At 48.9% G+C, this 130,381-nt stretch overlaps 39 protein-coding genes and 3 non-coding genes across 42 annotated transcripts; 22 read left to right on the top strand and 20 right to left on the bottom strand.

The window, feature by feature from the left end:
- Positions 1-5,038, bottom strand: EI90DRAFT_3282075 (endoplasmic reticulum Ca-transporting P-type ATPase; the record flags this gene model as incomplete). Its single annotated transcript, XM_039066877.1, is given in 23 exon segments — positions 1-371; positions 426-569; positions 629-737; positions 789-925; positions 978-1,174; positions 1,227-1,353; positions 1,405-1,928; positions 1,988-2,036; positions 2,056-2,097; positions 2,154-2,188; positions 2,223-2,280; positions 2,332-2,609; positions 2,660-2,823; positions 2,876-2,996; positions 3,050-3,184; positions 3,254-3,379; positions 3,460-3,536; positions 3,563-3,677; positions 3,734-3,860; positions 3,916-4,281; positions 4,338-4,427; positions 4,485-4,746; positions 5,019-5,038. 23 exon segments carry the CDS (start codon positions 5,036-5,038, stop codon positions 162-164), a joined length of 3,513 nt encoding a protein of 1,170 aa, XP_038911304.1. The 3' UTR covers positions 1-161.
- Positions 5,039-5,819: 781 nt separating this feature from the next.
- Positions 5,820-7,420, top strand: EI90DRAFT_2361735 (uncharacterized protein). Its single transcript, XM_039052921.1, has 5 exons — positions 5,820-5,908; positions 5,961-6,139; positions 6,200-6,565; positions 6,697-6,772; positions 6,915-7,420. Exons 2-5 carry the CDS (start codon positions 6,121-6,123, stop codon positions 7,162-7,164), a joined length of 711 nt encoding a protein of 236 aa, XP_038911305.1. The 5' UTR covers positions 5,820-5,908; positions 5,961-6,120; the 3' UTR covers positions 7,165-7,420.
- A 1,202-nt stretch (positions 7,421-8,622) lies between these two features.
- On the bottom strand, positions 8,623-8,772 carry EI90DRAFT_2872209 (uncharacterized protein; the record flags this gene model as incomplete). Its single annotated transcript, XM_039053860.1, has 1 exon — positions 8,623-8,772. A coding segment is annotated over one exon (150 nt), but the record flags the coding sequence as incomplete, so codon positions are not given.
- Positions 8,773-9,315: 543 nt separating this feature from the next.
- EI90DRAFT_3076027 (uncharacterized protein) lies at positions 9,316-10,861 on the bottom strand. Its single transcript, XM_039061618.1, has 4 exons — positions 10,738-10,861; positions 10,294-10,571; positions 9,898-10,242; positions 9,316-9,839 (listed from the first exon to the last, which is right to left on the bottom strand). Exons 1-4 carry the CDS (start codon positions 10,811-10,813, stop codon positions 9,756-9,758), a joined length of 783 nt encoding a protein of 260 aa, XP_038911307.1. The 5' UTR covers positions 10,814-10,861; the 3' UTR covers positions 9,316-9,755.
- Positions 10,862-11,191: 330 nt separating this feature from the next.
- Positions 11,192-12,329, bottom strand: EI90DRAFT_3076033 (uncharacterized protein). Its single transcript, XM_039061619.1, is given in 3 exon segments — positions 11,192-11,778; positions 11,835-12,217; positions 12,230-12,329. 2 exon segments carry the CDS (start codon positions 12,156-12,158, stop codon positions 11,233-11,235), a joined length of 870 nt encoding a protein of 289 aa, XP_038911308.1. The 5' UTR covers positions 12,159-12,217; positions 12,230-12,329; the 3' UTR covers positions 11,192-11,232.
- A 3,320-nt stretch (positions 12,330-15,649) lies between these two features.
- EI90DRAFT_2362128 (uncharacterized protein) lies at positions 15,650-16,766 on the top strand. Its single transcript, XM_039052922.1, has 4 exons — positions 15,650-15,793; positions 15,849-16,377; positions 16,459-16,508; positions 16,562-16,766. The coding sequence occupies exons 1-3, from the start codon at positions 15,771-15,773 to the stop codon at positions 16,465-16,467; spliced, it is 561 nt and encodes a 186-aa protein (XP_038911309.1). The 5' UTR covers positions 15,650-15,770; the 3' UTR covers positions 16,468-16,508; positions 16,562-16,766.
- A 2,040-nt stretch (positions 16,767-18,806) lies between these two features.
- Positions 18,807-19,729, top strand: EI90DRAFT_3076047 (uncharacterized protein). Its single transcript, XM_039061620.1, has 2 exons — positions 18,807-19,023; positions 19,093-19,729. The coding sequence occupies exon 2, from the start codon at positions 19,249-19,251 to the stop codon at positions 19,702-19,704; it is 456 nt and encodes a 151-aa protein (XP_038911310.1). The 5' UTR covers positions 18,807-19,023; positions 19,093-19,248; the 3' UTR covers positions 19,705-19,729.
- Positions 19,730-19,926: 197 nt separating this feature from the next.
- EI90DRAFT_3130089 (uncharacterized protein) lies at positions 19,927-24,660 on the bottom strand (the record flags this gene model as incomplete). The annotated part of the gene is made up of 5 exons (XM_039064273.1): positions 19,927-22,389; positions 22,436-24,025; positions 24,080-24,230; positions 24,286-24,431; positions 24,490-24,660. 5 exons carry the CDS (start codon positions 24,658-24,660, stop codon positions 19,927-19,929), a joined length of 4,521 nt encoding a protein of 1,506 aa, XP_038911311.1.
- A 1,857-nt stretch (positions 24,661-26,517) lies between these two features.
- On the bottom strand, positions 26,518-27,643 carry EI90DRAFT_3076063 (uncharacterized protein). The gene is made up of 2 exons (XM_039061621.1): positions 27,161-27,643; positions 26,518-27,104 (listed from the first exon to the last, which is right to left on the bottom strand). The coding sequence occupies exons 1-2, from the start codon at positions 27,482-27,484 to the stop codon at positions 26,559-26,561; spliced, it is 870 nt and encodes a 289-aa protein (XP_038911312.1). The 5' UTR covers positions 27,485-27,643; the 3' UTR covers positions 26,518-26,558.
- Positions 27,644-28,638: 995 nt separating this feature from the next.
- On the top strand, positions 28,639-30,618 carry EI90DRAFT_3076068 (uncharacterized protein). Its single transcript, XM_039061622.1, has 4 exons — positions 28,639-29,010; positions 29,035-29,218; positions 29,270-29,780; positions 29,844-30,618. Exons 1-4 carry the CDS (start codon positions 28,833-28,835, stop codon positions 30,306-30,308), a joined length of 1,338 nt encoding a protein of 445 aa, XP_038911313.1. The 5' UTR covers positions 28,639-28,832; the 3' UTR covers positions 30,309-30,618.
- Positions 30,619-32,025: 1,407 nt separating this feature from the next.
- EI90DRAFT_3076073 (uncharacterized protein) lies at positions 32,026-32,784 on the top strand (the record flags this gene model as incomplete). Its single annotated transcript, XM_039061623.1, has 1 exon — positions 32,026-32,784. A coding segment is annotated over exon 1 (464 nt), but the record flags the coding sequence as incomplete, so codon positions are not given.
- A 144-nt stretch (positions 32,785-32,928) lies between these two features.
- Positions 32,929-33,921, top strand: EI90DRAFT_3146931 (DCP2-domain-containing protein; the record flags this gene model as incomplete). The annotated part of the gene is made up of 5 exons (XM_039065477.1): positions 32,929-33,047; positions 33,118-33,189; positions 33,250-33,457; positions 33,515-33,766; positions 33,820-33,921. 5 exons carry the CDS (start codon positions 32,929-32,931, stop codon positions 33,919-33,921), a joined length of 753 nt encoding a protein of 250 aa, XP_038911315.1.
- A 1,717-nt stretch (positions 33,922-35,638) lies between these two features.
- On the bottom strand, positions 35,639-36,886 carry EI90DRAFT_2935107 (phosphoribosyltransferase-like protein; the record flags this gene model as incomplete). Its single annotated transcript, XM_039055132.1, has 5 exons — positions 35,639-36,068; positions 36,128-36,222; positions 36,339-36,386; positions 36,443-36,764; positions 36,828-36,886. Coding segments are annotated over 5 exons (954 nt in total), but the record flags the coding sequence as incomplete, so codon positions are not given.
- Positions 36,887-40,306: 3,420 nt separating this feature from the next.
- EI90DRAFT_3076081 (uncharacterized protein) lies at positions 40,307-41,955 on the top strand. Its single transcript, XM_039061624.1, has 10 exons — positions 40,307-40,584; positions 40,673-40,705; positions 40,773-40,789; positions 40,842-40,891; positions 40,959-41,003; positions 41,054-41,092; positions 41,143-41,212; positions 41,262-41,390; positions 41,458-41,489; positions 41,552-41,955. The coding sequence occupies exons 1-10, from the start codon at positions 40,456-40,458 to the stop codon at positions 41,869-41,871; spliced, it is 864 nt and encodes a 287-aa protein (XP_038911317.1). The 5' UTR covers positions 40,307-40,455; the 3' UTR covers positions 41,872-41,955.
- A 1,450-nt stretch (positions 41,956-43,405) lies between these two features.
- On the top strand, positions 43,406-46,134 carry EI90DRAFT_3146933 (P-loop containing nucleoside triphosphate hydrolase protein; the record flags this gene model as incomplete). Its single annotated transcript, XM_039065478.1, has 14 exons — positions 43,406-43,457; positions 43,514-43,596; positions 43,656-43,777; positions 43,850-44,091; positions 44,171-44,302; positions 44,362-44,862; positions 44,929-45,005; positions 45,060-45,097; positions 45,170-45,220; positions 45,275-45,376; positions 45,439-45,607; positions 45,657-45,734; positions 45,801-45,950; positions 46,024-46,134. The coding sequence occupies 14 exons, from the start codon at positions 43,406-43,408 to the stop codon at positions 46,132-46,134; spliced, it is 1,908 nt and encodes a 635-aa protein (XP_038911318.1).
- Positions 46,135-46,299: 165 nt separating this feature from the next.
- EI90DRAFT_2364536 (uncharacterized protein) lies at positions 46,300-47,197 on the top strand. The gene is made up of 3 exons (XM_039052926.1): positions 46,300-46,617; positions 46,679-46,782; positions 46,837-47,197. Exons 1-3 carry the CDS (start codon positions 46,584-46,586, stop codon positions 47,110-47,112), a joined length of 414 nt encoding a protein of 137 aa, XP_038911319.1. The 5' UTR covers positions 46,300-46,583; the 3' UTR covers positions 47,113-47,197.
- Positions 47,198-49,266: 2,069 nt separating this feature from the next.
- Positions 49,267-50,873, top strand: EI90DRAFT_3019724 (Alpha/Beta hydrolase protein; the record flags this gene model as incomplete). The annotated part of the gene is made up of 7 exons (XM_039057399.1): positions 49,267-49,466; positions 49,523-49,671; positions 49,722-49,982; positions 50,116-50,299; positions 50,370-50,490; positions 50,549-50,689; positions 50,766-50,873. The coding sequence occupies 7 exons, from the start codon at positions 49,267-49,269 to the stop codon at positions 50,871-50,873; spliced, it is 1,164 nt and encodes a 387-aa protein (XP_038911320.1).
- Positions 50,874-51,479: 606 nt separating this feature from the next.
- On the top strand, positions 51,480-53,290 carry EI90DRAFT_3076095 (Alpha/Beta hydrolase protein). The gene is made up of 8 exons (XM_039061625.1): positions 51,480-51,733; positions 51,801-51,949; positions 52,015-52,275; positions 52,347-52,355; positions 52,413-52,596; positions 52,657-52,777; positions 52,842-52,982; positions 53,060-53,290. The coding sequence occupies exons 1-8, from the start codon at positions 51,534-51,536 to the stop codon at positions 53,165-53,167; spliced, it is 1,173 nt and encodes a 390-aa protein (XP_038911321.1). The 5' UTR covers positions 51,480-51,533; the 3' UTR covers positions 53,168-53,290.
- Positions 53,291-53,923: 633 nt separating this feature from the next.
- EI90DRAFT_3019726 (peptidase S8/S53 domain-containing protein) lies at positions 53,924-55,282 on the top strand (the record flags this gene model as incomplete). Its single annotated transcript, XM_039057400.1, has 4 exons — positions 53,924-54,048; positions 54,105-54,211; positions 54,269-54,552; positions 54,617-55,282. The coding sequence occupies 4 exons, from the start codon at positions 53,924-53,926 to the stop codon at positions 55,280-55,282; spliced, it is 1,182 nt and encodes a 393-aa protein (XP_038911322.1).
- Positions 55,283-56,555: 1,273 nt separating this feature from the next.
- Positions 56,556-58,342, top strand: EI90DRAFT_3244945 (epoxide hydrolase-like protein; the record flags this gene model as incomplete). Its single annotated transcript, XM_039066553.1, has 8 exons — positions 56,556-56,830; positions 56,899-57,047; positions 57,108-57,368; positions 57,427-57,435; positions 57,490-57,673; positions 57,739-57,865; positions 57,918-58,058; positions 58,123-58,342. 8 exons carry the CDS (start codon positions 56,556-56,558, stop codon positions 58,231-58,233), a joined length of 1,257 nt encoding a protein of 418 aa, XP_038911323.1. The 3' UTR covers positions 58,234-58,342.
- A 66-nt stretch (positions 58,343-58,408) lies between these two features.
- Positions 58,409-58,482, bottom strand: EI90DRAFT_t211. Its single transcript has one exon. It is a non-coding gene; the product is annotated as a tRNA-Ala (tRNA).
- Positions 58,483-59,075: 593 nt separating this feature from the next.
- On the top strand, positions 59,076-60,982 carry EI90DRAFT_2363039 (uncharacterized protein). Its single transcript, XM_039052923.1, has 8 exons — positions 59,076-59,455; positions 59,517-59,665; positions 59,721-59,981; positions 60,044-60,052; positions 60,110-60,293; positions 60,360-60,480; positions 60,541-60,675; positions 60,747-60,982. Exons 1-8 carry the CDS (start codon positions 59,256-59,258, stop codon positions 60,855-60,857), a joined length of 1,170 nt encoding a protein of 389 aa, XP_038911324.1. The 5' UTR covers positions 59,076-59,255; the 3' UTR covers positions 60,858-60,982.
- A 199-nt stretch (positions 60,983-61,181) lies between these two features.
- Positions 61,182-62,771, top strand: EI90DRAFT_3130102 (Alpha/Beta hydrolase protein; the record flags this gene model as incomplete). The annotated part of the gene is made up of 8 exons (XM_039064274.1): positions 61,182-61,381; positions 61,447-61,578; positions 61,634-61,905; positions 61,977-61,985; positions 62,040-62,223; positions 62,300-62,420; positions 62,487-62,615; positions 62,664-62,771. 8 exons carry the CDS (start codon positions 61,182-61,184, stop codon positions 62,769-62,771), a joined length of 1,155 nt encoding a protein of 384 aa, XP_038911325.1.
- A 402-nt stretch (positions 62,772-63,173) lies between these two features.
- EI90DRAFT_2363169 (uncharacterized protein) lies at positions 63,174-64,688 on the bottom strand. Its single transcript, XM_039052924.1, has 6 exons — positions 64,423-64,688; positions 64,263-64,365; positions 64,079-64,205; positions 63,520-64,013; positions 63,349-63,454; positions 63,174-63,287 (listed from the first exon to the last, which is right to left on the bottom strand). Exons 1-6 carry the CDS (start codon positions 64,496-64,498, stop codon positions 63,234-63,236), a joined length of 960 nt encoding a protein of 319 aa, XP_038911326.1. The 5' UTR covers positions 64,499-64,688; the 3' UTR covers positions 63,174-63,233.
- A 1,179-nt stretch (positions 64,689-65,867) lies between these two features.
- EI90DRAFT_3076112 (epoxide hydrolase-like protein) lies at positions 65,868-67,494 on the top strand. Its single transcript, XM_039061626.1, has 8 exons — positions 65,868-66,033; positions 66,093-66,241; positions 66,296-66,556; positions 66,611-66,619; positions 66,674-66,857; positions 66,924-67,044; positions 67,097-67,234; positions 67,304-67,494. The coding sequence occupies exons 1-8, from the start codon at positions 65,903-65,905 to the stop codon at positions 67,397-67,399; spliced, it is 1,089 nt and encodes a 362-aa protein (XP_038911327.1). The 5' UTR covers positions 65,868-65,902; the 3' UTR covers positions 67,400-67,494.
- Positions 67,495-67,652: 158 nt separating this feature from the next.
- EI90DRAFT_3019731 (uncharacterized protein) lies at positions 67,653-68,773 on the top strand (the record flags this gene model as incomplete). The annotated part of the gene is made up of 5 exons (XM_039057401.1): positions 67,653-67,880; positions 67,908-67,936; positions 68,075-68,090; positions 68,327-68,490; positions 68,614-68,773. The coding sequence occupies 5 exons, from the start codon at positions 67,653-67,655 to the stop codon at positions 68,771-68,773; spliced, it is 597 nt and encodes a 198-aa protein (XP_038911328.1).
- A 303-nt stretch (positions 68,774-69,076) lies between these two features.
- Positions 69,077-72,505, top strand: EI90DRAFT_3000848 (uncharacterized protein). Its single transcript, XM_039056320.1, has 2 exons — positions 69,077-69,164; positions 69,216-72,505. Exons 1-2 carry the CDS (start codon positions 69,156-69,158, stop codon positions 72,348-72,350), a joined length of 3,144 nt encoding a protein of 1,047 aa, XP_038911329.1. The 5' UTR covers positions 69,077-69,155; the 3' UTR covers positions 72,351-72,505.
- Positions 72,506-73,987: 1,482 nt separating this feature from the next.
- EI90DRAFT_3019733 (uncharacterized protein) lies at positions 73,988-75,838 on the top strand (the record flags this gene model as incomplete). Its single annotated transcript, XM_039057402.1, has 3 exons — positions 73,988-74,327; positions 74,389-74,465; positions 74,537-75,838. The coding sequence occupies 3 exons, from the start codon at positions 73,988-73,990 to the stop codon at positions 75,836-75,838; spliced, it is 1,719 nt and encodes a 572-aa protein (XP_038911330.1).
- A 725-nt stretch (positions 75,839-76,563) lies between these two features.
- Positions 76,564-78,590, bottom strand: EI90DRAFT_3076125 (uncharacterized protein; the record flags this gene model as incomplete). Its single annotated transcript, XM_039061627.1, has 2 exons — positions 78,467-78,590; positions 76,564-78,393 (listed from the first exon to the last, which is right to left on the bottom strand). A coding segment is annotated over exon 2 (1,193 nt), but the record flags the coding sequence as incomplete, so codon positions are not given.
- A 1,158-nt stretch (positions 78,591-79,748) lies between these two features.
- Positions 79,749-81,706, bottom strand: EI90DRAFT_2363816 (uncharacterized protein). The gene is made up of 5 exons (XM_039052925.1): positions 80,602-81,706; positions 80,392-80,486; positions 80,200-80,338; positions 80,099-80,143; positions 79,749-80,040 (listed from the first exon to the last, which is right to left on the bottom strand). The coding sequence occupies exons 1-5, from the start codon at positions 81,274-81,276 to the stop codon at positions 80,029-80,031; spliced, it is 966 nt and encodes a 321-aa protein (XP_038911332.1). The 5' UTR covers positions 81,277-81,706; the 3' UTR covers positions 79,749-80,028.
- A 17,662-nt stretch (positions 81,707-99,368) lies between these two features.
- EI90DRAFT_3076132 (uncharacterized protein) lies at positions 99,369-99,762 on the bottom strand. The gene has a single exon (XM_039061628.1). The coding sequence runs from the start codon at positions 99,733-99,735 to the stop codon at positions 99,439-99,441; it is 297 nt and encodes a 98-aa protein (XP_038911333.1). The 5' UTR covers positions 99,736-99,762; the 3' UTR covers positions 99,369-99,438.
- A 4,019-nt stretch (positions 99,763-103,781) lies between these two features.
- On the bottom strand, positions 103,782-104,144 carry EI90DRAFT_2875242 (uncharacterized protein; the record flags this gene model as incomplete). Its single annotated transcript, XM_039053875.1, has 1 exon — positions 103,782-104,144. A coding segment is annotated over one exon (363 nt), but the record flags the coding sequence as incomplete, so codon positions are not given.
- On the bottom strand, positions 104,118-105,583 carry EI90DRAFT_2364760 (uncharacterized protein). Its single transcript, XM_039052927.1, has 4 exons — positions 104,841-105,583; positions 104,628-104,767; positions 104,439-104,577; positions 104,118-104,381 (listed from the first exon to the last, which is right to left on the bottom strand). Exons 1-4 carry the CDS (start codon positions 105,474-105,476, stop codon positions 104,292-104,294), a joined length of 1,005 nt encoding a protein of 334 aa, XP_038911335.1. The 5' UTR covers positions 105,477-105,583; the 3' UTR covers positions 104,118-104,291.
- Positions 105,584-105,811: 228 nt separating this feature from the next.
- Positions 105,812-106,836, top strand: EI90DRAFT_3076135 (uncharacterized protein; the record flags this gene model as incomplete). The annotated part of the gene is given in 7 exon segments (XM_039061629.1): positions 105,812-105,863; positions 105,874-106,036; positions 106,190-106,432; positions 106,539-106,690; positions 106,720-106,722; positions 106,737-106,739; positions 106,751-106,836. A coding segment is annotated over 1 exon segment (243 nt), but the record flags the coding sequence as incomplete, so codon positions are not given.
- EI90DRAFT_2364887 (uncharacterized protein) lies at positions 106,264-107,315 on the top strand. The gene is made up of 3 exons (XM_039052928.1): positions 106,264-106,390; positions 106,445-107,204; positions 107,284-107,315. Exon 2 carries the CDS (start codon positions 106,517-106,519, stop codon positions 107,084-107,086), a length of 570 nt encoding a protein of 189 aa, XP_038911337.1. The 5' UTR covers positions 106,264-106,390; positions 106,445-106,516; the 3' UTR covers positions 107,087-107,204; positions 107,284-107,315.
- On the top strand, positions 107,262-107,601 carry EI90DRAFT_3076139 (uncharacterized protein; the record flags this gene model as incomplete). The annotated part of the gene is made up of 2 exons (XM_039061630.1): positions 107,262-107,351; positions 107,431-107,601. Coding segments are annotated over exons 1-2 (226 nt in total), but the record flags the coding sequence as incomplete, so codon positions are not given.
- A 2,793-nt stretch (positions 107,602-110,394) lies between these two features.
- On the bottom strand, positions 110,395-111,412 carry EI90DRAFT_3076142 (uncharacterized protein). The gene is made up of 2 exons (XM_039061631.1): positions 110,627-111,412; positions 110,395-110,565 (listed from the first exon to the last, which is right to left on the bottom strand). The coding sequence occupies exon 1, from the start codon at positions 111,313-111,315 to the stop codon at positions 110,827-110,829; it is 489 nt and encodes a 162-aa protein (XP_038911339.1). The 5' UTR covers positions 111,316-111,412; the 3' UTR covers positions 110,395-110,565; positions 110,627-110,826.
- A 2,111-nt stretch (positions 111,413-113,523) lies between these two features.
- Positions 113,524-116,875, bottom strand: EI90DRAFT_2365051 (uncharacterized protein). Its single transcript, XM_039052930.1, has 4 exons — positions 116,860-116,875; positions 116,751-116,802; positions 115,117-116,699; positions 113,524-115,056 (listed from the first exon to the last, which is right to left on the bottom strand). Exons 3-4 carry the CDS (start codon positions 116,539-116,541, stop codon positions 113,662-113,664), a joined length of 2,820 nt encoding a protein of 939 aa, XP_038911340.1. The 5' UTR covers positions 116,542-116,699; positions 116,751-116,802; positions 116,860-116,875; the 3' UTR covers positions 113,524-113,661.
- On the bottom strand, positions 116,876-118,124 carry EI90DRAFT_2365050 (uncharacterized protein). The gene is made up of 3 exons (XM_039052929.1): positions 117,252-118,124; positions 117,049-117,184; positions 116,876-116,998 (listed from the first exon to the last, which is right to left on the bottom strand). The coding sequence occupies exons 1-2, from the start codon at positions 117,888-117,890 to the stop codon at positions 117,152-117,154; spliced, it is 672 nt and encodes a 223-aa protein (XP_038911341.1). The 5' UTR covers positions 117,891-118,124; the 3' UTR covers positions 116,876-116,998; positions 117,049-117,151.
- Positions 118,125-119,240: 1,116 nt separating this feature from the next.
- Positions 119,241-120,832, bottom strand: EI90DRAFT_3130115 (uncharacterized protein; the record flags this gene model as incomplete). Its single annotated transcript, XM_039064275.1, has 2 exons — positions 119,241-119,342; positions 120,275-120,832. The coding sequence occupies 2 exons, from the start codon at positions 120,830-120,832 to the stop codon at positions 119,241-119,243; spliced, it is 660 nt and encodes a 219-aa protein (XP_038911342.1).
- A 3,233-nt stretch (positions 120,833-124,065) lies between these two features.
- EI90DRAFT_t210 lies at positions 124,066-124,139 on the bottom strand. The gene has a single exon. It is a non-coding gene; the product is annotated as a tRNA-Ala (tRNA).
- A 2,305-nt stretch (positions 124,140-126,444) lies between these two features.
- Positions 126,445-126,518, bottom strand: EI90DRAFT_t209. The gene has a single exon. It is a non-coding gene; the product is annotated as a tRNA-Ala (tRNA).
- Positions 126,519-130,381: the final 3,863 nt, after the last annotated feature.

A 130,381-nucleotide genomic window follows, 5' to 3' on the forward strand; every position in this document is an offset into this window, starting at 1 on the left:
GTGCCATGCTAAGTCTGTGCACAGCTAAGAAATGGGCGTATATATCATGTTCCTGACAATTACCATGCAAATCTATGTATCCTAAATACTACCGAGCCGTAATGTGCTACCGACAGAGTCCGATTTCGATTACAATGAGGGTGGACTCAGGTGTATTATTTCTAATCTTCTTTTTGCTCCGCGAGTTCTGCTTTGGCCTTCTCTAATTGCTCCAGTCGCAGCTGTTCCGTCCGCCTTTTTTCTCGCCGCTTCCAACCCTTCAGAACGATTGGTTTCGGTGCGAGATCAGCAAAGAAGGCTTTACAAGCAACTTCGACCACCCAACATCCTGCAAAATCAAGGATCATCGCGGTGGTGAGGCTGAACTTGAACTATACCACATAAGCATTAGTCTCACTCATCGTCAATCAAAAGGACGGGCTCACGGAGTTTTGCATTTCCACGATCTGCAGCCATCTATTCAGCTCAGGAATGAAATCTGTCGCACCTGAGAAAGCGACGGCTGAGGCACCGACAAGGCCCCACCACAGGGCACTGTTCTCCCTGATGCCTTCACGGAAAGGACGACCCTATAGCACCAAACATCAACAGTTAAGAGGTTCGGCGACAACGCTATGCCAGCGCTTACCTGGAAATTAATGGCAAACGTTGAAACTTGTTGCGAGAGGCTGAGGAGGTATATGGCAGTGTTCAGGAGGTTAGGCTCAAACTTGGCATCAAGATCGATGGGTCCTCGACTTTATCAAGAATCAGAGAGACCATGTTTTAGGAGATGCCTGTTCGCTTACACTTCGAATAAATTGGACAGATTGGTGATATAAACCAACGATGCAATATGGATCGCAAATTGAATGAGAACGGAGAGGAGAACATAGAAGTTGAAAATGTTTCCGAGAGGGCGCTCGCGGGAAAGCTGCTCCACAGGCTGAAAATGAGACGTAAATTTCCGTTCCGGCACCAGGGAAATACCAACAGACCTTGGCTCGCGATATGCAAAGGAAACACACAGACATCAAAATCCCCGTTATCGTCACTTGATAATCACCGAACTTGATTCCATCTAGGTACTGAACGCTCAAGCTATACGCGGTGATGAGACAGTTCAAAGCCAAGATCTTATACATCTGGATAGTAGCAACTAATGTGCAGCGGCCTTGGCGAATTATATTTGTAACTGATCCAGTGATGAGCAATGTTGGGTCGAGCGATGGACGATCCATACTCACTAGCCGAAACATTGGACAATTTGGAAGTGAATGGAGCAGCGCAAGAAGCATCCCCCAGTTTAATTTTGGGAGGCTCGTTATCGTCATCTAAATCAGCCATTGTGTTTGTAATGGAAGCCAAATCGAACTTGCAGCACGAGTTGAGCATACAGCCTTGAAAATGCTAATGAAAACTTACTTTCTCCATTGGATTCTTCTTCCTTGCGTCAGCTTGGGCCTCCTTTGCTTTTTGCTGTGCCGCAACAAGCTCGGGATAGAGCGAAGCGATGGCTGGTGGAACAGGGGGAGGTGGCTGGTTGAATCGTTGTGAGATCTTGAGTTGACTCTCGTAAACGGACTTGACGCGCTCATTTCTCTGGTGCTCAGCAATCTTTTGCAAGTCTGCTGGAGTGCCATCAAGCAGTGCTACACCAACATCGGCCTGTTTGAGGGCACCAACGTCATTCGTTCCGTCTCCCGCCATGAGTGTAGTGTAACCAAGATTCTTCAGCGTGGTAAGGATATACTCTTTCTGAGTAGGCGAAACGCGCGCGTAGACCCAGGTATTGTTGACGAGATCGTTAATTCCCGCCCTCCCTTCATACTGCCTGAGAGCTGCACCAGTGACACAGATGTCGTATTCGTTGAACAACGACACGTCTATTGGTTCCGATGGGTCCACAGAAATGATCTTGCCTCCATCAACAGTCCGCCATTGCAAGTCTATAAGAACTAGCTGTATGGCATACCAACTTCAGTCTACAAGTCACTAACCTGTGGACAGTTGCACCCTCCCCGAACATCGAGTATCAAAGCATCCCGATCGACGATCTCGACTTCTTTGGCCAACGTGCACGGCGGTGAGAGGGTTATCACCTGTAATCATGATACACTATTATTAAAGTATGTTAGACCCAGGCCTAAAGTATAGAATAAATCCCGGCATACCCTATGAGACGAATCCGCCAGCATTTTCAGAGACACTACGGCATCCTCCTTGAGCGGGCAGTGGAAGACCAAAAAATCCCGCGAACCTGAGCTGGGATTCAACTCGCTCCCTCTGAAGTCGGTGGATCTAAGCAGAGATCATCAGGAAAGACCAGCTAGACGAAGTGGCGCAAATCACTTTATCAGCTCCCATATTTGGTAGTTCCTTCGTTCCGAGAGCGAGCACGCGACTCCCTCTACGAGTGTACCACTTGAAGGTCTCGTCGTAATCCTTGGGAATGCTGGAAAGCATACTCTTTATTGTCTCGGGGGCACCTTTTACAGCAACGAGGACTGCGCCGGTGGGCAAATGCGAAACAGTGGACATGCGCTTCAAAGCAGAGGAAAATTGGAAGCGTCGACGGATTGAAATAGACGTCCGGTGTGGCGCTGTCTTCTCCCTGGCAGTTACCACGTCTAAACGCAACGCATATTCAGTTAATGTAGAGAAGAAACCCAAATGCATACCCTAGACACGGCCCAGTCGAGTGACTCTAAGGTCGTCTTCTCCATAGGGTCTCCAACGATGGTTCCATCATCCAATTGCACAAGGGCGTGGGCAGCGGCTAAACATAGTGTTGTGTCACGGCTTGCCTCTTTCACATTAACCAGCTTCCTGGGATTAGATGGGCTACATGGCGCAGTTAGTCATTGCACATCAAGGTGAGGCAGATGCAACTTACTCGACCCCTGCCACTCCTTCTAACACGAGATTTTCCGCAGTTATCGTACCAGTTTTGTCAAAACAACAGACATCCACTCTGCCTGCGAATGGAATACGGAACGGCTCGGTACAAAAGATGGCTGTGGAGATGGGACAGTAAAAAACAGTCCCAGATAAAGTGAGTTCAACTTACCAAACTTAGACAATGCCACTAGAGACGCATTGACAGCAAGTGAGAGCTCCATAGGTAGCTCAGGAGGGACAACACTGGTGACAATGAGAATGCAATCAAGGAGCAACTTTGACTTCTTCAAGCCTCGTTCAATTCCTGAGCCAAGCCCAGAATCAGAACTCTTATGCGCGGAGACAGAGACAGTGGCAATGATCAGTAACTGACCTCGGACCCAGACATACCAGCTTGCAGCAATAGCGAAGATGAGCAAGAAGCCAATGAATAAGAAAGACTCTAAATTATTTGCCGACACTCTCTCTGTGGAAAAGATCATCGTTCGAACGAGTTGTCCTTGTGACGTCCCAAAGCCAGTCTTAACACAACAGCAAAACAGCCTCCGTCTGGTGTCGTGATCTTCCGATCTCCAAGACTCGTGCCACCACTAGCTTGAAGAATTTTAGTTCCAGAGAAAAGAATATTGCCCTTGTGCTGAGAATCAACATCGAGCCTTTCATCTCCTTCTAGGAGCTCAACGGACTCTTGAGCAGAGGAGTGGATTCTCCGGAAAGCATTGCTTCGTTTACAATCACTGTGCCTTGGATGAGAAGTAGATCGGCTGGGACTGTGGTCTCTTCCTTCACCCCTCGGACTAAGTTAGGTCACATAAACAAATTAAATAACGCCTTTTGACAAGTGAGGACGCACCAATAGAAACGAGATCACCTGGAACAAGCTTGTCTGTTTGGATCTGTTCCCATTTGTCATCCCGCAGAACTTGAATAGAGAATGGCGTGATGGACATTGTACGGAATTCAGTTAATGTTCTTACTCGCTATAGAATTTGATTGAGCAGTTCCCTTATAGCAGGAACACGAAGAAACACGCACTTGCCAAACAACGGTGCATTCAAACACGACGAGCATGAAGGCAGTGAAGAGACTGTAGTACCAGTACTCATCCAAACACCAAAGTGCAACACAGAATAGCTGGAAGACGAAAAAAGGGGCGGTGGCATGTTCACCGAATAACTCCGTGAAGGAAGGAATAGGGATATCGAATTCATTCATCCCATAAAGTTCCCTCAACGAGTCTACGCTTGTGCCCGCCACACCAGAAGGTGAAGCGAAAGATGAAAGAGGAGGCCGAGAGTCGGATGGATAGGGGCGTGCTTCGAAAGAATTTGTGGTTGGGTTGTACACATACGTGTCTCTTTGATAGTTGAACGAGTAAGCCGGTATGAGCGAACCTGAAGACTGGGCATAAAGGAGCATGAGTATGCCATATAAAAGGCCTAGCTTAACACCCTCACCCGCTTCTTCGTTATGTGTACAATCTCTCCTTTACCTCTGTGTTTGAAAGGTACCAGACGGATGAGATCCGCTTCTTCAACGTTCTGTGCCTGCAGTGCATGTCAATGTCAGCGAGAAGTTGCCGTTAAAAGAAATATTGTCCATACACTGCCTGAGGTTATAAGTGCCTTCGCACCAGCACTCCATCTAGTCGCCAGGAAACTGAGCGCATGACCGGCACCGAGGGCCACGCATCCGAGGAACGTCCATTCCTCGCTCTTCACCCAGTCATCATATTTAAAGTAATACGCATATGCCCAAATTGGATATAGTAAAAGGAAAGGAACGGCGTAAGCATGCGCCCACAGTGGCCGGGAAGTGTGAAGCGAGGCTCGCTCGATGTCTTGCGAGGAGACGTGTATCGCCACCCTACGGAGCAGGCATTGAGTTTAATGAAAAATGCGACAAAGAGATGGTGGGCGCACATGGTTGTAAGCCAGAGGAAACTGCAGCAGTCTCTTTTAACGGTGCGTGAGTGCAACTATGTGCAACTGTCAGAGCAGACACGCAACCACAATTGGGATAGAATACAATCTCGGATGCAAACTTGCTAAACTAGCGCCTGGGTGGAAACATCCAAGTCTATGGGAGGAACGAATGACCTGCTATGGTCGCTGGCGCTCTTTTGGGGGGTAACGCACCTTCTCAACCGCCTTGTCATCTCAAAACGATCGAATGCATATTACAATGTGCTTCCTCTCACTTCTCGTGACAGGACATCGGCCCGTCTCCATTTCGTTTCTCCCTCGTTTTCTGGGCACAAATCTATTCTCGCTTGGGCTTTTCACCCTTCTCGCACGACAGCTATCGTGCATGACCTGAGGATAACTATACACACGACTTCCCTGAACTCTTTATCCCTATCACTTTCTGAAAAGCTATCCAATAGCCCAACTGTTCGTGCATTTTATGACGCCGGTTCCTTACTTTGCACCACTGCGTCGTTCTTATGCTTGGTGTGGCTATCGTGGTGCGCTTTTGGTACAATATGCAGTCTTGTTCGCGGAGCAGAAGTTCCCAATATTATACCACCAATGGGTGGGCTTCCCGATTCGCTGTGTATTGATCTCGATGGTCCCTTCAGCTACTTGAGGCTTGTCGTAAGATCTGGGACATATTTCCGGATGTCCCTCCACTCACATCGATTCTGCTTGTAGATACCAGGATTAACTGTTCCCCTATACCATTTTCCAGTTCTAATATCTGCTGGCATCTCTTGTCTCCTAACCCACGAAGCCGGACATGTGATAGCCGCGTCGCTTGATTCCATCCAAATAATCTCAACCGGAATCGGAATCGTAGTTGCCGTTCCGTGGGCTTACGTCTCCTTGCCCCCGTCATCCGTCTCTGCCTTGCCTCCGCGAGCGCGTCTACGGATAGCTACTTCGGGGAGCTGGCATAATTTAGTTGCATTATTGCTACTGTGGCTCGGGCCTGGAGCGGAATCAGTGAAGCGTTGGGGAAAGTCATAGGGTGGCCATTATGGGAGTACACTGGCGACTCGGCTGCAATTGTGGCGGGAATTGATTCGGTAAGCGTTTGGTGCAAAGCTCTGGAAGTGGAATGCGACAGTTATTGAACAGCGTACTGGATTCAAATCAGGATTCGTCTCTTGTACAACATTTGCCCATTAGTTCGTCGATTGTAGCCCTCGACGATACCTCAATATTTTCCCCAGAATCTTGGCGAAGCTTCTTTTCTGATAAGGCTGGAAGCGCGAGAAATGACAGTGGCTGGTGTGTGATGGACCAGTGGTCAAACGGTCAGTTCGCTCCCGCAACCAACTTTGAATCCCCGCACCAACTCACTATTCCTGACACAGCTCACGCTTCCTCTTGCTGCTGGGATCCAGACTTCAATTCGAAATTATATTCGTCTATCGATATACCTTCCAACAAAAAGCGCCCGCAATTTGCCTGCTTCTTCCAGGGACCGGATATCCCCGGTATTCCAGGAGTCTGCCTTGACCCACTGCTTATTCTCGATCCAGCAACCCCACCTCCACTGCATCGAACTCTGGAGCGATGCAACCCACAACGTGCTGACTCATGTGAGGAAGGATGGTCTTGTGTTCGCCCTAGTCCGAAAGAACAACTCGTGAGGATATCTGTGAGGCCCCCGTCGTGGATCGACCCTCAGACCTTCACGATCGTGTGGAGGGGGCCCAAAGAGGAAGTGCTTGATCAAAGTAAGCGATTTATCATAACCCCATGACCTACCATTATCCCTATTTTTCCTTTCTATCGGGTATGGGAACCGTTCAACGCTTTGTTTCAGAAGCAGTATTCAGAGATTTCAACTGATTGCATCGGTCTCTAGTAGTGATTGGTAAATTTCAACCGCGGCACTGGATTGTCCCACCAAGTATTCCGTTAATTGTAGGCCTCTTCCAAGCGTGAGTTGTCTCCATTCAATGCCTTATGGAATGGAGCCTTCTCCATTTGTCCACGAAGATGATGTTACCATTTTGTTAAAAACTGCCCTACTATGCATCACTCGCAACTACCTTGCTCACCAGATTATGCTTTCTTCCGTAGGTATGCATTCGCGATATCACTTTCGCTCTTCGTTCTCAACCTCTTGCCCGTTCCAATACTGGATGGTGCACAAATCTGGGAAGCCATTTGGGAATTGGCAGGAAATAAATCCCCCACACATCGTAATCCGATCAACAGAGACCTCCAGGAGGAAGCGCGCGAGACGGACAGGAGCCTCTCCCGTGTTGCAAGTCTACCCCACGGTGGCAGGATAAGACCAACAAGTCGTGGAGGGACCCGGACGGCTTGAACAACACGGCCAGGCAAGGGCTTCTACCTCCTCCGCACGTTAGAAGATGTTTATGGCCACTGGAGTGCGCTGTCTGCACTCCATCACATGATCTTGCAGCCCCTCCATCCCCATGAACAAAATCCGCTGCACAAACGTTGCCAGTTGCTATGAAACCGGAGCTTGTGTCGTGGCCCATTGAACGAAGTCGACTACAGATAAACTGGTGCCGCACCCGAGACCCCAACCTCGCGCCCTGGATTCGGGCAGCCGGAATCAGAAGGCTCGATTCTTTGAAGGATACCTGATACGAAACAGCTGGCCCAACTTTGCCCGAATATTTGTGATTGACACAGGCAGCCCTGGGAAGATTTTTGCCTATCATCTGTATATGCAGCCAAATTATCAACCTTTTGAGCTCGACCAGGAATGTTGAGAGAATGAAATATGGGATGCAGCTGTTTTGCACTGATTATCGACCGAGAATTCGGGCACTCGCTAAAAATCAATTCGTCTAGAGACCAATTATCGTATGCTCGTATCTCTCTGGTTGCTTCCTACTGTCACAGCTGAGCTTATACCTGGATGCACCCGCTTCATTTCCCCACACCCTTTTCGGAAGGATCTTGAACCAGTCGCTCGCACATCCCGTAATGACTTGCTTCAATGCAGCTGCTGCCGTCGAGGGTTGTTACCTGTTACCTCAAATCGAAGGACGGAATACGAGGGAGCTGATGGCATCATTCAAGCATAGCAACACCCAGGTCACACGCACCAGACAGTGTTAGCATGAAACTAGGCAGAAGAGGCTCCCCAGAAGGAAGCAAACTCTAGTGATGCCAACACGAAGCATGATCAGAGTATCACGAGGGTGTTGGCTTCTCTCTTGCCCTCCCTGCCCTGTAGTGCCTTGATCGGTTCAAGCGGTTCACCATTTGCTATCAGTGACACCTTGTAATAGTTCATGCTCGTAACGGATCAGCATCATGATCATGATAAGTGCAGACACCGACGCTAATATATTATCCCCCTGTGCCAACACACGAAAGTCATGCAGATCACACACAAGATGCTTGAAGATTGCCATAAGTTAAGGCAAGCAGCAGAATCATAGCGGGATTGTGGGCGTAGCCATAGAGATCTTTGATGTCAGAAAAGGAGAGTTCTTAACCACGATACCAGAAGTCAAAATGACTATATACGTATTCACAATACGGAACCACAACATGGTTTCCAACAAGGACAAAGGCATCAGTATGGCCAATCGCACACCGGTGAAAATTGCATCTCGATCTGTGGCTCAGCAACGGATACTTCACCTTTTACGATCGAGGGTGAGGAATCATAGGTCCCAGGGAAGAGTATGGTCCCAACCCCAATAGAGGGACCCGCAAACTTGTGAACGCTGAACCAAGGGTGGCGCCAACAATCCTAGTCCACGAATCAAAAATCGCCATGGATGGGTAGGAATAGACCAGTTATAGCGTAATTAGACGCTGTGACCCAGCTGTCGATCTGGGTAGGCGTGATACCCTTCACCAACCTCAAGCCATGAGCTAAAAAAGCACTAGTTGCGGTGCCTAGGAGAATTAGACTAGCATCACTTTTCCACAGCAACGTTGGTGTGATAGTATATCAGGACAATTATCAGTATAGAAGCAAAAGCGGTGATGGACCATGGCTGATGTTGTGGATGAGCGTGACATCGCGGGAACTATGCACCATTACAGGCAAACTGAATCACTGATTGCACACTGCCAAGTTACTCACGCCCTCGGGCCGCCGAACGATTCTGCAGCCTTGTTCACGAGCCTCTTCCGTTATTGGCACTTGCTTGGAGAGCTTCCTATTTAGCTTGGTAGAAGTGTTGGACGCGCTCACCAGGTAACGCTCATGCTATAAGTGCTGGGATAAACTCTCTTCACCCAAGCTTGCAAGATTCGGACCTCGAACACTCTAACCAATACTGTATGATGAACACGGTAAGCCGTATAGAACGTCCTGGACTCGGTATCCATCCACAGTGGGCAGACCTGGACAGCATATTTCAAAACGGCTAGGTCCGTGAACCAGCACGTAAAAAGAAACGCTAAACAACCTGCATCGACACTGCCAAGTGGTTGCTCACTATCATCGAGTCCCAGTGCAAGTTTAAGTAGATTTGCTGAAAGGCAGAAAACGCGGACGTGGATTGCAAGGATGAGTAGAGATATTGTAATCATAGCTAGGCTAGAACCTGGATTGTTGATTCTTGTGTCAGAACAAGTGGGAAGTATGCCGCCAGCATTCTTCACAAGACAAAGCAGTACCGAGAGTGTTCCAAACGATTCGACTACAGGGAACGGCAGCCAGACGGATAACTGGAGGCACTCTGTGTTGTCATTCAGGGCTGGAGGCAGCAGAAATAACTGGTCCAATGAGTTAGCAAGGTATAAACGACAACAAGGGGTGACCGGGAGGCGGAAGTGGCATGCTCAGAAGCATCTAGTGTGATTGAGGGTGAAGTCCAAACAATATCATTAACGCTCTTGTAATCGTGAGCCTCATTGTTCTCAAAACGATCACTAATCTCTAGGCAGGACCCAGCTCACTATTGGAAGATAGAAATGATCTTAGCCTTCCGCTGTAGAATTGAGAAACTGGAGGAGGTTCGCGCGCGCTTCCTCCATGTTATCTTTAGGTGGCCTGAGTTTGATCTGGGTAATGAACATCGGGGTTAACGAGAGCTATTATGATGTGAATGAACGGGCGCACTCTTTTCCCTGTCAGAACACTCCGCCTTTCCTGTGCCTTCGGGGACCTCCGTTCTTTGTCACGCTTCCTGTCTTTTTCCCTGTCCCTGTGATGGTCACTTTTTCTCCTCTTGGCATCTGAGTGTCGGTGATGGCGCTCGTGACTGCGACTGCGACTGCTGCTGCGACTGCTGGTGCCAGTTCTTCCTCTTTTGCGATGGTCAGAACCATGCCGACGGGCGCGTGAACGTTCATCATCCCGACTACTAGAGGCAGGATGGCGATGGCGATGGCCAGAAGACTCAGTTGATTCTGACTCAGACGATGAACCGGAAAGGGAAGGCGGACGGTTGGAGCGTGAACGGCGCTGCAGAAGCTTCAGGGAAGCAGTTCGTGAAGCAAGATAAGCCGCACTCGCATGATGACGATCAGCGGCCTTTCCACGGCTTTCCCTTTCATGATAAGAGTGGCGACGTGAAGGGGATTGGCCTCGGTCTTTATACCTCAAGCTGCTCTCTTGTTCGTTCTCTTTGGTGGTAGTACGCGAGCGGCTGTGTGAGCGGTCCCGCGCGGAAGGACTGTGATGGCGATGGTGGTAACGCGATCTTTTACTTTCGGGACTTCGGCCGCGTTCGCGTTCGTGAGTGTCACCATGATGAGGACGCTCACGCCTTCGATGATATTCATCACCATAGTCTAATCCACTCATTCGCGCCGTGTTTGCCATGAATGAGAGGTTTTATTTTTGTCGCAGATGTTCGGATGGTTCAGGAATTTAAGCATGATGATCACCACCGATAATCAGGAGAAAGAATAGTGTGAGTCTAAGGTCGAGCGATGGAGAAACAAACAAGCAGCTCACCGTGTCCCATAGAAGTGCGGCTACGACTGTCGCGAACCCTATTTCCACCGCCACGCCCGTCGCGGTCGCGATCCATGCGGCACTAGTCAGGTTTCAATTTGGCAAGCAAAGTCCAAGTTGCTTGTTAGCAACACGTGATCCTCTCGTTTCATCCGTCACTGCTTAGGTTAAACTGCAGCACGCTCATCGTCCACCGTCCTCACTGGGCCACCCCCGAGGATCTCTGCTGCCTTTTCTATGACTTCAGGACGACGCTAGATGTTCTCAGTGAACCCTCTAACGCTCAAAGCGGCTGTCTCCCGTGGCTAAATACTCGCCTTTATGCTATTCTCAGGCTCGAAGGATGTAAAGATGTTACAAGGCGCTGGCGAGCGTCGATGACTCTTCAGAAAAGGGTTCTGTTATGTACAAAAAGAGAGAGAGCGCCACGACACAAAGACGAGAGAAACAATTTCCGGAAAACCGAGTGATACGAGGATGAGCTTAAAACATCGATCAAACAGTCACTGCGGCTGTACCATATTTGATCACTAGGATTCCAGTGCGATCAAGGTCAAAATCGCTATTAAGTTTCTTTGCTGCTTTCCTCCCCGCAATTGCATTTCCGATCATGCACTCCAGCGCCGCGCCCAACGTAGAGGGGTCGATCTGGTATGCTGGGTCCAAGAGCGTCGAAACGTACTCCAAGACTTCAGCAAGGTCTTTCATCTCTAGTTCGCCAAGGTCCTTCCCATGCCAAGCTAAGAGTGGAGATGAGTCGACCACTGGAATTGCTATTCCAGGCACTCCATTCATGACGTGGAACCACATCTTGCACTGGTCGGGCCTTCGACCTTGGGACCAAAGGCCTCTGAAAGATGATATTCCGGCGATGCACGCAAGCGCACGAGACGTTGAAGGGGTCTTGGGAGGTTGAAATGTGGGCGACGAATTTCCAAAAGAGATGAGGCGTCCGAATATGGATTTGAAAAAGCCGACCAGTTGAAAGGCTAGGATCTGATCAGCAGCAATGATTGGCCCGCGGAGTTGAACGAAGGAAATCTGGGGAGAAGAAACGTGAGATGTGTTCTCTCCGAAGAAGATGCAATGAATTATACCTCATTGATTCGTGACACCAAAGGTTGACGATGAGTGGAATACACGTAAGGGCAAAACCAACCCGGGCCCGTGGAAACAATGCCCTTAGCCAGGGTCAATTTGCGGAAAGATGGCATACGAACAGGCTCCAGCTTCACATGTTCTTCAAACAACTTGTGACACACGCTGAGTTGGAACTTATGAACTGCCGTCGTCTCGAGTCCCCGGAAACCATCGGTGCTAGGGTTGGCAACATGCCATTCAACAGGTGCATTCTGACGGGCTTTTCCATGTGCCTCGCTGGCGCGAGCCACGAGTGTACCCAGACCAATATTCACAATCATGTGTGCTCCGTGAGTTGCCAGAAAGCCATCTGGATCCACATGTGCAACGCCCCCGATTATCCCATTGATTACCCCATCGACTGGGAGCACATCTGAGATACCATCGACAAGACCAAGCGTTAGGATGTCCCGCCCTCTAACGTTCACCGGTTCAATGGGATTATTGTCCCCTTTCCAACCCAAAAAAAATATCGTCAGGCGGCGAAAGACGGCGAAGCACAGGACTTAACACACCCCAATGGGAGAAATTCATCGGAAGTTGTACGGTAGCCACCGTTCCTCGGACTGTGGCAATTACGGCTTTGACGGGAAGCTTGTTGCCTGCGAGGCGTTTGAGGGCGTTCGATTTCTGCTCTGACATCCTGGGGGAGGGATGATTGATGCCTATGGTTGCCCACCCGATTAAGTACCAGGAAATCACAGCCTGACAAGATATACACATGGGCACGTTCATGTGTAACCCCGTTCGAATGATTACATGTTTGGGATGAAAGTTTCTTGCAACGTTCTTCCGACACAACCAGACCTGAAATGTTAAAATCCTATTATAAAACATAGGTATTAAACTCTACTGTACAAAGATAGTTTCTCGATACTCTTTGATCGTATCGCTGGTCCTGTCACGTGCGCCAAGTAATTGCATTGACAAATTAATTCCGACGAAGCAAACGCCAAAACTGTTTACTTAGTCTTGGTACGTATCCACGATGAGATTTTGATACCACCCTCATTTTTTTTGAACTTATCATGTAGGGATTCCGTGCAAGTCCAATCCGCTACCTTAGTGGCTACACTCTAGGCCGCGAGATCAGATGTAAGCTTAGGGCAAAAACTGATGATTCCTGTGAGCGTCCGTCTGTGCGTATTTATGTACAAAGTGAAATGCATTGTGGAGTGGTCCCATGTGTGGTGACTCCTGTGCGACTACGCGATCAGTGATTCCCTCCACATAAATCTTCCACATAAACACCAGCGCAGCTATGTATGCCCGGCTTCGGTGATTCGTGATTACAACATATCTATCTGAGTTATTTTGGTACAATGCTTTAGTTTACAAGCGCTGAAAGGAAAGTTTACCATTGAGGCATCAAAAATTGGCGTCTCAAACTGTAGTAACTCTTGATTTGTACGTACGCTGTGGATTGCTCATTGAGTCCTATGGATTATACGGACATTTCCCTACAGGATTTCCCGATGCTTCCGTTTTTGAAGTCCATGTTGATGGACGCAGTCGAGGATGGCTTAAAAGCTACTTCAATTTTCTTTCCTCTCTCCTCAGTTCACATATTACTTGGGACTGAGGTGAGATCCGCTTTATCTCTTGGAACGTAGTCTTAACATTTTATGTACTTTCCTAGCACGTATAAGCCGCTGGAATCGAGCACTAGTTATACACCACCGCTAGCTAGTTCATAATTCTAATAGTAACCATCAACTGACGATCGCAACCCTGTGGTGGCTTGGGGACTGGGACTTCCCCTGATGTGATTACACGTATTGTCCTAGGCAGGTGACGTCACCAGCCTAGTATTGTCCACGGGAGAGTTCCCAACGGACAAGCGCCCAACACTGAATGGAAAGGATCTTCATAAGATCATGATCGAATGATGGGTGTTCGTGCATTGCTATGAATACTTGCTCTCATATCACCCCAGTTTACAGCCGCCGTAACAAAAAAAAAAAAAAAAAAAAAAACAGCGCATCCGGTTTGAATGGATATATCGCGCGGGCAACAACTGATCCGATTGATGATTTAGGTAAAAATTGAGCGCCCACTGTATCCCAGTGGCACCGACAAAAATATTGGAGATCAGGCCCTTAACCACATGCCCATCACAATGGGCAAACACCGCAAACCTGCGGCCAGGGACCTTATCGTTACAATGTCTAACTCGATGAGCACACAGGATATCTAGACAGCAACACAAGTGCCTGTACACACCATCCAGAGTGTTCTCCATAACCCACAAAGGCAGCACCGTGAGAGACGCGTGACCGACCACACTCTCTCAGTAATGCACTGCTGAAGTTCCTAGATAGTCTGGTCGGTATGAAACCAGACCTCCTAATCTCTGAGCTGCAAGAAGCTGTCGATGAAGAGTTTCATATTCAGACCAGTGAAAGCACAATTCTCTGTGAAATGAAGCACCGTGGCCCGTATGATACCTGTGCTGTTGAGTGGTACACGTGAAGTAAGATAGATCGAGACTTCTGCAATGGCTACGAGCCTGAAGACCCCGGCACACGGAGCGCTAAAACGTCTGAAATAATATACTGTGACTTATCTTAGATTTGACCCACCTGGCTGTTTATTTTTGACGGAGGCCGCGAGTTTGAAGACGGGCAAAGATATGACAGGAAAGACTGAGCCCTCCATTCGAGATCACTAGCGCTCCCTATAAAGGGAAGCCCTTGGGAGGCGGCGAATAAGATATGCGTGCAAGCCCCTCACTCAGCATGCTTCTAGACCGAGAAATAACGTAGTCATAAGGCAAGGCCCTCGGGGCGCAACCAATAGTGAAGCAAAATCAACCCGCAGACCCGGGCCATCAGGAAAACAACGCTTTCAACCCAGCAAAGAGTAGCCGCACAAGCCTGATTCGTAGTAATGGGCAATGGGGAGGAACCGAGTGAGGAAAATACAGAAAAGGCCAACCCTTCCTGGTTAGGTTGAAAGCTAGGTTCGAAGCAATCCTTTATAGCCGTGAACGGAGTCCCTTAAAGGGAATCGAAGGGTTAACACCAAGAAAGCCGGAACTCTGGTGAGAACAGTGTCTGAGATAACGTCAAGTAGCAAAGTTTGTTGTTTTCTCCTGTTTGGTTTTTCGGCTCTTTCCTGTCTTTTCATCACTTCCTCCTTGTGTGTTGCTATTTTTTGCGCTTAGCCGCCACGATCCCCTGTCTCCACCTCAGTATATTTCGCCCGGATCGCTTGCAAATCCAGAGGCTTCGGTTGTCGGGACCGTCGCTGGTCGCACACAGTCCATCTGCACCAAACTCCGTCATAGACCTCCAATCTTTATCACCGTTTCCTTTTTTTTTAAAAAATCGTTCACTCATGACCGCCCTGTAAAATAGAAAAGGGAGCAAGGAAAGCATATGAGCCTGAGGATGGTGATAAAAGCGGGGGCACGGTACCAGAGCCTTCGGGAACTGCCGTTTCGCAGATAATCAGCACGATAGCGTTGTACTTTGAGCCCTCCCAAGACCAAGGCTATCTCTAAGTTTCCCTTGCGTATCTCTACCTCTGCTGCGATGGTTAATCTCAATGGCCCCAGTGCGGTTGCGCTAAACGGTGACATCTACTATCATATTATAGAGCAGCTCGCCGCATCGCCATTCAATTCTCTTCTGTCTGTTAGTCTTGTCAGTCGTGCCTTTTATAAGTTCACTACCGTTATCCGGTTTCGGGTCATTCAAATAGGTGGCTCCCAATGGGGCCCAGGGGGTGCGCCGGAGTTTGAACTCCACCTCCTCAAGCGATTAGAAGACAATCCATCACTCCTCTCATACGTCCGCAAAGTAATCATCGATCCTGCATACGTGATTGATGAGGACGGTGAGGAGGTGGAGAGGCGAATTCTAGAAAAGACCCTGCATCTGCTTCCCCGCATGATATATCTGACGGACCTCTGGTTCGTTGTGTTATCTTCTTGTCACTCCTTTTCTAATGCCAAAACAATTATGTAGCTTTCATATTGTACCTGACATTGAGCGGAACAACACACTTGAAGAAGGACAAATCCTCTCATCCCTTCGGAGACTTTCTATCGACAGTGTTCAAACCGATGAATCGTGGCGTCATGGTATCCCATGGGATAGCCTTAAAGAATTACAGTTCACATACTTTTCTGATATCCTCCTTGACGTGGTTGATCAAATGCACTCCCTTCGTTCCATCAAGCTAACGGGTCAAGTTCCCCCTTGGCAAATCATGAGTGAAGACCATTTGGGAGCCAAACGCCGCATTGCTGAGTTCCTTCGCGAGGTCCCTTCTGCCCTGGAAGAGCTCGACCTTGAGGAACTTACTGGAGATATCCCTGTCTCTATCTTTGCCCGGTTTGGCCGCTCGCTCAAAAGGCTCAGGCTCTACAACCGCGGAAATGATGGGAAGGTGGGCTCGCGATCAGTTCTTTCCCCAGAGCAGCTCGATGAGATTTGTACGGGCTGTCCACACCTGGAAGAGCTCCTGATTGACATCAATCGCGATGGTGATTGGGTATGTACGAGGAACATTCATTCTTCGGTTGTTGAACGATTGAAATGGTCAAATTTAAAATTCAGCCACACGAGATCTTAGACAAGGTAGCTCAATTTCCTCGAATAAAAACGGTTGCTCTATGCCTCGAGGTTGGGCCCAGTGCATACAAATGTGTCAAGCCTTACCTTAGCCATTACACCAGCATCCAGCTCTACAAATACATAGCCTCGCAACGGACATTCGGTCCTCTGGCTGAACTCCTCGTCACGGTGGATCCCCATGGCTACCGCGCTTATCCAGGTTTCTTCCCCTTCAAGCCAGGACAATACATGAGGACGTACAAAGTCGTGCCATGTCGGCGACTCAAGGATGCTCATGCAAGGGGTCTACTTGATGTGCGCTCGTCAGGGATTGAGGGCTGTCACGATGATAAAGGCACCGAGGCCTTCTATGGACCTGTAGGTGGGAATACGGAAGATGACAACGTGATTGCGGCACTTCATGAAGATCGTTGCGAACGGCTTAGTGCAATGTGGCGTTCGAATCGTGTCATCTAGTGGTGAGGCTCCAATATGATGTAAAAATTCGAAATATTGGCTTTAACATACGTACGCCGTGACGACTCATGTTGTTGAGCTTGCTGGTATTCTTGTTACCAAGCTTGTGCTTCGCTTGCTAACAAGCAGAATTGTTTGGTTTTACATATTTCCTGAGTTTGCGTGCAACAGAACTGAGGTGAGAAAGTCACTCCCCCTTCTCTTGTCAAAGTGTTGTTCGTTAGCTCCTGTAACCTAGCGTAACATGCTAGGTAAATATAGTTCATGGTGTCCAACTTGTCCAACTTGTAGGACCCAGGATGCCTCAGGTTGTGATGTATAGGCCCTGAATTAACGGGGTTGAATTCGGCTGACCTGAGCTGTATAGCTACACATCGTATAGTCAATTCAACAACCATCCCCCTCTGTATTGTTTCTTGTCTGGACGGAATGACCTCGCGGTCTACTCTGGAATCCTGCCTACTGGCGTGGCGGCAGCCTTAAATATCTTCGTATCTGAAGAGGCGCATGATGAATGATTAAACCTGCAACAAACACGTTCTAGATCGATTACTACGTCATGATTTTTGAAGCGTAGCAGCCGCATTGTTGATAAGCCCCCAAAGAGCAAACCTTACAACTCGACCTGTGAGGATCCGTAGAGCTGATTTCGGGCCTTGCAATAGCCAGAGTGAATCCAAACACGAAAATATACGCACCGCTCGAAAGAAACCCGAATTGATAAATGGCCGATAGCCCAGGAGGACGGCGCCCGTCACGACGACGCACGGCACAAAGCCACCGGTTGTACCACACGAGCTGCTCGGATCAGGGAGCAGCAAGGAAGATAATGAAATAGGAGCTATCGCGCGTAACTCAGTCGCGTAATGGAGAACTAGTATTAAGATATTTTTACCTATCGCGCGTAACTATAACATGAAAATACAATGAGTTATGCGCAAACACAGATAGGAAAGAAATGGTATCACCTCAGTCTCGTAATGGAGAACTGAGGGAGGGAGAAAAATTACGGCGTCCAGCGTAACTTATACGACTGGAGCCAATATCGCTTAAAGCGATTGCCAGTGACAACTGGCGATATAAGACAAAGAAAATTGGGAGCGCGTGGTATCGCGACTCTGAAACAAAAGGTATAGTCGTTGTTAGTCACGACGATATTAAGTTAAAATAAAGACTCCCCAATCCACGCTGCAGCTCGGCTGTTGTCGATGAGCGTTGATATTCCAACAGAAGAAACCAGCCCATCCTTCCGCTCTCACAACAACTGGGTGCCTCCTCAGTTTCGATTCAAGTCACTAACGGACAGATAATGAGGGTGTACTACAGAGGCAAAGGAAAACAATCGGGGAAAGTGTATAAGACATGGAGATCGATTTCCAAGGGTAGAGTCACCATAAGCTTGCGCTTGCGGCGCGATTTCAAACCACGCCAAGAGAATTTTTGATCCGGTGCCAAGAAAAACCAAAAAGGAATACAATTGTGGCCACACACACTCCCTGAGCTCCGCTCCTGGCCTGATCCGTAATGAGTGCCTTTCTCAAGATTACATCCTCGATCCCATAATTCGGCATTGTATTGTTGACTCGCTGCAGCCAGCTGCACGTCCCGCCCTTATATATATGTGAGTAGCGCAAGCATCAATCTACATGGTTGTTAAAGTCGCTGTCGTTTGTGACTGAGAAGGAATGGACGAATGAAAAATGCACTCGGTCTTCGCATTGTTCACCTCCGTCAGGCTAGAAAAGTCATCATCACCAGTGAGTCTCCCAGAAAAGGATAACCTGCAGAACGGAGAATTAGTAACCCAACCTAACCCTATTCACCCACAAAAAATTGAACATTACCATCCCACGTATACGCCCTTACCTATTTACTCCAGAAAGGAGGCCTCCCACGGCTCCCCTGATCCATTACTACCCACTTCGCCCCATCATTCACTCCGCCCCCACCGACATCGCCCGAGCTTCAACCTCAGGAACTCACGACCTCTGCACCAATGCAAGAGACTTCCCCCCCATTCGATTCCGAAAAGTGCCATTTTCGATCCCTGCTCTGGCAAAATATAGATTCTACGTGTTCGGAGCGCCAACTGCCCACGTGGAACATACTGGTATGAAGGAGGACGATCATTACATGCAATGACGGGAGAAAGTGTAAAAGAAATAAAGAAACATACCGAATGTCCTTGAAAGTACCCGCACAAAAAGCAAACCTTGTCTTCATAATCATCTGAATGAATTGGAACTAGACTTCGGGATGATGGCGTGCGCAAAGGTAATGACAAGGGAAAACCAGACAACTACGGAGGGCGGCACAGAAATGCTTCAACGATATGACCGGGCACGAGGAAAGCGGCGCCCCCCCAAGAATGCGAGGGTTGGGGGCAACAGGTGGGTGGAATGAGACCGGTGTCTCCGAAGCAGAGGCTGAAGCCAAGACACAGGAATGCGCCGAGTCGAGTCTGACGCAGTCAAGCCCGCCACTCCTGATGGCGTCACAACCAATCAGTCTCACACACTTCGGACTTTCAGCTCCCTTCGAACGTTCGAAAGGAATATGTATTGTTTGTCAAGATAATAGCCTCGAATCGAAGCTTGTTACGTATTGGGACCGAAGAGTTGAACTAGCTAGCTTCACTAGTTCTCCACTTCCACACCCCCCTCATGATACACCGGACAATGTGGACCTGTCGATTGGGTCTTTTGGTTGCATCAACATTCATCACCCATCAAGCTTCGACGTCGTCGCTTACCATGGTATGCAGAAACATGGACCAGTATATCGGTGATGGGCGATGGGAAGGAAAATGTGCCAGATAAAGAAATGAGTATCCTTCATATTTAACCATTGAGATTATAAGTTGCAACTGCGATCTGTTGTGGGTGTAGCGGCTGTAACTACTTATTCATAGTGTCCAATAAAAAACAATTGAGATTGGATTTGTCAGCGTTCTCCATGAGTAGGTAGCAAAGAAACGCAATGACAGGATGAACCACGGGACTTGGGTGGCTCAACTGTGGACCATTTGTGCCTCGGAATGACGTCCAAGATTGGAAAGAGCGTTGCGAAGGTTTTTGAGTGAACTGGCCAATTGTGGGGTGTATGCTCCTGGGTTGATTTCAACCAGCTGGCGCCGGAGTTTCACGCTTTCTTCGATGAATGGGAGCGCCTCCGAGTGCTGTCCGAGTTGGGAAAGAGCAAAATACAGATTGTTGAGTGACCGGGCCAAATATGGGGTGTATGATCCTGGGTGAACAGCGACCAGCTGGCGGTAGAGGCTGACGCTTTCTTCGATAAATGGGAGCGCCTCCGGGTGCCGTCCGAGATTGGAAAGAGCATCATATAGATTGTTGAGTGACAGGGCCAAATCTGGGGTGTATGATCCTGGGTGAACAGCAACCAGCTGGCGGTAGAGGCTGACGCTTTCTTCGATAAATGGGAGCGCCTCCGAGTGTCGTCCGAGATTGGAACGGGCATCATATAGATTGTTGAGTGACAGGGCCAAATATGGGGTGTATGATCCTGGGTGAACAGCAACCAGCTGGCGGTAGAGGCTGACACTTTCTTCAATGAATGGGAGCGCCTCCGAGTGCTGTCCGAGTTGGGAAAGAGCAAAATATAGATTGTTGAGTGACCGGGCCAAATCTGGGGTATATGATCCTGGGTGAACAGAAACCAGCTGGCGGTAGAGGCTGACGCTTTCTTCGATAAATGGGAGCGCCTCCGAGTGCCGTCCGAGTTTGGAAAGAGCATCATATAGATTGTTGAGTGACCCAGCCAAATCTGGGGTGTATGATCCTGGGTGAACAGAAACCAGCTGGCGGCAGAGGCTGACGCTTTCCTCAATGGATGGGAGGGCCTCCGAGTGCCGTCCGAGTTTGGAAAGAGCATCATATAGATTGTTGAGTGACCGTGCCAAATCTGGGGTGTATGATCCTGGGTGAACAGCAACCAGCTGGCGGTAGAGGCTGACACTTTCTTCAATGAATGGGAGCGCCTCCGAGTGCTGTCCGAGTTGGGAAAGAGCAAAACATAGATTGTTGAGTGACCGGGCCAAATCTGGGGTATATGATCCTGGGTGAACAGCAACCAGCTGGCGGTAGAGGCTGACGCTTTCTTCGATAAATGGGAGCGCCTCCGAGTGCTGTCCGAGATTGGAACGAGCATCATATAGATTGTTGAGTGACAGGGCCAAATATGGGGTGTATGATCCTGGGTGAACAGCAACCAGCTGGCGCCAGAGGCTGACACTTTCTTCAATGAATGAGAGCGGATCCGAGTGCTGTCCGAGTTGGGAAAGAGCAAAATATAGATTGTTGAGTGACCCAGCCAAATCTGGGGTGTATGATCCTGGGTGAACAGAAACCAGCTGGCGGTAGAGGCTGACGCTTTCTTCAATGAATGGGAGCGCCTCCGAGTGCCGTCCGAGTTTGGAAAGAGCATCATATAGATTGTTGAGTGACCCAGCCAAATCTGGGGTGCATGATCCTGGGTGAACAGAAACCAGCTGGCGGTAGAGGCTGACGCTTTCTTCAATGAATGGGAGGGCCTCCGAGTGCCGTCCGAGTTTGGAAAGAGCATCACATAGATTGTTGAGTGACCGTGCCAAATCTGGGGTGTATGATCCTGGGTGAACAGAAACCAGCTGGTGGTAGAGGCTGACACTTTCTTCAATGAATGGGAGCGCCTCCGAGTGCTGTCCGAGTTGGGAAAGAGCAAAATATAGATTGTCGAGTGACCCAGCCAAATCTGGGGTGTATGATCCCGGGTGAACAGCAGCCAGCTGGTGGTAGAGGCTGACGCTTTCTTCAATGAATGAGAGCGCCTCCGAGTGCCGTCCGAGTTTGGAAAGAGCATCATATAGATTGTTGAGTGACAAGGCCAAATCCGGGGTGTATGATCCTGGGTGAACAGAAACCAGCTGGCGCTGGAGGCTGACACTTTCTTCAATGAATGGGAGGGCCTCCGAGTGCCGTCCGAGATTGGAAAGAGCAGTAAATAGATTGTTGAGTGACAGGGCCAAATCCGGGGTGTATGATTCTGGGTGAACAGAAACCAGCTGGCGCCGGAGGCTGACACTTTCTTCAATGAATGGGAGCGCCTCCGAGTGCCGTCCAAGATTGGAAAGAGCATTAAATAGATTGTTGAGTGACAGGGCCAAATCCGGGGTGTATGAGCCTGGGTGAACAGCAACTAGCTGGCGGCAGAGGTTGACACTTTCTTCAATGAATGGAAGTGCCTCTGAGTGCCGTCCAAGTTTGGAAAGGGCTGAATAAAGAGCCCCAAGTGATCTGGCTAAATCCAGGGAGGACCCCAAGTCCACCGAAAGAAGGTAACGGCAGAGTACAACGGAATCGTTCGCTGCCTCATATGCCTCCTGGAATCTTGCAAAAAAGTTCAAATTCGATGCAAGTTGGACAAGCACACTGGCCAGTGTGTGGACAGCACCTTTTGACCTGTGGCCAACAGCCAACTGAAAGATCTTAGATAGTCTCATTAGCAACATTGATAAACCACACCTTAGCCCACTCAGGGAGTAACGAGATACTAATGTAGCCCTCCATTCTCACGCAGGCCTCCACCCAGCGAGTTGCTTGCTGACTGAGAAACACGCCAACTAACTCATCGAGCTCCTGTGATGGTTCCTGGACTCCACTGAGGTGATGGACAATATAGCGACATGCATAATGAGAGTGCTCAGATGACTCCGAGGGAATGAGTGGCAGCTCATCTTTTTCAGACAAGTTTTCAATCATTCCTAAGCCCTTTACAAAGCGAAGATCCTGGTTCAGGATCTCAGTGCATCGCAGGGCAACTCTGGCATTCTCCGACCCTACATCTACTAGGATGCAACGAGGGCTGATTGATGGGGGATCAATCCGATCGACGATAAAGTCGCGGAAAGATTGGTGTAAGATGCGAACCGGAAGGTGAGAATCCTCAACTCCTGAGAGTAGAGGAGCAAGTTCAGCCAATGAATATCGAACAGAAAACTTGAGGAAAGGTGACAAAATTGCATCCCAGGCTGTGATGGACAGAGGCTGCTGTGCGACAAAAATTGCACCCATCACGATTGGATAGTCATGGGCAAAATCTTCATCTTCCCAATCGCACTTCTTCAGAATGCTTGTATATAAGCGGTCCATCATTCCCTCGGCAGGGACCTTTGATCGTTCGGCACCAGTGTTGAGCAAGCCCTCTAACGTCCTCATGGGATCCTTGTTGGCTGTCTTCATGTAGCGAAAGATCGTGCTGATCCAAACAAACAAGCCACTTGCGCGTTCCAGGATTTCCCGAACTGTTTTATCCTCATCCTGAAGATTACGCCGTAAATCAGGATGCCAATCCTTCAGCTTTTGCAGCTCGAAACGTATATATGTAGCACAGTCCTGCACATTTGTGTCATCCGAAAGGTCAATAGCGAGACGACCAATAGGGAATTGGGGTGAGAGGGAGCGTTTAACAAGATCAGTATGTCTTGATGTGATAAAGAATTTTATGGAAGATGGTAGCCTGGGCACTTCCTTCCGAAGGATATCGGCAAAGGGCACGAACACTTCTTTGTCACACTCATCTAAAGCATCGATGATAACCACCATGGGACGGTCGGGAGGTGGAGGTTTATGAAGGAGAGGCAAGGCCACAAAATTTTCGAATTGCTTTGCAAGTAGGGCCGTTGAGAGGGAAGGGTCGTTTCGAAGAGCAGAGACGATGAAAGTGCGGTAAACCGGGTCATGGTCTGCCAGAGTTCGAGCTATGCTGCTGAACAGAAAATCAGGCCGCGACCGTTCTCCCGCTTTAAAGAAGAAGTGCAGTAACAGTGCAACGTCCCCTTCACTAGCACATCGTTCTGCTATCGTGAGTGCAATCGAAGTCTTTCCGGCACCAGCCACAGCAGTCAATAGCATTAGCCGGTTCTCACACTCTCCAGTGTTGCGGCACCATGACATGATACGCTCCGTGAGATCAATCCTAGTTCCTTCTAGGCACGCCTGAGTGAAATCATCCTGGGCGATATGAGGGTACCGGAGACTATCAAGGATTTTGTCATCCTGTAGACGACGTTCTATGGCCGCTAATTTTGCACCACCTATTAGATTCGCCTTAAGCTGCATCGACCGGAAATGAGGATGGTTATGGAACGTATACATAAGGAAAGCTACCTGAAACGACGCCAATGCTTTGTCAAAGTCTTTCTTTAGGCCATCAATTTTTCCTGGGTCTCTGAGGTAGGACACTACGTTTAGGACAGCCGGTCGTTTCTCTACTTTTTTCAGTCTTCGTTCGATTTCGGACTTAATCTTCTGTAGCGCCCTGAGACTTCATGTGAGCAACGATCCCAAGACCACCAAAAACAAAAACAACTTACCTATCAAGCTCTGTGACACTCTCCACCCACGGTTTTGCCTCTTCCGCTGACGCATCATAAGATTTCATGGCTGAAACCACCTCGGCTACGGTGTCGACCACGTATTTCCCAAAATCCGTCCATTCCTTCTTGTTGTCCTTGAACTTCTACATGGTGCAAACTAGCGTGAACTTTCGTTCATGGCCAGGCAAAAAATTTGCCAACCTTAACCTCGTCGAGGATGGAGAGTGCACCACCAGTCGCCATCTTTAGAGGGGGACACCAATCAGCCGTAGCATTGACGACCTTGAGAATTGGGACCGCGATGTCAACCCCCTCCACGAGGAGATCATCGACCTTTTGCCTGAGAGCTTGAGCATTTTGCCGCACCGACATGGTCGAAGGTGATGGAGGAGAGGAAGCTTTGGGCACGCAACGCACGTGTGAGCCCCTATACACTCAGAGCCACGAGGCCTTCCGTCTGATTATGGAAGGATGAGGAAGAGCATAGCATATTTAATCCAACATCAGCGGTGAATTCTATGAGGTCCGCGCGGTGACATGACTCGGAGTGGGACGGACGATGACATTAAGTCCTGGCTTATCTATTGCGAGAGAAGAGCTGCAACAGGACGAGTATTGACCTGGACGTTTCTGGGGCATCATGACAGCTCGCAGATCGCTTCACACCGGGGCCGGCGGTAAGCGTGGCACGCCCCCACGCAGAGGCTGGAATCCTGCCGGCGTCTCATCACGGTCTTATCACGGAGGCGCAATCAGATTCTATACACGGTTTCTGGATACAAGGAAACAAGGAAGTGACCGTCGGCTGTGCGTCAAAGCCTATCGGAGAGGGAGAGCTTATGGTTTTCCAGCTATCATTATGTAAAAACCGTTCTCTGCAACCTTTTCGCGCCTCGCCGACAAACTCTACAAGGTCCATGACCCCACTGCATGTACTGCGCATCACTCTCAAGCGTCTTGCGGTTATGTAACAACCAGACTCGTACCCAGTCGTTTTCGCTCCGTGGACGCGCGCGTCTGTGTAACAATCCTAATTGCTCAATTCACTTCTTTGTGTCCTCGTCCTTCAGCATTCCCCGATCACTGTCCTCCGCAAAATTGTTAATCAATTGTTGATCCCCAAGATTCGTGCCCGTGTGTCTCCATCGCCTTGCAATCTCGAATTTCCTCCATTCTGCACGCTCAGTTCCTTATAGCCTTCCGGCTGACCTATTAGGTTTGGGGCTGCCTCTGTTTCCGATTTCAATTCTTGTTTGGCGTTAGCAAGCCTTCTCCGTGATTGAAATCATCACACTCCCATCTTCCATAAAATGTTTCTCATCTCTTTAGCAGATTACCAGTCCATTTTACCTTGTGTTTCGCCTTTTGAGCCCTGTGGGCTGTCATCTAATTTTCTTCGCTACCAGCGTTCAACTCCCCTTTTCTGTTGTTCTTGCTCATGACAGCCTCCGTTCTTTGGGCCTCCAGATTCAGAATCTCGATCAATCCGACATCTTTTCCGGCCTCGTGTCTTGTCCTACTTGCAACTCGGCCATGTGCTTCTCCCCACTCAACCATTTTTTCATTGTTATCGAGGTACAACACACGCTTTCCTGAATGCCTGGGGAGGGTGGAGCCACTTACCAGTTGAAGGTAGCCACGCCCCCTCTTTTTCACTCACCTTGCCAGATCCTTTCCACAGTTTTATAACCATTGGGTGGTGGTCTCCTGGCTTCGATCATCGTCCCCTTTGGATTTTGTCTCTCTGGACCTATTTCCTGTGCACTCCCTCGCGCTATCCGGCAACGGCTTGTCCCCGTGGATTTTCTGCATGTCAAGGCTCACTCCAGCGGTTCCGATGATTCATCCATCTAGAACTGGAGGGCAGCCTCCGCAGCCTCCCTAGGTCACTCTCGGTCCTCTTTGGTGCCTTTGGCTCCGATCCCCGCCTTCTTCATGGACACATTCTCCCTTTGGTGTCCACTGGTTAGTTTCATTGAGAACAGTGTGTTGTCTTTTCTGTCTTCGTGGCATGCCGAGAAGACAGCAAAGCACTTATTCTGGAACTCGACCCAGCGAATGCCTTGTTTGATGATTATGCCATGTCCAACATTTCCGTATGAACGCGTATTCGGCGTGTGCGCTATACGTCCGCACCTCCCTAATGTCTGCACTATGGAATAAGTATTTATTTTCTGTGCTCAACCGAAATCTCGAGGAAAATGGACATAAATGTGAGAGAAACAATTCCCGGAAAGCCGAGTGATACGAGGATGAGCTTGAAATATCTATCAAACAGTCACTGCGGCTGTACCATATTTGATCACTAGGATTCCAGTGCGATCAAGGTCGAAATCGCTATCAAGTTTCTTCGCTGCTTTCCTCCCCGCAATTGCATTCCCGATCATACACTCCAGCGCCGCGTTCAACGTAGAAAGGTCGATCTGGTATGCTGGGTCCAAGAGCGTCGAAACGTACTCCACGACCTCAGCAAGGTCTTGCATCTCTAGTTCGCCAAGATCCTTCCCGTGCCAAGCCAAGAGCGGAGATGAGTCGACCACTGGAATTGCTATTCCAGGCACTCCATTCATGATGTGGAACCACATCTTGCACTGATCGGGCCTTCGACCTTGGGACCAAAGGCCTCTGAAAGGTGATATTCCAGCGATGCACACGAGCGCGCGAGACATTGAAGGGGTCTTGGGAGGTTGAAATGTGGGCGACGGATTTACAAAGGAGATGAGGCGTCCGAATATGGATTTGAAAAAGCCGACGAGTTGAAAGGCTAGGATCTGATCAGCAGCGATGATTGGCTCGCGGAGTTGAACGAAGGAAATCTGGCGAGAAGAAACGTGAGATGTGTTCTCTCCGAAGGGGGTGCAGTGAACTATACCTCATTGATTCGTGACACCAAAGGTTGACGATGAGTGGAATACACGTAAGGGCAAAACCAGCCCGGACCCGTGGAAACAATGCCCTCAGCCAGGGTCAACTTGCGGAAAGATGGCATACGAACAGGCTCCAGCGTCGCATGTTTTTCGAACAACTTGTGACGCACGCTGAGTTGGAACTTATGGACTGCCGTCGTCTCGAGTCCCCAGAAACCATCAGTGCTGGGGCTGGTAACATGCCATTCAATGGATGCATTCTGACGGGCTTTTCCATGTGCCTCGCTGGCGTGAGCCTCGAGTGCATCCAAACCAAGATGCACAATCATGTGTTCTCCGTGAGTTGCCAGGAAGCCAGCTGGATTTACATGTGCAATGCCCCCGATTACCCCATCGACTGGGAGCACATCTGAGATACCAGCGGCAAGACCAAGCAATAGGACGTCTCGCCCTCTAACATTCAACGGTTCGATAGGATTATTGTCCCCTTTCCATCCCAAAAAAATATTGTCAGGCGGCGAAGGACGGCGAGCACAGGACTTAGCACACCCCAATGGGAGAAATTCATCGGAAGTTGTACGGTAGCCACCGTCCCTCGGATTGTGGCAGTTACGGCTTTGACGGGAAGCATGTTGCCTCCAAGGCGTTTGAGGACGTTCGATTTCTGCTCCGACATCCTGGGGGAGTGTAAAGGGAGGGATGATTGACGCCATGGTTGCCACCCGATTAAGTACCAGGAAATCAGTATATTTCACAGCCTCACACGATAGGGACCCTGACGTGGTACACATGTCGTCCAGGGGAGATCAGTTCCCGTGGGAGCCAACAAACAAGCGCCCAACACGCTAGATCTTCATAAGATCATGATCGAATGGCGCTTTTGCGTATCTGTGAATACTTGCTCTCATACCGCCCTCATGGTCAGTTTAAGCCGGGAAAAGAGGTGGACAATAAGATATGTGCGCACGTCCCTTACCCAGCATGCTTCTAAACGAAGAATCATAAGGCGGGGCTCTCGTGGCGACACCAATAGTATATTGAGACAGAAGCAAAATCGATCCGCAGGCCCAAGTCATCAAGAAAACAAAGCCTGATTCGTAATGGGAAGGGACAATACATAAATAATCAAAAAAGGCCAACCATTCCTGGTTAAGTTGAAAGCTAGGTTCGAAACAATCCTTTATAGCCGTGAACGGAGTCCCTCAATGGAAATCGAAGGCTTACATAACCCATGATAACCCGTATCTGATAACGCTAGCAGGTTTGTCTCCTGTTTGGCTCTTTTATCACTTCTTCTTGTGTGTTGCTATTGTCTGTGTTACCCGCCTGTCTCCACCTCAGTATATTTTACCCGGATTACTTAGAGGCTTCGGCGGTTATTGGGGCCGTCGCTGGTCGCACACAGCACTTCTGCACCAAACTCCGTCATACACCTCCAATCCTTATCTCCGTTTTTTTGAACCGTTCACTCGCCTTGTAAAATAGAAAAGGGGAGCAAGGAAGGCAACACGAGCCTGAGGATTGTGATAAACGCCGCGACAGACCACCAGAACCTTCGGGAACTGCCGTTTCGCAGATAAAGACTGGACGCCACGATTGATAGCGTTGTACTTTCAGCCTCCCAAGCTCAAAGTCCAGACCCAAGGCTATCGCCAAGCTTCCACTACCTCTGCTGCGATGCACAACTCGGTTAAGCGCACTGGCCCCAGTGCGGTTGCGCTAAACGGAGACATCTACTGTCACATTATAGAGCAGCTCGCCGCATCGCCATTCAATTCTCTTCTGTCTGTTAGTCTTGTCAGCCGTGACTTTTATAGGTTCACTACCGTTATCCGGTTTCGGGTCATTCAAATATGTGGCTGCTAATGGGGCAGGGGAGCGCCGGAGTTTGAACTCCACCTCCTCAAGCGATTAGAAGACAACCCATCACTCCTCTCATACGTCCGAAAAGTAATCATTGATCCTTCCTACGTGATTGGGGAGGACGCTGAGGAGGTGGAGAGGCGAATTCTAGAAAAGACCCTGGATCTGCTTCCCCGCATGATATATCTGACGGACCTTCGGTTCGTTGTGTTATCTTCTTGTCATTCCTTTTCTAATGCCAAAACAATTAGCTGTCATATTGTACCTGGCATGGTGCGCAAACGCACACTTGGGGAAGGACAAATCCTCTCCTCCCTTCGGAGACTTTCTGTCAACAGTATTCACACCGATGAATCGTGGCGCCATGGTATCCCATGGAATAGCCTCATAGAATTACAGTTCACATACTTTTCTGACATCCTCCTTGACGTGGTTGATCAAATGCACTCCCTTCGTTCCATCAAGCTGATGGGTCGAGCTCCCCCTTTGAGTAAAGACCATTTGGGAGTCAAACGCCGCATTGCTGAATTCCTTCGCGAGGTTCCTTCTGCCCTGGAGGAGCTCGACCTTGAGGAACTTACTGGAGATATCCCTGTCTCTATCTTTGCCCGGTTTGGCCGCTCGCTCAAAAGGCTCAGGCTCTACAACCGCGGAAATGTGTGGTCGCGATCAGTTCTTTCCCCAGAGCAGCTCGATGAAATTTGTGCGGGCTGTCCACACCTGGAAGAGCTCCTAATTGACATCAATCGCGATGGAGATTGGGTATGTGCGAGAAACATTCATTCTCCGGTTGTGAACGATTGAAATGGTCAAATTTAAATTCAGCCACACGAGATCTTAGACAAGGTAGCTCAATTTCCTCGAATAAAAACGGTTACTCTATGCCTCGAGGTTGGGCCCAGTGCATACAAATGTGTCAAGCCTTACCTTAGCCATTACACCAGCATCGAGCTCTACAAATACATAGCCTCGCAACGGACATTCGGTCCTCTGGCTGAACTCCTCGTCACGGTGGATCCCCATGGCTACCGCGCTTGTCCAGGTTTCAAGTCAGGACAATACATGAGGACGTACAAAGTCGTGCCATGTCGGCGACTCAAGGATGCTCATGCAAGGGGTCTACTTGATGTGCGCTCGTCAGGGATTAAGGGCTATCAGGATGATGAAGGCACCGAGGCCTTCTATGGACCTGTAGGTGGGAATACGGAAGATGACAACGTGATTGCGGCACTTCATGAAGAACATTGCAAATGGCTTAGCAGAATACAGCTTTCGAATCGCGTCATCTAGTGGTGAGGCTCCAATATGATATGAAGTTCGAAATCTTGGCTTTAACATATGCTGTGACAACTCATGTTGTTGAGCTTGCGGCATTAAACGTCTATTCTTGGTATTCTTGTGCTTCACCTGCTTATAAGCAGAATTGTTTGGTTTTAGATCTTTCCTCAGTTTGCGTACAACAGAACTGAGGAGAGAAAGCCGCTCCCCCTTCTCTTGTCGAAGTGTTCTTTGTTGGAACCTGTAGCCTGGCGTAACATGCTAGGTAAATATAATTATAGTGCATAATGGTGTCCAACTTGTCCAACTTCCAGGAGCCAGGATACCTCGGGTTGTGATGTATAGGCCCTACGCGCCGACCTTGTTAATGGTTTCACTGGCGTACCGTCTCTGTCCGTCTTTTTAGGCATTTATAACCGAATTAATGGGGTTCGACGCCGCTCTTTAGTTTGACCTGAACTATGTACACATCGTGTAGTTGGCTGAATGTTGTTGTGATTGGAACTACTGCATGTCCCCACCGTCCCTAACACTCGACTATTCACCATCAAACATTAGTCAATTCCACAACCACCCCCCCCTGTATTGTTTATTGTACCGGAATGACGGGAATGACCTCGCGGTCTACTTTAGTAGAGGCTGGGATCCTGCCTACAGGCGCAGCGGCAGCCTTAAATATCTTCGTATCTGCACTATGAATGTTTGAACCTGCAACAAACACGTTCTAAATTACTGTACACCTGATGTAGATGGGTACAATATCATCCGCCACCGCTCAACGACAACGTAACCTTGCACGACACCCACCCTGCTCCTTCAACCCCTTCTAGTTCCCCATCAGGACTGTTTAATCAAACGTCCGCTGCCGCTTACTCATACGCTGAAGTATAAACCCTAGCTAATCCATAACTTTACACATGTTATCCACCGTACTTCACGGACTGGCTCCAATTCACCCTCCCCCCCTCCAGTTTCTCATTAGGATTGTTCACTTACACGCTAAGTAACAAACCTCGCTAACCTGACTTTCCCTTCGATCAGTCTCAGTCATTCTGGTTTTTCTTGGCACCGGATCAAAAATTCTCTTGGCATGGCTTGAGGACTAGCGATTGCGCCGCAAGCTTATGGTGACTCGGCCTATCTACCCATTGAAACCGATCTCCATGTCTTATACGTTGTTTTCCTTTGCCTCCGTAGTACGCCCTCTCATTATCTGTCTGTTGGTGACTTGAATCGAAAATGAGGAGGCACCGGACCGCATCCGGTTGTTGTGAGAGCGGAAGGATGGGATGATTTCTTCCGTGCTTCGGGTGGCTTGGTACAACCGGCGGGCTTCGTGCCGTGCGTTGTCGTGACGTCTTCCTGTCAATTTGGATTTCTTTCGCGTGTGCATATATTTTCGTGTTGGATTCACTCTGGCTATATATTGCAAGGCCCGCAATCAGTTAATTCTCGCAAGATGAGTTGTAAGGTTTACTTTTTGGATTTATAAGCAATGCGGCTGCGTTGTACAATCTCGTGGCCCCACACACTCCCTGAGCTCCGCTCCTGCCCGCTGCAATGAGTCAGAATGAGTCCCTTTCTCACAGTGCTGCGGGAGGGCATAGTCAAACAGCACCAACTAGGCATAAGCGACGCGATGTCAGTAGCCCACAATGCCGCAGTACGACTATGCTTGCTGACTACAAGAACGATTATTAGTCATTTGCCACGTTCTTGCAGGGTCACTGGGCTCTACGCTACATCTCCATGAAATGTGGCCCAAATCCGTTCCCCACAGGACCGCTACCCCACTTCCAAAGTGCACGGGAAGCGTACAGAGAAGGGTTTCTAATTAACTATGATGCACAGGATACCTGGCTCCCAGACCAAGCTGAGGCATCCCTTGCGCGATTTAGAGCTCTGGAACATGCATTGGCTGAAACAGCGACAAGACGCCGTGACGCGTTTGTGAAATATCAAATCGGACGCGTCTTCAACTGGGCCAGGGAAGTTCGCCATGGCTTGGGTGCAGGATGTTCTTGGGTGGGGGAACAACTCCGTCCCCAAGATATCACTGGAGAAAATCCGATGGATGCGGATACCGGGCCTTTTCGAGGCGCTTTGGATTGTGGCGATGGGGATATTATTATCGACGTTCTATTTTCAGGAAGCTCAGCATTCCCGCCCTCAGGAGAAAGCAGTACACCATGGATCGTCACTGGGGGGGTTAAGAGGGTTCCAAGAATCGGTGGTTGGTGTATTACACCGCAAAATGAGATGGAAGGTATTGATCTCGGGGGGTTGGAATGGAATCCGATAGCGGCTCAAGACGAGCAAGTAGCTTAGAGTGCGCGCGCAGTACCATCAATCTCGAGTCATTCACGGCTCGGCAATAGAGACATCAGCGAAGGTTCCACAAGTCAGCATTCATGCAGAACACCACGACACCGTCCTGGAGAAGGAGTGGAGAAGGAGCAAAGGATTCTTTGTCCAGCACGATGCGTGGGAACTAAAAGAGACGCCGGATTACGTAAGCTTCCACCAACATCTCAAACCCACCATCGTTTCGCGTTCCTCAAGCTCTCGAACTTAAGTCTCCGTTTCTTTCTTTTCCCTTTTCTCCCATCTGTTGAAGCTGTCGTTGTGCGCTATGGCGCCTTTTGAGCCTTCATCAATCGAGGCATCAACATCCACGTTAGATGCTGATCGAGCTAAGCACTTCTCCTTCAAAAATATCTCCATCGAAGACGTTCTGGAAGACCTTTCGAGGCGCGTCTAGCTTTTTTTCTCTCTCCTAATACTTATCTTACGCTCAATCTGTCTCCCGTGCTAATTTCAGTCGGTTTATCCTCAATCTTCCAGAAGAGGAGCTCGTGTCAGTTGAGCGGATATGCTTTCAGGTCGAGCAGGCGTGAATATCTTTGCTTCACCATAGTCACAATCCCAATTTCTCACTGATCCATATCTACAGCCATTGGTACTACGAGGATTACATCCGCGATGAAGAGCCTAGCCTCCCTTCTCTCCCCCTCAAGACTTTCTCTGGGATGCTCTTTCAATCATGTCCCTTGCTAGTTCATTGGAGTCCTGCTCATGACCAAGCCTTTCAGGATTTCATGGCATATAAAACTACGGTCCCTGTGTGTGGTGCCATCATGATAGATCCGTCATGGACGAAGGTAAAATGGGTGCCGAGAGATCAACTTCCCCCATGTTTATTCAATCTCCTTTACTAGTGTGTATTGGTGAAAGGGTGGAAGTCCAGCGCGGCTTGGAGCTTTCCTCGGGGAAAGATCAATCTTGATGAACCTGAACACGAGTGTGCTGCTCGTGAAGTAATGGAAGAAACTGGTTACGATATCTCGGACAAGATCAACCTTGATGCTGTCATTCGGGTAACCGTAAAAGACCAGCGCACATCCTTGTTTGTGATTCCCAATGTCCCCGAGGACACAGTGTTTGAGACCAAAACTCGAAAGGAGATCAGTGTATGTGTCCCTGAGTTTCGGCCATGGTATCCCTTCTTAACTGGTGACCGCAGAAAATTCAATGGTTCAATCTATCTGATTTACCTGCATGGAAAAAGAATACAAAGAGTCCAACATCCTTCAAATTCTATGCAATCTCCTCTTTCGTTGGGTGAGTCACTCTGATTCGTCTGTACTCACTCGGCTGGTTACTGATACGGGATTTTATAGACCTCTTAAGTCGGTTATTAAGCGACTAAGAGCTGCCGAGGCGGCAAAACATCCACCATCCCAAGCACTTAGTGACCAGTCCTATTACGTAGACAAGAATGCCCCTACTTATCACCCGTTGCCCAATGACCCCGCAATCGTTTCTGCTACACTTCACAATCCTGAAAGTGGTCACCTGTCCCGTCTCTTTGGTTCATTGAATATGACTGCTCCTGCTAATTTTCCGTCTCCGAACCCTGTCACCGCATCATCTACACAAGGTGCCCTTCCAACACCTCAGACGACCCCATCCATGGTACATGCTGCCAGAAACTATTTAAAACCCGCTTCGTCAAGGCCGCTGTTTGAAGAGCATGTCAAAGGCTCGTTTTCCTCACCTACGCCGCCAAATTCGGAGATTGATGATAGCCCAAATGAGTGTTCACGTCCGCCAAGTGCCAAACCAAAGCTCAAATTCGATTTCATCTCCCCGTTTGATGCATTTGGCTCCACAAAGGATGCGAATGAATTGCCCGCCCAACCCGCCGCGCCTCCTACTCCGGGTACTGTAGGAACAAAGCCACTAATGTCTCCGACTTCGACCTCGACAGCCTCCACATCACAACATTCACCCTCGGCCCTTCGTTCTAATGGCTCCTCGATGCTTGAGCACTTTTCTCCGCCGGCGGTGGAGGCGAGACGAATTTCAAATGCCAGGAAAGCATTGGCATCTTCGGTGACCAACTCAGTGTCCAGCGGGGCAAAATCGATTACGAATGCGTCTCCTGACCCTCATTCAAATCGTCAGGCACAGCGTATTGCGTTATTGCAGTCTCTCAGCACACAGTTATTGCCAAAGTCGTCCTCTCCGCATCCTTCTGCTTCCAGCCAACCCCGCATGGAGGATTCGCCCTTCGTCGTCAATCCTGCTCGAGCTCCCACCATTTCACCCTCCCAGCTATTTACCCCACGAGTGCCGCAATTGCACCCATCTCCGCTGCACATGGGCGCTACCCTCCCTCGCCACATTACCAGCTTCCCAATCTATCCGATTCTGGCGCAGCCTCGAGAACCAGCCATTCCGTTGCAGCCAAGCCTTGACCCCGTACCCAACAACTATAGAATGATTAGTGGAACTAAACCTTTGATGCCTTTCCCCATCCCTGGCATCCCACCACCGAATTCACACGGCAACGTCGCACCAAGGAATGATATATTGAATTTGTTGAATGGACCACAAGTGAGGTCTACCCCGTCCAAGCTTTCCCCTTTCACAATACCACCCTTTACTTACCTCCAGCAGAGCATGTAGAGCATGTACATACGATGTTCCAAGAGTAACAGGGCCCAGAACTGGCTTCGTTTATCGAGCCTTAGCCAAGCCATGATACGCAGAATCACTCATTTGACAGGATGACTCTGAGTTGCGATAAACCCGACTAGTCCCAGGGACTTCGAGTGCCTCAGACAATGACTGAAATGACTGAAGAGCGCTGTTCAACGGGAGAGCAAGAAGCTTTTGGAGCCAGTATATTTGAAAGCCATTGGAAATTCAAAATTTAAGAATACGTTGTTCAATGGTCTTGGTATAGAACAATGTCCGATACTTGTCTCGTCATGATCACCAATCCAGGCCAGTGATTATACATGTACTATGTAATGGAAAAAAGCAAGCGAAATGATCTAGTAGGGGACTTCATGAAACAGTCTGGAGACGCTCTCGCCGTAGTGGCTACGTCGAATGACCTCACCCAAGACCGAAGCGATGTCGATGACTTCAATTTTGTTGCAAGCGCGTTGGTTATCACATTGTGGTATGGTGTTTGTCACCACCAGTTTTTCGAGACCCTTTGTTGCCTCAATCTTCTTGAGTGCGTCACCGGACAGGATTCCATGTGTTACAATAGCGATGACTCGTGAAGCTTTACCCTCGACGAGATAGTGTGCCGCGAGGCATATGGTACCACATGTATCCGCCATATCATCGACAAGGATCGCAATCTTTCCCTCGCATTGTCCGACGAGCACCATACGCGAGACTTCGTTAGCCTTCTTCCGCTCCTTATGAAAGATGGCGAAATCTACCCCGAGCCGATCGGCGATTGAAGTGGCTCTAGCAGAAGCGCGCATGGGCTTAACCAATGACGGCAACCCAGTAAGGCATATACGCACCGTTTTGCACCTCCAGCATCTGGAGAGACAATGACGACATCTTTGATATTGAAGTTTTGTCGGATATAGTGGAGAACGGAGGGTTCGGCGTATAACTATGCCAACAATGAGATCTATGATGTTCAAACACCGATTGCTTACACTATCAATCACGGTCGTCAGCTCTACGGCAGGAAGGGGAATTGGGAGGAAATGACACAGACTTGTCGACAGGGACATCAAAAAAGCCCTGAATCTGCGATGCATGCAAGTCCATAGTCTAAACCAGAACATGGTCAAAGCGCACTGAAAAGCCAAAAGCATTGCATAGCATACAATGACGTGGTCGCAACCGCTGTTCTGCAACATATTTGCAACAAGCTTTGCCGTTATTGGAGCACGACTTTTGTCCTTTTTGTCTTGACGAGCATAGGGAAAAAGCGGAATAACGGCAGTGATCCTTTTAGCACTCGAAATCTTGCAAGCATGAATCATGATGCACAGCTCCATGAGGGAAACGTTCACAGAGAGTCCAGGTGGTCCACAACCAGTGTTAACGATGTATACGTCAGCCTCGCGAACAGACTCTCCGAGACGGACTGAAGTTTCTCCGGCCCCATTGCGAGTGACCACTGCTTTCGACAGCGGTAGACCAATTCTGGCGATTGTAATGGGGTCAACCATCAGGCGGGAAAAGCCACAGAAGTGAAGCCCCGCGCACCTGTGAGCGATAAGCTCTGCAATCTCAGGATGGCTGGTGCCTTGAACAATTTTGTTTCCAAGGTGAGACCCAAGCGCTTATCAACGGTCTGGAGCTAACCAACCAGAAAACACTTTGATGCTACTGCCCCCTAGCATAGTGGCAGGCAAGAAACGAGTTGTGGTTCGTGGATGGCGATCACGAACAGAGGTCCATGCGTTTAAGTATGTATTATATGAGGGCCTGTGAGAGAGACTTTGAATCGGCGAAGGCCGATAGATGAGCTTAGGGATTGTGAACTTATGTAACTTAAGAGATCACTAGACCCAAAAGACTCGATTTACACTAAAGAGGGAGGTGTAAATTACAAGATCGCTCTCCTACTGGCTAGGGGTCTTTTATCTGTCGCTTTGTTACATAAGCCGCTCGCTTATAGGGTCGAATACTTCCCCACGAACTTACCATAAACAGAAAGCATTCAATTGCTACAGGATGATGCGAAAGGGCAACCTCATCTGTAGAGGGTGGTATCCTGCCTATGCAAATGCTGCTTTCGACCACCTGCTCTGACCCGTTAAAGAGAGGCTGGTCACTTATTGCTCTGAGCTTGGATCGAAGCCTTCCGTCTGATTATGGTGAAGAAATTCAACACTGCTAGCGCTATAGACTTATGTCATGAATTCAACTGAGGTAAACCAGGTGACTGGACAAATGACATAAAATGGACAAGCCTGGTATCGAACCCAGGACCTCTAGCGTGCATCCATACACTACTCGCCCGTTATGCCAGGGAGGTTACTCCATCCCTGATGGTTATTCCAACACTCGCCCTCAATTTGGGGTGTTAGCCTCCAAATTGATGTACCGTGGCTTGTCCACCATGAAGAAATTCAACACTGCTAGCGCTATAGACTTATGTCATGAATTCAACTGAGGTAAACCAGGTGACTGGACAAATGACATAAAATGGACAAGCCTGGTATCGAACCCAGGACCTCTAGCGTGCATCCATACACTACTCACCCGTTATGCCAGGGAGGTTACTCCATCCCTGATGGTTATTCCAACATATGGAAGGATGAGGAAGGCGCATAGCATATACATTGGTCGACAGCATACGGACACCTAATCCAATATCAGCGGCAAATTGCACGGTGGCATGACTCGGAGTGGGACGGACGATGACATTAAGTCATGCCTTATCTATTGCGAGAGAAGAGCTGCAACAGGACTCTATAAATTGACCTGGACGCTGGAACATCGATCACTTCATACCGAGGGCCGGCGGTAAGCGCCGGCGTGGCGGGCTACCATCCAATTTTCTTCGCTACCGGCGTTCAACTCCCCTTTTCTGTCGTTCTTGCCTCCGTTCTTTGGGCCTCCAGATTCAGAATCTCGATCAATCCGACATCTTTTCCGGCCTCGTATCTTGTCCTACCTCGCAACTCAGCCATGCTCCCCAATCAGCCACCGTTCGTTGTTATCGAGGCACAACACATGCTTTCCTGAATGCCCGGGGAGGGTGGAGCCACTTACAAGTCGAAGGTGGCTACGCCCCCTCGTTTTCACTCACCTTGCTGGATCCTTTCCAGTTCCCCTCTCCGCGGTTTTATAATCATTGGGTGGTGTTCTCCTGGCTTTAATCACTGTACCCTTTGGATTTGGTCTCTGGACCACTCTCGTGCACTCCCTCGCGCTATCCGGCAACGGCTTGGATTCTTGGCATGTCAAGGCTCACTCCAGCGGTTCATCCGTCTGGAACTGAAGGGCAGACTCCGCAGCCTCCCTAGCTCACTCTTGGCCCCTTTGGCTTCGATCTGTGCCTTCTTCATAGACACGTTCTCCTTTTGGTGTCCACTAGTTTCATTGAGAACAATGTGTTGTTGAAGTGGCATTCCGATGCCGTTGTGTTGCGGTTATTGTTGTTGTCCTAACGTTTTAGCCTTTGTTCATTTGCGCCACACAGAAATGTGTATAAGTATGATGTGTGAGCTGAGTGTCCGACGCGATTGTAACATGTGTTGTCTCTTGGCATGCCGGGAATACAGTGAAGCACTTATTCTGGAACTCGATGCAGCGGATGCCTGGTTTGATGATTATGTCATGTCCAACAGTTCCGTATGAGCGCGTATTGGGCGTGAGCACTATACGCCCGCACCTCCCTAATGTCTGCACTATGGAATAAGTTTATCTTCATTTGGATGTTTTCGTTTTCTGTGCTCAACCGAAATCTCGGGGAAAAGATCAACGTCGGAAGAGTGGCAGGCACTTGCCACGTCAGACGGCGTTCACTAGTTATTTCGCCAGGTATTTTTCTCTTGCTCAGCTGGCACTTTTGATCGTGCAAAAGTCTCTCCCAATTCTCTGGATTGTAACTCTATAGTCATCCAAACTCCATCGTAATTCCTCCCTGAAATAAACCACCCCTCCAGCGGTACCCTGCCTTAGACGCGAAGGATTCACTGCGAGCTAATACGTAAGCATGTCAAATAAATTTGCTTGCTGTTGCAACATAGTCTGTTGCTGTATCTGGATCCTTTGCAAACTAGGTCTATGACTGAACAGATCGCTTCGGGGCGATGAAGTCCCAAAACATAACTAACGCACAGACCCGGCCACGTCAACCTGCAATCATATGCTGACCGGCTCATCCCTGCGGACCTGTGATGTGTTGCCGGTGTATTGGGAACCCGATTTCGGCGGCAACTGTCCAATTCTACGTACTACATAGTTGAACTGGTTGCGATAAGCGCAACCGAAAATTGAAATGAGAAAAAGAGTGGGACCACAGTGGACCACAGATACGTACTAGGAACATAAAACCATGTAGACCATGTTCTCCCCTGCCTTGGGTAAATCAATTTTCCCTGCTAAATCTTCTGGGGCATTGCACTCCCCTGTGTTGTCACTTGTTAGTTGCTCGCACCGAAGTTGTCTGGCTGAGCACTGCCTTCTCGATCTTGTTCTGTCCGAGTTGTCGTTGACGTGCACGCCAGGGTTAAAGACAATATTAATGTAGAATGGACATTACTGTGCCACAGTCTCTGTTTACAGTGAGGGTGAGGCACGGACAGCGCACCATATTCCACTGCCGGAATGCCATACATCGGAACGATGGTCAAAGTCCGCAGCGCTCAAGAGTGATTCTTGGCCGTTGTGTGCATAGATGCTGCCTAAGTGAGGCGAGTGAAGACAATGTGAAAGTTGCTGGGCAATCTGAATGTCGCGAAACCAACCAATGAGAGTGTGAAGTCAAAACTCAATGAGAAATCGAGCGGCATCGAAGAGTCGGACAAAGGGACGACAGTTTCATTCTTAACAGTCCTCAGTCCTCAAGCAGCATGCGAACTAATGAGTCAGTACCGATACGTAAAGAGATGGCATTGAGGAATGAAGCATTAAAGTGGATGGTGATGAGTCACTGTTACTCGAGTCGGTGACAGGTATTACGCTTTTATATTGATTATGTGAGAATCCGTTCCTTAATGCGATTTGAAATGTTGGAAGGGGTGCCCAGCCTCATCTGTAGAGGGTGGTATCCTGCCTATGCAAACGCAGTTTTCCCTCGACCTCCTGCTCTGACCCGTTAAAAAGAGGCTGGTCGCCTACTGCTCTGAGCTTGGATCGAACTGTGCCAATCACGCAAAGAATGCCGTCTTTCCAGTCACAAAATGTAAAAGGGTTCACTGGATCTCTTGTAACTACCTTGATTATCCGCCAAGCTTGTCTCTTCGAGCTCTTCCTAGGTTTAGGGGTCGACAAGGTCTCGGCTCAAGAGGTGCGTGCCTCTGGGAGGCGGCTGTTTTTTTAAGCCTTTGAGGAAAGCTAAGCGCGTGGACCCCCTGGGATTGTTGGGTGCCCCGTAGGCCAATGTGACTTGTCCCCATGACTTTCAGTGGGTGAATAACATAGAGGCCTGCATCGTTCGCTGAGTTGCGCAACTGATCCTCTTTCCTATTTCTTTAGGCTTTCAATTCCCAAGGGTAAGCCGATGGTGGCACGTATCAGCTGCAGCGCTTACGATTCAATGACTAGAAAATCTCCTTGCAAAGTCGGCTCGGAACTTATTGCAGTAGGTGCTGGAGGTGGGGTTTCCGTTACATAATACACATCATTTTTCTGCGCTGACAAGAGCTTTGATGACTTCATCAGGGAAATGGCTCGTGGGTCCGCTCCCTCCGGGAGGGGAATACATCGGTATGCGCAAATTCCGATTTACGTAGCCTTGAGCTCACTGAGGGACAAAGGCCCGTCGCTAAGTTCATCGGGTTACTTCCCAAATGCTTGTGTGTGCTCCGGCGCCGGCAGTGGCTTGGATTCTAAAACTCACCCATAGGCCTGTGTTCTTCCGTGGTATACCAGCTGATGGCAGCTTGTGGAGCATGTCAGAACCGCTCATACACGTCGTATGTGGATCGTGTTTACTTACTCTTCCATGTCTAACAGGTAATATAGGTATCCCCTCTGGGGACATTATTGCGCTGGCATTGCGAATGCAGAGGGTGAATACCAACCATCGCTGATACCCACCGGAACCCTTATACCTCGATGGGCCTACATGAAGCCCTCCGACTTTGCTGGACTGTCAGTTCGCTATATACTTCTGATCAGAATTCACATCCTGATAGCTCGCTTTCCCCGTGATCCTTAGCTTCAACTTGGATGCAGCGAAGACAATCAGTGGTGCGTTTTCATTCTCGGAACACTCATCGCGTATTCACGGGATCGTTTGACTTGACTATTAGATAGACCCGAAAGCTCTCGAGTGTTTTTACTCAGTAGCACCGCATCAAGCACTTCCACAGCTTCCAATGGTGCACATGGGAGCAGGGGCTCGAACATCGGTGTGACTGTCGGAGGCGTGATTGGAGGTGTGATTGCCCTTGGCCTGGTTGCAGTTGTTGCGATGTGGATCTTCAAAAGGATGAGTTCAGACGGAAGCCCTGCTGTCCACTCGCAGGGACGTTCCGTGTTGCCCGTGGTAATGGAGACAAACCACGGGCATGCTCCTCTGTCGCCTGGATCCCCGGTCTCACGATATTCAGCCCAAGGACATGATGATTGACATGCGGCTCGTCACCCTCCTCGCGGTTCCTGTGGAGGCAGACCACTCTGGGTTGTAGCTTGTGTTTTGGTTGAGGATTTGGGTCTAGCAGGAAAGGAAGGTGGATTTGTTATTGAAGCAATGGCACGTAGTCGATAAACTTACACCTTCCAATGCATGAGTCAATGTCCATCTCAAAATCCACCCCCGTGCGCGGCAGGCGTCACTCATGTAATGTCCTTCATGTCGTTTTGGGGGGCACCCTCCACGACTGTTAGGAATTCTGTTCTCTGCCATTGCGAGTTTCCGCATACGCACAAAACCCATGGTAAGGTATTATATAGTGCAGCTATCCCAGCAGAGCTCCCCCACTAAACCCGACCAAAACATTCGGGTAGTTGCCCCTTGGACTTAGGTCCGTCGACTTCAACTCAGATTGTGGCGGCCCGGGATGAGGGAGTCAAAAGTGGGGGAGGATTTTTCAGTAGCCTGTAGGAGCGTTCGAAACCTGGCTTTGGGGTTGACCAAATCGGATGTTAGATTGCTGTTGCCTAACCGCAGGATTCCGGTTAAAGCCGTGCCTGATTCATGGCGGGTGCGTCAACTGATGGAGGTGTTCACTCTGAGTGTTGCACATAACCCACGGGCTCGTCAAACAACTCAAACGGTTTTGTACTTCTCGATCGCCCGTTCAGGGGAATAAGGGGCTTGTGAGCCCGAAAGAAGCTGGGAAATTGAATCTCATTCAAGGCAACATTTGGGAGAGGGAGTTTGTTGGTGGTTCTGCGCACGGATTGAGCTGCCCCTACTGAATTCATGGCGAGACACTGTAAAACGAGAACGATAACCAGAATGTGCTTCAAAAAAAAAGCTACCACTGCATGTCTGTCGCCTGTGTTGCATTCGTGCGGTTGCAAGAGTGTGTGACCGTGCGGCTGTTCCCACGATCGCCATCCAATTCAGCCGAGTCTTCTTGCAACGTCACAGTCGTCAGTCAATATGTGTAATCTCTCCCTCTGCATCACCTCTAGGAAACTTTCTCCTGCCCTAGTGGAATCGCCAGAGTTTCCTCTAGCAGCGATATAAAGCGTATCAGGGCTGCGGCCACTTTTGTCGCCAAAAAAAACTTGCCGCTCGTAGTAACTGGGTAACTTGCGGTGGTTAGCGGTGCCTTTACCAAAAAAAGCCGAAATCGCATATTTCATACCTGCCCTTGAGCCTCTTATATCCCAATACCCGTGTTGAAGGTCTCCAAACCTATCATTCCTCTTCCTCTTCCTAGCAATTCCCCAGTCATATCGAGCTTGTTGTAGCTGATATGAGCACTAATATGGATGTCGAGGTGAATCTTGCCGATCGAGCCTTTCCAGTCTGGAAAAATCCAACATGGTTGGCCTGAGGATAGTTTGCTGATCTTTTGGTCTACCTACTGTGTGTTTCGTAGTCTCAAACATTAGCAGAGAAAGCTAATACGTCGCATATACTGGAGTGGAAGAACTTATCACTATCAGTCAATGCCCCTGCCATCAACGGGACCGACAAAAAAGCCCTCAAGATGATCTTGTCTCCACAAAGCGGCTCTTTGAAGTCGGGAAAATTGTTGGCCGGTGGGTTTCCTTGTTGAACCAAGTAAGAGAGACCACTCATTCATCGGCAATCATAGTGATGGGTCCCTCTGGGGCAGGGAAGTCTACGTTTCTGGATCTCATCAGCCAACGTGTCCAGCCTTCAGATCAGAATGCCTCGGTAAGCTGAGGAATTCACACATGTGCGATTCGTTGATCAATGATGACGTTCATTTTCAGATTTTATTCGATGGGACTGCCGATTTTAAAATGAGAGATATAGGTTCATACGTGGAGCAGGAAGATGCTCTTATAGGTGTTCTCACTGTCCATGAGACGGTGGACTATGCAGCCCGGCTAAGGTGGGCCGCCGTTCATCCGTCCGATAGTGCATTGCGTTCTAATCACTCAATCCACAAACTTCTTCATACCAGTCTTCCCCCTTCAGCGCCCCGACCCGCCATATCACAATTGGTCTCAGATACATTAACTTCGCTAGGTTTAACTTCAGTACGAAATAACCGAATCGGGACCCCCATTCAGCGAGGTGTCTCGGGTGGCGAAAAGCGTAGAGTTACGATCGCATGCAGCGTTGTATCACGTCCCAAAGTATTGGTGCTGGATGAGCCTACCAGTGGGCTGGATAGTACGGGTGGTTGGGGTGTAGTTCAATCAAGTTGAGTATGCATTCCACTTTGAAATCATTTCGGTCTTTGAGTACGTATAACCTTCTAACGAACCATTCGTCCCAATAGTGAAGAAGCTGGCTCGGAAAACGAATACGATCGTTATTGCGACCATTCATCAACCGAACTGGGAGACATTTTCGCTATTTGACGAAGTCCTATTTCTCGCAAGAGGAAAGTGCGTTTACCACGGTCCGATAAGTGAGTTGTTATCCCCTACCTCCCCCCTGGCGCAATTATACACACTAATTGGAAACAAGGCGGAGTTATTCCATACTTCTCCCAAGTTGGCCATCCTTGTCCGCCACACTCAAATCCCGCAGACCACGTTATCAGTCTCATTAATGTCGACTTCTCACACTCAGTCACCACCACAAGTCCACCCTCAGAACAGGAGATTGAAGTTCGTCCTACTCCAGACGTTCCCCTTACCCAACCTGGTGCTTTGTCACAGGAAGATCATGAGAGACGGGTGCAGTATCTTGCAGATTCTTGGTCTGAGAGAGGAGCTGCATTCATTGCTTCTTTACCTACTCCGGTGGAAGGAGAACATGGAAATACCACTGGGGAAACCGCTGGTAGTGAGGAACTTGCGGAACGTGTCCTACCAATGGCGTTATCACTTCGTGTGGAGAGTAGGGGAAGGGGTCTTGGGAATGCACTGAATTTATCGGTATATCGGACGGGGATTCTCATGGAGAGGAGCGTGCTTAATTATAGGCGGAATTTGCTGGCGTATGGAATTCGTGTTGGAATGTATGGTACGCGTCATCCCTCTCTCCTTCGAAACGGGTAGTTTTGACATGAGATTACTTTGGTTCACCAAGCCGGTATAGGTTTGCTTCTGGCTACTATTTGGATCAATCTTGGCACGAAGGACACTAAGATTAATGATAGGCTTTCGGTATGTACCCCGTAGTCAACTAGGTTCTCTCAACTTTATCGTCACAAACATTAGGTCCATTTTTTCTCCGTTGCATTCCTTGGCTTCATGAGGTGAATTTAATCTACTCACTGTCCGCTTGACTTTTTAATTCTCGTTATTTTGGTGGCACCCCATCCCCACAGTGTGGCGGGCATTCCATCTTTCCTTGAAGAGCGAGCCGTGTTTGTTCGAGAGTGAGTTCCCCTCGGGAGTTGAAGGGATATGAGACTTGATCGTTCCATTTCTAGGAGGAACAATGGGCTTTACGGTCCAGGCGCATACGTCATTGCCAATTCACTCGTGACGATACCATTTCTCTTCAGTTGTTCGGTTCTTTTTGCTGTCATCTGGTTAGCACACCACGCCCAAACTCTCTGCGAGACAATGCTGATTTGATGTTTTGATGACAAAGTTACTGGGCCATCGGCTTGCGTCCGGGAGCGACCGCTTTCTTCCGTTTCTTATCGTTTCTCTTCCTGGGAGTTTACAATGCCGAGGCACAGTCCGTTTTCGTTGCTGCTGTCATCCCTATATTCGTGGCGGCGCTGGCTATCGCGTCATTCATGAATGGGTTTTGGATGGTGGGTTCTTTCAACTTTGAAGGCAACAAAGTTTCTGATCGCGATTCAGTGCGTCCAAGGGTATTTCATCCGTGCTGTCAGCTTGCCGAGGTTCTGGTATTATTGGGCACATTGGATTGATTATCAGGTTTGTTCTTGGCTAGTTTGCTTGCCTGGGGTGTAGGGATCTGAAAGGGGATCTTTTTTAAAATAGACATTCGCGTTTAACCTGCTAGTGCGGAATGATTTGACGGGACTGGTCTTCCAATGCACAAGACTTGACAACGGAGGATGTCAATGCTCATATCCTAGTTCACTCGTTGCCTCTGGGCAGTGCGCACTGACTGGCGAGGATGTTTTGGATGTAAGTTGTGGATTTCATTCTCTCCCTCCCATTGGGCGCTCGAAACGTTGATCATGACTTTTTTGTTTTTCAGAACCTTGGTATTGGAGGATTCAGTATTGGGTTGTACGCGGGGATTATGATTCTGATCGCGGTCATTTATCGCGTGTTGTTCTATGTCGCGTTGTTACTACGGAAGCGATGACATACGACACCTTTCTTAGCGATGACTATAAGTAAGGCGAACAGTGGATGTCGCGGCTGTTGCACCCCTACGTGCCTGATCAACAAAAACGGACGTTTCGTTCTGCAGATCCATATACATATGTAATTTGATATTTGATGCACGCTTTGTCTTCATGCAGAAGTGGCTCAAGGGAGATGTAGCGTGTCGACTTGCGCCGAGACTTCTGAATTGAGGACACGACCCAGTGCAACGATAAAGAACTCTGACGTCAAGGTTCCCCTCAAACTGAATGGCCAAGCTTTCGGCGCGCAAGCACCGAAATGAATAGATACTCTTGGAATCACGATCGAAACGTCTGAGCATGTGTTGGATGACATGAAGACGCTCATTAAGTTTTCTTTCTCCCACCACGTACGAGGGCACCCATCCAGAAGCTGGACTTGGTATATCCAACCACTAAATTAAGAATGCCAAGGAAACTTGGTTATTCGACTTCGATTGGTGAGACGAGCCCTCCCACTCCAAATGAACAAACGTGGAGATATCACTTACTCAGGAGAAGCGTATCAATTTATAGATAGACTATTTATCATGTCCATTTCATTGGGGCCTTCTCCCACGACGCAAATGCTATTCCCCTGGTTTTGTTGCACGGATGGCCTGCAGGTACGTAACACTGCCTATGTGTGTTGCTGGGTATTATTTAAAGCAGGTCTTTAGGATCGATCATCGAATTCGTTGACATCATTCCTATCCTTCAGCAACCGAAATACCCGTCATTCCCATATCATTGCGCCTTCCCTCCCCGGTTATGGCTGGACGTCTGGCTCACCCCCGCACGTTAACCTCAACGTTTCAGGAATGGCGAGAATGGTAGACAAATTGGTGACTGGAATAGGCTTTCGGGACTACGGTGGAGATATCGGCAGTTCGGTTTTGCATAGCCACGTTCCCACACTGCCACCCATTTCTTTTCTGCTTCCCATTACGTGCTAGCGTCGATACGGTGCTGGCTTTCCTGATTCTGATTTTCATTTCACGGACTCTACTCACGGCTACAGATCCCCAACGCGAGCCTTCAACTCTTGTCACGGGTGCCTCGTTTCTGTATTTTTCTTCCCTCGCTTACTTCCCCATTGCCCGTCATTATGAATTAGGCTTGCGCGCTATTCTTTGCTTTTGTTGGGTTGATGGCATTGTTCCCCCGACGTAGCAATAACTTGTGTCGAGTCTGCCGATCGATTTTGCTTTGATTGCACCACGAGCGCCTTATTTTTATTTCGTTTAGAAGCATACCGGGTGAAGGGCTTGCTTATTCCTCGCGCCCGTAGGTGATTTTTGTCCAATCCTTTATACGGACCGGTGGTGATATCGAATGGAGACTGGGTACTTTCAGTCATATCGCCTAGTTTACGCTGTCCGTCCAGTGTCCCGGGCGCCTTCCCGTTCGAAACTCTCCTGAATATATGTGCATCATACCGGGGGCAGACCTTTCAGCCGCCAGGCTGCGCCACGCTCGCAGCATGTGTTCATTCGTAATTAGCTCCTACACTGGGTCGTGGTGTCCGGACCATCAATTAATGATTTCGAACGGACGCGAACGTGCCATACCTTTTTGTCAGGCTGTGAAATATTCTAGTTCTTAATCAACAGCACCATCACGCAAATCAGACAGGCGCTCTGGAGAGTCTCTATACCAGGTCTTTTCTCCGATTTCGTGATGCGAGAGGTAATCATGAGCGTCAATATCCTGCTGAAATGGCGTTCAACGAACAGAACTACATCGTCGGTTCCACCGCAGTTCGGTTCTTGGTTTGGCTCACCATTCCGTGGGGGGACCTGTAAAGTTTATCTTCCGAGCAACAAGTCCTCTAAAATTGCTGATTCGCTCTTCCGCAGGCAGGACTCCAGCCTCTATGACTTCGTATAGCTCTTCCGGGGCCGGCAAAGGCTGGAAATTTGACTTGGGGATCCGAGATTCTTACGGTAAAAGCATGGTTTTTCATCAAATTTACGATTTAATGGAGGAACGTATCCGGCTGACGCGCGCAGCTCACATGCTTTTTATTCTCCTTGGTCGCTACCCTCTTAACCTACTCATTGCTAATGATTTTTCATTCAGACTTAGTATAGGCCTCTAATTGGATTCGTGTCGTGAATAGTCGGTCTTGCAGTAGGTGAAGGAGTTTTATGCCCTTCAGATGCCTTCCGCAATTGAGTGGGATCCCGTTTATTTGCATCATTGGGTGTTCCCGTGTTTTGGTTGGTTCTCTTTTACATCTCTCGCCGGTTGTACACTGTCTTTACCCCTCTGCCTTCCTCCTTTCTGTCACCTCGGTTATGTATACATGCCGGTTTGTTTCTTTTGTCTTGTTGGTTGTACCTATTGAACACCGGGTCGTGTCCTCGATTCAGAAGTCTCGGCGCAAGTTGGGGCTGTCTTCATGGACAGCACAACTCTGTATGAATACAAGCGTCATAATTTATTAATAGCAATAATTCACCCAATACCTAGAAGTCCATAAAGTCGTCTGTTGGCGTTGATGGCGAAGATGATAATTATGGGAAAATGGAAATTGAAGTGTCAAATCATATGAATTGTAATCGGTTTCACGGAAACGGCCGGAAAAGAATCGCTTGGCAAGCCGCTGCACAACATTTGTATTGGCCGAATGTCAGCCAATGTCAAACAAAGGAAACGCTCATTGTTTCGGGCGCTAGAAAAGATAGAGACAAACCTAGAGATTTCATTTCTGAGCATCTCCCACTCAATTTTAGCTTACCCATTCGGGGAATTCGCGCTGTGGAAACCTCCTTGGCTTTCCAACTGCAGCCGCTCTGGCAAAACTCATTTGCTGCACAGCTGTTACCCGCTGGTGTCTGCGCTGCATCCCAGACGCTTAGTTTGTACAGTTTGTGGTGCTGTGGATAAGAATGACGTCTGCGTTTTTCTCAAAAAATGGGTTCTTGCATTCGCCGGGACTCAGGCCCCGCCAAATCAGATAACTGAAACGAAACACCATCCCCCAAAACGACAGAGCAGTGGGTGGGCGCTTGCCGCGGCAGGCAGTGTCCATCAGCTATATAGCCCCAACTTGATCCCTATAGCTGGCAGTCACCCTCAAGGGACCCGGGAAATCATTCAACGATATGGCTTTCAAAGGACCTCTTCGACCTCAACCATTCATGATCAAAACGCCTGAGCAAGTGTTGGATAACATGAAGATGCTCATTAAGCTTGGTCATCTTTCTCCAACCACGTACGAGGGTACGCATCCAGAAGCTGGACTTGGTATATCAGACCACTGGATTAAGAATGCCAAGGAAGCTTGGTTATCTGACTTCGATTGGTAAGATGATCCTTCGCACTCCAGCATGAACAATCATGAAGATATCACTTACCCAGGAGGGCCCATGAGAATCGTATCAATTCTTTTCCCAACTGGAGGGTCAACGTTACGGACGATGATGGAACCATTTATCACGTCCATTTCATTGGGGCCTTCTCCCACGAGCCAAATGCTGTTCCCCTGGTTTTGTTGCACGGGTGGCCAGGTACGTAACACTGCTTATGTGTGTGTCTGGGTATTAAAGCAGGTCTTTAGGATCGATCATCGAATTCCTTGACATCATTCCTATCCTTCAGCAATCGAAATACCCGTCATTCCATATCATTGCGCCTTCCCTCCCCGGTTATGGCTGGACGTCTGGCCCACCCCCGCACGTCGACCTCAACGTTTCAGGAATGGCGAGAATTGTAGATAAATTGGTGACTGGAATAGGCTTTCGGGACTACGTCGTTCAAGGTGGAGATATTGGCTCTCATGTTGCGCGCATCATTGGATCGAGAGCTCAGAATTGTAGAGGTAACCCTTCCATGTGATAGATATATATTTCATTTTTCACTCATGCGATATCGCTTCATGTGTGACTGGCTGTTCACAGTGAGTTGAGAGTCATTCTCGTTAATTGGGATATGATACTGATCCTGCTTCCCAGTCAACATGTTCGTCTCTAAGGGAGAACCCGCAACAAAACCACCTCTTTCACCTGCAGACGAAGAGAGGCTTAGAAAGACCCAGGAATTCCTAAAGATAGGCTACGGGTATGGAATCGAGCAAGGTACTCGGCCCAGCACCATCGGTCAAGTATTGAGTAGCAATCCTCTCGCTTCGTTGGCTTGGTAAGTGTTCTCATCACCGCATCCGGCGTTCCCACTTGGGGGCTGCTGATCGGGGAGTATTGTGCCCTAGGATTGGCGAAAAAGTCTTAGCATGGACCGATTCAACCCCGACGATGGATACCATTCTTGCGATGGTGACGCTGTACTGGGTAACCAGTAGCGCCTCGACTAGTCTCTACCCATACAGGGCTGTGAGTTTTAAATCCGTTGGAATTGGAAGATAATCCTATCTGACACTCCCCTAAACAGTTGGCAGCTGATGATCCCCCACCCTATATCAGCATCAAGAAGCCCCTCGGATACTCGATCTTCCCTAAGGAGATTCTATCCTTCCCTGCAGGTTGGCTAGCTTACAATACAAACCTTGTATTTGTGCGGGAACATCAAAAGGTGAATCTGGCACGTAAACATCCTTTTCAGACGTCCAACTAACTGAAAACTGACTGAAATGCTTTATTCACTGGAGGGAGGACACTTTGCGGCCCTTGAGTGCCCCAACGAGCTTGCACAAGATATCATTGAATTCGTGTCCGCACTACCCAGGCTTGAAAAGTCCCCTTACCCGGCCTTGTGAAGGCGGCTCACGGCATCTCGACAAGACCAACAAATATAAATGGAATATGTAGCACCTCTCGCATTGTACATCAATCATAAACCAAGTCGCAGTCTCATGCGAGATCTACTCGAGCGATAGTTCGGGGGGGGATGCCGCATGACACGACTGGAGCTTTGTGTAAATTGTGGCAAATGTCGGTGAGATGCAACACGGTACACCTTCCCACGCTATGTCGTTCAGCGGCTGGTTCACACAGAATTCTACTGTATATTGTTCGCGCCTACACGTCATCCTGACGATCCCGCTATTGCAGCATGGGTGGCTTGGTGGCTATACTGAGGCCCAACTGGCTTTGGCTCCACGTGAGTGTGGGAGCCAGCCACAATCAAACTGAACGACTGACCCACTACAAAATGGGCGAACGCACTCCGCATTCCTGACCGCTTGTGAAAATCACGTTCAACCGAAGTTTGAGGTTCGGGTTCGGGTTCCATGGCAGTTACCGTGGTTTGGTTCTCGATTCAGTCGGGACATACCAAATGTAAGGCCGGTCCGTGAAAACTACAGAATGCACCATCCAGGACACTCCAAGCAATGCTATCGAAGCTATATAACCCCAACTGACCCCCCCCCCCAAAGCTGACATCCATCTTGGAACCCGGAAGATTATCCAACGAAATGGCTTTCAAAGGACCTCTTCAACCTCAACCATTCACGATCGAAGCGCCTGAGCAAGTGTTGGATGACATGAAGACGCTCATTAGACTTGGACGTCTGGCTCCAACTACGTACGAGGGCACGCATCCGGAAGCTGGACTTGGTATATCCGATGAGTGGACAAAGAACGCGAGGGAAATTTGGCTGACTAGCTTTGATTGGTGAGATGACCCTCCCCCCCATTCCAGGATGCCAAATTATGGACATATCACTCACGCACGGGCGCAGGCGGGCTCACGAGAAGCGCATAAATGCTTTTCCTAACTGGAAGGTCGACGTTACGGACGATGATGGAACTATTTATGACATTCATTTCATTGGTGTCTTATCCGACGATGCCAATGCTGTTCCCCTGGTTTTGTTGCACGGGTGGCCAGGTAGGTACAGTGCTACTTGATATAAACTGCGTGTTACTGGCTGTGTATTAAAAGCAGTTTTTTAGGATCGATCATTGAATTCCTTGACGTCATTGCTATCCTTCAGCAGTCAAAGTCTCCGTCATTTCACATTATTGCGCCCTCCCTTCCTGGTTATGGCTGGACGTCCGGCCCACCCCCCCACGTCAACCTCAACGTTTCAGGAGTGGCGAGAATTGTAGACAAATTCGTGACTGGGCTAGGCTTTCGGGACTACGTTGTTCAAGGTGGAGATATTGGCTCTCATGTTGCACGCGTCATTGGATCGAAAGCCCAAAATTGCAGAGGTAATTATTTGATACGATGACACACATATTTCACGCTCATTCATATGGTGTCGCTTAACGTGTCAAACTAGCGGTTCATAGTGAGTTTGGATTCGATCTCTCGCCGATTGGGATAAACTATTGATCCCGTTTCTCAGTCAACATGTTCGTTTCTAGGGGAGAACCCGCGACGAAACCACCTCTCACGCGTGCACACGAGGAGAGACTTAAAAGCACACGGGGATTTATGACGGCAGGTTACGGGTATGGAATTCAGCAGGGTACTCGGCCCAGCACCATTGGTCATGTATTGAGTAGCAATCCTCTCGCTTTGTTGGCTTGGTAAGTGTTCTCATCGGCGTTCCCACTGGGGGCTGCTGATCGGGGAGTATGGTACCCTAGGATTGGTGAAAAAGTCATCGCATGGACCGATTCGACTCCAACGTTAGATACCATCCTTGCGATGGTGACAGTCTACTGGGTAACGAATAGCGCTTCGACTAGTCTCTACCCGTACAGGGCCGTCAGTTTCGATCTATATCTACTGCAATTGAATGATAATCCTATCTGACATTTCTCCAAAATAGTTGGCAGCTGACGACCCCCCACCTTATATCAGCATCAAGAAGCCCCTCGGATACTCCATCTTCCCAAAGGAGATTCTATCCTACCCTCCAGGCTGGCTAGGTCACAATTCAAACCTTGTGTTTGTGCGGGAACATCAAAAGGTGAATCCGGCAAATGATGTAAACATCCTTTTCAGACACCCAACTAACTTAAACTTGAATGCTTTATTCGCTTGGAGGGAGGACACTTTGCGGCCCTTGAGTGCCCTAACGAGCTTGCACAAGATATTATCGAATTCGTGTCCGCACTGCCCAAATTTGAAAAGTCCCCTTACCCAGCGTTGTAGGATACCAGCCTCCGCGGCATCTCGACAAGACCAACAATAAATAGCCCGGGGAAAATGAATGTAGCATCTCCTGTATATGTACATCAGTCATAAATCAAGTTGCAGTCATGCAAGAACTATTTGGGGATGAGACGAAGCCTTTTCGGAGATTTCCGAAAGAAGGTTGCACGCTAGTGCTGTTCTCCAACACGATGCCGGCCATTGCAGGTGGGATCTTCACGCCGACAACATGACGCAATACGCCCGGTAACAATCATGAGCAGTGTTTACAAGTGTTTACATGACTTTGGCTCACACAATTGTTTCCCACGGAGCCACGGGGTTGTATTGTGGCGGAAGTTGGCAGAATTCATTTGTCTCAATTGTCCCACACCGAGCCTGCCAAGATGACGTTCCAAAATTGTCAAGTGTCACTCCCTCAGTTCGGTCAGAGGTTACACCCGTCTTACCACTCCCGCTGTGGCGGGATTATGGCATACCTTACAGATCGCCGATTATGCGCAAAGAGGAACAATTTTACGCATAATGCTTAACCACGAGACATCCGTGCTCCGACCCGCCACATGTGGCGTGAATCCATCCGCGTCGTCCAACTCACCGAGACTCTAATAAGCTTTTCCGTCGAGTTTGATAGGTTATAAATATGGCTCTTTGGGAGGTTCCTTCTTGCTCGCCAACAAGTTGTCTTTCCATCTTGATCCCCGCCTACACTTAAACAACTTTTCCTTCACAATTTCCATCCATTGGCTATAAACGATGAAGTTTTCGGCAGCAGCAACTATTTTCGCTGTGATATCCACCACCACGACGGCCCTGGCTGCTCGTCTTCCTCTTCCTATCAAGACGTCGAGTGGTCCAGTCAAGCCCAACTCGTACATAGTGTATGTCAACCCTACAGGTCTCTCCGATTTGAAAGCTTAGCTAACTCGTTGATTAGCGTGTTGAAACCTGGCACAAACATGGAAGCTCATATCAAGGAACTCACTGAACTAGCCACTCGGAGCCCTGGGTCAGAACTATCAATCACTCACCAGTATGATGAAAGTTAGTATCGGAGAATCTTTCCCCTTGAAAAAAAATCTCATTATATCGTCATTTTAGGGGTTCTGCACGCTTACTCTGTACAAGCAATTGGCCCACCTCTTAATCACATCCTCATTTCCCCCGACGTTGACTACGTCGAGCCTGATGGCATAGCTTCCATTAAATATGATGTCCACGAGGAGAATGAGGTAGAGCGCGAGGATGCTCCGTCTGAATTGACGAACGGTTTGGCTGAATTCGGGGGCCGCGCTGCGGGTGGGGCTGGTGTCGTTGTTTACGGGATAGATACCGGAATATACACTGCACACTCCTGCTTCGGTGGACGTGCTTCTTGGGGTGCCGTGCGTTTGCTCCCTTACTCGTTCCATCATATATGTTCACTCATCTCTGTTTGTCATTTTGCAGACCTTTGGCGGTTATGCCAGCAGGGATGGTAACGGCCATGGTACACACACCGCTGGGACAGCCGTCGGAACTACATATGGTGTGGCGACTTCGGCACGAATCGTCGCGATCAAGGTTCTCTCCGATCAGGGTAGTGGGTCCTACTCCGACATCATCTCAGGCGTCAACTTCGCTTATAACCAATTCCGAACGACTCGTGCTCCTTCCATCGCTACGATGTCCCTTGGCGGACCTTTGTCCACTGCGCTTAATAGTGCCGTCAACAATGCCATCGCCGGTGGATTGCACTTCACAATCGCTGCAGGTAACAGCGCGGTGGACGCAAGGAACACAAGTCCTGCATCTGTCATGGATGCTAACACCATTGGCGCTGTCGACGGCAGTACGAACAGGATAGCGTCCTTCTCCAACTACGGATCCATTATCGACGTTTTCGCCCCTGGTGTTAACATTCTGAGTGCTTGGATCGGTAGCACGACTGCCACAGCCAGGTTGAGCGGCACTAGCATGGCAACTCCATACGTTGCGGGTGTGCTTGCCCTTGCTCTAAGTGAATATGGTCAAGTGTCTCCGGCTGGCCTAAGTAATGCCTTGAAGACGCATGCCAGGCCAGTAGTCACGGGTCAGCCAGCGGGAACGACGAATTTGAGGGCATATTTTTGGTGATTTCCGATTCCATCTGAATGGACGTACATGCTGCCTGGTCTATTTTATCTTTACGTTTGCTTTGACATGTCTTTTCTAGTTACTTATGTCCAATAATTAGCACGCTTGCTTTGTTATGCATTCTCCTTCCTTGCTTCAGGTTTTGGCAACATAAACTTGAAATCCGATGATCGTCTCGAAATTTTGCAATTTGTGAAAGCGGGAATTACCTGCTTTCTTTGAGCGGCTGGAGGTAAACCTGGTTGGCTTGAAAATTTAGGCAGATGCACGAAAACGTATTCGCTCCGTGGATACTCATGAAACAAGTTGAGTGATGTTGTATCACGGGCTTTCAACTTCAGTCTGAACCTGCATTCCCATGACGCCAAGGACTCTCGTTGAAGTATCACGTTGCCGCCATCATACACTACACCTCTGATCGGGTGCTACAGGCTCTTTCGCGTCTTGCATGGAAGAACGGGTGATGCGGGGAAGGACGCCCAATGATAGGCAGGTGACTAGATGTCAAATTCGGACAGCGCTGGGCTGTCGGATTTATATACCACGAAACAGTTCACCCTCGCGTGGACCGACGGACTCGTACCCAGTCCCACCCGCCGATGCTAGGAGAATAGCCAGAGGGGGAAGGGTGCGAGCCTGGTTGACCGATGAAACTAACTCAAAACAAATGTAAATCAAAAACTGCTCTCTCGCCATCATGCTGCTTTGAATACTGATTGTCCGCATTTACCAGTCATTCCATAGGTCTGGTGTTCCGCGCAGACGTTTAGCGTTAGGTCGGATACCTTCGGTAAGTGGGTTCCCGGTCATTTGCAATTCGGTGCTGGGTTTCACGTTCATGAGCTTGTCACCGTCTTTTCTCTTTTCGTTTAGATCTTGTTTGTTACCCCTCGGTCATGTGACAACGCGACAGCGCGCTCCCTGATGTAGCCTACAGCGAGTTTATAAGTGGGTATCATGAGGATGGGGATGTCGGATAACAGTGGTAGGTCCCATGGCTTCTCTCGTGCTCTCCTCTATGCATGATACACTCGGTATTATTCGATATCCGGGACTACTTCGTTGATCTCTCTGTTTTCTGTCTGCTCTCCCTTTTCCGCGCTACCCTATCTCCTATCCGTCTTGTTGTGTATCTTGCCAATTTTGTGTATCTTTCTCGTTGCCCCTTTCATGTTTATACCCGGCTCACGTTATACCCGGCCCGACAATCGAGGTCAGTTTCATGTGGCTCGGGAAATCTCCATCGAAAGAGGTTCCACTTTAGCCCCTTAGGATGACGACATTCAGTGCCAAGTTACTTAACCCTCCCCCCTTAGACGTCTTGGGACCTAAACCATCACTCAAAGAAATGGCTTTCAAAGGACCTTTGCAGCCCCAACCATTCACGATCGAAACGCCTCAGCAGGTGTTGGATGACATGAAGACGCTCATTAAGCTTGGGCGTCTGGCTCCAGCCACGTACGAGGGTACCCATCCAGAAGGCGGATTTGGTATATCCGACAAGTGGATTAAGGAGGCTAGGGAATTTTGGTTATCTAACTTTGATTGGTGAGATGGTCCTCGTGCATGAGGGCTCTTCCACCATGGCATAAATCTCAAAAGTATTACCTACGCAGGCGGGCACATGAAAAGTCCATTAATTCTCTTCCTAACTGGAGGGCCGATGTTACGGACGACGATGGAACTATTTATAATGTTCATTTCATTGGGGTCTTGTCCAACGATGCCAATGCTGTTCCCCTCGTTTTGTTGCACGGGTGGCCGGGTAAGTAAAGTGCCATTTCGTCTGCATATTGTTGTGTATGTATCTAAAAGGCATATTCAGGGTCGGTCCTCGAATTCCTTGAGATCATTCCTATCCTTCAGAAATCGACGTCCCCGCCATTCCATATTATCGCGCCTTCCCTCCCTGGTTATGGCTGGTCGTCCGGCCCACCCCCACACGTCAATTTCAATATTTCAGGAATAGCCCGAATCATAGACAAATTGGTGACTGGGCTCGGCTTCAGAAACTATGTTGTTCAAGGCGGAGACATTGGCTCTCATGTTGCACGCGCCCTCGGAGCAGGGGCCCCAAATTGCAGAGGTAATTCTCACACACATGTTTCATGTTCACTCATTGATATCCCCGAATGCGTTACTAGCTGCTCACAGTGAGTCGAGTTCGTTCTCTCCAATGGAGATGGGATACTGATCCCGTTGTGCAGTCAACATGTTTTTCGCTAAGGAGGCTCCTGCAGAAGGACTTCCCCTTACGCCTGCAGACCAAGAGAGACTTAAAAACATACTAAAGTTCAAGACAACAGGCTTTGCGTATGCATACGAGCATGCTACTCGGCCTAGCACCATTGGCCATGTTTTGAGCAGCAATCCTATCGCTTTGTTGGCTTGGTAAGTGCTCTCGTCGGGGCACTAGCATCTACTCAACCAGCTGATCGGAAAATTTGGTACTCTAGGATCGGCGAAAAATTCCTAGCATGGACCGATCCCGAGTCGACTCCATCGTTGGACACCATTCTTGCGATGGTGACGGTATACTGGGTAACGAATAGCGCTTCGACTAGTCTCTATCCATACAGAGCTGTCAGTTCGAACCATCTGGATGATAATTTTAAACTGACACTCCCCAAAATAGACGGCAAGGGACGACCCTCACCCATATCTCACCATTAAAAAGCCTTTCGGATACTCCATCCTCCCCAAGGAGATTCTACCCTACCCTTCAAGCTGGGTGGGTTACAAATCGAATCTTGTGTTTGTGCGGGAACATAAAAAGGTGAATCTTAGGACTCAACAAAATCCTCTTTCAGCTATTCAACTAATTGACTGAACACTTTGAGGGAGGACACTTTGCGGCCCTTGAATGCCCTCGTGAGTTTGCGGGGGATATTGTTGAGTTTGTGTCCACACTGCACAAATTTGAAACTTCCCCCGAGTCAGGCTCAGCCTGATTGCAGCGCGCAGCGCGGGCATCTCGACACGACCAATAACGAATGGTTGGAGGATGAATGTAACGTTTTTTTGAAATATGTATACTAGTTATAAATCAAAGTTGTAGTGATGGGGAAACTAGTGTTGATGATCTTGTTGGAATTTGCACGTGGTCTTTTAGGGAAACCTAAAAGTTGGACATACTGGGAATCGAACTCCAGTCTTCTGGATCGCGAACTCAGCGTGCACAGCCATTACACCATACGCCCAGATAGGCTGAGGTGGTTATTTCAACAGATCTGAATATCCCGCGGGCCACGACATCACGAGGCACACCGTAGCGTAACATGAGGGGGGGACTTTCTATACATGATGTGAGGGTAATGTGGTTGGTATCGTCTGGTACTCGGGTTCTAGCTGTGTGTTGAAGTTTCCTTGTTTTTTTGGTACGCTGTGTACTGATAGATGCTCGAAATTCCTGTCACACTCGCTATTCCCCTCCTTAACCCTAATATTCGATTATTGGCTGATTTCCATTTATCTTTGTCCAATACCCTAACATCGATAGGCATGTTTATAGTTATCAGGACGTCTCGGATTTTCCCACAGTCCGGCCATGTTGGTAGCAAGCCGCTTCACCATTGAAATAGGCTGTTTAGGCCCTATCTGAAGCATAAAAAACCACCCCTTGATAGGGTGGGATAACTGCATAATGAAGAAGCAACTAATATAGAATATTTCATCACTTTCAGCATCAGAATTTGATTAATTTCAGACCTCTGCTCTGCAGGCAATACACTCGGTAGATATTATTTGATATCCGGTACTACTACCTTGATCTTTTCTGTTTGCTCCCTCCCACCCTATCTCCTATCCGTCAGGTTGTGTATCTTGTCATGCACCCGGCCCAACAATCGCTCGGTCTCTCAAGAAATCTCATTGAAAGAGGATCCACTTTACCATTCCTAGTGCCACTCGTCCAAGTTATATAACCCCCCCTTGATCCCCAACCGTCTTGGATCCTAAACAATCACTCAAAGAAATGGCTTTCAAAGGACCTTTACAGCCTCGACCATTCACGATCGAAACGCCTCAGCAGGTGTTGGATGACATGAAGACACTCATTAGGCTTGGGCGTCTGGCTCCAGCCACGCACGAGGGTACCCATCCAGAAGGCGAATTTGGTATATCCGACGAGTGGATTAAGAATGCTAGGGAATTTTGGTTGTCTGACTTTGATTGGTGAGATGGTCCTCGCCGCTTTTCCCACGATGGCATGAATCTCAAAGCATCGCCTACGCAGGCGGGCACATGAAAAGCGCATTAATTCGTTTCCTAACTGGAGGGCCGATGTTACGGACGATGATGGGTCTATTTATAATGTTCATTTCATTGGGGTTTTGTCCGACGATGCCAATGCTGTTCCCCTCATTTTGTTGCACGGGTGGCCAGGCAAGTAAAGTGCCATTTCGTCCGCATATCGCTATGTATTAAAAGGGATATTCAGGATCGGTCCTCGAATTCCTTGACATTATTCCTATCCTTCAGGAATCGACCTCCTCGCCATTCCATATTATTGTGCCTTCCCTCCCTGGTTTTGGCTGGACGTCCGGCCCGCCCCTACACGTCAACTTCAATATTGCGGGAATAGCCCGAATCATAGACAAATTGGTGACTGGGCTCGGCTTCCGAGACTATGTTGTTCAAGGCGGAGACATTGGCTCTCAGGTTGCACGCATCCTCGGAGCAGGGGCCCCAAATTGCAGAGGTAATTTCCGTCATTCATATGTTTCATGTTCGCTGGCTTAATGTCCCCTAATGCGTCACTAGCTGCTCACGGTGGGTTGAGTTCGTTCACTCCAACGAGGATGGGATACTGATCCCGTTGTGCATCAGTCAACATGTTTTTCGCGAAGGGGGCTCCTGCAGAAGGACTACCTCTTACACCTGCAGACGAAGTGAGACTTAAAAACATACTAAAGTTCCACACAACAGGCTTTGCGTATGCAGACGAGCATGCGACTCGGCCTAGCACCATTGGCCATGTTTTGAGCAGCAATCCCATCGCTTTGTTGGCTTGGTAAGTGCTCTCGCCAGGGCACCCAGCATCTACTTGGCCAGCTGATCGGGGAATTTGGTACTCTAGGATCGGCGAAAAACTCATAGCATGGACCGATTCGACTCCGTCGTTGGATACCATTCTTGCGATGGTGACGGTATACTGGGTAACGAATAGCGCTTCGACTAGTCTCTACCCATACAGAGATGTCAGTTCGAAACATCTGACGCAACTCCGATGATAATTTTAGCTGACACTCCCCAAACAGGCGACAAGGCAGGACCCATCTCTCAGCATTAAAAAGCCTTTCGGATACTCCATCCTCCCTAAGGAGGTTCTGCCCTACCCTCCAAGCTGGGTTGGTTACAAATCGAATCTTGTGTTTGTGCGGGAACATAAAAAGGTGAATCTTAGCATCAACAAAAATCCTCTTTCAGCCATTCAAACTGACTGAACTCGACTGAACACTTTGAGGGAGGACACTTTGCGGCCCTTGAATGCCCTCGCGAGCTCGCGGGGGATATTATTGAGTTTGTGTCCACACTGCACAAATTTGAAACTTCCCCCGAGTCAGGCTCGGCCTGATTGCAGGGCACGACCCGGGCATCTCTACACGAACCAATAACGAATGGTTGGAAAATGAATGTTATGTATACTAGTTGTCAAAATCAAGTCGCAGTGCGGTTCTGTACACAATGGAATAGATTCGGCCAACTCCGCGTCATCCTCTTGTTTCAACCGAGCAGAAACTCGGTCAGTTCTCGATCAAGAACCATGGCACCTCTATGCTATGGGGAAGTTTGTCTGACTAATCAAGTGCTTTACCAAGCTGCATCATCCGGCATACTCCAGCAGTACTGTTAAAATCCAACCTGATCTTTACGGCTGACAGCAACTCGGGCAATCGAAATGACTTTCAAAGGACCTCTTCAACCTCAACCATTCACGATCGAAACCCCTGAGCATGTGTTGGATGACATGAAGACACTCATTAGGCTAGGACGCCTTGCTCCAACCACGTACGAAGGCACTCATCCAGAAGCCGGACTTGGTATATCCGATGAATGGATCAAGAATGCGAAGGAAGCTTGGCTATCTGACTTTGACTGGTGAGATGATCCTCATGATTCCTCTAACCAGGATGGCATCGATCTCAAAGTATCCCTTTACGCAGGCGAGCCCATGAGAAGCGCATAAATTCTTTTCCCAACTGGAAAGTCGACGTTACGGACGATGATGGATCCATTTATAATGTTCATTTTATTGGTGTCTTGTCTAACGATGCCAATGCTGTTCCCCTGATTTTGTTGCACGGGTGGCCAGGCGCGTGCAATGCCATGTTATCTTGCTGCATACTAAAGAGCATATTTAGGATCGATCATCGAATTCCTTGACATCATTCCTCTCCTTCAGCAATCGAAATCCCCGTCATTCCATATTATTGTGCCTTCTCTCCCCGGTTTTGGCTGGACGTCAGGCCCACCCTTACACGTCAATTTCAACATGACAGGGATCGCAAGGATCGTAGACAAATTGGTGACTGGGCTCGGCTTCCGAAACTATGTTGTTCAAGGCGGAGATATTAGCTCTCATGTTGCACGTGCTATCGCATCAAAAGCCCTACATTGTAGAGGTAATTGTGTCATACGATCATACACATATTTTGAGTGTTTACTCATTCGCTGTCACTTAATGCATCACTAGCTGTTCATGGTGGGTTGAGACTGTTCTCTCGAATTGAGATAGCATATTGATCCCGCTGCGCAGTCAACGCGTTCTATGCAAAAGAAGCACCCGCAAGGGGACTACCTCTTACGCCTACAGATGAAGAGAGGCTCAAAAACACACGGAAATTCTTGGCAACAGGTTCTGCGTATGCATTCGAGCACGCCACTCGGCCTAGCACCATTGGTCATGTATTGAGCAGCAATCCTATCGCTTTGTTAGCTTGGTAAGTGTTCTCATTCGGGGTTACCCGGCGTCCCACTGCTTGGCCTTCTGATTCGGGGAGTAATGGCGCTCTTTAGGATTGGCGAAAAGGTCATAGCTGGGACCGATTCAACTCCATCGTTGGATACTATTCTTGCATTGACGACGGTTTACTGGGTAACGAATAGTGCTTCGACTAGTCTCTACCCGTACAGGACCGTCAGTTTGAAATATCTGTTGCGCGATTGGATGTCCTGACGCTTCCCATAAAATAATAACCCAAAGGACGACTCACCATATATCAGCGTTAAAAAGCCCCTCGGATATTCCATCTTTCCCAAGGAGGTTTTGTCCCCCCCTCCAAGCTGGGTTGGTTACAATACGAACCTTGTGTTTGTGCGGGAACATCAAAAGGTGATTTTCTCGCACTTGACGAAAAACCATTCAACTGACTGAATGCAGGGCGGACACTTTGCGGCCCTTGAGTGCCCTCACGAGCTTGCGAAAGATATTATCGAATTCGTGTCCACGCTACACAAATTTGAAGAGTCTTCGAGCGCGAACTTATGAATGGTGACAAGACCAACAATAAATAGTTCAGGAAATCGTAGATGTAGCATTTCTTGTATGTACATCAGTTGTAAATCAAGTCGCAGGAACTGTCGAACGACAGTGCGAGGGGCGAGATTGTGGGGACTTCAAAATCAGAAGCCAAGATAGTCGGTCACATTTCAATGTATGCTTGGTTCGCAAAAAAAAACTTGTCTCCCTTTCACAGTCATCGCGGGCGTAAGCCCTTCCTCACACAACTTGTGTTGCAACCCACTCAAGTCCGAACTTCGGTGCTTCGACTCACGAAAAGCAGCGCCCCTGGTTGGTGGCCTCATGTCTTCCCCGCCTGATTCGAAGTAGTGAATGAAACCGCTTGATTTACATTATTCCACGCTGGATGAAGTTACAGGTTACACAGGTGGTCGCCTCATCAGTCGCTTATGGCAATGACCACCCTACAAAATTGACATAGTAGAAGCCCTAGAATGGAGCAAGGAGCTCCTCGCTAAGTCGCCACAACCTTTCGGCATTCTCCTATAGACACGGAGATCAGCAGACGAAATTTCAACAGGGACAACCAAAAAAACGAACGTACATCTGTTATCACCGGAGCGACGTCCTTGCTAGCAGCGGGCTGGTTATCTAGTAGGAAGGCCCCACTATGTGGCAGGAGTGAGGGGTCTAAGGCGGCTACGACTTCACTGAACCATTCCAAACAAATGACATCACAATCCGCTCACGAGGACAAAGGACAAAGATGACTTACGTTCCAGCTCCCTCAGCCATGGTCCTCCAGTGTGGATGTTCCCTTTTGGTACCATCCTCATTCAAAAACCCCAAGGCCACTCGTTCATCCAAAGGCATAGACAAATTCATGTTCGTCTCCACTATGCCAGGGGACAAAGAGTACGCGACAATGTTGTCCGTTGCAAACTTCCTCGCAATCCCACGAGCATGAAGGATGTTTGCTGTTTTGCTTAGCATATAACCTTCAGCCTTTGTGTATTCTTCCGGTCGTTTGATGAATGCAGGATCGTCCCATCGGAAGCCGCCAGGAGCTTGTGTGAAGCTGTAGACAAAACTGGAGACCACGACAACACGGGCCGGATATTCTGGTGTCGCGGCCTCGCGTAGACGTGGCAAGAGGAGGTTGGTAAGTAGAAAATGGCCGAGGTGATCTCCTCCGAACTGAGCCTCGAACCCTTCTTTGGAGCGGTGGAGGGTCTCGAACAGTGCCGTTGCAGCGTTGTTTATCAGTATCTACAAAAGAACCTGGTTTTAGGTCGCACTGCCTTACGGACCGACGAGATTCTCTGAGCACTTACATGAATAGGTTCCGTGATTTCTAAAGCGCCACTGCGAATGGACTCCACAGATGTCAAATCAGCTACTATCGGGATGATGTTCGCTGACGGCACATCTTTCTTGATGGAAGTAACGCTCTCGTGGATACTATGTAAAATTAATTCGTATCTCGAGAACGGAATTCCACTATGGAGGGAAGCATACCGATCCTTGTTACGACCAGTCACATAGATCAACTTGGCATAAGGAGCAATTGCACGAACGACTTCAGTGCCAAGTCCTCCGGGCGATACGCCAGTTACAACGACTATAACCAACAACCAGCTCGAATTATCCGGTTTAGAGTATATGTGAGGCTACCGACCGTTTTTCCCTATGAGTCGGTCTTTGAGCTCGTTGACGGCGTCTTCGGCAGTTGTTTTGGCATTGTAAGGTGCCATGCTGGTGGTTGATACTTCAGGTATTACAAGTGAGGTTTAAGGGACTGGATGAAGTTGATGAAGTTGAGGATCCAAAACCTTGGGCTCCTTTATACGTTTTGAACGCTTTCTTAGTAAGAACGTGGGGTTCAATATTGCTACGGTGCTGGGCTCGTGAATGCCGCTCATATTATGTTGTACAGTTTCTTATCTAAGTGAGTCAAATGACCCGAACGTTACGAATGACGTAATCCATCATCTGAGTCATTCAGTTCTCAAGTTGTGGTGAGCGCAAGATAAGCCATTAGTAAGGGGTTGAAAAGCAAAGCTGAGCAAGTCAGGTAGCCAAAACGTCAGTCAGCGGTGACGATGGGTTCTACAAGCTGAGAAAGAGAAGTTTGATGCTAGACTGCAGAAAGTGGAGGCTAAGAGGGCTCGAGATACCCCAACCACGCCTCAGAAACGAGCAGATAATTCCAGGGGGTGACCGTGCAATCGAAGTGACACATTGGGTGGAACAGTCATGGGGGACACGATTGGAGAGCTCCGTTTGTGGCCGTGGAAGAGCCAAGGCCAGAGGGAGGTCTGCATGGTTCAGGCCTGTGCGGCAGCGCCGAACAGAGACACAAACCACAGAAGGGATGCTCACATCACAGAATATCTTGGCATCAAGGTGACGTGACACGTCGGAACCCTCAATGTTTTCAAAGATGACACTTACATAAATGGTGTTGATAATCGTTTTAGTTCCGAGGTCCGTCCATATTAACCATGCACGAAATAACCGACTGATTCACTGTCACCAATCACTGAAAAGAGACACAAAATTGAAAAGTCCAATTGTCAAAGCAGGTCGTCACAAATTGCAAACGCGAAAGCCGTTCGTTCAGCTTAGCCACTTTGCCCCAGGAAGCAGTGCTGCGCGCAAGTGCTAAGAAGGAGCTCATCATCTCATCGTTGCTGCAGTACTACTAGCGTAACATAAATCAGCACACGGCTGATATCCGAGCGGTCCGAGGCCAGGTCTTTGAGTGCCATCTGGCATCCGTGCAAGTTGCTGAGGTCAAGAGGACCTCGGAGCCTTGGAATGTTTATGTGCATACCGGACTAGCGGCGGGCCCCCGCCGTGATGACGATGGCCAGAGATGGCCAGATGGTCATCCCATCAAGCAGTGTCCCGACAGCTCGTCTGGAGCTTTGCTGGCCAAGTTCACGCGAAGGCAAGGGCCAGGCCGTGGGAATGATTTCCGTGAACAAATGAATCATCTTGCATATCTAGTTATCAAAGTAACCTGAACCCTAATAGCCGACAGCTATCTTGGGATTCGAGTCATCATTTTGCAATCATTCAGCAAAATGTCTTTCAAAGGACCTCTTGAGCCTCAACCATTCACGATCGAAACGCCTGAGCAAACGTTGAATGACATGAAGACACTCATTAAGCTGGGACGCCTTGCTCCAACCACGTACGAAGGCACTCATCCAGAAGCCGGACTTGGTATATCCGATGAATGGATTAAGAATGCTAGGGAAACTTGGCTATCAGACTTTGATTGGTGAGATGATCCTCATCAGTCCTCCAGGACGACACAAATCTCAAGAATCCCATACGCAGGCGGGCCCATGAGAAGCGCATCAATTCTTTTCCGAACTGGAAAGTCAACATTACGGACGATGATGGATCTATTTATAATGTTCATTTCATTGGTGTCTTGTCTGACAATGCCAATGCTGTTCCCCTGGTTTTGTTGCACGGGTGGCCAGGTACGTACAGTGCAATTTCGTTCTTTGATATTTCCGTATCAAAGCAGTTTCTAGGATCTGTTTTTGAATTCCTTGACATCATTTCCATCCTTCAGCAGTCGCAATCCCCGTCATTTCACATCATTGCGCCTTCTCTCCCCGGCTATGGTTGGACGTCCTGCCCGCCCCCGCACGTCAATTTCAACAATACGGGAATAGCGAGAATCGTAGACAAATTAATGACCGGGCTCGGCCTCCGAGACTACGTTGTTCAAGGGGGAGATATTGGCTCCCATGTCGCACGCGTCATCGGATCAAAAGTCCCGGACTGCAGAGGTAATTCTACCATGCATATTTTATATTCACTCATTTGATATTGCAACTACATAGCTGTTCACCGTAAGCTGGGATCGTTCGCTCCAATTGGGATATGATACTGATCCCATTGCGCAGTCAACATGTTTTTCGCTAGGGAGGCACCCGCAGAAGGATTACCTCTTACGCCTGCGGACGAAGAGAGATTCAAAGTCTCACAAAAATTCAGGATGACAGGTTTGGCATATGCAATGGAGCACGCCACTCGGCCTAGCACCATTGGTCATGTGTTAAGTAGCAATCCTATCGCTTTGTTGGCTTGGTAATTATTCCCATTGGGCCACTCTGCGTCTTACTCGACCGGCTGATTGGGACTATGGTGTTCTAGGATTGGCGAAAAGCTCATAGAATGGAGCGATTCGACTCCAACGTTGGATACCATTCTTGCGATGGTGACGGTTTACTGGGTAACGAATAGTGCTTCGACTAGTCTCTACCCATATAGGGGTGTCAGTTCGAAATATTTGTCACAATTGGACGACCCTATCTAACCCCAGACAGTCAGGCGACGATCCTTCAGCATATATCAGCATCAAGAAGCCCCTCGGATACTCCATCTTCCCTAAGGAGATCGGATCTTATCCTCCAAGCTGGCTCGGTTACAACACGAACCTTGTGTTTGTACGAGAACATCAAAAGGTGAGTCTGACGCCTTGGCGCTTTTTTCAGCCATTCGACTGATCAACTGAACGCTTCATTCGCCTCGAGGGAGGACACTTCGCAGCTCTTGAATGTCCTCAAGAGCTTGCGGAAGATATTGTTGAATTCGTCTCCACGTTACACAAGTTTGAAAAGGCCGGATGAATATCCCCTTGTCAAGGGCATAGCATCTTGGCCAATAACCTGAATGTACGCATACCAGTTGTAAATAAAAGTAACAATGATGCAGTTGAGCGATGGTTCGAGGGGTGAGATGTGCGACACGACTGAAGCTTTGCGTATCAGTGTTACATTAGAAAACCTCGCGCCCGAGGAGGGTGAACATCAAGTTGAACCCGTGGAGTAGAGCCGGAAAGAGGCACAGGCCCCACCCAGAAAGGGATCCTTAGATCACAGAATGTCTCCGCATCAAGAAGACCGACACTTCGGGACTGAGTTGCGCTGTCCGGGGACCATCCGAATGCCTATCATGGATCACATCCCAGTGACAGTGACCCTCTTGACCTCAACGTCCACTGCCAGTGTTCGCCTCGGGAGGCGTACTCGAAAGTTAGATTTGGCCTCGGCTGTTCGCCACCAGAACGCTCCACTAGGCACCAGGCGACAGGAAGACGCTCATTCAGAGGTGAATGGGGACCACAAATCCTATTAGGCGGGTGAAATCGTCATGACCCCGACGTGGTACGTCAGGCGCGCTCATGAAGAGTGCATTGATCCACTCCCGAGTCGGAAGGTCCACATTGGGTGGAATGGTGACTCATTTCTAACGTCCATTTACTGGAATCCTATCAAGATGCTGATACTATACTGCTGGAATAGTTGCGAGGATAACCAGGTAATCCTAGGTTGCGTTAGGAGATTTAGAGCACTACCCTAGATCCGGGCCCCCAGAAAACGAACCCAGGCATTCTTTGAAGACGCGTCTCGTCAAAAACCTGGCCCAATAATACGCGCGACACAACTGACGGGGGTTCAAGGCGCTTAATCATAGATAGCGATCAAGGCGGCTGAGGCTAGGACAACCTCTTGACGATCTTAGATGTGAAGCCCTGTTCTAAATAGGCATGATAGCCCAGCACATTCCACGGAAGAGGAACAGTGCATGTGATGAAGCTCGGAAGCTGTCCGGCGGACCCTGAGTGTGGATCCCTTGGAATTGGCACCGTGATGGTGAGGACACTTATCACGTTACGGGAGTTCCCGATTTGCGCCTCTCAGCCAGAAAATGCCCTAGGGTGCGGAGGCCGTATTTCCATCACGGCGACAAAAAACGAATCACTTTTGAGGGGCGAGATTCCTGGGCTCCCTGAAAACGGTTATCCTTTTCCAAAAGCTAGTTAGGCGCTTTTCTATTCAAGACTCGGGACTAGCTGGAGTAAGGAGAATGCGTGTTTGCTTCCATGGAAGAATAATAGCTTCCCTGAGCCGGGACGTGCCAAAGAGAACCCTGAAGACAGCACCGAGTGCGACCCGGGTTGGCGCCCGGCGCGCACATCCCTCCAAAACACCCCAGACTAGCAGGCATCGATAATAACGCTGTACTAGAAAAGAAGCGATGTGGTGAGGACCTGTGTGCCAGGCCAGCGACGTTAGCAATAAAGGTCTGTGGATTGTGGCCAGAAGGAAGCGCAAGGCGCCGCCCACCCCAGCAGTCGGGTTTCCGTCAACTAGGCGGAGCTCTGCCGTAAGAAAGCAAGCAAATCAGTGACGCGAAGAGGAGCAGAAAAGAAGTAATGTTGGTGCTTCCAGCCTCCCGTTCCCAGCATTCTATCTGAAGGGGAAATCCGGCCAAGGGAACAGCGTTGCCATAAAGCTGTCGGTTGAAAAAAAAATTGAACGATTTTTGGGTCCGATCGTGGGAAACGCACTATGTTCGACAAATTTGAGGCTGCACCATTCCATGGCAGAGGTAACATTTTTCGGTTCAGTTTTGCCCACTGTGGTCTAACGTGGAAAACAGGCCATCGAGCCTCTAAAACGGTGGGGAAGAGTTACTTCGTCGTTGCCGAAGCGGCATGCCTTGGTAGTTCTCGTCCTCGCTTGGGTATTTTTCCTCCAGCTCTCTGGCCTTTCTCTCTTCACGAGAGGGTTCCTCTTAACTCGGTTAGCCCTTGAAACGAAATCCTCCTGTGAACCGACAAAGGAGTGTTCCCTGGGGGCTACTCACAAAAGGGCCCTTTTTCTCATCATCGACGCTTTGCGATTCGACTTCATCTCCCCGAACCCACCTTTGCCGACATCGCGATATTCCCACAATGTCCTTACTTTACCACGGGAGCTGACTGAAGCTTATCCAACACACTCGTTCATATTCAATGCATTTGCGGATCCACCAACGGCGACGCCTCAGAGGATCAAAGCTCTCATGACTGGATCATTACCAACTTTTGTAGATATTGGGTCAAGTTTTTCGGCTTCAGCCATTGAAGAAGACAATCTCATTTTCCAGATGCGTGCTGCCAACAGGAACGTGGCGTTCGCTGGCGATGACACTTGGATGCATACTTTCGCGAATTCCTTCGCCCAAAACATGACTTTCCCTTATGATTCTTTCAATGTGGAGGACTTGCATTCTGTTGACGAAGGAGTGATTCGCCACCTATTTCCGCTGCTTGCCGCTGGAGAAAACTGGGGTCTCATGATTGGCCACTTCTTGGGAGTTGACCATGTTGGGCACAGGTTAGGACCAGATCATCCGGCTATGAGGTCAAAACTTGAACAAATGGATGACGTATTGCGACGGGTTGTCAATGAAATGGATGACGACACGCTCCTGGTTGTCCTTGGTGACCATGGTATGGACGCAAAAGGCGACCACGGCGGCGATGGAGATTTGGAAACCTCCGCGGCGATGTGGGTATACAGCAAAAGCGTTCCTCTTTCCGATGGATCAGCAAACGTACCATCTCTAATGCGCAGCACCCGCACCTTCCCGAGGTCTTCAGCTCCTCATCGGTCCATTCAGCAGATTGACATTCTTCCGTCCATTGCATTCTTGTTGGGTTTACCAATCCCGTTCAACAATCTTGGTTCGATCATCCCCGAGTTCTTCATGCGATCTACCACCTCTTCCTACTTCTCAACTCCTACGTACATCCTCGACGATGTCATGCGACTCAACGCCAAGCAAGTGCTTTCGTACTTGCGCGCTTACGCGACGAGTCCTTCAGGTGGAGAACTTCAGGATACGATTGCTGCGTTGGAAACCGCTTATTCTGAGGCGGAATCGTTGAGCGGTAGAGATGCTACCCTAGCATTCTTTTCTTTCACCCGTCAGGCTCTGACCCACTGCCGTTCGTTGTGGGCTCAGTTCAACAGTGTATTGATGATGACTGGGCTCGTTATCTTGGTTGGCTGTCTACCTGTCTTGGCAGTTTTATATTATTCGCTTGCGAATTGTAGGGATTCGTGGGAAGAGGTGGGTCAGGGGGTCATTATATTGGGATGGGGAAGTGCTGTCATCGGAGCACTGGTTGGAGTGTTAGCAACGAGCCTTCGCGCACGATATGCGTTATCATGGTATAAGCTTTCGGCAATGGACATCATTCTTGCTTCCTCTACCGTCACTTCCCAATTCGCAATGCTCGTTGTCAACCTGCCATCAATCCTCCCGAACGCTCGAAGACACCTGTGGACAGCTTCCAAGTCAAAAACCATCTTTCCAGTTATTGTGACCTTACTTCATTCTATCTCATTCACATCTAATTCTTTTATTTTATGGGAAGATAAAATGACGCTCTTCCTACTGGCATCATTAGTCCTCCCTTCAGTCGTCGCTGCGTTCTCAGTACCGTTAATTACCCTTCGTCGGCGCATCCTCTTCTTGTCAGCAGTATTGACTGCTCTCTTTCGCTTGTCATCCTTCAGTACTGTCTGTCGCGAGGAGCAACATCCGTATTGCCATGTCACCTTTTATTCGTCGTCGACACGCCCTTTGTCTCCAACTCTTGTGGTGCTCCTCTCACTTCCAATTGCGTATTACCTCCCTTATTTAATCCTTCAAAGATTCCTAGCGCCATCTAAATCCGATAAAGGCGCGGCACCCTTCATTGTTGGGACTTTATGGAAGTATTGTCTTCTTGGTGCGACCATTTATTGGCTTATGGAGTGGTCCGAAAGTTTCTTTGCGGATGCATTATCCTTCGGGTGGTTACAGTTGAGCCTTTCTGTTCGCACCGTCATCGCTAGAACTGTGCTTGGTGGGACATTGTTTGGGGGATATGCCTATTGGTGGTCCGCCCCGCTCAACGTCGAGTTGCGCGAAGAAGATGCGAACGGGACAGACGCTATGTCTAGCGGGAGGGAGGGAAAGCAAATCGTTATATTGGGATGGGCGAACATGTATGGGTCAATGTACTTGATGTTCATTTTGCCCCTTTTCGGTTTGTTGTGGCTTGTGACGCAATTAACTGGCCAAGTGGTCCTTTCCTTGGGTCTAGCGAGTATCATGTGTTTTGTGGAATTGGTTGATGCCGAGCGGGATGCGCGGACATTACGTACCTCCGTGGAAAGAGTCAGTGGAGACGGAAACTCATCCTTTGCATCAGATGCTACCAATGGTGGCTCTTCGCCTGTTATGTCCTCCTCGGATCCTGCGAGAAGCCCAACCCTGGCGGAACCAGTAATCCTTTCCCTCCTCGCTCATCTTATCTTCTTCGGTACAGGCCATCAGGCTACTTTCTCGTCAATACAATGGAAAACGGCTTTCGTTGGTTTCCCTACTCTTACATATCCTTTCTCTCCAGCCCTCGTCTCGCTTAACACATTTGGACCCTTTTTGTTAGCTCCTTTGGCCGCTCCGCTCCTTGCTACATGGGCGATATCACCGCCCCAAAAAGGCCGCGTGCTCGTCTTGTCCGACTCGCTCCGTATTTCCGTCGGTGTCATCATATATTTCACTTCAGTCCTCATTGGCACTGCTACTAGCGCTGCGATTCTAAGGCGGCATTTGATGGTATGGAAGGTATTTGCCCCGCGCTTTATGTTGGCTGGCGTAGTGACTGTCGTGGTTGATATTGGTGTTGCACTGGCTTTGCTCGTTGGCGGAAAGAGAGGCGTCGATAAAGTGCGAGAAATATTTACAACAGATGCATAAAGGGTGTACGCTACCGTTTGTTCAATTCCTCGGTCGCCAGAGCTCCATGGAACGGGGGACAGCTAGTGATCATTGCACTGATTGGGCATATATCAGGAGCTAGGCGGTCGCCCGGGGGACTTGAGCATATTCTTAATGAAGGACAATAGAACCAGACATGTGCGTCTGAATGAGTGATTATGCCCGCCTTCGAGAAGACAAGCTCAACCAAGCTCAACTGCCTTCCATGTGGCCGGTGCAAGAGCGGCAGTGCCCGCTTGCTTTTCTTAGATTGGTTTACATAACAAGTTACATGCAACCTTCTTCCCGCTACTACAGCTCAGGAGGGGAGCTCTTGTTCACGATAAGCGCACGATAATGGGGAACATTCCACACTTCCTTTTCGAACCATTACGAATCAAAAGTAAACCCAAATGGGGTTGGTTGAAATGTACGATAAATGTTCTGACAGGAGATGCGGATGACACGTCAAAGAGACTGTCTGTGCGCGAATCAAGTCGTCTTCCTGGTGAGAGAAAATGATAATCAATCCGATTCTCCTGACAAGAACTTGTCCACGCTCCACTAGAACCATGTGGCCAGTGATGCTAGATATAAATGGGAAAAAGCGGATGATTACAGGTGAAATGCCATCCCAGCTCAAATCCACGCATTTGACCCTTGGAGGAAGCCCAAACCCCTTCATTTATGGAGTTTTTCCGAGAGTTAAGCAACACGTTGCAAGCGCATTGGCGGACGAGTTTTCTGGCATCTGCGGAAGGTACGAACGCAAAGTGAGAATCGACTGAGAAGAAAAAAGCCAAACTCCTGTCTTGGAAAACCAGTGTGTTGATCAATATTTACGGCTCCGTGAAGATGGCCATATGGCCGGTACGCTTTGTGAAGATCGTCCCTGGCCTATCACCCATACACTTCAGACCTGTTCGCGTCTAGCCACGCTTAATGACGAGAACTAGGGGCGTGATGATTGTGTTTGCACGGATAGCAAAACCCCATTGGAATTGCGCGACAAAGAAACTCAGAGGTCCTTTTTGGGACTGCCACGGAATCAGTTGATTTGCAAAACATCCCAACGTTCTTTCTTTCTCCGACCTTTGCGACTCCTTTGCTCCTTTGCCGGAGATTTTGCTACCACCGCCAAAGACCAATATCTTTGCCTTGTTTCCATGTTTTCGTTCTTTCCCCTCCTTTCTTCCTATGTCCTATTTGGGCAATCTCGATGGACCTAGAACGGCAAGTCCTGTCGGGGCAGTGCCTTTCGGAGCAATCAGGAGTAAAAGCCAACCCTTGGTTACTGTGCTCGTTTCGATGGCTCACACTTTATGTCCTAATCCAGCGCTTTGCTTTTTCCTGTGTTTCCATCCATATAAGCCCTGGGCTCTCGGGGATGAGAGAAGGGAAGCATTGAGACCCGTTCCTCTTGCCTCGCATGCGCGCTCTTCCACTTATTCACTACGTGACTAAGAGGTATTCAGTGGTTCTGGCGTAATACTGCACTCACTAGGGTGTCGGTATTGGCAGGGGTTATAAGGATAAGGCCCTCAGCATTCCCGCACCGTCTATAACTTTTTTACTCCCCCAAGTGAAAACTTTCGCATTTCTTAACCCTCCCACCCCAGAAGTGCCCTACTTAAGCGATGTCTGCGTTGGCTGATTCCCCACCAACCATGCGTTCGCCCTCATATCAAGACACACCGCGTCGACCTGTCTCGCCCTCGAACAAACGGCATCTCACTATTCTGCCTCGGTCCTTGAGCTCTAACTCCCTCGTTTCTGTGGGAGCCGTATCCCCAACAAATGTGACAGCTATGGATCGATTGTCTTGGACGCGACCGTCACCCGAACTTGACGCGTTCGACAACGCGTCAAATCGCGACATGTGTTCGGCTAGCGCATCCTCGCTCTCTTTGCATTTGACCTCGGAGGGGCTTCAGTACTGTGTCGATCCCGATGATCTCCCATTTGCTGCCAGCGATGGTTCGTCCAGTATTTACGCGCATGACGCAGCCAGCACTAAATGACTGATACGCTGGTCTAGGCTTATCTCTCAATGACGGATTTAGTGCCATTCCTTGTACTATGGGCGTTAGATCGAGGATTGACCTCCTTTCATTGGTCCGTTCAAATTTGATTTTTGGGTTAAAGCGTTGTTTTGATGTGCTTATTATTCCTCATTCCAAATGTAGATGGCTGAAGAGGACGAACTTTTTGCACTGCCTCCTCTAGAAAGCCCAAGTCTCCAGGAATCGTATTACTCTTCATCTTCTACCTGGTACAACGAACATTTCGAGATAGACCCCAGAACGTCACCGCGCCAACCCACTGAGTCATGGACGTCACAATTTGTCGATGCCTTACCTATATATCAAGGCTCTCCTCATTCAGTCATCTCCTCCGTACCTTATGACAATCCAAACGACGATCAGCACGAGCTACCCCGCTCTCCATCAGTACTCTCCTTGCTCGACGCCGAATTCCACGTGGGCGATCGCAGCGATGGCCAAAGTCCCCAATTTTTTAGAGGTTTGGGGGAAGAGGATGACTATCTCGATGCCATCGAACCACTCAGTGCGGCAGCGGAAATGTTTTTCGAATATCCTGAGTATCCACTGCCAACAGAAGAATCGTATCCGTCATCACCTCTTCCTTCACCCCTCTCCCCACTAGCCCCAAGCGATGCCATCGCCGACGTGGATGACACGGATGTAAACATCACCGTGGCGTTCAGCGCTAACGACTTGGTAGGAACGCATCCCGTGTCCACGTCGCGCATATCCTCGGCTCGAAACATGTCGATACGAACTCAAACTCGCGTCGAGGATCGCACAGCTGAGAGCGAAAAGAGCGCAATCCGAACATTCTCACAGAAACTATCTCAATTGTTAAGAGGAAAAATGATTGCTAGTGGTTTAGGTGCACGATCATCGAAAAGGAGAGACCGAGCCACGACCCTCACATCACTGCGTTGCTGTGATTCGCCCAATTTGGCTATCCAGACTGCTACCGCACCATCAGGACAGCTGGTCGTACGGAGAAAGTACACACTATCTATCGAAGTGGAAGTTGACGTTCCAACAAAGCCCAGCTCGACTACAATCTCAATAGAGGAAGGTGACTGTCATGATACCCCCCCATTCTCTCCACTCCCCCCGATACCTGCTTCCCCACTTCTTCCACCCCAGCCTCTCACATCTGAATCGATGCCCACCCGCGAAAGCGTTGATACCACCCGAACATCAGGTACAATGGTTCATTTTATTGACGGATGTAAGGCTAAATCCGATGGACCCTTGGAAAAATTCTTTCGACGCATGAAACGCCGAACTTGGAGTGGCCAAGGGTCTAGTCTCAATGCCAGTGTCAGTGCCTCCATGGCGATGGGTCGTGATGAGAACGGACGGGGACGCGGGGCTAGTCTTGCTTTGGATGAGATGACAGAGACGGAGATGGAAGAGCTGCGAAGACAGATGAGGAGGTATTCTACATGACGAATCCCCGTGCACAATCAGACTTTCCGCCTTGACGTTTGACGCTGTATTTTGTGATGTTTTGGTTCTACCAGACGTTTGCATCGATCGGCGCATTTTGGGCTACATTCGGTCTTTGTTAGACTTTGTATTTGATGTAAGACTGATTTTCCCTCCGCGTTTTCTTTTTTCTTTTGAGCTGGCCCGTCAAAATTTTCGTCGTTTCTATTTATTTGGTCGTTTCTTTGCCATGATCAGCGCCTCCTTTTTTAGTTTGTTGCTCAGTTGTAAACCAAAAGCTTTGTGCATGTGCATGCCATTATTTTGTCTTGATTGATTCGATTCTCTGATCTGTTAATTTGCCCCGGGTATCGACGCTACACCATACGCGGATCACCTTTTGTGAATAACTGTTCCCTTTGTTGGCTTCTCTCTCGAATTTCTTTCTAGTTTCATCCCTACTTTTTGGGTGCTGGCGACATTGCTGCATGAATTTATTTGTATTCAACCATGTAGGATAGTGCCAGCGGTATATAACGCTTCGACCTTTGTACTACCATTGTCGGGATAGGGATCCTGAGGACTAAAATCCTGGGTGGGAGACGCCATTAGACTCCCATTGTGCTGATGTGTAAAAGTTTTGGGTACGGGGTCGCGTTCGGTATCAGGCTCGCAATATGCGTGTGGATGCAATCGAAGCTGTGGGCGCTTTGTGCCTGATGTACGTCGACTCCCAGGGACAATAATTCTTTCTCAGTCGACCGCAGGCCACCTCGCAACACGATATCTGCGTTGTGACGATAAAATTATCCTCTGCTTTCGGCAGGATCCCTACCTCTGGTTTCGAGGGGAAAAAAATCACCTTGCAGACCGGAGCGTCAGGAACAGGAAAGTCCCTGGATGAGGCATAACGACCATGTAAGATCTATCGAACATGATGGTTAACGGTTCCATATGATCTTGTCCAGCTGAGCGCCCAACAAGCTCTTCTTGCTGGGGTCAAATGAAGGATCATTGATATTGCAGTGCCCGTCTGTCCCTGACTTTTACATAAATACAGTAATACACATGTACAACGACACACAAACAACGAAGGAAAAAGCATCATAGTGAGCAGCGCAAAAGAACTAGACAACTTGGCTAATATCGACAACGATCGGAGCTCGCATACGACCTTGGACCAAGAACCGAGTCCCATCTTTGCTAGCGCAAGGAAGGTAGAGGCCATTATTCCTCAATATTCGATCCCCGTACCATACTTGACCGTTAATCTGGTGCTTGTCAAGAATGATCGGGCGGTATTCTGGTGGGAGAAGCAGTTCGAGTCTACCATTGAGCCAGATCGTCTGTGTTTTGGCCTCACGTCTTTGCCTAGGGATGTAGGGGCTGCGGACACTGCCGGGGTCGAAGGGGGGGTCAGGGTCGGGGTCGTAGGGGTTGGGGTCGGGGACGGTGATATAACGAGACTGACACATATCCGCAGCCTGTGTGAGCCTTGATGGGAGCTCGCAGAATAGTAGCTCTAGCCACAATCGATCTGCATCATGCCCAGCCACGAGGCTCTGTACACGAGGGATGTCATTCTCCAGGTGCAAGGGGATTTCCGTTCGGGTTTCGATTATAAGATGTGAAAGAGAGTATGTGTTGTAGGAGACGGGAAGTATGAAACCAGACTCGCCGCAATGAATCAACTCGTGCGTCTCAGTTGACCAAATAGAGATATTATTCTCGTCATGGACGACGACGTACTGTCCTGTGGGGGAGAGTCCAAGTGTGCAATGGCTAGGCATGGCTGGCCTGAGGGCCCGAGAAGCGGAACGAGGGGGAAGAGGAGGGGGAAGAGGGTGGATGGTTGGTTCATTTGAAACATCTAAGATCGCCAAGTTTTCGTACCAACTGCGGTCAATGTTCCGAGGAATTCGTATGATGAATGAGCCGTTGTCTGCAACCAGAGTAACCGGGGGGTGGTGCCCACTGGGGAGGGTACCGACCTTCACAGGCGGCGAACCATGGCTGAAGATTGTGATGTTTCCCTCATTATCTTCGGTGACAATCCGGCGGCTGCCACAGATAAATTCAATCCAAGCTGGAACATTGGGTGGGTCACATCGAAAATGAGCGACGGTGTGTTGATGGTCAATGTCAGCAACTTCAATAACGCCGTTTCCAAAGCCGAGTGCGATGTAACGGCCATCTTGTGAGAGTGCTGCAGCGGTCACAATACCATTACGAATATCAGGATCAAGAAATTCAGCTTTGTGATCAATCCTGTTCGTCTCATCCATCTCGAATCTACCAACCTCTATCGGTAACGTGCCGAGTTTCGCCTCCATAACCCTTTGAACATTAAGAGTATCCCCGCTTAATGGGATTGAATGGCTAGAGGATTCTCCAGTGATGCTGAAAATTCGAACGGGATCAGAGAGATGCCCATATGACTTGAAAAGTGGGGATGAGGATGGAGTGAAGGGAAGAATTGACCGAAAAATATGCCAGGGGGAGGAGCTGAGTTCATTCTTAGTTATTATATCCTTCACCCTCTTGACTTCTTGGAACCATTCGGTTAAATTGCAATTCTGCAAGGCATAAGTGATGTCATATTGTTAAGAGGAATCAGTAGAATTGAATGAAGTCAAACTTACGACTTACGTTAGATCGAGGTAAGTCACCAGGCAACTCAAAATCAAATTGTGATAGCACCAAGAATGAAAGTAAGTTTCGGGTAAGGAAGACATTAAACTCGCTGCTGAATCCATTGGAGGAGAGTCTTGATGGATCCGAGTGGTAGAACAGGTAGCGGAGAGCATATTGGACATGTTCAGGCTGCTTCTTCCCCTGAAATCCTTTCCGCTTCTTGCCATCTCCGAATAAACTTATTTTGGATTTATTCCGTTCGATAATGTCATTTACAAGCCGAAGAAGCGGTGGTCCCAAGAAATGCCCCTTCAAATCACTGATGAAGAATGGCTGGTCACTTTCATGACCCAATGGGCGATCCGTGAGGAATTCCTTCATTGTTGCATGGTAGAATTTGGGGTATACCGCATCAGGGGCAATTCGAAGCACCCGCATCAAACCTTGGAGGGACCGTGATTTCTCTGAGGACAACTCAATAATTGAGCTGATCGGCTCTAGGGTTGCATGAACTTCATCCTCAGCTATCCCTAGGAGCTGCGACATCGAATATAAACTGAGCGGCCCACGTGCTGCAGTGATCGTCCCAATTACTTGGTGGTAATTCTCGATTACGTGTGGACGAATGCCAGATTGATTGGACATATATGCTCGCCGCAGTATTCGCAAATACTCCGACTTCAGGTCGAGTGGCGCATCTGTAAGATTGCGAAAGTACTCAAACTCCCGCTTGAGAGTGGAACCGCGTCGAGTCTGATCATGGACATCACGTATGCGGATTGAAGCAATAACGGGCAATCCACGGCAAGCTGAGGCAAAGCTGTCAAAATCCTCATTTGATGGCTTCCAGGCAGATTTCTTCACACAGTCCCGAAGGCCATCCTCCACCATATGACGAACGGTGTGCAGAGTCTCCTCTCCAACCTTATCAACATCCTCGCAAGGGATATCAAGACCCCCATCGTTGGCATCGTCCCAAGCTGAGATAACCTCCTGTTCCGGGCGAGAACTGATAAGCACAGCAAACGTGGGAGGCAAGGTCTGAAGCATTAGTACGAGCTTCATCAAGGTTTCAAGTGCCCCCTGATCCCCGCACTCATCCAACCCATCTAGGATGATGAAGAAGCGGTCCTTACTAGACAACAGTAGATCCTTGAGATCGCCCATGGGCTCAATAACCAGCGCCTTCATTTGTTTCTCTAGAGGAAGTTTCTGCGCTAGATCAAGATTCCGCTGCTGAAGGCGTCTGACAAGTGAGAGCTTGAATTCTTCGTTGAAGGAAGCAATTTGATGAGCAAGAGTAGAGGGAAACTGTTTGACAGAGTCTAGCCCCGTCCCCGGTTGATTCTTATCCCAAAAGAAGGATGCCGCTAGGGTGTGTTGTTTCTCAAAGTAGGATGCAATGCTCAGACAAATCGCCGTCTTCCCCATTCCAGGTGAGCCTCTCAACCAGACAAATCTGTTCCCTGCTTTATTCAGATCTTCGATGATAGATGCCTGTATCTTCTCCCGAGTGCCTTCAAGGCACTCCGACTTGGCCGTAACATAGGTGTGCTCAGCAGCGACCCGTGGGAGTCTTAAGAGTTCGGCTAGCAGTGGGCTTTAGTAAAGAGTCCAAGATCATGTGAATAGAAATGTACCTCGCACCGAAGACTGAATTGTGTGAAGGAGTGTCAGAATTGCTGCCTCCGTCTATGGGTATGTTTGCATCAGCTAACATGTTCATACTAGGCACTAAGGAAACAAACCGAGAATGAGATGACAGCCTTGCTGATGCAAGTCTTCACAGCGTCTATGTGCTGGGTTACATCGGACACTGAGAGTAATCTCCTCGGAAGCTTTTGACGCGAAAGTTCCTCAATTTTCTTCATCTGCTCGTTCAAGGCCCTGGGTACGAGATCTGAATTTGAATGAGTAACTGAAGAACACAATGTGCGTACGAATGAAATTCCTTGATTAAAACCGTTACTTCGGGAGGGATATTGTCCGTCCACAGTTGGAGCGGTCGCAGGATAGTGGTGTAAGCTTTATGGACCTCGTCATTTAGCCCTTTGAGGTTTTCGCTATTACTATCAATTGACTGTGTGATAATCAAAAGCGGACGAACATAAGTCACATGTCACCGGTCCTGAAATTAAAACGCTGGTCACCTCGTAGACTTGAAGAAATTTCAGGAGTAAATTGGGAATCTCTCCCAGAAGCGGAATGGGAGAAGCCTTGAGAGCGAAGGCGCCGACTTGGAGAAGGAGCTTCGTAGTGCCAATAATGACCGGTTTCTTTCCATCACCAGCTGGTGCTGGCGACAGAGCCGTCGCTTCTAACAATGAGGGCACATCTGAATCCAATCCCATGCGTTCTAGTTGTGAGTGGAGACTCGAAGTGGTGTCGGCGGCAGTTTGGATGCTGGGCGTTGACCGACGGTTACCGTCAACATTCTGTTCAGGGTGGAGATGAGACAGCCGCGAGGTGTCAGGAGCCGGATGAGGACGTATCTTTGCCACAGACGGTTCCGGATGGGGTGGAGGTGACCTGTGACGGCGATTGGGACTTGACCATTTCCCAAACCAATTGCTTATGCGGCGGAGTGGCGACGTCTCCGAGCCGCCAAGGCTGCGGGAAGACGGCGCAGTTGGCACGATCGCAAGAGATCGCTCGGGGAGAGATCCTGTGGACAAATCATCGAGGCTCTGGGTTGCCTCAGGACCATCGATCTGAATTTCAGGTGCAGCTTGCGACGACTGCGGAGCATGAGAAAAGGGCCGGTAGGCAGGAAACTTTCCTTTCTGACGTCGAGAGGCGGGTGGTAGCTGGTCTTTTCCAGACATCGCGCTAATGATGCGGAGGACAGTGAATGCAGGGATTGAAGTATGAAGCCCGGAAAGCCCGCTTAGCCCTCACACGGAATATATGCGGAAGCAGCTGAGGTAGGACGAGAAGCTTTGCATTGACCACGATGCAAAGCACAACCGATTGGACGATCCTAGTAAAGTAGCATTGCCTTGATTGGAAACGTGATGAGTCCGGACGATCCTTTCGACGATATTAAGGCCCAGATAGGCATGAAGCTGCGTAATCAAACTGAAAACGCCCGAAAGGCCCAGTCGCTCACGTGAGTTTCGCCGAAGTATATCCGAATTTTTCGGCGCGGCGAAACTGCGTAAGCGACTGGCGGAATATGTTGTTATTGTTTGTTTAACTCGAGTTTTTTGTCCTCGATAATAACACAGATATTTGTGGATCTACTGAATTGCGTTGGATTGAATCGCCTGAACTACGAGTTGTACCTAAGTTGTGCAATGCAATTTTAGTGTGAGTGCATGCGGTCATCAACCCAACCCATTGGGAGCACATTCAAGGTTGTAAAGTTGATATCCAGTGTGCGCGCGAAATTTAATCCTTTATATATTACTTCAACCAGCATATAGAGTTTGTATGCCGTGGCATAGGTGTTGGAGCGCAGGTTGAGGCTATGCAGCTTTTTGGGTGGCACATGTTCAATTCCCACTCAATAAATCTTTTTTCTTTTCATCCTTCCCTTCTTAGTGGACACGACAAATTCAAACCCTTACAATTATTCCATGGGAGAATGTGAAAAAAGATTTATTGAGTGAGAATTGAACATGTGCCACCCAAAAAGCTGCATAGCCTCAACCTGTGCTCCAACACCTATGCCACGGCATACAAACTCTATATGCTGGTTGAAGTAATATATAAAGGATTAAATTTCGCGCACACACTAGATATCAACTTTACAACCTTGAATGTGCTCCCAATGGGTTGGGTTGATGACTGCATGCACTCACACTAAAATTGCATTGCACAACTTAGGTAAGATAGACGACTTTCAAATCCCGGTACTATCCGGAATTATCTGAATGTGGCAGTACAAGGTCATGAGCGGCAAATATTTCTGGTCATTGCAAGGTCACGTGGAAAATATTTAGCTGGTTATGTAATTAGGCGGAGTTGGCTGTCTCTTTTGGAATTGTCAGGGCACGCCCCACCCAACCCTCACTCCACTCCCCCGCTCCGCACCGCTTCTCCCTCTTCCTTTCTCCTTTCTCCTTTCCCCCTTTCTTCCTTCCTTCCTTCCTTTCTTTCTTTCTCACATGAACCACCTTTCCTGCTGCTCAATGTATCACTGGCGCGCATGCCCATTTCCTGTTGATGAGTGTGAGGTCTTAGGGTGGCTCAGCACACAAGGCCGTAAGTGATACAAGATAGTGTATTTTACGGTGGTGTGTAAGTGGTTACCCAGAGGTTCCCGCTTGCCCACGTGACTATGTGTATCTAATTTACATGTGACTCGGGGTTTGGGGCTATTGCCCTGACATTCTCCCCCCTTGCATTGCATTTGCGACACATACAAGGTTGATAGTAAATGAAACAGAGTTTTAATAGTTGATTTACATTGAGTTTGGAATTATCAATGAGTGTTTTTTGTTGTCGCCACTTTAAAGTGGGCGATTTTGTACATGTCAGTGAAAGGAAGAGAGGGGGTTTAAGGAATGAATGAGTGTGGGCCGTTACTTTGAAGTGAACGGCAATACATTGGTATCGCAGGGAGAGAAGGAGAAAGAAAGGAAAAAAAAAGTGGAGTTTATCGAAAATGAATTTCGACCCAAAGGTTGTATGTCTTTGGTGTTCCTCACTTGTTCTGTGAGGGTTCGTGTGTAAGTGGTGTTTACACACGAGCGGTGGTGGATGTGGGTCTTTTGATGGAGTGGAGATTTCCGCAATTGTTACTTGCGGTTCCTCACATACAGTATTGTGTGTGGGGCCTCGAGTTTGGGGAAGGTGTTTTCACGGGCGCCTTGATGGCGTATTACCGTGTCACTTTCCCTTCTCTCAAGGGTGGATTCATTGCCCCGGAGGAGGGTTTTCCTCTGGGTTGTTCATCTGGACATCCGATTGCTGCGTTGGATGTGATGATGTAGCCTGGGCTACATTGTCGGGCTGTGGGCTTGACGAAGTGGGTGCTCCCTGGGTGGGAGCGGGTTGTTGTGTTCCTGAGCTGCTTGGCTCAGGTGTAGAGTATGGTAGGTCTACTGTTCTTCCCGTGGGGAAGGATGGTCGTTGGGCTGGTTGTCCAGCATGGAGACTTGCGTCTCTTTCCTGGTATTTGGAAGCTTTCACTTCCCGTTCCGCAGTTCTTGCGGCACATTCCTCAGGAGTCCTGAGTGGTTTGAACTGGGACTTTAAGTAGGCAGCTTTGCCTAGACTTTCCCAGGAGATTTTCCCCTTATTCTCTGGGGAATTATATTCCTCTGCGAGTCTTGCAATACTCGGGAGTCCCAAGAAGTATTTCTCGGTTTCCTTCGCTTTTTCGCGAAGGGTTCTATGTACCTTGCCGCTTTTGAAGGTGGCTTCAGCCTGTTCGTACCAGTGTACGAATTCTTTACCACTCACACTTGTCCACCAAGCATATGCGGCGTCATGCACTGCTTCTGACCCTGCTATTCTCCTCATGGGGAAGTTGGGGTCGATTGTTATGTCGACTGGAGCTTCGACTTTGCCGAACTCGTTGAGTTCGGCGGTCTCGTATAGCATGTGGACACTTCCCTGCAGGGTAGCTTGCCCATAGGGTGCTGAGGTACTCAGCAGCCCGCCGCCTCTGGCAGTGGTCCCCATTTTAGGGTCTGCCATCGGTTGCCTACCGCTCTCCCTCTTCCCCTCGACATGGGTTTGCCCCTCTGAGGGCAGGCCCTTATGCAACCTGGACAGGGTCGCCCGCCCACGGGGTGGCAGGATAGTCGGTGCCCCACCCCTTGATGCGCTAGTCCCCATGTGGGGTCACACCTCATGAGGCCCGGAACCGTATCCCCTCCCCCTGACCTGGGAGGCCCCCATCATGATGGGTTTGGCAGCGAGGTCTGCCAGTGCACGTGCCTCTCTGAGCTCGCGTTTCAGTAATTCGATCTCCCTTTTTTGGAGATCGACTTCTCTCTCTGTGTCTTTCAGAGAGTCAAAGATGCCCTCAGCATCTCTTTGTGCTCTGTTGTATTTGCGCCTCCAGTGGGCGCAATGGTCGCAGGCATCTTCTGACGCCCTCAAGTTATCAGACCGTGCCCGTTTGGACAGTCTGGACGAGGAGCCGCTGTCACTCCCTCGTCTCCCTCCTACGAGGGACTTCATCTCTTTCAGCTCCTCACGGAGCTGACCGGTCTGAGCAGCTACCGCTGATGCAATGGCTGATTCCCAGCCTGCATTTGGCTGGGGTGTTGTTGGACCTGGGCCGAATTGGCTAATCCAGGGGTTGATCTGGCCAGGGAAGTTCCCTGGGGAGTATGCCTGGGGCTGCAGCAGCAAATGCTGCCCCTGGAATGGCGCTTGTTGCGCCATCGGTGCAGTTTGCACCGCATATGGTTGGAAGCCTCTTTGGGGAGGCTGGGGGTATGCGGTGCCTGTTAGCAATGCAGATGGTTGTTGGTTCGCAGCACTCATTTGTGCTGCGTGTGTCGTGTAATCCATGGCACTTATCTGCGCCTGGTGTTGTTGTTGTTCCGGGGAGCCTTGCTCCCCAGGTTGTCGTATTTCGATATCCGGTGGTTTGTTTGGATCGAACCGAGGGTTGCCTCCCCCAGAGAACGACATTTCGTCATTATGTTACTTGTGGTGGTGGGAGGGGTTTTCATTCTTGCGTGCGTGGGATTCGCCGCAGTTGTGTGTTCTTTTTGCACATGAGCCTGTGGTTCACGTGTTCTAGGCGAGTTACTCACCTAGCCCATGTGATCTCTGGTACATGGTGTGGCTGTCCGGGCGAGTTACTCGCCCAGAACTTTCCCATGCTCTTGGCTGTGGGCCATCGTCCCTCGGCTTTACTTCCTCCGCCTCCGTTTTTGGGGGTGTAGTGATGCCGAGAGTTCCCTGTCTTCTTTGCTAGGGAGTTTTTCTGGTTCCCTTACATTTTGTAAGGTGAGGTACTTGTCCAGGTGGACGAGGTTGTTGCAATTTCCTAGGGGTTCCCATGTGGTGTCCCCTAGTTCCCATTTAACCTTAAACCAGAGTTCATTGTGAACCCACACGTGGTTTAGGATTTCACGAACTACTGCTTCGCAATCGGGGTCTTCCCCAAAATCGTAGAATATGTTTACTTCCCTATTTGGGAAGGTTTCCTGGTCATTGGGCTCGTGAGGTGCGAGCCAGGATACATGGAATCTTGGGTGGATTCCGCGTTGTTCAAGTTGTGGTGGCAACTTGAGGACGTAGTTTGACGTTTCTGGAAATGTTTCCAGGATTTCGTAAGGCCCTATGTATAAGGGCTTTAGTTGTCCTGCCCTGCCTTTGGGTAGGTTCAGCTTATCCGTGGATCAGTATGTGAGCTCGCCTTTTCTCAAAGGTGGGTCCGGGCGTCTTTTCTTATTTGCCTGGATTGTTTGGGCAGTGTGATTATGTATTATCATGTCATGTGCTGCCATGAGGTTTTCCTTCGCTTTTTGAGCAAAGTCATTTACTCCTGGGTAGTCCGAGAGTGGTGCTGTTTGGCACATCTTTGGCATATGGCCGTAGATTAATTCAAACAGGGCAAATCCTGTCGATGTGTTCAAGCTCACATTGATCGCAAATTCCGCCATCGACAGTTTCGCTGCCCAGTCACATTGGTCTGGTCTAACCATCGCGCATAGTATTTGTACTACTTTTTGTATCATTCTTTCCGCTTGGCCATCGCCTTGCAGGTGGAATGCAGTTGTGAATTTCAACTGTACACCGATGTCAGGGCCCAGCCTCGGACTCGGAGGCTCCCTGACCTCAACCCCCATCTGGCCTGTCCTCACACTATGCAGGGCATGAGATGAGAAGAAGGGTAAAGGTCTCATCTCCCTGCATGGTTGCTATATAAAGGAATGGGTCACATGCCCACAACTATACAGCTCCTAGAGTTGTGTAGTGTGACCCGGAGGGAACATCCAGGTGGCAGTGCCCAGTAAGCGTGGGAACGTTCTGGGCGAGTTGCTCGCCCAGAACTGTGGCTGTGACCCGTGGGAACATTCTGGGCGAGCTGCTCGCTCAGAAAGTTCCCATGCTATCCCGTGCGTGTGCGTGTACACAACACACAAAGGCAACAACAAGGCAACAGTCAAAGAATAAAAGGGGGTAAAGTAGGTGGGGAGTCCGGGGCACCCTAAGGCAGGGTGCTGAACCCTGACAACTGAGTATTTGGTGTAGTTCATGCCAAAATTTTGACGTGAATTTTGAGTCTCGATCTGATATGATCGAGTGTGGTAGACCGTGGAGTCTTACAACTTCACAAAGAAATACAAATGCTAGTTCTAGTGCGTTCGTTGTTGTCTTTATTGGAATTAGGTGGACATTGGACGTCAACCTACAGATGATTACCCAGAGGTAGTCATATCCCAAGCTTGTTGGGAATGGACCTGTGAAGTCCATGTCAGGGGACAGACCCCGGGTCCCCATGACCCCTCTCTACAGTCCACAGTCTGGCCTGTAAACACAGCCCATCTCAGGGCATAGCTACTGTGGGTAAGAAAGTGGTATAAACAAAGGGGCAAGTAGATACACTTGCCTACTGTGGGTAAGAAAGTGAGAAGAAGGTTAACTTCTCACTTTCCCACAGTGGCCCCAATATGGTGAAAACTTCCGGGGATACCCGGAAGTCACATGAAGGGTGGGAACCGGGCCCGGAGCATGCGGCGCGCGGAGCGTGCAGGGCGGAGGCGCACATGCAGGTCCAGGTGCGGGTCCGGATGCGGGTCCGGGTCCGGGCTAGTCAGGGTGTGTGCCCTGACAGTCCATGGCTATTGACGACCATGGTGTCTCCAGGGTCGGGAGTGGGTGAAGCATTCCGGGATTTCTCCTGGTGCTTTTCTTTGTCGTTTGACAAGTTCTGCAGGACCTGCAGAACTTGTGGGTATCCTTTCTCATCGACTTCCACCAGAAGTGTCGACAGAGGGTTTCCACTGTTTTCTTGGATCCTAGGTGTCCAAGTGTTTCGTGGATGTTCTCAAGGATTATTCCCCAAATGGACTTCCTTTCGTAATTCCCTTTTGGGACTACTATTTGGGTCGTTCCTCCTTCTCCAAGTCGGGTTATCAGCCCATCTTTTACGGAGAAGTTTTTGAAATTCCCCGGGTTCTCTAGGATTTCCTGGTGGATCTGGCTTTTCAAGTATCCAGATTTTATTGCCTCAATGAGGTCTTTTTCTTCAAATTGTTTTCGAAGGTTCTCTTCTGGAGTTATGATTTCTTCCAGATTTTGGGTGCTCCCCCCTAGAGCTTCCTCTAGGGTATTTCTTGCACATATCGCTGCGAGTCTCTTTTTCTCTGAGTTTTTACTCAGGGTACTGCTTAGTAGCAGTTCTTCATATTCCTCGATTCTGTCGGGGATGATATCTTCTGCATTTTTGTCCAGGTGGATGTCCACCAAAACATAATCATCGAAATGCAGATCCTCATCTGTTGACGAGTCGTAGTATCGTGAGAGTGCATCTGCCACTTTATTTTTGTGGCCTTCCACGTATTTTATTTCGCAATTGAAGCTTGCGAAAAAGGCTTGCCATCTCAGGTGTCTCCCTGAGTTGTGGTTTTTCACTTTGAAATATTCCAAAGCTTTGTGGTCTGTGATTACTGTGAATTCACGGCCTCCCATGAGGTCATCTTGCCATCTCATGAGCGCTTCGAGGACACCCAGTGCCTCGAGCTCGTAGGCGAAGTACCTATGTTGTGTGTTGGTGAACTTTTTGGACATGAATGCGGCTGGGTGGCAAGTCTGCCACCTTTCACCTTGTCCAATTAATGCACCCATGCCCGCTGGGCATGCGTCTGTTATGACCCAGACGTGGAGTTTGGTCCTCTCTTCTTCTGAGAGGCTTTCCGATGGGTTCCACTGGACAGGCTTCAGGATTGGAGCCCTGCATGCTAGACGTTTGATTTCGTCGAAGCATTTCTCGTGGAGTGGTGTCCACCTGAATGTCTGCTTGTTTGAGCAGATTGTTTGCAGTGGTCCTGTGTAACTGCTGACATTTGGCATGAATATCGATAGATATTCTACCATTCCCAGGAATCTTAGGACTCCTGTGTGGTCTACTGGCTCTCGCCAATTGTGGATTTTTTCCATTTTATCCGCTTGAGCGTGGATGCCCTGTTCGTCCACTTGGCTTCCTAGAACATCTAGGATTGGGGCAAATGGCTGGAATTTTTTCCGGCTTATGTAGAATTTCGCCCCTTTTAGGCGAGTGAATAACCACAATAGTGCTTTATTGTGGTTTTCCACTGAGCTTGTGCTGGTGAATATATCGTCGAACCAGACGTGTAGGCGTCTGCCTACTTCTCCTCGTAGTTCCCAGGTCAGTGTGTGCTGGAAGGTGCAGGGAGCGTTGCAGTCTCCTTGCTGCATCGTGTTCAAGTTGTACGTCCCATGGGGCGTGGAGAATGTCGTCCTATGGACGTCATCTGGATGCATGCGTATTTGTTCGTACACGTCCGACATATCAATCTTAGATCGGTATGTTGCTCTGGCGACTGATTCCTGGATCAGTCGCATGTCTGGCATTGGTGTGATGTCGAGGATCGTGTTTGAGTTACGGTTCCTCGCATCTATTACCATGCGCAAGGATCCATCTGCTTTGCGGATGCACAGTAGCAGGCATGCTCGCTCGCTGTTCGCGGGATACCACCATCCTGCTTTTACATAGCGATCTATTTTGGTCGCTAGTGCTTCCTGCAGTGCTGTGGGACATCTCGGGGTGTTTTCCCGAAATTTCTTGTTCGGATCCTTCAACGGGATTCGATGGTTCACCTCCCTCAGGGGGGGCATTTCTAATGGCGCTGGCGCCATTACGGTTTCAAATTTTTCTCTCCACCACTCCCTGAGTATTTCGAACTAGGGGTTGTTCATGGAGAGACCTTCCAGGTGTGGTACGTCTGGAAGTTCTAGTCCTTCCGGACTAGGATTGGGCCAACCTTCAGGGTATTTTCTTGTGATTACCCTGAGGTGTGTTTCGATCCCGCCTCCCTGTCAGGGGGGCTTCTTTTTTGGTTGTTCTCGGGCTCTTGCTCGAGTTTTCCATCCATGCGATCTCGTCACACGGTCTTCGCTTATTCCAAGGGTGTCTATGTTGCCCTTGTTTGCCGTTCTCACTTTGTGGGACCGGAAGTCTAAGCTTACCTGGTTTTTGTTTAACCAGGGGGTGCCGAAGATGGCGTCGTATCTGTCGATGTTTATTACATCGAAGTAGTGTTTTTCTATGTGGCCGTTGATTTCAACGTCCATGTTGGTTCCGAACAGGATCTGTGATCTTGTTCCTTTCATCCCCATTTGAAGGACGACTGGGTTCTCCAATTGGAGAATTGGGATGTGGACCATGCAGACAAAGTCCAGCGATAAAGCATCCATTTTGGCTCCACTATCGAATAGCGCATAGGCTTTTATGCCTGCTATTTTTATGTGAGCCGTTAGCGTTCTCTTCGTTGAGAGCGGTCTGTTTGCAGGTATTTTCCCGCACCTTTTGAGATGTGGAATTTCGCATCAAACAAGGGGGACTGGGTTTTGATGGACTTTTGGTCCTTCTTCCCTTTGTCCTTGTTTTCCTTGGGTACTTTCGTGTATTTCCCCAAGGCATCTTTTCTTGGTGCTTCCACCAAGGCTTTGGCAACTTTTTCGTCTGCCATGTTTTCTAACTGGTGTGCTACCGCCAGTTTGATTTTATAATTTATGTCATTGTGGTCGACGACTGACATTGGGCCCATTCTTATGGTCCCCACATTGACTTCCTCACCCTCTGAGTCAGGTGAGTATTGAGGTCCTTCGTATGGGTCCTCTACTTCGAAGCTTGATGCTTCGGAGTTACCAGAGTTGTTCTCTGGTTTCTCATCTGATGAGCCTTTCGACTCTTCATCTTTTGAGTTCGTGATTTCCATGGCAGCTATGCGCCTTGGTTTTTCATCGCTTGTTATATTGTGTCTTGGGCAATCTTTCGTTTGCCCTATTTTGCTGCATTTGCCGCAAATTGGAACTGACTTTTGGTCAGTTTTCCTCGAGTTTTTCGAGGATGTATCCTCTTTCCATCTGGGTTTCAGCTCTTCCGCTTTCTTTCCTGATGGGAGGGCTCTGCCATGGCTCGTTGTTGCTGTGGTAGTTGTTTGGGTATAGTAACCTGATTTGTAGGCTGAAGACATCTTCACCCCATCAATTATCCCGTCTACACGAGATATTGCTTTTAACATCTCCTCGTTTGAGGAGAAGTCTGCTCTGATTCTATCATGAGCGATCATTTCCCTCTTCCATTTGAGGGGAATGTAGTTTAGGAACCTGGTGTTGAAGGACGCCTGGTCTGGAGGCATCACCATCTGGGACGCTGCTTTTGACAGTTCTAAGTAGAACTGTTTTAGGCCTTTTTCCGCTTCGTATTTGACATTGCGGTATTTCTTTGTCACGTTCAACACGGTGGAGGCTTTGATGAAGGTTCTCATCAATATGTTGAGAACTTCGAGGAACATGCCCTCGTCTCCTCTGAGGAGAGTTTCGTCTCAGAGTCTAATTCCAAGGTCAAACACGGGTCCCCCTAATCCACGAATCAAGCAGTCCAGGTGGACTTCGTCGAATTGGGGACCTTTGCATCCTCGCAAGGCGAGGAATCCCAGTAGTTCTGTGAACCACTGCCAGAACGATTCCATGTCGTTCTCCCCTGACCATTTCTTGTCAGGAAATGCCGGCCCATTCTTTAGGGCTTCTGGCTTCACTCCTTCTGGGTAGGGAGTGAGTATTCTCACTTCGGCCATTCTTATGGCCTTTTCGTACCATTTCTCCAGGTACTCTTCTTGCTCCCCTGCCTTCATGGGGTCGCTATCCAATGGAGATCTCTCCTTTGGGGGGGTTTTTGCTGGGGGAAATCTTCCTTGCAGCGTTTCTTTGGTTTCAGGCGAATCTGCCTGAAGTTGTATTTGTATTCTCTCATTGTTTTGAGAGGGTGTGAATGAGTTACCTCTCTGTTCGAGAGGTCCATCATAAGTGGATGTTTGGCCAAACCTTTGGTACGTGCCAATTCTCCTTCTAATCTCTGAACGATGCCTTCTTTCGGCATCGTCTTCTCCTATCCTTGGGAGAAGGATCTCCTTAGCATCTCTGTCAAGTCACTGATGATATTCCAGTGTGCTTTCACTGGTGGTTCTTTTCGTGAATTTTTCACAAGTTCTATTTATGTCCTGGACCATGGTCCAGGGGTGTCTATTTGTTTCCTCACTTTTTTGTGAGAAGTTTTTTTCCTTCAGCAAATCTGTTTGTTCACTGATTTTTTCAGTCAACGCGTCGATTGCGTTGGCCATTCTTTCTAGAGTTATCTCTAGACAAGCTGTGCTATTATGGTTCATTTCCTCGATCTTTTTTTGGATTGAGTTTATCGTGTTTATTATGCGCAATTCCTGGTTTTCCAGGAGGAAGTTTGGTTGGGCGAGCAGTGACTCTCCCCAGTTGACATTTCCGCTTCTGGGGGTTCCAGAATGGGTTCTTGGAGTGAACACTCCACACTCACTTTGTTTAGGCGAGGCCGTTGCGGAGGGTGCTTCCCTTTCATAGAGGGGTCTGTTCGCTGGTTTCTCCTTACTTTTATGTAAGGCTTCCTCAGCGAACTCCCTCATTTCAGTTCGCCTCCTCTTCATTATCTTGGAGACCTCCTCCGAAGTTGGCGACCTTGCCTTGTCTGGCATGGTGTGGGGGAGTGTAAACAGCGGAAGTTCTTTTGGAGCTTCCGCGCTCTGGGAGATCCTGCTCTCAGGGTGTATTTTTGCGCCTTCTCGGGCTTTCAGCCTGAGAAGAAGTTGATCTTCACTTTCCATCCTCCATTCAGACGGAACCTGGAACAAGTCCAGTAGTTTTTCGGATAGCTGTCACGGGGGCTCTTCCCTTTGTTTCCCTTTGTCTGCCTTTGGGGCTTGACTTGGGGACATGAGGGGGGACTCCAGGGGATAGTGGGGCCCTGGAGTTTCCTGCAACTCTATCCGATCAGCTTTTTGGGCTGATCGTTCGGCACTTACGTGTTTTTCGCGCAAGTCAATCACCTCATGAGGAGGTGATGGATCTTCCCCAGCTTGGGTTAGATCGGTATGTTGTGGAGTTCTGGGGGTATTTCGCCCTGCACTTACTCCACGTAAGTTTCTAAAGCCTTCAGGGACCAGCCCTGAGGTGGTTGCTATTGCCGGATCATGTTGATCCTCGTCATCATCTGATGACGGCTTTTGGTTTGAATCTCCCTTAATGGGAGATTGCGGTTTCTTTATAAACCACTCGTTTCTTTTTAGTGTCACTGCAGATGTGACCTTGCCCTTGCGGGTGTGTTTAGGTGCCATAGGCACTTCCGAGTCAGATGTTAAGATTATGTAGTTGTGGGTTGTGTTGTAAAACACACCTCATGCACTTAAAAAAGTGTGAGGTCTTAGGGTGGCTCAGCACACAAGGCCGTAAGTGATACAAGATAGTGTATTTTACAGTGGTGTGTAAGCAGTTACCTGGAGGTTCCCACTTGCCCACGTGACTATGTGTATCTAATTTACATGTGACTCGGGGTTCGGGGCTATTGCCCTGACAATGAGCGACACTTGTGATCCCGGAGCTGGACTAGAAGCGTGAAGCTCAGTCTCAGCCAATATGCGTGAAGAACTAAATTGTATTACCTAGAAGCGTGAAGCTAAAGGTAATATACATATTGTAAGTTACAATAGTAAAGGGAATAGTAATAAAGGAATGTTATAACTAACCTCAGTCTCAGCCAATATGCATGAAGAACTGAGGGAAAAGGAAATGAATTCAAATGAATGAATATATCCGTGGCCTGGCATGGGTTAGTCCAAAATAGGCAAAAGAAGGTGTTGTGACTAAGTAGTCACATGGTGGATTCTGGGCGAGTTGCTCTCCCAGAATATTCCCACACTAACGCAGGAACGTGGCTGTTCAGGTTAACTCCGCTGGAGTACCCTCATAGCACATGGTTCCTCCAACATTTCCCCTCCTGTATCTCACTGTTCCTATATCGCTGCCACCACCACCACACTCGCCCTGCACCCACAGCGGGCCCTCTCGGGATCTCCCATGGAGGCACCTGGAGAGCCGTGGCTGTGTGCAAGGGTGATGTGGCATGCCCCACATGACTGATCCCGCATGTATATAATAACAGCTGGAGTGGGAACCGAAGAAGTAGCCTTCTTCTCACATTCCCACTTCAGGCAAGTAGTGTAGCCTTCCCTTTTAATAATAACTCACATTCCCACTTCAGACTAAGTGGTCAGGGATGCTCACCCTGCAACGAGATCGCCGCTACGCACAGCCGCTACTCGTCCCAACGAGTCCCGCATGCCAGGACCTCACCGCTTTCGGAGCTGTCCCTGACAATAACCATCCATGTATTGCAATGAGCGATTTGAAAACCTGAGAATTAATGTTATCTGGAAAGTATGAAAAAATAAAAGGTTTCCTTACTTGTGCATTGATGTGATTGATACAGATTCCAGTGCTTTCTGTAAATTTAGTTCAACATCTTCAACTCTTGAAGAAGGTGGGAACTCGCGATAAACATGCTTTGAATACCCCCACACTGTCAGGGACGGCTCGAGGAAGGCCAAGGTAGCGACGGAACGCTCGGCGCTAGCGGCCCGGGCGGCGGCGGGATGGTGAGACCGTATGGTGGGCAGCCCTTGCTCAGGCCTACGTCCCTGTGCGGCTTCTTAGGCTGAAGCGGGAAATGTGTTGTTATTAGGGTGAGAAGCTAGACTAAACTAAGGTACTTGCCTAAAGCGGGAAATGAGAAGAAGGTTACTTCTTCGGTCCTGCTTCGGCTTAGTTTATATACATGTGTGAAGGGTCACGTGGGAGTGCCACGTCACCTTCGGACAAAGCCGGGTTAATGCGGGTGGCTCCACGGTCGATCCCGAGTGTTGGAGGGGAAGTACAAGTAGGAGTGTGCGGCGCATCTGGCGTGGCGATGCCCCTACAGGGTGCTCAGCGTCGGGCGTGTCCGTGCTACAAATATAGGAAAGGAAGAGAGAGGTCATCCGTATAAAGATAGAAAAAGAGAAGAAGGAAAGAAAGAGAATGAGAGGGTGAGGCAAAAGGGAAGAGGAGGTGGCGGCGGTGGCGGCGGCGGCAGCATGCCCTGACACACACTTGCTCAATAAAATTAAGCTCACAATGGAATTTTGGAAGAAATCAGGTGCCAAACCCAGCAGCTTCACAGTGTGTCTGAAGCAGGGATTTGACATTAATGAAATCAGCAGAATGAAAAAGGATATTTCGGCAGCAACATTGTGCTGCTGTGCCACTGCATTTGAACCTGTCACACTGAGCACGGAGCCCAGTGACATCATAGCCTCGTTCTTCTAAGAGTTTGGCCATCCCCTTGAAATATCCTGGATAATCAGGGTGGTCATCAGGGTAATAAAGGTGTTGTATGTGACCATCCCATATTGTATCTGCCATATGCTTAGTTGTGGTTTGAGGTTTTCCATTGGGCTTGTATATGATTGCACCCTCTCGTCGTGTGCATTCACCAATATGTCAGGGACTCGTCTGGGGTCGAGGGGGTCCGGGTGTAGCGTCCAGGACCGAGAGCCTGGCGGGGGGCAGATCGGGCGTGCATACTGACAGGCCCGATGCGGGACAGTGGTCCCTGGCCACTTAGACTGAAGTGGAAGGTTGAGAAGAAGGCTACTTCTTCGGTTCCCACTTCAGGTTCGTTTATATACATGCGGCTTGGATCACATGATGGGTGCCACGTCACCCTCGCACACAGCCGTAACCACCCAGGTGTCTCTGTGGGAGATCCTGAGGGCATCCGGTGCAGGCATGCGTGCTGGGCACAGCGGGAAGTCGCCCAAGGTGCCCGGGCTGGGTACATGGTGGGCATGCTGCAGATGGGTCAATGGTACATTGATACAGAGAAAGTCGTCCATGTAGAATAAAGGGAGAATAAAGAAGAAGTAAGATAAGGAGAAACTGAGGAGGGGAGTGTCAGGGCACAGCCCTTGACCCCACTCACCCTCAGACACCCTCACCCTTTCCCTAACCACCCTCTCTCCACATTTCCCCATTCCCCACTGTTTCACATAATGACACCTGTGCATGAACCTGTGGGAACGTTCTGGGCGAGCGACTCACCCAGAAATGTACAGCCACAACCGTGGGAACATTCTGGGCGAGCAGCTCACCCAGAACTTTCCCATGGGTCACACCCATTATGGAAAGTCGGCAGCAAGCGGGAACTGTATAGTTCCTAGGGTCCTTTTGTGTCAGCCTCACAGGGGGCTGAGAAGCTTACCCTTCTTCTCAGCTCATTCCCTGTGAAGGCAAGTGTACTTACCCGCTTTTCAATGAATAGCAGCTCATTCCCTGTGAAGGCTGAGGCCAGTCCCCTCAGCGACTTCGAGGAGTTAGCACCCAGGGAGAGTACCCCAGCATCCACACCCGGCCTCGCCCTCCGGCCACTCCCAGCTGGGGTCCGGATCCTGACAGGGAGGATGAGGGGGGAAGAAGGGAAAGGGGGAGGAGGTAAGGAAGGGTGGACTGGCAGGGTACCGGGTCAGGTTGGGCCGGGTGGAGCCGGGTCAGGCGGGTGTGCCCTGACACACTGTTGCAAACCACTCACTTCTCCACTAAGGTGCTTGACCTTGTTTATTCCTTAGCTCTCATTCTTAGTTCTGCCTTAGCCTTTCACACATCCCACCCCCATCCCCATCGCCTCCTGCTGTACCATTGACTGCCCTTGTATCATGTTTCAACTGTTTTTCTTTTGTTTGCATTTAGCGCTTAGTGATAAGTGTTTGCACTGGGTCAGTTCAACATTGTTTGTAGCTTGTAACTATGAGCCACTGTGACTGTCCTGTGCAATTGCATTCGCTGCTGGCCCACTGTGGGCCAGGTCCACTACACCACTGATCCAGACCAATTAGTCCTATTTTTTTTCTCTCACATGACCTCCCACTTCACTGACCAGGTGGTGTAGTTAGGTTTACTAAATCTCATCTTGGATCGTGTGGAGAGAGAAGGAAGAGATCTTGAGTTTTGATGCTCAGTTGACAGTATGTAAGGGGTTGGTGTAGGTTCCAACCCCAGTTAGCCTCAGTCCTCAGTTCGTCGAATATTAAGCTATATAGAGCTATGATTATTCAATGATGGGGAGGGAAAAAGCTTTTCTTTCCTTTTCCCAAATTCCCACGTTATTGTATATACATTGTTTATACATGTTTATTATGAGACACACATAGAATTAAGATGGAGAGTAAGGGGTGGGGTTACCATTCCTTACACAGTACCAGTTCCCACTACACATATTATCATACACACTCTCTTCATAATAAGATTGCCAGGATGGTCTCAGGACTGAACTGAACAGTCCCAGGACTGTAACCACAGTTCAGTTTGGTTTTGGTCCTGGTTCAACAGGACAGCAAAATTTTGGGATGGTCCCGGTTCTGGTCCTTGAACAATCCAAACCAAACTGGACCATGGCACCCCTATGTGGGTTCTGTGTGCTGCCCTTGGGGTGGCTGGTGAGGAGTTTGGGGAGTTGCCAGGAGATAATATTGAGGAAATTTGTATCCGGTGCGACTACTGGACTTATCCAGAGCTCCAAATTCTTATGATGTAAACCAGCGTGACTGGACAAATGACATAAAATGGACAAGCCTGGTATTGAACCCAGGACTTCTAGCATGCATCCATACACTACTCACCCATTATGCCAGGGGGACCCCTTCCCTAATGGTTTGGGAGATCACTTGATCCCTTCCTCCAACAAATATTCTTTTTCTCTTGGGTGTGGATGGGACTGCAGGTGGGTCAGGGCTGTGGCTTGTTCTCCCCAGTGACACGCTTCAGGAGCAGGGCCCTTCTGGCAGAAGGGTCTGTCTCTGGTTCATGTAGCAACTTACCTTGAGGACACTTCAGTTGAGGCTGCCCTGGGTGGCAAGTTTGTGGCAAGTGATTGTGATTTGTACAAATGAGAGCACATGGAGCTGGGAGAGCGTGACAGAGAAAGGTTATGGGGGTCGGCAAGTGAGGTTGACTTTGCAGTCGCTTATATAAGCAACTCATGCTCAAACCGTGGTCCAACCATTACAATGGCAGTTGGACTCAACACAAGTAGTCAGTAAGAAGAAAAAAATGTATTATGATAGGAAATATGCAACTCTATGAATTTAACGCTTGTGTCAGGGATCAGCACCCTGCCTTAGGGTGCCCCGGACTCCCCACCTACTTTACCCCCTTTTATTCTTTGACTGTTGCCTTGTTGTTGCCTTTGTGTGTTGTGTACACGCACGTGCACGGGATAGCGTGGGAACTTTCTGAGCGAGCAGCTCGCCCAGAATGTTCCCACGGGTCACAGCCACAGTTCTGGGTGAGCAACTCGCCCAGAACGTTCCCACGCTTACTGGGCACTGCCACCTGGATGTTCCCTCCGGGTCACACTACACAACTCTAGGAGCTGTATAGTTGTGGGCATGTGACCCATTCCTTTATATAGCAACCATGCGGGGAGATGAGACCTTTACCCTTCTTCTCATCTCATGCCCCGCATAGTGTGAGGACAGGTTAGATGGGGGCTGAGGTCAGGGAGCCTCCGAGCCCTGACAGCTTGATTGGTGCAAATTAGTCAGTTATATGGCAAGATCAAGGGGGGAGATGGCAGTCAAACTAATCCGTTGCTGAACTGTCCATGGAATGGTGATTAAGGTACTGCAAAATAACTTGCTTTAATAATTCCTTCCTTGGCCCAGCATGGAGGTTCCTAACAGGCGTTTTTGGTGGTATAAGACCATCTTTACCTATAGATCGGTGCTTGTTGATTTGAAGGATCACATCACCCATGTTCCCCATTTAACTAGATATTATTTCGGAGGACCCTCTGTACAGCCCAATAAAAAAATTCAAAGAGATTTGGCCAATGCTGGGACAAGTGCAATGCAATATTGTCAGGTCTGATTTCCTTATTGATATCAAGGCCAATCCTCGGTGTAAATAAAAATAAATAAGAATCTTCGCCAAAGTTTTTTGATGGCACAACTCAGTTTGGATCATTGAAATGAGGAGAATGAGGTTTATTTGATTGCAAATCATGTTTTGGTCGAAATAAATCTCAGTTTAATCCCATTTCACGTGACTAATCAGGTGGATCCGCGCGCGCCTCAGAGGAGGCCGTCTTGTTCTGCACTGTCGCAGTGCGGATGGAACAAGACGGACGAAACCCTCCTCTGGGCCCAAACTTGGTCTCAGACCAGCTGCGGGAAGAGACAAGTTGCATCCGGGAGCGAGATAAAAAGCGCACCTTATCCACTCCCCACCTGCCTGCGCAATCGTACTACAACGTCTAACTGGTAAGTTAACGGTAGTGCGATGAGGCTTCTAACTGTGTGTGCTGGCCCCGCTCCTCAGGCCTGCACACGGTTATCCCTGCTCTTGCTATCCACTAAACGCGCGCTTACTCTTACTTTCATAGTTCTTAACTGAATCTCCGCGCTTCCCACCTCCTTCCCCATCGCCTCCGTTGCGTTACATCATTTTTTCACTTGCTACCCTCTCCTGCATTTACTATTAATGTATTTAATTGACGTACGGCTCGCATCGCTGGCACACAATCATACGCATTGCAGGTCCATACGGACCGTGTCCACTAACTCATGGACCGCTCACGGAACCGAACTGATTAGTCCTCTTCAAATGAGTTCCAAGAGGCATCAGGATAAAAACATTGCTGTGACCTTCCCAATTTTTTAGCACTGTGAAACTCTAATCCGACGAAAACATTCTGGTGTGCTCTCTTAACAAACTTTAATAATGTCATTTTGTGGGATATGTTGTGTGGAAGGCACAAAACTTCTTGTAATTTTTGTCCCATCTCGAGCTATCTGGTGCTTACATAAGCTGGCTGAAAGGTCAACGTGGGTTGCCGAACCCCAACTTAGGTTATGCCACTGAACGACTGAGAAGTGTGATATCGGTTGTTGAACCCGAGAATTTTCATGACCTAGCTTGCCTCGCTGGGTCAACTACCTGACGGTGAAGCCACACAAAAGGGGATTGAACCAACCCACAGAGTCTACAGTTGACCCCCTCAACCCGATCTTTTTGACGTGACTACAACTGGTGGAGGGCTCCGTCAACTCGCCCTTACTGAAATTTCGGGCAGCAGTCAGCTCTAGCGCTGATTGGTTCTGGTGATACGTAGTTTGGTCAGTCATGGCATCGTCTCCTAGGGTCAGCCTCCGATACGCACAACAACTTCGCCCTAAGTCTGCACGAACCGACTTCTGATTCTGACCTGAGGTGTTTTGTCCCGAGTCCATGCCTCAGCAAGCATGTCCGTCGTCGTGAGAGGCTAATTACATTTGCTATTCATACAAGGGGATGTTTAGCCTCGCACTAGCTGCAAGCGGAAGCACATAATGGGTTCCTCTTCTCTTCGATCCACTTCTGGTATTTCTGGGCTGGAGTTGACTCAGATCGGTAATAAGTCTTGAAACGGTGGCCAGTAATACATGAAGGCTGATCATTTTCAATCTAGCATAATAGTCTTTGCATTTATTCGTGGCTCCAGTCAAGAAATACCGGATTATCATTCCTCTACTAGCCATGAGCTTCGCCCATCCAAGAATATCACGATCCTGATTAATCAATTCCCCAGATACCAAGTATCTGCTCCCTCGTCCCTTCCATGGAATGCCAATAACCATCAGCGTCGTCATGCGATGGTGGTACCCGGACACTTCTGGGCATTGTCACTCATATCTAAAGACCAACTCAAATGAGTTTCCTCCCATTCACCACACCACTGTGATCACTCTGAATCCCTCATGCCTAATGGATGCACTCCTGCACACATCGAGCATGGAGAAGTGGTGCTCAACGTGATAAATAACACAAGTTGAGATGGGGCCTGGGGCAATCACATAAGAATAGGGATGACAATCCTATCCGAATAATCTCACCGGTTCTGTGCATACTTGTAAATTCAAGGCCAGCAGCTTTAACTGGGCAGTCTCATCTCGAGCCGTCATCGGTCAATCGATGCTAGACGACTGTGAATAATTTGTATTTGAAGTCAACCTGAAGTACTGGTGGGATTGAATCATCGCACGTTGGGGAAGTCTTTGCCTGGGCAACAGCTCGAAAGCGCTCCAATTCCGAATTCATATATAGCATCAGTGCTTCTCTACTATAATCTTACCGCGAGGGTCGAACGCTGTATGGTTTGGAGTAAAAAAGATGTGCTAGTCGTGATAACTCACTTACGGCCGGGTGAAAAGTAATGTAACGCTTCGAGCTTCGTGCTTTCATTGTCGGGACGAGGATCCTGAGGACGCCTAAAATCCTACCTGGATGGGAGACACCATTAGACTCTCGATATATGTGCTGATGTAGTCAACACCCGTCATGAACTGTACAATGAGATGAAATTCGTCTTTCCCCTTATTCATGCCGCATTACACATTAGAATATCAATGTCTGGCTACATCGAAAGGGTAATAGTGGCGAGGAAAGGGCGAATCTTTGGAACTCCTCTTCCCTAGTTCTCACATTCGAGTCTGAGGTGAGAGTCACTATTTTACTTTCTACACATTAACTCACGTATCGCTCACGTCGCTGTTACGCAACATATGCATGAGTGCAATCTGGGGGGCAGGGAATAACGACCATCACCAAGCTTGCAGTAAGATCTATCGAACGTGACAGTTCTATGTGACCTTGTCCAGCCGAGCACCCAACAAGCTCGTTGTCAAAGGAAGGCTCATATATTGCAGACAATGCGGTGCCCGCGCTCATGTCCCTGGCTCTCAAATACAGTAATGCACATGTAAAGCGGGACACAAACAATGAAGGAGAAAAGCATCATAGTAAACACCTAGACAACTTGGCTAATATCAACGACGATTGGGGCTCGCATACGACCTTGGACCAAGAATCGAGTTCCATCTTTGCTAGCGCAAGGAAGGTAGAGGTCATACTTATCCCTCAGCATTCGATCCCCATACCATACTTTTTGACTGTTAACCTGGTGCTGGTCAAGAATGACCGGGCGGTATTCTGGTGGGAGAAGGAGTTCAAGGTTCCCATTGAGCCAAATCGTCTGTGTTCCAGTGGCACTACCTTGTCTTTGCCCTGCGAGGATGGGAAGTCGATTATCCGAAGCCAGTGGGAACCTTGATGAGAGCTCGAGGGATAGTCGCTCCAGCCACAATAGATCTGTGTCATTCCCAGCCATGAGGCTCTGCACACGAGGGAAGCCATTCTCCAGGAGCGAAGGAATTTTCATTCGGGTTTGGGTTATGAGATGTGGGCGATGGTGTGTGTTGTAGGAACCAGGAACTATGGATCCAGACACATGAAAATGAACTAACTCATGCGTCTCTGTTGACCAAATACCGATATGATTGCCATCATGGATGATGATGTACCGTCCTTCAGGGGAGAGTCCAAGTGTGCAACGGTCAGGCACGGCTGGCCTAGTGGAGGTTAAAACACTGGGGCGAGGAGAGGAAAGAGGGTGGATGGATGGCTCATCGGAGACATGTAAGATCACCATGTTTTTGTACCAACGGAAGTGAGGAACTCGTATGATGAATGAGCCGTTGTCTGCAACCAGAGTAATGGGAGGGTGATGGCCACTGGGGAGGGTACCGACCTTCACAGATGGCAAACCATGGCTGAAGACCGTAATGGTTCCCTCATTATCTTCGGCAGCAATCCGGTGGCTGCCACAGATAAATTCAATCCAAACTGGAGGATTGGGTGGGTCACATTGGAATTGAGAGGTGGTTCGGTGATGATCGATGTCGGCAATTTCAATAATGCCATTTCCAAAGCCGAGTGCGATGTAGCGGCCATCTCGTGAGAGTGCTGCAGCAGTCACAATACCATTACGAATATCAGGATCAAGAAATTCAGCACTGTGATCGATCCTGTCCATCTCATCTATCTTAGATCTACCAACTTCTATCGGTAACGCATTGAGTTTCGCCTCCATAACCCTTTGAGCACTAAGAGTATCCCCGCTTAATGGAATTGAACGGCTAGAGGATTCCCCAGTGATGCTGAAAATCCGAACGGGATCAGAGAGATGTCCATATGACTTGAAAAGTGGGGATGAGGATGGAGTGAAGGGAAGAATTGACCGAAAAATATGCCAGGGGGAGGAGGTGAGTTCATTCTTGGTTATTATATCCTTCACCCTCTTGACTTCTTCGAACCATTCAGTCAAATTGTGATTCTGCAAGGGGAATCAGTAGAATTGAGTGAAGTTAAACTTACGACTTACGTTAGATCGAGGTAATTCATCAGGCAACTCGAAATCAAATTGTGACAGCACCAAGAATGAAAGTAAGTTTCGGGTAAGGAACACATGAAACTCGCTTCTGAATTCGTTGGAGGAGAGTCTTGATGGATCCGAGTGGTAGAACAGGCAGCGGAGAGCATATTGGACATGTTCAGGCTCCTTCTTCCCCTGAAATCCTTTCCGCTTGTGGCCATCTCCGAATAAACCTATTTTGGATTTATTCCGTTCGATAATGTCATTTACAAGCCGAAGAAGTGGTGGTCCCAAGAAATGCCCCTTCAAATCACTGATGAAGAATGGCTGGTCATTGTCATGACCCAATGGGCGATCCGTGAGAAATTCTTTCATTGTTGCATGGTAAAATTTGGGGTATACCGCATCAGGGGCAATTCGAAGCACCCGCATCAAACCTTGGAGGGACCGTGATTTCTCTGAGGACAACTCAATAATTGAACTGATCGGCTCTAGGGTTGCATGGACTTCATCCTCGGCTATCCCTAGGAGCTGCGACATCGAATATAAACTAAGTGGCCGACATGCTGCAATGATCGTCCCGATTACTTGGTGGTAATTCTCGATTACATGTGGACGAATGCTAGACTGACTGGACATATATGCTCGCCGTAGTATTCGCAAATACTCCGACTTCAGGTCGAGTGGCGCATCGGTAAGATTGCGAAAGTACTCAAACTCCCGCTTGAGAGTGGAACCGCGTCGAGTCTGATCATGGACATCACGTATGCGGATTGAGGCAATAACGGGCAATCCACGGCAAGCCGAAGCAAAGGTATCAAAATCCTCCGGGGACGGCTTCCATGTAGATTTCTTGACACAATCCTGAAGGCCCTCCTCCGCCATACAGCGGACTGTGTGCAAAGTCTCCTCCCCAATCTTATCAACATCTTCACAAGGGATATTGAAACCTTCACCCTCAGCATCGACCCATGCTGAGATAACTTGCGGTTCTGGGCGAGAACTGACCAACACGGTAAATGTGGAAGGCAAAGCGCCAAGCATTAGCACAAGCTTCATCAAGGTTCCAAGTGCTTCCTGATCCCCGCACTCGTCCAAGCCATCTAAGATGATGACTAAGCGGTCCTTGCTCGATAACAGTAAATCCTTGAGATCGACCATAGGTTCAACAACCAGAGCGCTCATTTGCTTCTCCAGAGGGAGATTTTGCGCCAGCTCGAGGCCTCGCTGCCGAAGCCGTTTGACAAGCGAGAGCTTAAACTCCTCATTGAAGGACGCAAGTTGATGCGCAAGAGTGGAGGGAAACTGTTTAATAGAATCAAGTCCCGTTCCCGGTTGATTCTTATCCCAAAAGAAGGATGCCGCTAACGTGCGCTGTTCCTCCAAGTCGGACGCGATGCTCAGGGAAATCGCAGTCTTTCCCATTCCGGGTGAGCCTCGCAGCCAGACGAATCTGTTCCCTGCTTTCTTCAGATGTTCGACTATAGACGCCTGTATCTTCTCCCGTGTGCCTTCCAGGCACTCTGACTTGGCTGTGACATAGGTGTGCTCAGCAGGGACCCGTGGGAGTCTTGAGAGTTCGGCTGGTAGTATCCTTCAGCAAAGAGTCCGAAAGGATGTGCATAGAAGCGTACTTCGCGTTGAAGACTGAATTGTGTGAAGGAGTGTCAAAATCGCTGCCTCCGTCTATGGGGTATGTTCCAATCAGCGAACGTGCATGCTTTAGGCACTAAGGGAACAAACCGAGAATGATGTGACAGCGTCGTTGATGCAAGTCTTCACGCTGTTTACCCGTTGGGTTACGTCGGACGCTGAAACGATTCTCCTTGCTAGCTTTTGACTCGAAAGTGCCTGAATCTGCTTCGTCTGTTCCTCCAAGGCCCTGGGGATGTGGTTTTAAATCGAGTGTGCAACTGAAGCGAATGTACACACAAATGGAATTCCTCGATTAGAGCCTTTACTTCGGGAGGAATCTCGCCTGTCCACAGTTGGAGCGGTCGCAGGATGGTTGTGTAAGCTTCAACGACCTCACTTTCTAGCCCTTTGAGGTTTTCGCTATTACTGTCAACTGTCTGTGTGAACCAAAAATGGACAAAGATAAGCCACATGTTATCACCGATAGTGAAACTAGAACGCTGCTCAAACCTTGTAAACTTGGAGAAATGTCAGCAGTAGACCCGGAATTTCGCTCAGAAGCGGAATAGGAGAAAATTTAAGAGCGGAGGTAGCGGCCTGTAGAATAAGCTCCGTGGTGCCGATAATGATCGGCTTCTTTCCGGGAGCCGGCTCCAGTGACGAATCCACGTCTGGGTCTAACCCCACGCGATCTGGTTGTGAGTGGAGGCTCGAAGCGCTGTCGGGCATAGTGTCGATGCTGCGCGTCGAACGAGTAGGCTGTTTGGGATCGAGATGAGATGGCGATAGCCGCGAGGTATCAGGGACTGGGGGATGAACCGCAGACAGTTCTAAGTGGGGCATAGTTGACCTGTTACGGCAATTGAGACTTGACCAACGCCCGAACCACCCAGTAGTACAACACAAAGACAATATCTCCGAATCACTAGGAGGCTCCTCAAGATGCGATCCTGTTGGTCCATCTTGTCCGTTCCTACGGATACTGTTACGGTTTTGGGTTTCATTGGGACCAGTGATATGGATCTCAGGGGCTTGGGGTGACCCCGATGTGCGCGATGACTGTAAACCACGAGCAGAGAGCTGGTATGCAGGAACCTTTCCTTTCGGACCTCGAGAGGAAGATGGCGGTTGTTTTTTGCCAGGCATCACGCTAATGGTATGGACGATAGTGAACCAGGGCTCGAAGCATGAAGGCTGGAAAGCCCGCCTAGCCCTTATAAACGATACACGCAGAAGCGGCTGAGTCGAGGCAAGAAGCGGCCTTGCATTGACCACGATGTAAGGCCCCAGTGAGGCAGTCGTGCCTCTTACATTGCCTCATTTGGAACATGTTGATTCCAATACGGGAGAGCGGCCCTTTTCAGTCCCAGATAGGCATGAAGCTGCGCAGTAGCAGGTCACTCCCCCAATGTTGAAGTGAACGGCTCATTGATATTAGAATGACATGTACGATAGGATATCTCCGCCAACAGGTTTAGTGGTGGAAACAGCCGAGTACCATCTATTGCAAAGTCTCACCTGATGGCTGCTTCGCTAGACTCGGAGGACCTGGATGAATTGGAGAAGCCTTCCTTCTCTTCTACATCGCTAACGACGACCAGAGACTAAGGCATCTCACGCTGCAACGAGCAAAGGCTCTCATTCCTAATAACCACTTCCTCGAAGAAATACTACAGAAATCCGCTCATTTCAACAAGTTCAGCGTCTAGCCCCCTCGGTCCTGGTTTCCCTGCCTCATCGTTTGATCAGAAACCCTTCGACCACTTGACTTGCATGAATCACTTGCACTAGAAGTAGAGTGTCAACGTCTGGCTATCTCCCCGTATATTTGGTTTGTTATGCATCCTAGCTGAACGAGCGGATTAGGGAGCAGCGCCGGGGCCCAACTGGAGGCTTCTTTTTGTAGGGATTATCGGGGAGATAATGCTCAAATCTTTCCGCAAGCACTTGGTGTTTACGACGAGATACATAATAGCACCCTATATTACGGACGCAGCATTCCCATTTTGCAATCAAATGGAACGGGAAAATCACGCCTGGTAGCAGAAGTGTTGAAAAACGTGTGTCGCAATCAACCCATCTCTCCAGCTGGGCTCTGCTGATTCATGCTCCAGACACCTGGCTTCAGTATTTGCTTCCGCGACTCGAGCAATCCAGAGGCCGGCTGGCCTCCGTGAGATGAGGCCATGTGTCAATTCGTAAAATCAGTCGAGTATTTAGTATATTTGATTAATAGAGGCCAAGGCAATGATCCCGTTAGGATGGCCGCTGCCCTTATCGGGGCACTTTTTAAACAGGTCTACGAACGCCTTGGTCGTAATCCAAATGACGATCTTGAGACGCAAATGTGTGCCTGGTCATATAAATCTGTGTCGCGTGGGGTATTGTTTGAGTCAGTTTTCGAGGCAACTAATCGGTCTCTTGCAAATGAGATCGATAAATGGCATAAGGAGCTGTGCCGACACTTTTGCTTGAAAGCGACGAAGAATCTGGCGATTGATCTTCAGCGTCTCGGGCACGACAAGTTCATCGCTGCATTTGACGAGTGTACAAACATTATATCTCGGAGTTCAACGCTCAAACTTGCCGTCGGGACTGGATCGAAGTTCCTATCTCTCGCTTATATGATGTCGATATTAGCACTTCAACGAATGATTAAGGCCCAAGATGAATTTCCCATCGAAGGACTTAACTTTTCCTCGATACGGGTCCCACGATTGCCGACTTTTTTCGTCCATGTCACGAAGCATCATTAACCCGACACACTGATCTCACGACGCTCCCGCCTTGGCCATATTTGTAACTGTACACTCGCCAGTAAGGACTCCCAGAGAGGCATTGTCGTTTAGCTATTTAAAGAATTACGGCCGCCCAGTACGCCCAGTACGCCCCTTTAGCCCTACTCCATTCTCACTTCTAATCGTATGGAACATTGCATCGGGTTTGGCTTCAGTTCTGCTCCACGTATGCTGCAACTAATTTCCTGTCCACTACCAGGAGGAAACTGTACATGTGTTCAAGGTCACCATATCTTAATCCCATCGATGTTGACCATGTTTTTTTCCACACAGATTCCCTGTCAAGCTTTCAACCAACAAAGCTGGATCTATTCTTGCTCTCTCAGGCGTCCGCAGCCATATGCGAATCCAGAGGGACATCGTTGGCTGTTTGCATATTGAAACTGTCGCTCCTTCAGAGCCGGCACTGGCGATCACAGCCATGAAGGAGCTAATGACATCGCGAGAAGCATACAAGAGAGCCCTTGACATTTGTTGATAACCTGATGATCAACGGATCCATCCTCAAGCGAAGTTATCAAGCCAAATTGTTCAGCTGCATTCTGTTGACTCTTGCGCGGGATTGAATTCAAGAGCATTCAGCAGGTCCCCACGATATCGTCAAAAGTGTTCTTGACCACCCTCCTTGGCGGGAGTTTTGGGTTGCTCCCCAATGATCAGAGCCTCCAGTTCTTGAACGAAATGGACAATGCCCATATCAACTTTACGCACATCGTCCGGCTGACGTAAGACGTTGAGAATTTGTCATTTAAAAGACGTGGTGGTGCTGCATTCCAGTGCAAGTCTCACCAGCCTTGTATTGATGGGCTCATTGTTACCTGCAGTGGAGTGCTTGATGACCTGGCATTTACATTGGGACGGTTCAGTTACATAGCTTAACTATCGGAGCTGCGCGTTGATGCATCTACTTCTGACCTTCCTTCGGAACTTGTTGGATCTCGTATCGAAGGCCAGAGGCCTCAGTCGTCTGTGGTGTTGTTCATGGGTCTGGGCACTAACTGCCGTTTTGGATCAACCGCAGGAAAATTGTGTCAACTCACTCTTGGGCCTGCGCAACATCCGCACGTCCCTAGGCATGGGTGGGGAGGTTACATGCCTACCCAGGACGAGGAGCCCCCTCGATGATGCATCCATGGTCGAGGACACACATACGTCACGTACCCTGTGATCGAAGGGGTTAGCTTGCAGTCCACTGCCCTCTTCAGCCAATCTTCGCCCTTGACGGACCGGGCTTTGTCCGAAAAAAATGGGGGAGGTTAACCTTTCGTTGTGCGGTTGAACCTATGCAAAAGTCAGAGCTCCTGGATCCGAGGTCAAATAAGCATCAGCTGTTCGTGTAAGGTGCGGGATTTTAGCGACCCAAACTCTGCAGCGCTGTATTATCATCACACGCACTCCGTCATGATGAAAATGAATTTGTGTGTGACTCCGATCAAGACTGGGTGACTACAGCTAGTGGTGGGCTCCGTCGATTCGCCCCACCGACATTTCGGCCGTGGCAGTCAGTTCTTGTACCGTTATCCTGCACAATAGCAATCTGTGCCGACGAAATCGATCCCACCAACATCGATGCCTAGCTTTCCCTTCCCACTGGGTCCAACTTGAAAGTTACCCAATCCTAGTCCGCCATCTGCACCGGGGACGGGAGCAACTGCTGGAACAGGAATTCCCAAAGATGATTCGCCTAGGCCGGATCCAGGCCATATCCCGAAGAGAGCGTAGAATTAAAGGTTGTTTTGGATGCAGAGGGATGTATGGAATGTTACGGTGAATTTATGACCTGGGTGGAGGTCAAGATGCTAGTCTTCATTGTGCGAGTATCTGGATGTGACGACGTCCGAGAGGAGCGAGTAATGGTAGATCGGATTGTTGAACCTGAAGTTGACCTAGTTAATATCAATACACCTTGGGCTCAGGTATCGTCTTCCCTTGAGGCTAGTGAGAAGTCCATCGAAGACGAGCGTCATATATCCCAACACGATGAGGATACGGCCGAGTACGTACAAAACTGGATGAAGGTTCTTCGGCGTAGCACGGGTATCCGGGAATAGGCAAATAAGATATGTACGTCACAATGAGATGGGAGGTTGTTGTTGTACTCTATTTTGTTACCCCGCGGCCGCGTTTGTACGTGGCAGTGCGGCTAGCCCGACTAATAATTACATCTGAATGTACATGAGGGGCTCGTCAATACAAGGTAGGGTTGTCTGGTTGGTGTGGTCGGGGTGACGGGGTCCTCTGGGTTGTGATGTCTGGGTTCAAGTCTTATCTGGGTATGCGTGGGGGTGTAGTGATGTCTATGTCACTCCTCTCTCCCTACGGGGGGTTACTGGTTGGGTATTCCTGTTTCCTGTTCCCCCGTTCGGAGTCATTCTCTGTCCGTTCTTTTTGTCGATGGCCCGCGACTTCTTGATGAAGTCTGCTAGTCTAAGAATGCCTTTGGGCTTCCCCATAAGGGTCGAAAACCTGTTCTGACGGCCCCGGATGAGATGGGAGGTTAGGATGTAGATCGGGACGCGCGGGCGCACAAATCCACGGCAGCCTCGGCACATGGAGCCTTTACATAAGTAAATACGTCACAGAATATCTCTGCGAGTTGCCACATGGAAACTGGGCGGTTTCCATATACTGTAGCGTGATTTATAATCGTTCACGCGGCTGCCACAGCCCGCCTGAGTAGTTGCATCTGTGTTCTCTGAAATATAGAAGCAATGGTTACCACACTGAAGACTACTATGAGATGAGCCACATGCATACTTACCTGGATTTGAGTAACCAAACGTACGTGCCAATCTCATTTGTGTACCACAATTAGCCAAGCAGCCGCGCCTCCATGGACTGCGGGCACACTCTTAATTGTGATCTTATCTAGACTACTTAATGCCCGTCCAGGTTAGGGCGGATGACTTGAAATAGCAGATCAAAGGAACCGGCCGTTATGCATCGACCACATTCCCACTTAGGATAACGGTAGCCACACACAATGAGCGCCTGGGCTGGCTAGTCCGAAATGAATGGGTGCACTCGGTGCCCGGGTTGGAAAATTGAACTAGCTTACTACTAGGAATTGTCATCTCCAAAAAAACCCATTTTGGATTTATTCCGTTCGATGATGTCATTTACAAGTCAAAGCAGTGTTGGTCCCAAGAAATGCCCCTTTGAAGAATGGCTGATTACTTTCATGACCAAATGGGCGATCCATAAGGAATTCCTTCATCGTTGCATGATAGAACGTAGGGTACACTGCATCAGGGGCAATTCGGAGCACCCGCATCAAACCTTGGAGGGACCGTGATTTCTCTGAGGACAACTCAATAATTGAACTGATCGGCTCTAGGGTTGCATGGACTTCATCCTCAGCTATCCCTAGGAGCTGTGACATCGGATATAAACTGAGCGGCCAACGTGCTACAATGACTGTCCCAATCACTTTGGTGGTAATTTTTCGATTACGTATGGATGAATACTAGATTGATTGGTCATATATGCTCACTGCAGTGTTTGAAAACACTCTGACTTCAGGTCGAGTGGTGCATCTGTAAGATTGCGAAAGTACCCAAACTCCCGCTTGAGAGTGGAATCACGTCGAGTCTGATCATGGACATCACGTATGCGGATTGAAGCAGTAACGGGCAATCCACGGAAAGCTGAGGTAAAGCCGTCAAAATCCTCATTTGATGGCTTCCAAGCAGATTTCTTCACACAGTCACGAAGGCCACCTCCACCATATGACGAACGGTGTGCAGAGTCTCCTCTCCGACCTTATCGATATCCTCGCATGGGATGTCAAGACCTCGATCCATGGCATCGTCCCAAGCTGAAACAACCTCCTGTTCCGGGCGAGAGCTGATAAGCACAGCAAACGTGAGAGGTAAGGCCTGAAGTGGCATTAACACGAGCTTCATCAAGGTTTCAAGTGCCCCCTGATCCCCGCACTCATTCAACCCATCAAGGGTGATGGCGGTCCTTCCTAGACAACAGTAAGTCCTTGAGATCCATAGGCTCAACAACCACAATCGAAGTGTATATAGGAAGCCGATATACCCCCTCCGAAAGGAAAACCAATGTGGCCATGCTGTTTGGGTCGGGGCCACCGGGATAGTAGGGAAACTTGGTCCTGATTGTCGTGTTGCAAAAGGACAGTGTTGCCCAGTCCGGATGCTCCCACCTGGATGGCCGGTACACATGACGTCGTTGAGTGTGAACAGGATCTGAACGTAATTATGTTAATTATAATCCGTGAAGCCGGGGGAAAGAAACAGGGAGTAAAACATACTGTTCCAGGCGAAGTGTAAGTCCGTCATTTGATTTCCTGGCATCGTCAAATCCACAGCTAATCTCAACGTTATAAGCGTTCGGCCCAGTGTCGCTAACGTTGCTTCCCGCAAATTGATCCCCAACTTTCCCGTCCCACTGGGTCCAACTCGAGCGTTACCCAACCCTAGTCCACACCCTCTGCACCAGGGACGGGGGGAAACTGGAAGCCCCAAGTATGATACGCCTAAGCCGGGTGAAGACCATATCCCGAAGAGAGCGTAGAATTGAAGGTTGTTTTGAATGCAGAGGGATGTATGGAATGGTACGGTGAAATTTTGACCTGGGTGCGGAAATGCTGTCGACTAGGGTGATAGATGAGGAAGGAAGGAAGGAGGTCAAGATGCTAGTCTTCATTGTGCGAGTATCTGGATGGGGCGACGCGATGGTTTTCAGAGAGGACCGAGATTCGAGCCACCAGCCTCTATTGATTCGAGCGAGTACTTAATGGTAGATAGGATTGGCTTGGGTTTGAACCTGAGCTTGACCTAGTTAATACTGACCCTAATAGGTTTCGTCTTCCCTTGAGGTTAGTTACGAAATCAGAGGGTGGAGTCCTGGATAAGTGAGGATCTATCAAAGACGAGCGTCTTATATCCCAACACTATTGTAACGGACACGCGGCCGGATCCTACGAGAATCAGCAAAGGATATATCGTAAGATAGGTCAGAATGGGAGGTTAGGATATCAAAATGTTGCACAAATGAATTTGAAATGCTGGGGAATGGAGCCCGTTACATAGGCAAACATGTCATTTTTAGAGTCGGCTATGATTATGCATGCGTGCTCGACCTCGACCTAATGCCTCCACGAGCGATCCAGCGATGTGCCCCATACCCCTAAGTTTGGTCATTGGAATTCACCTCATGGCGTGTAGACCGTGACACGTTATTTCCATGCCTGCCTTTACCTTAGTCTTCAATTCGCCTTGTGTTCGCTGGCGTTTCAGAGCAGCACACCTGATCTAATTTTTCCGTCGCAGTGAGGGAGGTATGTATCTATCGGGCACAGCTAAGTTTCCCTCCTGTGAATTTACGCCAACCCCCGCCGCGGATTTTCCAAGAGTATCTCCTTTTAATTTTGTCGCCAAAGTTGAAATTCTTAACCAAGATCTGGCAACTCTAATGGTTTGTGATTGGAATCCCTGTGGAGTATTCGCTGACGAGTGCAATTTAGTTTACGAAAATGGCGAGGTTTGCATCTCGGTTGATTACCTTCCCACTTTCAGATTCGCTCCAACTCATTCGCAGCACTTTCAGCATGATCCGGGAGACGACCAGTGGAGGTACCTGAACGTTGGTTACCCATCCACACTGTGGACACTATGGTGAGTAGTCAAGCATCTGCTCCAACCGAATCCATCTCTTCTTGCTTGAGCCTGGTTAAATGGGAATGATGTCGCTCCCCGTTGGGTAGCTTGTATCTGTTATCTCTCTCTGCTTAGCGCAGACCTCCCCAGCCTTGATAGTCCCGCCAACGTTGACGCTGCCGCAAGCCAACTCTTGCATTTCTATGTCTGTTCCTCACAAGCCCCTTTTCGTCCCATTTTCGCCGTTATCACTGGGCCCATACAGAGACAGGTCTTTCTGGAGGCCGCAAGAAAGTTCGATGTCTTGCTTGTGAAAGCGCTGAACAGCCCACATGAGCCTCTGTAACACATCGCTGGACAGCAGCCAGCTTTGTGGTACACGCCAAGTGCTGCACGGTGGAAACTGGGCGCTCTCCATATGCTGTGGCGTTATCTATAATATTTCAAGCGGCATGCACGACCGGCCTGAACAGCTACTGCATCTGCCGGCCTTTTCATGTCATTGTCCCTGGTTCGACAATCTCGCCACTGAGTGTTGGTCGTGTATAAGAAGGGCGAGTCTTCCTCAGTTCTCGTATTCGAGGCTGTGATGGAAGTCACTATTTTGCTTTCTACACATTAACTCATGTATCGCTCATGTCGCAATTACGCGACGCAGGTATCTACAACATTATGCACAGTTTGATCCGGGGGACAGAGAATAGTGACCATCGCCAAGCTTGTAGTAATATTTATAGAATATGATAGTTCTATAAGCTGAGCAGGCTTACATGCCCAACAAGCTCGTCTTTCAGATGAAGGTTCATGGATATTGCTGCTCGTCCCTGACTTTCAAATACATTAATGCACATGTACAACGGGACACAAACAATGCAAGAAAAAAGCACCATAGTGAATGCCACAAAAGAACTAGACAACTTGGCTAATATCGACAACGATTGGGGCTCGCATACGACCTTGGACCAAAAATCGAGTCCCATCTTTGCTAGCGCAAGGAAGGTAGAGGTTATACTTATCCCTCACCATTCGATCCCCATACCATACTTTTTGACTGTTAATCCGGTGCTTATCAAGAATGATCGGGCGGTAGTCTGGTGGGAGAAGCAGTTCAAGGGTACCGTTGAGCCAGATCGTCTGTGTTAGCCTGGGTCCTCCTGGCTCGAATGGGTCAGTGTCATCGAATCTGTCTAAGCGGGTGACATGATGCCACTGATGCATATCCGAAGTCAGTGTGAGCCATAGTGAGGGTTCACAGGATAGTCGTTCCAGCCACAATAGATCCGCATCACGCCCAGCCATGAGGCTCTGCACACGAGGGATGCCATTCTCCAAGTGCGAAGGAATTGTCGTTCTGGTTTTGGTTATGAGATGTGGGCAAGGGTATGTGTTGTAGGAGACGGGAAGTGTGGATTTAGATACGCGAAATTGAATCAACTCACGCGTCTCTGTTGACCAAATAGCGATATTATTGCCATCATGGACGACGACGTACTGTCCTTCGGGGGAGAGTCCAAGTGTGCAACGGTCAGGCATGGCTAACATGGAGGCCGAAGCAACGGAACGAGGAGAGGAAAGAGGGTGGATGGATGGCTCATCTGAAACATACAAGATCGCCATGCTTTCACACCAATGGCAGTCCATGTTCCGAGGAACTCGTATGATAAATGACCCGTTGTCCGCGACCAGAGTAACGGGAAGGCAAGGTCCGCTGGGGAGGGTACCGATCTTCACAGATGGCGAACCATGACTGAAGACCCTGATGTTTCCCTCGTTGTCTTCGGTGGCAATCCGGTGGCTGCCACAGATAAATTCAATCCAGGCCGGAAGATTGGGTGGATCACATTGGAAACGAGTGACGGTGTGTTGATGGTCAATGTCAGCAACTTCAATAACGCCGTTCCCAAAGCCGAGTGCGATGTAGCGGCCATCTCGTGAGAGTGCTGCAGCGGTCACAATACCATTACGAATATCAGGATCAAGAAGTTCAGCGCCCCGATCGATACTGTCCGTCTCATCCATCCCAGATCCACCAACCTCTATCGGTAACACACTGAGTTTCGCCTCCATAGCCCTTTGAGCACTAAGGGTGTCCCCGCTTAATGGAATTGAATGGCTAGAGGGTTCCCCAGTGATGCTGAAAATCCGAATGGGATCGGAGAGATGTCCATATGACTTGAAAAGCGGGGATGAGGATGGAGTGAAGGGAAGAATTGACCGAAAAATATGGGAGGGGCTGAGTTTATTTTCAATTATTATATCCTTCACCCTGTTGACTTCTTCAAACCATTCAGTCAAATTGTGATTCTGCAAGGCAGAAGTGATGTCATACTGGGAATCAGTAGAATCGAATGAAGTCAAACTTACGTTAGATCGAAGCAATTCGTCGGGCAACTCGAAATCAAATTGTGATAGCATAAAGAATGAAAGTAAGTTTCGGGTGAGGAAGACATCAAACTCGCTGCTGAATTCGTTGGAGTCTTGTGAAGACAGTCTTGATGGGTCCAAATGGTAGAACAAGTAGCGGAAAGCATATTGGACATGTTCAGGCTGCTGCTTCTCCTGAAGTTCTTTCCGCTTCTTGCTATCTCCAAAAGAACGGATTTTGGATTTATTCCGTTTGATGACGTCATTTACAAGTCGAAGAAGTGGTGGTCCCAAGAAATGCCCCTCCAAATCACTGATGAAGAATGGCTGATCACTTTCATGACCAAACGGGTGATCCGTAAGAAATTCCTTCATCGTTGCGTGGTAGAATTTGGGGTATACTGCATCGGGGGTAATTCGAAGCACCCGCATCAAACTTTGGAGGGGCCGTGATTTCTCCGAGGAAAACTCAACAATTGAACCGATCGGCTCTAGGGTCGCACGGAGTTCATCCTCAGCTATCCCTAGGAGCTGCGACATCGAATTTAAACTGAGCGGCTTATATGCTGCAATGATCGTCCCAATCACTTGGCGATAATTCTCGGCTACGTGTGAAGGAATAGTAGATTGGTCAGACATATATGCTCGCCGCAGTATTCGTAGATACTCTGATTTTAGGTCAAGTGGTGCATCTCTGAGATTGCGAAGGTATTCAAACTCCCGCTTGAGAGTGGAACCGCGTTGAGTCCGAGTGCGGACATCACGTATGCGGATTGAGGCCATAACAGGCAATCCACGGCAAGCCGAAGCAAAGGTATCAAAATCCTCCGGGGATGGCTTCCACGCAGATTTCTTGACACAATCTTGAAGGCCCTCCTCCACCATACATCGGACTGTGTGCAAAGTCTCCTCTCCAATCTCGTCAACATCTTCATATGGGATGTTGAAACCTCCACCCTCAGCATCGACCCATGCTGAGATAACCTGCGGTTCTGGGCGAGAACTAACCAAAACAGTAAATGTGGAAGGTAAAGCGCCAAGCATTAGCACAAGCTTCATCAAGGTTCCAAGTGCTTCCTGATCCCCGCACTCATCCAAGCCATCTAAGATGATGATGAAGCGGTCCTTGCTCGACAACAGTAAATTCTTGAGATCACCCATAGGCTCAACAACCAGAGCCCTCATTTGCTTCTCTAGAGGGAGATTCTGCACTAGTTCAAAACCTCGCTGCCGAAGACGTTTGACAAGTGAGAGCTTGAACTCCTCATTGAAGGATGCAAGTTGATGTGCAATAGTGGAGGGAAACTGTTTAATGGAATCAAGTCCCGTTCCCGGTTGATTCTTATCCCAAAAGAAGGATGCCGCTAATATGCACTGTTTCTCCAAGTCGGACGCGATGCTCAGGGAAATCGCAGTCTTTCCCATTCCGGGTGAGCCTCGCAGCCAGACGAATCTGTTCCCTGCTTTCTTCAGATGTTCGACTATAGACGCCTGTATCTTCTCCCGTGTGCCTTCCAGGCACTCTGACTTGGCTGTGACATAGGTGTGCTCAGCAGGGACCCGTGGGAGCCTTGAGAGTTCGGCTGGTAGTGCCCTTTAGTAAAGAGTCCAAAAGCATCTGCATAGAAGCGTACTTCGCGTTGAAGACTGAATTGTGTGAAGGAGTGTCGAAATCGCTGCCTCCGTCTATGGGGTATGTTCCGATCAGCTAACATGTATGCTTGAGGCACTAAGGGAACAAACCAAGAATGATGTGACAGCGTTGTTGATACAAGTCTTCACGCTGTTTACCCGTTGGGTTACGTCGGACGCTGAAACGATTCTCGTTGCAAGCTTCTGACTCGAAAGTACCCGAATCTGCTTCGTCTGTTCGTCCAAAGCCCTGTGTATGTGGTTTAAAATCAAGTGTGGAACTGAAGCGCATGTACGCACAAATGGAATTCCTTGATTAAAGCCTTTACTTCGGGAGGAATTTCGCCTGTCCACAGTTGGAGCGGTCGCAGGATGGTTGTGTAAGCTTTAACGACCTCATTATCTAATCCTTTGAGGTTTTCGCTATTACTGTCAACTGTCTGTGTGAATCAAACATAAGCCATATGCCATTGCCGATCGTGAAACTAGAACGCTGCTCAAACCTTGTAAACTTGGAGAAATGTCAGCAATAGACCCGGAATATCGCTCAGAAGTGGAATAGGAGAAAATTTAAGAGCGGTGGCAGCGGCCTGTAGAATAAGCTCCGTGGTCCCGATAATGATCGGCTTCTTTCCGGGAGCAGGCTCCAGTAACGAATCCACGTCAGGGTCCAACTCCACGCGTTCTGGTTGTGAGTGAAGGCTCGAAGCGCTGTCGGGCGCAGTGTCGATGCTGCGCGTCGAACGAGCAGGTTGTTTGGGATCGAGATGAGATGGCGATAGTTGCGGGGTATCAGGGACTGGGTGATGAACCGCAGACAGTTCTAATTGGGGTGTAGTTGACCTATCACCGCAATTGAGACTTGACCAACGCCCGAACCACCCAGTAGTACAACACAAAGGCGATATCTCCGAATCACTAGGAGGCTCCTCAAGATGCGATCCTGTTGATCCGTCTTGTCCGTTCCTGCGGATACTGTTAAGGTTCTGGGTTTCCTGGGGACCAGTGATATGGATCTCAGGGGCTTGGGGTAAGGACCCCGATGTGCGTGACGACCGTAGACCACGAGCAGAGAGCTGGTAGGCAGGAACCTTTCCTTTCGGACCTCGAGAGGAAGATGGCGGCTGTTTTTTGCCAGGCATCACGCTAATGGTATGGACGATAGTGAACCAGGGGTCGAAGCACTGTAAAGCCCGCTAGCCCTTATAAATGTTATACGTAGAGGCACCTGAGGTCGAGGCAAGAAGCGGCTTTGTATTGACCACGATGTAAGGCCCCAGTGAGGCAGTCGTGCCTCTTACATTGCTTCATTTGGAACATGTTGATTCCAATACGGGAGAGCGGCGCTTTTCAGTCTCCGATTGCGGCTGGCTTACGGATCCAACCATTTTGGTCACGAGTTCAAACCATACATTTGTCGGAAAATCCCGTGTATCGTTTAAACGCCCGGGAAACATTTTATGGTGTTATATTGCAACAACTATCCATCAGCTGATGAAAATGCATAGGTCAGATGTGGTATCACTTTATGTGTTATATGAGAAAGGTTTTTGACGATTTTGATGCTGTGGGAAGCATTTATGACATATTTATTAGAGCATTTCAGGGCAGACTCTTACATCAGCAAAAAATTGTTATGCTCCTGAGTGCTCTGGAGTATCGAGAGCACTGGGAGAATCAGGAGGAGATTGGCCAGTCCAGGAACAGCCCATTTCCTCCAGAGTTGGCTAGGTACTCCAGGGCACTCCCAGGAGGGCCTGGAGCATTGCTTTGTGCACAAACATATCCAGTAAATACAATTTAAATGCTTCAAAGTGTATAGGGGTGAGAAGCTTCTGGGAGCTCCTGGAGCATTTGAAAATGAAAAGGAAAAAAAGAGGGAAGATCCCCCATGAATACCTCCTACCACAAGACTAACACAACAAGACACTGCTTAACATTTAGATCAAACACTATACTATATATCAAGGACACTGAGACTCACCAATACACAATCAAAATTTATGGCCTGATATATGATTAATCTGGCAACTTAATCACTTTCGGGCTGGCAGAATATGGGGGAGGGGGAAATGGGGGAGAATGAGGGGGGGAAATGAGGGGGAAATGAGGGGGAGAATGAGGGGAGAATGAGGGGGAGAATGAGGGGGAGAATGAGGGGGGGGAATGAGGGGGGGGATATAGAGGGAAATGAGGAAAATTTGAAAAATAGGGACTTCTAAAAAGTTGAAAAAAATAATTAGGGAAAAAATCAAAAAAATTCAGGAACTGTAGTGCCTTTGAAGTGCTTTCAGGATATATAATTATTTGCAAAATCGAGGAAGAAATGATGGAGAAAAATGGAAAATACTTTCGGAGACCCAAGAAATAATGAGAACTGAATTGATGGGAAAGTCTGAAAATTGAATAGGGAAGTGAGGGGAAGCCTTGTAGCATTGTTATTTTCTGCTGTTCTAATTTTTCCTGATTGTTCTTGGTCTCACTCCAAGCTGCTACTGGATACTCCTGGATACTCCTGGAAGCTCCTGGGAGGGTCCAGGAGCAGCTAATGGAAAATACTTTTGGAGACCCAAGAACTGAATTGATGGGAAAGTCTGAAAATTGAATAGGAAAGTGAGGGGAAGCCTTGTAGCATTGTTATTTTCTGCTGTTGTGATTTTTCCTGATTCTTCTTGGTCTCATTCCCAGCTGCTCCTCAATACTCCTGGAAGCTCCTGAAAGCTCCTGGGAGGGTCCAGGAGCAGCTGGGAGTGAGACCAAGAACAATCAGGAAAAATCAGAACAGCAGAAAATAACAATGCTTACAAGGCTTCCCCTCACTTTCCTATTCAATTTTCAGACTTTCCCATCAATTCAGTTCTCATTATTTCTCAGGTCTCCGAAAGTATTTTCCATTTTTCTCCATCATTTCTTCCTCAATTTTGCAAATAATTATATGTCCTGAAAGCACTTTAAAGGCACTATAGTTCCTGATTTTTTTTTTTGATTTTTCCTGAAAAAATTTTTTTCAACTTTTTAGAGACCAAAATTTTCCTCCCACTGCTCCAGGCACATTACATACTCCTCACCACTCCCAGCTGCTCCTGAACCCCCTCCCAGGAGAACACTATTGGCTCCAGGAGTGCCCAATCTGCTGTTTTGTCTCCCACATGCTCCAGCCACTCTTGATGCTCCGGAGCATAACGGACTTTTGCTGATGTACCCAGTTCGTTGTCGCTCCGTGGACGCGCGAAATCTGAGCTTTTTTGTTACTAAGTACTTTTATTCAATACTAAAGTAGTCACGTTGGGATTGAAGCACATGATATGAAAACGTAATCACAAGTTCCAGTCACATGGTACGGAAATAAGGCAATTAAACCTGATCACCTACTCCGAAAAACGAACACGACACTTCGCTCCAACGACTGGCACAATTTGGCGGTGGCGGTGTTCTTGGTAACATCCGGAAATAATACTTCGATCTCAGAAAGGCATCCTCGCCGTGTCCCCTTGTCCCTCCACCACCTTTCACACCATGAACACACCTGCAGATTGCGTAGAACCAGGCCAAGAATAACGTATTTCTCGAAGACCCCCACTTCCACAATGCCACTTTGCTGGAGAAGTGACATGATAGCGTCAATATTCCCATCAATTGTGGATGCCTTCGCATACACTGCCTCTGCGGTAGAGTACAACATTTGTTGCGGTGACAACTGGAACGTCGATGGAGGATCAAGAAGATGAGATCGAAGTTCAGGGAAGTGTTCTTCGATCAATACTGATGTGATGTGCCACCGACAGTGTGCCATGATTCTGACTGCAGCTTCGGGAGTCGGTAGGACATCGGCAAAGGTGATCATCGGTGGGACATTGGGAGCATTGGGGTTGTTTGGATGTGAGTCCCATATACTTTCAGCATATTCTAAATGCTCAGGAAGCACCTCCTTTGGGGGTGCAAAGAAAAGTCCTGTAGTGATGCTCTCGAACGTGCGGTCCTTAAGATCTGTTGGCTGGCCAACACCAAACTTGAAGTCACAGTTGTCGTACGCTAAGTTCACTATTCGAGTGGACCCTGTTGGAAGAACAACCTTGAAACCCATATTTACATATATTTGTATCATATACCTTCCTAATTAAGAGTCCACTATATTCTCGTCCAGCCGCCCTCAACTTGGTTCTCTCTATAGGTTATGAGCCCAGGCAGCTCGCCTGGACAAGCTTAGGTATCAAGGAAGTCTGCCCGACTCTCATGGCAGTTGGTCAAAGTGCAGTTGACCACCTTCATAAGTCCTCAGCGGAGGCAGGGGCAATCCCCCGTATCTTAAGTCCCATGCGGCATTTGTTAAGTCCTGTACACCAGGCATCCTTTTAAGTCCTTTAAGGCATTGTTTTTGGGCACTGAAGTCCAGCCTGGCGCCCACCATTAAGGCCAGTGTGTGGCATTCTTCAAGTTTGTGTTGGGCATGCAAGTCCAGTCTGGCGCCCATTTTTAAGGTCGGACTTGGCACCCCTTCATCACCCCCTTGCTCTAAGTCCTTAGACAGGCATGCAATATTCCTTATTTCCCCTTCCACTCCTTGCCACGAAATTTGCTTCTCACGGCCACCGGAAATTTCCCTTCAGAGGGTGAAATTTTCTTCAAACTGCTTGCTTCCCACTCTTAATTTTTCACTTCCCACATGCCCGCTTCTACCCCCTTTGACAAACTCAATGACGACAATTACGCGGCCTGGGCAATGTATATGAAGGCCTATCTGGTAAAGAAGGACCTTTGGAGTGTTGTATCTGGTGATTCACCCCGACCAGTTGGAAGCGTGCACCACAAGACCGTCATTGCTTGGCAAAAGAAACATGACCTCACAGCCACAGAAATCTTATGTGTCGGTCAAGTACATCACACATTGCGATAGTTCTGACGCTTGTGGCACCTGGAAGAAACTCCAAACATTATTCCGTGCCGAAGGCCACAGTTCTGTTGCTGGACTTTGCTGTCAATTCAATTCAATGGGCTATGACCCTAAGCTCTCAATGCGGGATTGGGTCACGAAGGTTGAAGACATGGTTTGTCGTCTTGCCGATAGCAATTCCCCCATGATCCCCATCGACATTGTAAACACCCTCATCCGTGATCTCCCTGAATCCTACACTCCCCTTATTGTCCTTGTCGACACCCTCCTCGATAGCCCGGATTATTCAGCAAATCTGGCAACTATTCAAGAAGTCATCAGACGATTGTTAAATGAAGAAGCCCGTCAGTGCGAAGCCGCGTCTATAGATGGGCCAGCTGTGGTGAACATTACCCGGACTCATAAAACACCGGGTACCTGTTACAACTGTGGTGCTTCGGACCACATGTGGAGTAACTGTGACATCAGCACTCGAGAAGCATGTCGCCATCGAAAAAATAATACAACCAAGTCTGGATCAGTGGAGAAGGGACATGCGAAGCTAGCAGATGTGGATGGATCTTATCCTGAATCACACGCTCTTTATTAATTGCATTCTTTATACTTCTTTCTCCTTAGTTTCTTCGTTCGAGGGTGTGTTGGAAGAACGACCTCGAAACCCATATTTACATATATTTGTATCGTATACCTTCCTAATTAAGAGTCCACTATATTCTCGTCCAGCCGCCCTCAACTTGGTTCTCTCTATAGACCCAAGGCTTTTATTCAACTCCTTCTGGTTCCTTATCAGTGACATTCGAAGGTTATCCAGTGAGGAGGTGGAGACTGCAAGTCCGGCATGCACAGCCCACTGACAGACGGATTTCAAAGCATTCGAAGCAGCCAAATAGAATGAATTCTTCACCTGCAATGCATTGCACTGTTCATTGCAACCATGCAAGATTATCGATAAGATTACGACTCCTTTCTATCCAAAACTTCAGAGTAAGTCATACATAATATGTATTGCACACTATAGCTTACAATTTGAAGCAGGGCGTAGTTCCTCTCCCTATTGTTTCCCTTTGACTGGTGCCCTGTGTCAGAGACCAGACTTGAGACGAAGGAATGTCTCCGTAATGGAGGGCTTCGGCCTCAGCGACTTCTGCCAAGAGCGCTGTGCCTAGTGACACGTCCGTGCCCTAACTTACTGACTGGCACTTAGAACCTAGGGGGGTAACTCTAGTTGATTTATCTGCTGGGGCGTAACCTATGTACAAGTGGTGTATATATATGGTTACAGCGGAGACGGTTCCGCAATTGGCGGAGCCGAACGGAGCGGAGCTAACGGGGTTAAGACATTAGCCGACTGAATATTACCAACGAGTCGGTTCGCGGGGTTAGCGGAAAGGCAGGCGTTAACCCAGAAACGGAAAGGAGGGATAGGCCTGAAGGTGGGCTCTGCAGGGCAGGCGAGTGTATTGCCCAGCGGAGGCGGGAGTGCGCTAGCAGACGTCGGAGCTGTCCGGAAGTCTTCGGGGCTCCGTACTTAGGGAGGCGTAGGTAATAAATTGAAATGAGGGGGTGGTGACCATCAAGGGGTACCGAGAGGTTTGCGGAATACGGGGGCTCCGAGGTTGGTGAGGGGGGAGCGGAGTTAGAACGGAGGGATCGGAGAGACCGGAAGTCGATGGCCGGGGATGGATATGACACCCTGCACTAACATGATCGCCACAACCGTCTTCATCTCTTCCGGCACCTAACCCGGCACTTCGACTCGGTACCACCTTTGCCCTGCATCCTTCTCGTCCCTTGCTTTCCACCACAAGGAGGTGTTGGAGCAGTCTCCAAAGTGCCGGTGCCTTGGACTCAAATAGCGGCCTAATTGCACGGAGGTCAAAATGATTGATAGGAATGATGTGAGGGTGAGTCCATTAGCTAGCATGTATTTAAATACATCTTCTACGTGATCTGCAGGTGTGTTCATGGTGTGAAAGGTGGTGGAGGGACAAGGGGACACGGCGAGGATGCCTTTCTGAGATCGAAGTATTATTTCCGGATGTTACCAAGAACACCGCCACCGCCAAATTGTGCCAGTCGTTGGAGCGAAGTGTCGTGTTCGTTTTTCGGAGTAGGTGATCGGGTTTAATTGCCTTATTTCCATACCATGTGACTGGAACTTGTGATTACGTTTTCATATCATGTGCTTCAATCCCAACGTGACTACTTTAGTATTGAATAAAAGTACTTAGTAACAAAAAAGCTCAGATTTCACGCGTCCACGGAGCGACAACGAACTGGGTAAGAGTCTGATTTCAGGGGTGTAACAAGGCATTTAATGATATCAAAAATCGCCTAATTTATCACAACGTTTAGACGCCAAAATTCACGTTTAAACGGCATTTTTGTTGGAATTTGCATGTGGTCTTTTAGGGAAACCTAAAAGTTGGACATACTGGGAATCGAACTCCAGTCTTCTGGATCGCGAACTCAGTGTGCACAGCCATTACACCATATGCCCTGTTAGTGGGGGTCGGCAATTCAGGTTGACAACTGTTCACCCACCCGTGGCTGTGCTGTCTATTGCAAATAAAGCTGGGAATGGCGGGACATTTGACTCTCTACACAACAAATATAGAACTCAAGTGATTGCAAAATAGTGTTCTTGGTGACCCATACCAGTGCACCTTAGGTTTTTTTCATTTTGAATATGCTTCTTTGTTGAGATATTGCGAGAAATCACAGTGAAAAACATGAAAGATGTCATTAATTTTGAAAACAAAACCTACGGATACCTAGATACATCCAATACAATATATATTCAATTCATCTGTAAAGTCAAGACACTATGAGATGAAGGAGAAATTTGGGCAGTGGGATTTGTGGTTATCGAGTGCATGCGGCAGTTGTGTTAGACACTGGTCCGGGGTCGGCACCGAAGGTCGCCGTTGCGGGCTGCTATAGGCCGCGATGGCCATGATGCCACGAACAAGGCCCAGGGGTAGGGCATTTGGCCTCAGCAACTCTAAAGGGAGTGCTGTGCCCCCTAGCTGTCTCTTGGCCCTCATTTCGGACTCACTGGGGTTGCCTTGTTGGGGTCAGGACTTAGGGGTCATGGTCACATCGATATTAGAGCTAAAGTACTATAATGTAGTATACAGGATATATATAGGAGGAAGAAATGAATGGAAGCGGACCCGGGCCGAAGGCCGAAGGGTCCGGAAGCAAACAAGGATAAGGAGCGGGGTTGGCCGCATAGCGATCGGCAATGACCGAGGGTCAAAACAAACAATAACAGATAAATAAAGGAAAGAGCGTAGGGCCGCGATAGCGGCGATGGTATTGTAGCGGTGCTGGACTCGGAGTTGGGCCGGAGTCGGGCGCGGGGATGATAGTGGCCCTGTAGGGGCCAAGTGGGTGGGGTAGGGGAGTCGTGCTGGGCACGGTGCCGGAGGCGGACTCAGGGTGGGAAGGTTGGCATGGCTGTGGGGAGTCGGCCAGGTGCAGGGGAGCCTAGGGGAAAGTGGGGGAGTGAGCAGGGAGTCCTCAGGGAGGATAGGGCTGAGGTTGGGGCTCATGCTCACGCTCGCATAGCGGGAACGGGCTCGGGCGGCATCGGGACGGGCGGCTAATGGGCCGGAATGCATGGCCGTGACAAGTTGCCGAAGCCCAAATTCGCGTGCAAAGTGGGCCTTTTTTGCTCTTTTAAGTGCATTCACACACCGGGGTTGGGTACTGATGAGGGATCCCATTGTATCATGGCTTCACAGCGGAACCGGGTCAAAAGCAATGGCTGTTCTCGTAATCAAAAAGCTGCATCAATTGTCGATGAATTCATCACAGCAAAGCTTACACCAAGAAAACACAAGATCTTGCAGACAGCCCCTATCAGCGCATCAGGATCCGAGAAAGCTCATAGAAAATTGCTTGCAGATGCTAGAATAGTGAAGGTTGCAGAAAATAGGAGGGAAAGGCAGATAAAGGAAGTTTAAGGAACTCAAATACACTGCTAAAATCGAGGCATTAAAGGCGGGTGAACTCACCAATGACATAGAATGGGCAAGAAACCCAAAGACAACTATCGCACAGCTGGCAGCCTAAGCCTCAAGCTAAATGCATATAGGCTCCAAGATGCATTGGTTCCTCTCAGCAGTCGCATTCCAAATCAGGATGACAAGGTTAGAGAGCTGGTGCTAGCAATTGAGCACAGGAGAGGGCGAGAAATGGAGGATGCGGGAGATAGCGAGATGATGACAGCCGATCAGCACAATCCCACAGAGTAATTTTCAAAATAACTGGCCATTTAGATTACTAGAGACCATATATTGGCGTTAATAACAATAATTAAGAGATTGGAGAGAGTTTGAGCACTTTGTTAGATGATCAAAGGACTTGCCAGGTTTCACAGGGAAAAGTGGGTCATGTGGGGGTGGCACGCTTCAACATGGATTGCCGACCCCCACTGTTAGGCTGAGGTGGTTATTTCAACACACCCCCTTCACATTGGATTGACCATGTGATCCACATGTGACCCAAACCACCGGGGTTCCAACAACCCGTGAGCCGTCACCCCCTGAATTTATATTCAGGCCGGACTTACTGCTAATCTCCTACATGTCCATGTCATGTGGTCTGAAGCAGCCGGATTTGGGTCCTTAGTGCTCTGAGCTACACCCCCTGAAACTTTGTCAGGCCGGCTAATTTAATGCTTGACTTCACGTGCCCAGCTCACGCGGCAGCAACCGGATTTGGGTGTGCTCGGTGTATTCCGCAGAATGTCCACCATGTTGGAATTTGCACGTGGTCTTTTAGGGAAACCTAAAAGTTGGACATACTGGGAATCGAACTCCAGTCTTCTGGATCGCGAACTCAGTGTGCACAGCCATTACACCATATGCCCTGTTAGGCTGAGGTGGTTATTTCAACAATTTTAAATGTCAAATCTCGGGTTTTTGATCGATTTCGCGATTTTCCGACATTTCTACCGCTGAACTTTGTCCACGCTGTCACATCATCCCAACGATCCTGCACCGAATCTGAGGTGCAGGAGAAAAATCCGAGGCAAAGGCAAAGTTTGCGGGAATCTATTATACTAAGACAAGATCAGGTGAACCTATGGCTGTGTTCTTTTTTTCAGCTGGACCACCGTTTTCTCGCTCTCTGATTGGATTCAAGGTTTTAGCCTTGACCTCGAGTTATGATGGATCCGAGATGGAATTCGATTGACTTTCATTGGTGTTGGAGTGTTAGAATGCGGGGATTCGGACGACTCCGGAATGGAATCGGAGACTTAGCATGGAAGGACCTCGGCCTCAGCGACTCAGGCGGAGCGCTGTGCCATTGCTGGTTGTCCTAGGGGTCCCTAATTTCGGATCTAGCAGAGGGAAAGTCTCTTGGGGGGAATTCCAGTCGATTTTGGACTGAGGTTACAAGTTACTAGGTACATTGTATATAAGGAGGGGTCCGGAATCAAAAGGAACAAGGGTAGGACAAAAGGAGACAAAGGGAGATGGAAAGAGGAACAACACCGAGGGTCAAGAGTTTGACTCAATGGTGTTTCCCAAAGGAGGAATGAAGGGCCAAGGCCCAAGAAGGAAGGAAGGAGGATGGGAGTCGGGAATGGCTAGCTGACTGAATGGAAAGGAAGCAGCAGCCCAAATAGGAATGAGGGAGAATAGCGGAATTGAAATGGACAATGCAATAGTTGCAAGGTCCGGAGTAAGTCCGGAAAGTCCGAACTCGGAGGTTAAACTCCGGAATATTGGCAAAGGTAATTAAATGGAATGAGCTAACCAATACAATGGGTATAAGCGGAGGTGGGGTCAAAGTCCGAGGTCGGAGCTAAGACCGGAGGTTCCGGAGACAGAGACGCCAACGGGATTCCGGAGCGGAGGTCCGGAGTCGGGGACATAGGTGTTGCGTACTCGTCTGGAAGGTGTCGAGGTTGGGGTCGGACCCGGAATGTTCCGGAGTCGGACCGAAGGTGGTGTCCGAGCCGGAGGTGGGATAACCTCTTGGGAGTCGGCAAGGAGAAGGTGACGGAAGGGAAGTAGGACTCCGGAAGTCGGAGTTCGGAGTTCCAGGAGCCCGGAGCGGAGGTCGGGATTGTATGGATATGACATGGAGAGTCTCCTGTGCATGTTCAGAACAGATTGGCTTTCTTTCGGCTAAGTGGTATGTTTTGACATCGATTTGTTCACGATGAATGCAGCCAAGTCTTTTACCTTCCATCCAACTACTATTGGATTAGTGACACCCGTGCTCATTGACACTTTGACTGTGTTTTCTTTCATTTGACACGTCACGTAACGACCAGGTTATACCTTGGTTGACACACTTACCCAATGATTGTGACGACACAACCCCCTGGAATTGTTCAATGTACAGAGTCTCAACAGTGCATTGAAGCATGTTCTTGCTCTCTCATTGGCTAGCCGGGCATCCAGCATCATTCTGGTTGTGTTCACTTGTCTCGCATCTGTAGTATATACCTATATCATTCCATGGCTTTAGAGTGCACTTTCAGGGCTTGACATGATGAAAGGTTATCTTACTTGTTTTGGGGACGGTACGTTCTGTTCCCCTGTTTGCCTCAGGCCTCAGTTGGTCTGTCTAAGTATACGCTTTGATGGGCTGTATATTAATGGGGTAGAAGTAAAGGCTGATCCGCCTTTTACAGCTACCCCGAGGGTTTATATATGTCAGAGACCAGGGTCGAGACGAAGGAGTGTCTCCGTAACGGAGGGCTTCGGCCTCAGCGACTTCTGCCAAGAGCGCTGTGCCTAGTGACACGTCCATGCCCTAACTTACTGACTGGCAATTAGAACCTAGGGGGGTAACTCTAGTTGATTTTTCTACTGGGGCGTAACCTATGTACAAGTGGGATATATATATGGTTACAGTGGAGACGGTTCCGCAATTGGCGGAGCCGAACGGAGCGGAGCTAACAGGGTTTAAACATTAGCCGACTGAATATTACCGACGAGTTGGTTCACGGGGTTAGCGGAAAGGCAGGCGATAACCCAGAAACGGAAAGGAGGGATAGGCCCGAAGGTGGGCTCTGCAGGGCAGGCGAGTGTATTGCCCAGCGGAGGTGGGGGTGCACTAGCGGACGTCGGAGCTGTCTGGAAGTCTTCGGGGCTCCGTACTTAGGGAGGCGTAGGTAATAAATTGAAATGAGGGGGTGGTGACCATCGAGGGGCGCCGAGGGGATTGCAGAGTACGGGGGCTCCAAGGTTAGTGAGGGAGGAGCGGAGTTGGAACGGAGGGATTGGAGGGACCGGAAGTCGATGGCCGGGGATGGATATGACAATATACATTCTAATGCATTCTTGGCACAAATAAATAGAGAAGCTTCCGCAATGCTAAATTAGTGTTGCAACATAATTATTAGACAACACAACATCAATTGACGTTGTGGGCGGAATATAGACATGGGCCAGGGCCTCACATCCTCCTCCCTTGCGATATTAAATCACAGACAGGGTACAAGCATATATACACAAGGGGAAAACAAGCAATTTAAAGAAATAAAATTTTAACGTTCTACATATGAAAGATGTATGCGGCACTGTCAAAAACCCAGATCGTAGGGGAAAATGCGTGAGTCCGAATGCAGGCAGGGCTTAACTAGAGGGGATCCAAGAGCTCCGGTAGTGGACTGAAGCTTCTCCAGGAAGCCCGGTTCTGCTGGATGGTACAAGAGGCTCTAAGAAGGACGCGGCCTCAGCGACTTGGAGGGAGCGCTGTGCCTCTGTTACATCTCAGTTAGTCCTTGTATTTCTCATGTCTGAGGTATCTTGTAGAAAGGGGTTGGGAATCACTCAGAGGGACTTGGGGTAACATTTTAGTCGAGATTAGAACTGGGGAAAACTACAGGTTCTAATCTACAGGTATTTATAAGGAGGGGTGGAAAGGACTTTAGTCAAAGTCTGAATGATAATAGAAAAACACTGAAAGGTGCTGAATGATACTGAGAGGTACCGAAAGGTCCTGAACGATATCCTTAATGGGGAAACGAGGTGTTGGGACAAGGAGGGTGGAGTAAGAGGCCAGAAGATGAATGGGAACGAGAAATGGGTAAGAGGGGGTTAGCCGACTGAATGGTAAGAAGAAGATAGTCATGCTATGAATGGAAGGTGACTAATAAATGATGACGTGAGTGGGGTCACCGAAGGATGCAGGTAGCTCTGAAAGCGGAGTTACGTATCCGAAGGATGTTGGGTGACTCCAATAAATGAAATGGGTGGGGAAATGGTTTAGGGGTATGTCATGGGATGTCAGAGGTCTGTCGGGATATCGGAGCAAATCCGGAGTCTCCGAATGTTCTGACTCGGGACCGAGCTTCCAGGATGGGAGTGGCCAAGGTTCGGTGTGCCGCAACCAGGCCAGAGCTGAGACAGTTAGGAAGGAAGGTGACTTGGGGAGTGGGGAGGCATGGTGTAGGGGATGGTGAAGTTGTTAGGAAGGTGTGGTGTGGTGGGAGTGTGCAGGGTTGGGATTCTGGGATATGACAGGCACACTCATTGCAGGAGGCTATAATAGTAGTTTGTAGGCGAAGCCCACTTAGAGTTTCTCCTGGAACATATGCACCCAGATCTCGACGACATAGTTGTCAACGATGAAACGACTTTCTCGTCGTTGTGAGTTTATTAAATACCATCATCGACAGTGACGATGTTGACAGTGGAGGTCGTTGATGGTGTCATATCCATCCCCAGCCATCGACTTCCGGTCCCTCCGTCTACTCCAGTCTAACTCCGC

The sequence above is a fragment of the Cantharellus anzutake genome (assembly GCF_015039405.1).
Source record: "Cantharellus anzutake strain C23 chromosome Unknown EI90scaffold_63, whole genome shotgun sequence".
Lineage (NCBI taxonomy): Eukaryota > Fungi > Basidiomycota > Agaricomycetes > Cantharellales > Hydnaceae > Cantharellus > Cantharellus anzutake.

Bases quoted from the DNA above. Each gene is read 5' to 3' on its own strand.
- EI90DRAFT_2361735 (XM_039052921.1), top strand. The intron at 6,566-6,696 runs GTAAGCGATTTA...ATCGGTCTCTAG, and splicing joins AGAGGAAGTGCTTGATCAAA to TAGTGATTGGTAAATTTCAA. The intron at 6,773-6,914 runs GTGAGTTGTCTC...TTTCTTCCGTAG, and splicing joins ATTGTAGGCCTCTTCCAAGC to GTATGCATTCGCGATATCAC.
- EI90DRAFT_3076027 (XM_039061618.1), bottom strand. From the start codon at position 10,813: ATGGATCGCGACCGCGACGGGCGTGGCGGTGGAAATAGGGTTCGCGAC. The intron at 10,572-10,737 runs GTGAGCTGCTTG...TGAGTGGATTAG, and splicing joins CCGCACTTCTATGGGACACG to ACTATGGTGATGAATATCAT. The intron at 9,840-9,897 runs GTGCGCCCGTTC...TTCATTACCCAG, and splicing joins GTGTTCTGACAGGGAAAAGA to ATCAAACTCAGGCCACCTAA.
- EI90DRAFT_3076033 (XM_039061619.1), bottom strand. From the start codon at position 12,158: ATGATTGTGAATATTGGTCTGGGTACACTCGTGGCTCGCGCCAGCGAG. The intron at 11,779-11,834 runs GTATAATTCATT...TCTTCTCCCCAG, and splicing joins TGGTGTCACGAATCAATGAG to ATTTCCTTCGTTCAACTCCG.
- EI90DRAFT_2362128 (XM_039052922.1), top strand. From the start codon at position 15,771: ATGATATATCTGACGGACCTCTG. The intron at 15,794-15,848 runs GTTCGTTGTGTT...ACAATTATGTAG, and splicing joins ATATATCTGACGGACCTCTG to CTTTCATATTGTACCTGACA.
- EI90DRAFT_3076047 (XM_039061620.1), top strand. From the start codon at position 19,249: ATGACCGGGCACGAGGAAAGCGGCGCCCCCCCAAGAATGCGAGGGTTG.
- EI90DRAFT_3076063 (XM_039061621.1), bottom strand. From the start codon at position 27,484: ATGATTGTGCATCTTGGTTTGGATGCACTCGAGGCTCACGCCAGCGAG. The intron at 27,105-27,160 runs GTATAGTTCACT...TCTTCTCGCCAG, and splicing joins TGGTGTCACGAATCAATGAG to ATTTCCTTCGTTCAACTCCG.
- EI90DRAFT_3076068 (XM_039061622.1), top strand. From the start codon at position 28,833: ATGCACAACTCGGTTAAGCGCACTGGCCCCAGTGCGGTTGCGCTAAAC. The intron at 29,011-29,034 runs GTGGCTGCTAAT...GGGGCAGGGGAG, and splicing joins GTTTCGGGTCATTCAAATAT to CGCCGGAGTTTGAACTCCAC. The intron at 29,219-29,269 runs GTTCGTTGTGTT...CAAAACAATTAG, and splicing joins ATATATCTGACGGACCTTCG to CTGTCATATTGTACCTGGCA.
- EI90DRAFT_3076081 (XM_039061624.1), top strand. From the start codon at position 40,456: ATGCCGTCTTTCCAGTCACAAAATGTAAAAGGGTTCACTGGATCTCTT. The intron at 41,004-41,053 runs GTATGCGCAAAT...TGAGGGACAAAG, and splicing joins TCCGGGAGGGGAATACATCG to GCCCGTCGCTAAGTTCATCG. The intron at 41,490-41,551 runs GTGCGTTTTCAT...CTTGACTATTAG, and splicing joins TGCAGCGAAGACAATCAGTG to ATAGACCCGAAAGCTCTCGA.
- EI90DRAFT_2364536 (XM_039052926.1), top strand. From the start codon at position 46,584: ATGCCAAGGAAACTTGGTTATTCGACTTCGATTG. The intron at 46,618-46,678 runs GTGAGACGAGCC...ACTCAGGAGAAG, and splicing joins TGGTTATTCGACTTCGATTG to CGTATCAATTTATAGATAGA. The intron at 46,783-46,836 runs GTACGTAACACT...GCAGGTCTTTAG, and splicing joins GTTGCACGGATGGCCTGCAG to GATCGATCATCGAATTCGTT.
- EI90DRAFT_3076095 (XM_039061625.1), top strand. From the start codon at position 51,534: ATGGCTTTCAAAGGACCTCTTCAACCTCAACCATTCACGATCGAAGCG. The intron at 52,778-52,841 runs GTCAGTTTCGAT...TCTCCAAAATAG, and splicing joins GTCTCTACCCGTACAGGGCC to TTGGCAGCTGACGACCCCCC. The intron at 52,983-53,059 runs GTGAATCCGGCA...ATTCGCTTGGAG, and splicing joins TTGTGCGGGAACATCAAAAG to GGAGGACACTTTGCGGCCCT.
- EI90DRAFT_2363039 (XM_039052923.1), top strand. From the start codon at position 59,256: ATGGCTTTCAAAGGACCTTTACAGCCTCGACCATTCACGATCGAAACG. The intron at 60,294-60,359 runs GTAAGTGCTCTC...TTGGTACTCTAG, and splicing joins CCCATCGCTTTGTTGGCTTG to GATCGGCGAAAAACTCATAG. The intron at 60,676-60,746 runs GTGAATCTTAGC...GAACACTTTGAG, and splicing joins TTGTGCGGGAACATAAAAAG to GGAGGACACTTTGCGGCCCT.
- EI90DRAFT_2363169 (XM_039052924.1), bottom strand. From the start codon at position 64,498: ATGGCACCTTACAATGCCAAAACAACTGCCGAAGACGCCGTCAACGAG. The intron at 64,014-64,078 runs GTAAGTGCTCAG...GTTCTTTTGTAG, and splicing joins AAATCACGGAACCTATTCAT to ATACTGATAAACAACGCTGC. The intron at 63,288-63,348 runs GTACGTTCGTTT...CCGTGTCTATAG, and splicing joins TCGCTCCGGTGATAACAGAT to GAGAATGCCGAAAGGTTGTG.
- EI90DRAFT_3076112 (XM_039061626.1), top strand. From the start codon at position 65,903: ATGAAGACACTCATTAAGCTGGGACGCCTTGCTCCAACCACGTACGAA. The intron at 66,034-66,092 runs GTGAGATGATCC...TCCCATACGCAG, and splicing joins TGGCTATCAGACTTTGATTG to GCGGGCCCATGAGAAGCGCA. The intron at 66,858-66,923 runs GTAATTATTCCC...ATGGTGTTCTAG, and splicing joins CCTATCGCTTTGTTGGCTTG to GATTGGCGAAAAGCTCATAG.
- EI90DRAFT_2363816 (XM_039052925.1), bottom strand. From the start codon at position 81,276: ATGTCTGGAAAAGACCAGCTACCACCCGCCTCTCGACGTCAGAAAGGA. The intron at 80,339-80,391 runs GTACGCACATTG...TCTCGTACCCAG, and splicing joins TTAATCAAGGAATTTCATTC to GGCCTTGAACGAGCAGATGA. The intron at 80,144-80,199 runs GTTTGTTTCCTT...ACATACCCATAG, and splicing joins AGGCTGTCATCTCATTCTCG to ACGGAGGCAGCAATTCTGAC.
- EI90DRAFT_3076132 (XM_039061628.1), bottom strand. From the start codon at position 99,735: ATGGACTCGGGACAAAACACCTCAGGTCAGAATCAGAAGTCGGTTCGT.
- EI90DRAFT_2364760 (XM_039052927.1), bottom strand. From the start codon at position 105,476: ATGCCTGGCAAAAAACAACCGCCATCTTCCTCTCGAGGTCCGAAAGGA. The intron at 104,768-104,840 runs GTTTGAGCAGCG...TGGTTCACACAG, and splicing joins CATTTCTCCAAGTTTACAAG to ACAGTTGACAGTAATAGCGA. The intron at 104,382-104,438 runs GTTTGTTCCCTT...CATACCCCATAG, and splicing joins ACGCTGTCACATCATTCTCG to ACGGAGGCAGCGATTTTGAC.
- EI90DRAFT_2364887 (XM_039052928.1), top strand. From the start codon at position 106,517: ATGTGTCAATTCGTAAAATCAGTCGAGTATTTAGTATATTTGATTAAT.
- EI90DRAFT_3076142 (XM_039061631.1), bottom strand. From the start codon at position 111,315: ATGTGTACCGGCCATCCAGGTGGGAGCATCCGGACTGGGCAACACTGT.
- EI90DRAFT_2365051 (XM_039052930.1), bottom strand. From the start codon at position 116,541: ATGGGAAAGACTGCGATTTCCCTGAGCATCGCGTCCGACTTGGAGAAA. The intron at 115,057-115,116 runs GTAAGTTTGACT...TCTGCCTTGCAG, and splicing joins ACGAATTGCTTCGATCTAAC to AATCACAATTTGACTGAATG.
- EI90DRAFT_2365050 (XM_039052929.1), bottom strand. From the start codon at position 117,890: ATGCCTGGCAAAAAACAGCCGCCATCTTCCTCTCGAGGTCCGAAAGGA. The intron at 117,185-117,251 runs GTTTGAGCAGCG...TCACACAGACAG, and splicing joins CATTTCTCCAAGTTTACAAG to TTGACAGTAATAGCGAAAAC.